Source organism: Enhydra lutris, unplaced genomic scaffold (genome assembly GCF_002288905.1).
Source record: "Enhydra lutris kenyoni isolate GAN:26980312 unplaced genomic scaffold, ASM228890v2 scaffoldscaffold11, whole genome shotgun sequence".
In the NCBI taxonomy this organism is placed as follows: domain Eukaryota; kingdom Metazoa; phylum Chordata; class Mammalia; order Carnivora; family Mustelidae; genus Enhydra; species Enhydra lutris.
The window spans coordinates 314861-449234 of NW_019154095.1; the positions used below are offsets into that span (position 1 = coordinate 314861).

Sequence of the window (134374 nt, forward strand, 5' to 3'; positions counted from 1 at the left end):
ACTGAGGTTTTGATCTGTATCTCCCCATAAGGGGTGTTGAGCATCACTCCGTGTGTCTGTGGACCACGCGTTCTTCTGAGACAGGTCTGTTCAGACCCTCGGGTTTAAATCAGATTGCTTTAGCCCCTGATGGTTGGTCGGAGCTGTTTGACTATTAGCCCCTCCCTGGATAGGTCATTTGCAAATGTTTTCTCCCATGGGGTAGGTTGGGTTTTCATTTTGTTGATGGTTTCCTTTCTTGTGGAAAAGCTTTTTATTTTGGTGTAGACCCAATAGTTTATTTTTGCTTCTGTTTCCTTTGCTTTGGGGCCAACCCTAAGCTTGCTCTTTGTGGAGCGGCAGGAAACAGTTCTGTGCTCACTATCAGAGGACACATGCAAACGTTTCACTTCTTTCTACTTACAAAGGGCGATTTGGTGACTGGCTCTGCAGCATTATTCTAGCGTTCCTGCTGAGAGTTCTTTGTGTGCTGGTGGTTTTATCCCAGCCTGCATCTGTGATGACCACAGTTAAAATCCTCACAGCATGCCTTTGGCAAATTGTGGTTGCATATTCGAAGTTTGAATAAAGTGTGTGTTTATCAGACATACCAGCAAGATCAGTTCTGGCCCCAGAGCACTTATAATCTCTCAATCTCATTCTAAAAAGGCACATTTTCTAAATGAAACAAAGTAAGAGTCCATTTGGGGTCCCTGATCTGCCAGAAGTTTGCTGCTGTGGGGAAATGGGCTGCCTTCTGGTTCAGGGAGGCGGGGTGGGGGGGGGGGAAGCATGTCTGGCCTTGCTGCCCCAAGCGACCCCCGTGTGAGCACGCGAACACTGAGCGCTTCTTGTTCAGGCAAAAGCAGACCAGATTCTGACCTGCTCCAGCCCCTGCTGACGTCCTGCCTTCTCTTTGCTTTGTTCTTTGATCTCTAATGCAGCATTGGTGACAGTTATTTGCAATTACCTATTTCTTAAATATACACATAATAGTTTAAATTGCAAATGTCTGCTGTGGGAATCCACTTAAGTACAATTGTATAGGTTATTGTTACTTTAATCATGGATTTATCAAACTGGAAAAATATCACACTTCATTTAGTCTTAAATTGCTTTTTGATCACTTACCACTAAATTCTCTTGCTTGAAGGCTTAGGGACAGGTCAGGAGAGGGGAAGGGGGAGAGGAGAGGAGCAGGGGCTGGAGAACCGCCAGGTGGAGGCAGGCAGGTCCTGGCCAGATGGCCAGCCTGGTACAGGGCGCCTTCAGGAAAACCTAAATAATGCAGGGCACGGTCCCAGCACATGCTTCCCCTAAATTAAGATTTTCCTAGTTTTAGAATTTAGATGACCTGAGGATCATCTGTGTTGAATCCCAACGTCCTGTACGTTACAGATAAGGAAAACAGGACAGAGGTTGGTGTCTGGAGGAAGGTGTGTGGCCGCTGGGAGGCCAGGAAGGAGCCGGGACCCACTTCTCCACACTGGCCCTTCCTGTGCCCCGGGGCCTCTGTGATTATGTAGCAATCCCTCGTGGGTGTGTCCTGGGTCATTCACCACAGAGCTGACGGTCTTTCGTTTGTGACTTAGGAATTTTAAGTGGTAAACAATTTTTTTTTAAACAGACGTAATTATTTAATGAGACAGGAAAATCACATGTTATGAAACAGGCTGGTTACAAGTAGGGGTGAAGAATGACTTCACTTCTGACAGAAAATTTAGAAGTACGTATACAAAACCCCCGATGGCTATGTATGAAAATACTGAGTTTTTACTCTTGCTCTGTGATTAGAGTCTTCCCTTTGTTTTTGTGTATTTTTTGAGACATGATTATTTCTAAAAAAAACAAACAAACAAAAACACAAGTTATTGAATGTCTTAGGTGAAGCATTCTTAAGTGTCAGGAGTCCAACAGTCAAGGCCTGAATCCAAGGACAGGTCCGGCCAGGGGACAAGGGTGGAGCCCAGACACAGAAGATCACTTTTTTTTTTTTTTTTTTAAACTACTGGGATGTGTTTGTGTTAGGCTGTTTGCTCCACATTTGATGTTCTCAATGTACTTGCATTTAACAGGAGTCTATGAATATTAACTAGCACAACAGCAAAACAATGCCAGCAAGTTTGGTTCCAAATTGATCAAAATGTAATAACCATTTTGTAGTTATAAAATGCACTGGAAATAAAACCGGACATACTAAATACTCTGGAAGTCAGGAGTTCTACCACAAAACCCCACGTGAGGAAATCCCCGTCTTTGCTGCTCTCTTTGGCCTCTGTTCATTCTCAGTCTTCATCATAAACCTATTTTTGTTTCACAGATCTGGAAGGGGCAATGTTTCCTCAAAAAATGCTTTGCCTCCCTGAGTACTCTGCAGAGCTGGAAGGGTTCACCAATATCCAAACCACTTGGAACAAAGTTGAATGAGCTGTGTCATCATTATGTGCCTTTTGCAAAAAGATTTTCACTAAGTTCTTAAAGGGAGAGCAGCAGATTATTACCCATATATTGGTGTAAATGAAGCTCAAAAATCTCAGGTTCCCACTGTTTCCAGCGAAGGGTGCTTATTCAAGTAACAACGACAAATAAGCCACACTTTGAGCTCTCACGAAAATTGGGAAAGGCTCACTGCTTTCAAATCCAGCACTTCCAAAAACCAGCGCCACCATTAATGAAACGTGCTTTCTAGCCACAGCGGCATTTTCAGGGGAGGTCAAGAACGATGGTGAAGGTCCAAGAAACAATCAAAACCAAAAAAAAGAAAAGCAAAAAAACTGAGATCATCTTCTGCATCACCACCCCCGGTGCACCAGGTCACCTTCTAAGGCAGGCGGCACTGGGTAATGGACATTAAGGAGGGCATGTGATGTCATGAGCAGTGGATGTGTAGAAGACTGCTGAATCACCTAACTCCACCTCTGAAACCAATAATATATTTTCTGTTAATTACTTGATTTTATTTATTTTTTTTAAAGATTTTATTTATTTATTTGACAGACAGAGATCACAAGCAGGCAGAGAGGCAGGCAGAGAGAGAGGAGGAAGCAGGCTCCCCGCTGAGCAGAGAGCCCGATGCGGGGCTCGATCCCAGGACCCCGAGATCATGACCTGAGCTGAAGGCAGCGGCTTAACCCACTGAGCCACCCAGGCGCCCCTAATTACTTGATTTTAAATTAAAAAAAATAAAAAATACCTTGTCCCCCAAAACAATAAGTTGGAGGCAAAAGATTTAAAATACTCTGTTGTCCAACAAAATCCAAAGATCCCTTGCTTTGCTCTTGAACAACCTAGAAAAACTGAACTCTGTTTTACATGCCCACATGAGAGTGGTATCTCCTGGAAGTACCAGTGCCCAGAGCTTGCAACCCACATCAACTCATACGGCTGTTCCATCGGTCCCAGTCCTGCAGCCACAATTCCTTTGTAGAGAAAGGTGAAAAAGATCCGTTTCAGGACAAAGCTATTCGAGATGAATGGAAGGTGTGTCTTCAGTGGGAGAACTGCCGGCCGCCGGAGGACTTCTTGCTAATGTGTTTGAAGATTTTGGACTTTTCGATGTTCTTGGCTTTCTGGTGGCCGAAGCCACCGCCACCTCCTCTCTTTTTAAGCTTGCCTTCGTTGCTGTTCACAAAAGGAGGCACCTTGAGACCAAATGACAGAGCAACCTGAGGCAAATATAAGTTATTAACATTGAAGACCTGTTTCAGAGAATGGGAATCATATGCTTGAGTGTAGGACTTCTGTGCTTCCTGAGCTGACTTATGAAGGAAGTAGTTCTTTGCAATCAATTTTTCAAGCTGAGCTGAATGTCAGAAATTTTGGACTAGGAAAACTCAAATTCACTTAACGGAACCCTGGATTGCTTCAAGTAATGAAGGAAACCCAATTCTTCAGGGCGCAAAACGAGCTAGGCGCACCCTCTCCTGCTTAGGCCTCTGGCTGTTCTTCCCACACGATGAGTGTGTTCCGTGGGGTCGTCTGGAGGGTCCCACTGAGCAGTGCAGTCGACCTTGCTGCCACGTCGGTGCAGAGCAACGTCCCCGAATCTGCAGAACCGGAGGAACGTGGCCACCCGCTCACTGTGCTTCTGCCTTCCCTGAATGGCCAGGACGGGCAGATAGATGCGGCTCCCCCATCGTAGTGTATTTCACGGTCGTACGGGATGGAAAGACCATCAGCTTCTTCTTCCGGTTCTCCTCAGGAGTGTGAAGAGCAGGAGGGTCTCTTTTCCGAGGACAAACAACATAGCCCCGCTCAAGACCGTCCTCTGCTGCGTTGGCTTTATGGCCGCCAACACCAACGTACAATGGCTCCTTTTTCAAAGAAACCCTTGTCAAGTCCTCAGCTTTTCGAGTTTGTGTGGCAGAAAAGAGCATGGTTTGCCTGTGTGTTGGCAGAAGTTTAATAATTAGTTTTAATTCCTCTCCAAACCCAACCTCCAAGATATGATGGGCCTCGTCACTGAGCAGACACTGCAGGTTTTTAGACACAAACGCTGCGGTATTCTGCACGTGCTCCGGGGGACGGCCTGCGGTGGCCACCAAGACGTTGATGCCATTACCGACTCTGGTGTTCCCGCCGACGTGCTGCGGCTGCCTGTCGTCAACCGCGGGTGTGAACATGGTGAGTCGTTAGCCCCGTAAGGACACCGAAAGTCTGCGTGGCCGGTCCCCTCGTAGGTGGGAGGGTGAGAACCCCAGTTGCGTTCCTAGGTGTGAATTTAACCTGACAAGGACTTCGATGGCCAGATGGGAAATGCCAGTGCTTCGCCCCTGCCTGGGTCTGCGGCCGCGCGGAGGTCCCTGCCTTCCAGGAGCCTCTGACACTTTCACGCTGAATTTCAGTCGTGTGTACAACCCATTTCTTTTCTTGCCGTCAGAGCGTTCTCGTTGACAAGATCCATGAGAGAAGCCAATAAAGTGTCCCCCCAGCCTCCCGTCCGTCCTGGGGTAGGTGGGCACTTTGCCGTCCTCCTCTGGATCATCTGGCTTCTCCACCCCGTTCTGTCTCTCGGGGAGCTCAGCCCCTCCAGAGCCCCCTTTGTCTTCAGTCTTCATGGTTTTGGTATCACGCCCAGCATCACCACCATTTTTCTCTTTTTCTTCCTCTTTTTTGGTTCTGAATTGGGAGGCGGTATTGCCGCTTCTCCATTGATTTTTATGGTAAATTTCTTTTCTTTCTTTCTTTCTTTCTTTTTTTTTTTTTTTAATGTGTGCAGTTTCCACTCTTTCTTTAGTTCTCTCTCCATTCCAGGCTTCTGACCAGCCCGCACTCAGACTGCTTCAGGGATGTTGTAACCCTCCCACCTCCGCTGCTGACGTGACTTCCTTCCTCTCCATCGCATGTTCGTACCTCAGGCGTAAACAAATGTTTAACCAGAACTGACTGGAGACTACCCTCAAGATGTCACTCTCACACCCTCAGGTCACAGCCCGGCCACATGGGAGGTCCACACTGCGTCGGCTTTGATGTGTGCCCTTCCCAGCGGGAGTCAGGTTTGAACAGTGCCCGTCTCTACTAGTATAACACTTGAAAAAAAGTCCTGCAAAAGCAACCCTATTCATCAAAAGAAAGAAAAATAGGGCGTCAGTGAAGCGTCTGCCTTCAGCTCAGGTCAGGATCCCGGGGTCCTGGGATCGAGTCCTGCATCAGGCTCCCTGCTCACTGGAGCCTGCTTCCCCCTCTGCCGCTCCCCCTGCTTGTGTTCCAGCTCTCTCTCTCCCTCTCTCTCCCTCTGACAAAGAGCACAAGTGGGAGCGGCCCCCCAGCAGGCATACCCGCAGGCAAGCCGGCCCAGTCTTCACGCGGCATTTCCTGGACTCCCTTCCAACAGCCCCTGAGCTGACACAAGTTCAACAAGCGGATGGCCTCACAGGAGTCTTCATCGGGACCCGACTGAGGTGTGGAGAGCCGGTGAGGGAGGCGCTGATGGCTGGAGTGGGACTTGTAAGCCACGGTGTGTTCTGGAGAGGGAGGAGGAGGTCCCTTCCCAGTCCTAGCGGCCAGTCCCTCATTGCACTGGGAACAACATGCCCGTTAGCAGCTGGGTCCTGGGCTGTGGTTTGGGGAATTCCCCCGGAGGCTCACGAGAGTCTGAATCTTCATCATTCTCCACAGTTTTATTAGCTAATAGGCTTTTATGCAGTCTTTCTGCCTAAATCAGCAAAGGTTGATTCCATTCTCTAGACTCTCAAAATACTGTAATCCTGACCAAAATGGCATTTTCCTGGAGGGCAGCTGGGGGCACAGGATGGGACAGATAAGCTACAGCTGGACTTTGTGCCACCCTGAGTGCGGGGGAAGTGGTCGGGGGGAGAAGGAAAGCTGTGGAGAGCTTTTCTGCTCTAGGATCTCTGGTTAGCAGAGCAAGTCACCAGCTGGGTAGGACTGTGTGTTGTCTACACCTGCGGCTGGCCAGTGGGCTATTAGGAGCCCCCTTAGAGTGTACACATTGGGATTGCGTGTCTCCGTCGGGCCATCCACACTCCAGCACTGGCCGGTCCCCCATGGGTCAGGGCTGCTGCCATGGACAGCACGCAGAGGGCCGCCCAGTACCCCCACCTAGGAGCTCGCAACACGGTTTTCTCCAGACACAGACTCGCCGCACAAGGCCGGCAGCTCTCGTCTAAGACAGACCCTGAGACCCTGCGGGAGCTCTTCTCCGCCGTGCGTCCCGTGGGGCACCCTGCGACCCAGCCAGGGCTCCTCTCTGCTGTGTGTTATGTAGACAGAAGCACCTTTCACCGATGTGTAAACTTCTGGCTCACATTTCTGTAATAGGTAAGTCTTCTGTCAGTTAAGCGCTTGTCAATCTTGCCCCAGCCGTGGGCGCAGAGAGCGTGTTCCGGGTCCCATGTGCTCTGCACGGAGGTGTGTATGTTAGGGCCAATTTAATGTTAAAACCTGTTTAACTCTTAGGGCCTGCTTAGCCGGAGCAACTCCATATTGCCCAGGTAGCCATATTGTTGTTTACATCCACGGACTTCATTCCGGGAATAAACGCCCCCGTAGTTCCTGGTATGGTTCCGGGTATCGATTCTGGGAGTAAACGCCTTAACAATAGAAGCCGCGTACCTTGGATCTGCAGTTATGCCCTATAAAACCAGCCTGTGAGATCGGGAGGGGGTCGCTCTCTTCGGAGGCGGCCCTGGCCGGTCAGTCTGACTTCTAAGGCTTGGCATAGAATAAAGCTTCGCATAACTTTCACTTTGTCTCAGTCCCATTCCCCTGGCCGGTCAGTCTGACTTCTAATGCCTAGAATAAGGCTTTGCATAACTTTCACTTTGTCTCAGTCTCATTCCTTTGATAACGGACCCCAACAGTGAGCACAGTGGGGTGTTAGGGTCCACGGGAGTTGGGGGCCGAGGGACGAAGCAGGGAGCCAGAGCGTATTCCTAACCTGGTGGCCTGAGAACTTGCTGGAAATGAGCGTTCTACCCCAATGTGAGGCCGAGGTTCTGTACACAGACAGCGGCCAGGGCGACCCTCCGGGCCTGTCCCAGGACAGCAGCTCACTCACTTGCAGAGCCCGACCTGCAGGCGAGTGGGGACTTCCCAGCCACCGGAGGCTCAGAGCCTGTTGCCACCGAGGTGTGGGGAGGGCGCTGCCGGGCTGCCCCCCTGAGCAACGGGTCTTCAGGTGAATGTTCTGAAAGTGGGTTTTTAAATAACATCTGAGCAGAGACACGCAGCTGAGAGGTCAATCAACGTTGAGAAAGAGGTGTTGCCCAGAGAGCAGGAGAAAGTTCAGCCACAAAGATTTTTAGTTGAAGTCATAGGAGTTGGTGTGTTTCTCAAGCAAAAAACAAGGTAATGAAATTTCAAGGCTGAATGTTCTACACTGAAAAATAGAAGAAGTAAAGATAGAGGTGGGTACCACCAAGAGAGAGACAAGCACGTGGGCACCACAGCACGTGATTTCATTGTTTAAAGAACAGTCTTGCACATCTAATACATACCTCACTGCTAGATGTTGAGATGGGGAGGAAGAACGATCGGATTTCCTGTAAACATGGTAGATTGAACAGAAGCATTTTTGTATGTATCCTTCAAAACCTCCCTAAAATTAAGGCACGATTTCTGGAAAATACAGCCGATAAAAATAAAAGTGACTCAGCACCGGCAGCCACATTTTGGAAGCTGGGCAGTAGACAGGAGTCATGGGATTATTAGCAGATGGGACAGAGAGGGCCGACAAGCATCAGGAGCCCATCGCAGAGGAGACACGGGGCAGGGCCCTTGGGGGTGGGCGCCGGGCAGAGGGGGGCCAGCTCCCACGGGAGCACGTGGGGCCCAGCACAGCCGACCTGCAGAGGGCTGTCCCATGCAGGGCAGCAGCACACCGGGCTCTCTCTGAAACAGCCCGGCCCGAGGAACCACAGGACATCCATTTAGCGGGATACTAAAACTGGGCCGCAGCTGTGGCCGTCACCTTGCTTGGCAAACTTGACATCCGGAACCAGTAGCAGGACTTTCAGTCACGTACCCATAGGGAGGGTTAAATCATCAGCTGTGGGAGCTCTTCAAGACCTCCTTGGGGAGACGTAAATGATCACAAGTACATCCCACCTACTGAGGGTAATTTTAAGGAAATGACTCAGTAGCTCAGGAGTCCCTGGGAGCTGGGGTCCAGAGACTGATGAGTGAAACACACCTGCAGCATCTAAAGCTATGGGTAATGCAGAGAGAGGAGCAGAGCAGGAAAAAATAGGTAAAAATCAAAATTAGGGAAGAGTTGTCTTTCCACCAGAGCAGAGCCGAGGGCTAAAGCTGCCTCATAAAGTGGGGGGCGGCTCCCACGGGAGCGCTGGCTCCGGGGGTGAGGGTGCTGGTGCGCCCCAGTGCCCAGGACTATCCCAGCAGCCGGCACCCAGCCCTTTGTGATGGTCTGTTCTGAGGGTCTGCCTGCCCAGAGCACTGAGAGTCTGCAGAACCCACCCAGTAAGGGACACTGTCCTTCTCCCTCCCTCCCTCTCCTCCCTCCCAGCCTGGACCGTCAGGGTCCATGTAGCTATAGTCGCTGGGGAAAGTGAGCCCAGGGAAGGAGATGCCGTCCCGCACCTGCCCCACCGTGGACCTTGGCAGGGACAGTGAGAAATCCTCAATTTAAGTCAAAATCAGAATCGTATTTTTTATGAAGAAGTGGGTAATTTCCATCACTGAACTGAAATTGTGCTTATGACTTAAAGTGATAGAAGAACTTGTTTTAACTTAAAAGGGAGCAGAAAAGCCCTAGGTCTGTGTTTTTTTATCCAAGCCAGAGAAGCTCTTCCCACAGCAAGTAAACTTAGTTTACTTCTAATGACGTCCCACAAGCCTCCTTGCCCAAGACCTGCCCCAGACCAGCTCTGTGACTCTGGTCACTTACGTGGGGAGAGTATGTGACCCGACCCTCCCAGCCCGGGAGGACAGACAGGCAGACACAGGACAGACAGATGAGGAGCACAGACACTTCAAGAGAGCAGGAGGTCATAGAAAGTGAACTTGCAGTTAACAGAAAGAGTCAGGAATTATGAAATCTGATAAAAACTCTTGAATTCCGTAAAAGCTGTGCTGAGGAAGTTGACACACCTCACAGAAAGGCAACAAGAAAGCGACCCTAAACGTGGGGAAAAGGATGAGGACACTGGAGGGTCTGTTCACAAGCTTTAACATCAATGAGTTCAAGGGAGAAAACGGAGGACGAAGCCAGCAAATAATTCAAGAAAATTTCCCTGAACGGTTTCCAGATGGGAAGCGCTGGCCCAGAGGCGAAGACAGGCCTGGACTGCGGGCTGGAGGGGGCACGGGTGACGGACGGGACCACAGGCTGACAGCAGCTGTGAGGAAGGCACCTGTTGACCCCAGCAAGGTGTCCTCTGGGAAAGGGACTTACGTCTCAGGTCTAACATCGTACGTTCAATATTGATCTAAAAATTACGCTACACTTACCTTGGGAGGATGGGGAGGTCTGTGCGTGGTCAGAAGAAGGGAGAAAGAGTAAGAAAAATCCTTCCAGCGTGGAAAGCCATCGGTAATAGCTAACAAAAAATCAGTAGCGGAGCAGTGTTCGTGAATCTGCAGGCGAACCTTCAAACACAGCTGGAAGCTGGAAGCTGGAAGCGCTGGTCTCCAGGCCGAGGGCAGTGAGCAGCCCTGCGGACCGCTGGGCTGGTTGTTACAAAAACCTTCTGGGCTGATCTGACTTCTGAATCTTCACAGGCTGTAACTAAAAATTATTACAAGTGTTTAAAGCATGTTGGAGCTAGTCGTGTGCGCAACGAATTCTCAGGAACAAGGGAAACCGAGGAATGAGCTGAGAGTTTCGGGGGTTGAGGGAGGAGCAGCGTCCCTGACATGGCAGGTGTCTCGTGCGTGCCAGGTTAGCTCAGGTCTCCATCCCTCACTAGGTGAGCGCCGCCGTCAACAGCCGGCTAGAACCATCCCGTAGCCCGGCCAAGACCACAGCTAACTCCTGAGTCCAGCATCCGCACGGCCGGGCTCGTCCCGCCCGCTGCGGGCCTGGTGGCCACAGGGAGCCCAGCCAACCAAGGGCGAGCCGCTGGCCAGCGTGTGCTCTGACATGAAAAGACTGTGGACTCCTCCCTTGATGGCCAGTGTTCCCTTGGGCCCAGGAGGAGGGAAGAGGTCATGTCACTGCCACACAGATTCCAGAATCCTAAGTCCACGAACTCAGCCCTCCCTTTGTATGATCTATTATATTTTGCTTCAATTCAAGCCATTTCTTGTGCAAACAGAAATCGAAAATATTTGCTCACAACCTCTTGTGACATTTCTTTATATGACGCAGAGAGAAACCCTTGTTCAAGATTAATCCATGTTGTCTGCAGGCTGCAGGCACCCCCCTTCCTCCAGGATTCCCTCCGGAGCACCTGACAGCTCTCCCAGCCCGTCTGGCCAGGAACCCTCCAGCGAGGACTTTGGGGGCTTCCTGCCCCCTGGGACGCAGACGCACTGAAGGTTTCCTCTGCGGGTTCTCACATAAGGGCCCTCCCGTCTTTCCAGGGAAGACCTCGTTCTCCGTTTACTCCTGGTGTTGCTGGTGCCTTTGACTCTGAATATTCCGCACAGGTTTTAGCCTCCTGACCTGTGGGAAGGTTCTCCTACCCGCGTGTGCGGCCTTCACCAGGACGTTGTTTTGTTCTCAGATTTCTGTCCGCTCAGGGTTTACTTCTGCACGTGGTGCGAGAGGCAGGCCACTTTCCCTTCTTGTGTTTTCGCTTCTTTTTTCTGCGTGGTTGTCCGCTGCCCGTTGCCATTCACGAGTCTCCCGTCAGCCTCCGCCGGTGAGATGCCACCTTCTCCAGAGACTAAATCCCCACGTGCGCTTTGGTTGTTTCCGTGACTTTCTATTCCAGTTCCTTTCTGTGACCGTCACCTGGGCCAGAACCGGTGAGGCAGGTCTCCTGTGTCTCTGCCTTGTTGGTGTTGCCTGGTTTGGGGTTCTTCTCCCATGTGAGCTTCTTCGGCCCCAGGCTGTGTCCCGGTGGGTCTCAACACGACTGCCCAAGGCACTGGGATCACCAGCCTTTCAGCAACTCCTTCCCTGTGTAATTAGAAAAGCCTTGTGTTTTCTAAAGGAGTCTGGATGTTTCCTTAGCGTTTAAAACTAGGGGTGCCTGCGTGGCTCAGTCAGAGAAACCTCTGCCTTCGGCTCAGGTCATGATCTCAGGGTCCTGGGATCGAGCCCCGCATCTGGCTCTCTGCTTAGCGGGGAGCCTTCTTCCTCCTCTCTCTGCCTGCCTCTCTGCCTGCTTGTGATCTCTGTCAAATAAATAAATAAAATCTTAAAAAAGAAGAAAGAAATGTATAAAGGAGGATGGGGCAGGCCTCAGTAAGCCGGTCGGCTGTCTGCGGATGGTTCATGCTTCACATGTCCGGTCCTTCAGAGTGCAGGCACACGCGGAGGGTCCAGTCCCAGCCTGCGCCCGCCTCCGGCCTTCCTTGGGGACGCGCAGCCACACAGATGCGTGCAATGCTTTCCTAGATCCTTGCTCATCCGTGAACGATGAGCACGAACACGTCAGGAGACCGAGTCTGAGCTGGGACAGGCTAGTGTCCCCTAGGGAAGAGGGACACACCCACCAGGAGACAGTAAAGCGTGGCCCACGCTCTGGAAGGGAGGCTCTGTTCTTGCCACCGTACTGTGCCCATGTGACGTCCTCAAAGTTGCAAACTCCAGTGACAGCAAAGCAGAGCTGTGGCTAACCTAGGAAGCTGTGCCAACGGCATCTTTGATGGGCAGCTCTAGAACATGCCAGCCCCTTGTAAAAGCTGCCTCCGGTTATAACACATCAGCAACGCAAATCCCAACCCGGCCTCAGGACTTGTGGCCTTGGAGGGGTGTGTGAATGAGGTGCTGCTGCGTATCACCATATTGGGACCTTGGTGGAACTAACAGGGGACAATCACCACACCCGACGACGTGGGAGGACCTCAAAGTAATTGCGCTGATGAAAGAGCTCTAGAACACGCTGCGCACGATGTTGTGACAGAAAGCACATTGCTGGTTGTCTGGGCGCAGCGGGAGTGCGGGACTGCTGAGAGCACGAGGAGACGGGGCAGCAGGTGTGTTCGTTTCCGTGACTGTGGCAGTAATTGCACAAGTGAGTGTGTGTGTCAGGTCTCCGCACCCTGATGTGCGCACAGATATGTGCAGCATGTCGTGCGTCAGTCATAGGGACAGACACAGACAACAGAACAAGAGGGCGGAACAACAGAAGGAGATTGTCTGAAGTCCCAGACGGTGAGGACAGCAGGGAGACTGCAGGGCCGTCCCTCTGCCCCAGTGTTTCTGGAGGGGTCGTCGGTCTGTCTTTGTGGAGGAGAAGGCAGAGCCTTGGCTGTGGTCACACCGAGCTTCGGCAGGTTGTGCTGCCCCCGAGCCAATGCTCAGAGCTCATGGCCTCCGGGCTGCGGTGGTGCCAGGCCCCCAGCACTGGGACGGGAGGCTGCCGGGCGAGGAGTCGTGCCAGGTGTCGGTGAACAGACATTCCTGCTCACACAGACTCCCCGTACTTCTAGAGAAGCTCCCTATCTCTGCAGGGGTGTACTGGCCGTAACAGAGAGGTAGCTGTTGTTAGCAAGGCTGTCCTATCTGGTCTTCATTTTGTTCTACACAATTTTTAAAAATGACTAACAGAAATTTTATTTTTTTCTTGACATTTGGATAATTCTAACTTGAAAGGTAGTTTCACCTTTTGAAATGGAAACACTGATCCCTATCCAAGTCTTAATAATGGTGATGGAAAATTCTTAATGGCGTGTCCTCCCCAGCGTCAGGGTCTTCCTGGAGGGATTCATTGCAGTCCGTCATGAAGTAGGTGGGATCTCGTTATTTTTAGACATTGAAGGAGTCTTAAAGCTGTGGCCCCTGCATGCATTAAACAAAGAAACCCAATGGTCCTGCTACCCCAACCTATTGTACCCGCAGCTCCTCCCATCAGGCGGCAGCGGAGACCCACGGCCGCTCCCACCCACGCCCTCGCTCATGCGGGAAATGCTCTCGAGCCAGGCAAAGGCAAGACTGGGCTCCGTTCACGTTAAAGCCGTCTGCGGGGAACGTGTCAAATAACGAGGAAACAGCTTCATTGTAAGGTCGAACGTCAGCTTTTCATGGTGTTACCTTCAGCCAGAGCAACCAAACAAGAAACGAGTTATCTTTCAGAGCCTACGAAGATGATCCGTTTCCTGCTCTGTGTTGCGGACGGGATAAAAAGCGATGCGTTGGGGCGCCTGGGTGGCTCAGTGGGTTAAACCTCTGCCTTCGGCCCAGGTCATGATCTCAGGGTCCTGGGATCGAGTCCCGCATCGGGCTCTCTGCTCAGCGGGGAGCCTGCTTCCCCCTCTCTCTCTGCCTGCCTCTCCGTCTACTTGTGATCTCTGTTTGTCAAATAAATAAATAACATCTTAAAAAAAAAAAAAAAGAAGCGATGCGTTGAGTATGAAGAACCATGAGTTTCGTGTTGCAGCATTTCCAGGAGCGTTTGCGTGGGGATCGCGCTGGGCTCGTTAGGAAGCCTGCTGCCCCGTGAGATGCAATCCAGTACCCCAGACTCTTAAACACAGTCTCTGTGAAATGCGACGAGGAGTGAGGCCCAGCCCTGGTGGGAGGGAACCTTGCAGGTCCCCGCAGAGATTATGACAACGGAAGGCTTGTCGAAGCAAGCTTGACAATGAAACTTATGGTCCATCCAAACCCGGGGCCTGGGCAGCATGGGACAGAGGAGACCGTGTTTAAAATGGACTTTGAAGGTGTCAGGTTGAGTCTCATAAAATCGCCTGTGTCTGAGCATCGTGGTCCACAAGAAGATTTCCAGAGATGTCATTGGCTCCAGCCCATTGGCAGGGACGTGGAAGGAGGGGTAGGTGAGGAAGCTGTAGAGATGCCCCCCGGAGGATAGGGGGCTCCCCAGTGAAGACGCGGGGCTCCCCAGTGAGCACGGGGGGTTCCCCAGTGAGGATGTGGTGAGTCCAGAGCTGGGTCTTTTGGGAACCCACCTGACAACCCAGTGATTGGAGTGAGGCTGGGCATCTGGAAAGAGATCATTCAGAATTTATTTACATAGCCTGGGCTTAGAGCGAAATGGGCTCATTGGCAGCGTGAAGAGGAAGCAGATGGCTGGAGACACGGGGAGGGTCCGCTCTTACGCAAAAGGTATTTATCAAACACAGGAATGTGCCCATCCCTGGGCAGCCTGCTAAGGATCAAGCAGTGGCTCCAGCGCCACGACTGAGGCACAGGAGGTAAATGGGATCCTGAGGGTCATGGGACAGAACACCATCCCAAAGAGAGGAGACAGGGTGAGGGCCCAGGAGGAGGTCCAGTGACAGGTCCTGGAGGACGACCACGTGTACGTGACAGAAGAGGGAAGCGGTGGCCGCAGCAGGTCGAAGGAGCTGTGGTAAGAGGAGGTGGAGCTGTGGAGCCCCCGGGAGAAGAGGCGTGGGCGGGAGCCTTGCCCACGGCAGAGGGATTAAGGAGAACTCACCGGAATTGTCTGTTCTGCTGTATGCCCTATGACCTTGGAGAGTCCTCATTGTTTCCTTCATATGTAAAATTATATGAGTGCACAAGAAGTATTCTCAGCACTCTTTGCCTAAAATCACTAGATTTCTCTGACCATTGAACACAAGCGATCAAGTTAAGTAGATGTGAGACTGATTTTCCCCCAGTTAACCCTGAGGGCTTGGTGCACGTGTGTGTGTGTTTAGAGCACTGAACACGAGATCCATCCTCTCAACAATGTTTCAGTGCGCAGCATTGTGAACTGCACTGCCCACCCCTCCAGCTGGTTCATCTCCAATATCTGAAACTCGGCTGCTGAGCAGCGGCCTCTCTCCAGCCCTCCCCGAGCCCTACGCACCCATCTACTCTCTCTAGGAGAAGGATGGCTCTCGGTACCCCTGTAGATGGAATCGCACTGTACTTGTACTTCTGTGGCTGACTTATTTCGTTTCCCGTGATGTCCTCCAGATTCGTGTTGTCTCATGTGGGAGGATTTCGCCTTCTTAAGCCCGAATCACGTTCCACTGTAGCCAGGGACTACGTTTTCTTATCCAGTCATCTGCTGATGGGCATTTAGGTTCTGTATTTTGGCTACTGTGAATAAAGCTACCATGATTATGGGAGTTCAGATATCTCTTTGAGATCCTGATTTTAATTCTTTTAATTTTTATGGGATGGCTGGATCGTGTGGTCTTTCTATTGTTAATTTTTTGAGGACGCTGCATACTGGTTTTCACAGTGGCTGCCCCACAGTGTAAAAGTGTTCCTACGATCTCTCTGCATCCTTGTCAACGCTTACTACTTTTTGTTTTCTGGACCACAGCCATCCTAACGGGTGTGAGGCCACACCTCACTGTGCTTCTGATTTGCACTTCCCTGCTGGTGGGTGAGGTTGAGCATCTTTCCGTGTGCCTGTTGGCATTGTACGTCCTCTGTAGAGAAGCGTCAGTTCAAGTCCTTTGCCCATGTTTGAATTGGTTTATTTCCTTCCACAGTTTGGACACTGGCCTCTTAGGTTTATGGATGGCAAACATTTTCTCCTGTTCTAGAGACTGCTTTTCACTCTGTCCATTACTTACATTTCTGTGCAGAAACTTTAGCTTGAGGTAATGACGTGTGTCTGTTTTTGGTTTTGTTCCTCGAGCCTCTAATGTTATAGCCAAGGAATCACTGCCCGGACCAACATCGCCAAGATTTCCCCCTCTGTTTTCTGCTAGGAGTTTTACAGCTTCAGATCTCATGTTTACGTCTTTAATCTCCTTTGAGTTTAGTTTTGTGTGTGATGTGAGGTAAGGGTGAAGTTTCATTCTTTTGCACATGAATGTTTTCCCAGCACCGCTTACTGATGACACTCTCCTGTCCCCCACTGGAGATCCCTGGCACACTTGTTGTCGGTCAGTTGGCCACGTTTGCATGGCTTTGTTTCCTAGCTCCCTATTCTATGGCACTGGTCCAAGTATCTGTTAGACATATTGTTTTGAAGGCTAGATTTGCAATATATTCTGAAATCAGGAACTGTGGTGCCTTCAGTTTTGTTCTTTCTCAAGATTTCTTTGGCTTTGTGGAGTTTTCTTTGGTTCCACATTTGTTTTAAGCATTTTTAAAAATTATTTTTATTAAAAAATACCATTGGTGTTTTGATAGGGATTGCATTGACTGTGTAGATCACTTTCGGTAGGATGGACATCTTTAACAATACTGTCTCCCAAGCCATGAACATGCGATGTCTTTTATTTATGTCTTTTTTTTAAATTGAAGATTTTGTTTATTTGACACAGAGAGAGAGAGACAGAGATCACAAGTAGGCAGAGAGACAGGCAGAGGGAGAGGGGGAAGCAGGCTCCCTGCTGAACAGAGAGCCCGATGGGGGCTCGATCCCAGGACCCTGGGATCATGACCTGAGCTGAAGGCAGAGGCCCAACCCACTGAGCCACCCAGGCACCCCTATTTATGTCTTTTTAATCTTTTTTTTTTTTTTTTTTGAGCAATATTTTTGTAGTACTCAGTATACAAGTCTTTTTCCTCCTTGGTTAATTTTATTTCTAAGTATTTCATTCTTTTTGATGCTATTGTAAATGGGATTATTTTCTTAAATTCCTTTGAAGATAGTTGGTTCTTAGTGTATAGAAATGCAACTGATTTTTTAAATGTTGCCTTTATATCCTGCAGGTTTACCGAATTTATTAGATTCAAGTATTTTTTGTGGTGTCTTCAGGGTTTTATACATATAAAGTCATTTATCTGCAGACAGGGGTAACTTTACTTCTTTTTTTTTTTTTAAGATTTTATTTATTTGACAGAGATCACAAGTAGGCAGAGACAGATAGAGAGAGAGGGAGAAGCGGGCTCCCTGCTGAGCAGAGAGCCCGATGTGGGGCTCAATCCCAGGACCCTGAGATCATGACCTGAGTTGAAGGCAGAGGCTTTAACCCACTGAGCCATCCAGCTGCCCCGGGGTAACTTTACTTCTAACTTTCCAATTTGGATGCCTCCTGTTTTTCTTTTCTTTTTCTTTCTTTCTTTCTTTTTTTTTTTTTTTAAAGATTTTATTTATTTATTTGACAGAGAGAGAGATGACAAGTAGGCAGGCAGAGAGGAGGAAGCAGGCTCCCCTCTGAGCAGAGAGCCCGATGTGGGGCTTGATCCCAGGACCTTGAGATCATGACCAGAGCCAAAGGCAGAGGCTTAACCCACTGAGCCACCCAGGTGCCCCGAATAATCCTTTTAATGTACTGTCGAATCCTATTGGCTAGTATTTTGGTGAGAATTTTCACATCTGTGTTCATCAGGGATATTGGTCTGTAATTCTCTTTTTTGATGGGATCTTTGTCTGGTTTTGGGATCGAGGTAATGCTGGCCTCATAAAATGAGTTTGGAAGTTTTCCTTCCGTTTCTATTTTTTGGAACAGTTTTAGTTCCAATTCAGTTCAGTTTAATTCTTCTTTAAATGTTTGGTCGAATTCCCCTGGGAAGCCATCTGGCCCTCGGCTCTTGTTTGTTGGGAAATTTTTGATGACTGCTTCAATCTCCTTACTGGTTATGGGTCTGTTCAGGTTTTCTATTTATTCCTGGTTCAGTTTTGGTAGTTTACATGTCTATAGAAATGCATCCATTTCTTCCAGATTGTCAAATTTGCTGGTGTGTAGTTGCTCATAATATGTTCTTACAATTGTCTGTATTTCTTTGGTGTTGGTTGTGATCTCTCCTCTTTCATTCATGATTTTATTTATTTGGGTCCTTTCTCTTTTCTTTTTGATAAGTCTGGCCAGAGGTTTATCAATCTTATTAATTCTTTCAAAGAACCAGCTCCTAGTTTCATTGATATGTTCTATTGTTTTTGTTGTTGTTGTTTGTTTTTTTGTTTGTTTGTTTCAATTTCATTGATCTCTGCTCTGATCTTTGTTATTTCTCTTCTCGTGCTGGGTTTAGGCTTTCTTTGTTGTTCTTTCTCCACCTCCTTTAGGTGTAGGGTTAGGTTGTGTATTTGAGACCTTCCTTGTTTTTGAGAAAGGCTTGTATCACTATATATTTTCCTCTCAGGACCGCCTTTGCTGTGTCCCACAGATTTTAAACCATTGTGTTTTCATTATCACTTGCCTCCATGAATTTTTTCAATTCTTCTTTAATTTCCTGGTTGACCCATTCATTCTTTAGTAGGATGCTCTTTAGCCTCCATGTATTTGAGTTCTTCCCAACTTTCCTGTTGTGGTTGAGTTCTAGCTTCAGAGAATTGTGGTCTGAAAATATGCACGGAATGATTCCAATCTTTTGGTCCCAGTTGAGACCTGATTTGTGACCCAGGATGTGATCTATTCTAGAGAATGTTTCATGTGCACTAGAGAAGAATGTGTATTCTGTTCCTTCGGGATGGAATGTTCTGAATATATCTGTGATATCCATCTGGTTCAGTGTGCCATTTAAGGCCTTTATTTCCTTGTTGATCTTTTGCTTGGATGATCTGTCCATTTCAGTGAGGGGAGTGTTAATGTCCCCTACTATTATTGTATTATTGTCGATGTGTTTCCTTGATTTTGTTATTAATTGGTTTATATAGTTGGCTGTTCTCATGTTAGGGGCATAGATATTTAAAATTGTTAGATCTTCTTGTTGGACAGACCCTTTGAATATTATATAGTGTCCTTCCTCATCTCTTATTATAGTCTTTGGCTTAAAATCTAATTGATCTGATGTAAGGATTGCCACCCCAGCTTTCTTTTGATGTCCATTAGCATGGTAAATTATTTTCCACCCCCTCACTTTAAAGCTGGAGGTGTCTTTGGGTCTAAAATGAGTTTCCTGTAGACAGCATATTGATGGGTTTTGTTTTTTTATCCATTCTAATACCCTGTGTCTTTTGATTGGGGCATTAGCCCATTAACATTCAGGGTAACTATTGAGAGATATGAATTTAGTGCCATTGTATTGCCTGTAAGGTAACTATTACTGTATATTGTCTCTCTTCATTTCTGGTCTACTACTTTTAGGTTCCCTCTGAACTCTAGATCTGACATATTACCAATGTCCATATTGATTAGGTCCCTAGCCTTCAGTACTGCCTCTTGTTCTTTTTTTTTTGTGGTGAGTTTTTCCACCTTGTCATTTTATCCAGATAAGAATAAATGAAGGAGCGAATAAAATACTAAAAGGGTGGCAAAGACCCCAGGAAAATGTGCTTTAACCAAATCAGAAGAGACCCCAAATCATGGAGGGAAGAAAGGGGGTAAAAAGAAGTTCAGAAAAAATATTTAAAAAGAAAAAATAAAGAAAAATATAAAAAAGAAAATATATATATTAGAGTGGTGAATAGAACAGAGTCACCCGCTTAATTTTGGGAGTATTTTGGTATCTTAGAAGAAACTACCTCCCAAAATTTTAAAGAATGAAAAACTTATGTGTGTATACACACACACACACACACACACACACACACACAAAATAAGGGTAAACGCGATGAAGGTATGGAATGTGACTATAAAGATGAAATTTTTTTTTTAATTTCTAAAAAAGGAGTTGGTAAGATAAGTTGGTTGGGGGAATAAAGAAAAAGAAAGTGGAGAGAATTTGCTGAGGTTGGAGACTAGAGCAAAGCCCTGTGCTAGATTTAGGGTATATTGTGATCTATTAGAAGAAGTTGTATCCCAGGGCACCTGGGTGGCTCAGTGCGTTAAAGCCTCTGCCTTCGGCTCAGGTCATGGTCTCAGGGTCCTGGGATCGAGCCCCACTTTGGGCTCTCTGCTCAGTGGGGAGCCTGCTTCCTCCTCTTTCTGCCTGCCTCTCTGCCTACTTGTGATCTCTACCTGTCAAATAAATACATAAAATTTAAAAAAAAAAAAAAAAAGAAGACGAGGTTGTATCCCAGATTTTTTTAGAAGAAAAAACTCTATGTGTATACAAAAAATAAGGTTAGATACAATGAAGGATAAACTATAACTATAAAAACGAAGGTTCAAAAAAAGATTTTTTTAAATGAAAGGTATTGTTAAGATAAACTAGTTTAAAAAACGTTAAAAGAGGAAAGGGTAAAAGTTTAAAAAAATTTTAGCAGAAGAAAAAAATAAAATTAAAAAGTTAATTAACTTTGCAAGACTGAAGAATCATGGGGAGAAAGCCATGAATTCCATGCTTTGCTTTCTCCTCCTCTGGAGTCCTCTGTTCCCCTTGATCAGTGAGCTCGGGCTGGCTGGCTGGTCTTGCCGATCTCCTGCAGGAGGGGCCTGTTGCCCTGATTCTCAAGTGTCTTTGCTGGAGGCGGAATTGCACAGCCCTTGCTGGGGGCTAACTATCCACTCAGGTTCGCTCTCGGAGCTTTTGTTCCCTGAACGCTTTCCGTAGAGTCCAGAGGACAGGAACAAAGATGGCGGCCGCCCAGTCTCCGCCGGAGGAGCCGAGAGCTTGGGGCCGCTCCTCAGTGCGCCCTCAGAGATGAGCCGTCAGTCCCTCCCGTCTCCCTGGTCTCCGGCCGCGCTCCGAGCTCCCCGGCCTGTGACCAAGCGTCTCTGTCTCTGGCGCGCGGCCCTGTTTTGAGTCTCCGAACCCCGCAGATCCCTGAGCTCTTCGGGGGGTGGTCTCCCCAGATCTGTCACTTGTGGGGTCCCTGCTCACAGAGCAGTGACCTCTGCCACGGATCACTATAAGGTAAGCCCGAGCGGAGAGCTCAGTCCTCAGCTCCGTCTCTGCCGCCGGCTTCCCCGCTCCAATCCCTGCGAGTTCTGCTGCACTCAGACACCCTGATCCTTCTGTGACCCCGTGGGACCTGAGACCACTCTGTCCCCGCATGGGTTTCACCCCGGTTTAGCCTCTGGAGGAATGTCACTCAGTGGAGCAGACTTCTAAAAGTTCGGATTTTGTGCTCCCTTGTGCCGCCGCTTGCCGGGAGCCGGCCCCTCCCCCTGCAGTCCATCTTCCCGTCGCTTCCAATTCACTTCTCCACCAGTCCTACCTTCCAGAAAGTGGTCGACTTTCTGTTTCTAGAATTGCTGCTCTTCTTCTCTTCAGTCTCCTGTTGGGTTTGTAGGAGTTCGGAGTGGTTTGATAACTAATAACTGTCTAGCTGATCTCCTGCAACCTGATGTCATCTCAGCCTGCTACTCCCTCCAATTATTACTATTACTAGGTGAATGGGAGGCAAGGTCAAGAGGTAGTTCCCGGAAAAAACACTGGGTAGCATTCAGAAAATATGAATTATAGTCCAGGTACGTTAGATTCTGGCCGTGAGAAATTTAAAATATTTTATTTTTTTAAAAGATTTTATTCATTTATTTGACAGACAGAGATCACAAGTAGGCAGAGAGAGATAGAGAGAGAGGGAGAAGCAGGCTCCCTGCTGAACAGAGAGCTCGATGTGGGGCTCGATCCCAAGACCCTGAGATCATGACCCGAGCAGAAGGCAGAGGATTTAACCCACTGAGCCACCCAGGTGCCCCCAAAATATTTTAATACAGTCAAAATAATGTAATAATGTATTAATTTAATAATTCAGTAGTAATTTATATATAATTTGGGTAAAAGAGCTGTGAGTTTTGTTATTTCCAGTATCTCCACGGTTCTTGAACCAGGATATGTCACATTTAATCTGTATGATGGTTTCAGTTTCAGTACATGTTCTAGATAACTGTCACTTGCTTTAGCTTGTTCCCACTGACAATGAATGGAACACTTTGGCACAGTATGAAAACGAAGCATTCATTCTGCACGTCACCAGTCATCGTGGCAGCAGCTTTATGTCATGAAACCTTCAGTGCTGCTTTGAAGGATTCAGCTGTGTCCACATGTCTTTATGTTATGCCATCTGTAAAATTGTGCATTTCAAAGACAGTATAACATAAATTTGTTATGCTGAAAGAGGGAATTTCAGCGTCAACAGGAAGTGTGCTCTGAGAATTTAAAATGTTTCTGGGTTTGTTCAGGCTTCTTGCATAAGGAGCCAAAGGAGGCTGGAGGGATGAAATCACCTTTGGGGACGGGAGTTGAGAGGGTCTGCCTTCTGCATAGCAGCTGAGAAGACCCCCTTGGCAGCTTTGGGCATGTGGAGAGATGATGTCCCTGGAGGAGACTGTGCTGTGCCCCAGATCCCCTTGTGTGACAGCATCCTTGGGACAGACATCATCAGGAGAGCCTAAGGAAGGAGAAAAGGACACAGTAGCTGTGTCGGGAAGCCTGAGGTGTCCCTTTGCCATACCCTTGCTGTAACGAGGTGGAGGCGGCTTAGGGAGCACCCTCTTGCCGCTGAGAGCTCTAGGTACACAGATGGGCCTCATCACCAGCCATATGTTCCCTCTTGGGAGGCCCTCTGCCCTTTTCATCCCAAACCTTGTAACCTGGAGAAGCACATGGGAAGCTGGACTAAGCAGTCCCTTCCCTGCGAAAGGGAAGTGGATGCAGAATCATTTGGGGCAGTGTCAGCTGAGCGTGAGCATCTGTTCTATGATCCACAGGAAACCGAAGATGAGCCATGAGCCGGAAGGGGAGTGGGAGGAATGGCCAAGTGCCGTGAGCAAGGAAGTACATTAAGGAAGGTTTTCCATGTTGTTGTAGACACGACGCCTCTCTACAGGGTTTCCTATCGGATATGTCAGTGCATATGAGACTTGACCTACTGAAAACATCGCTTCAGAGCAGTGGGACAAAGTGAGCTGTTGGACAGTTTGTAGACTGCATTCAGCCATTGGGAAACAAGGTGTGTCGAACTCCGTTTCACTCTTCACAGCAGAGTTAATTCCAGGTCGACAAATGATTTCATTTGAAATAGTGGAAGTACATTAAGAAAACATGACAGAATTGGTTTTGTAATTGTGGGGTAGACAAATTATTTATAAACAATCCAAACAAAAACTGTAGAGAATAATATGACAAATATGACCACATAAAAATTCTAAATGCATTGTTTTTTAAAAGACAAAATTGAAAATTTAAGTTGAAAATTGAAAGTTAAAAGTTGAAATTTAAACAAAGGTAGAATATAATGCAAAACTGACAAAAACTGTTTTAAGACATATGACAGAAAAATGCCCAATTACATTAATATGCAAAGGGCATGTTATAAAGGGCATAAATCAATAAAGAAAAGGAAAAAGAAATCAAGATAGGCAATTCCATAAAAAAATTAAATGATCAGTGAGCATATGAAAAGAGGAAGTTTAAGTGGTAATAAAAATGGAATGAAATAAAAAATGAGATTTTCAATAAAACATACAACTGAAGTCATGGAAAAATAACCGCTTTCAATATTCATGAATCAATCACTGTGATACACCACACTAATGAAAGAAAGAACAAGAACCATGTGATCCCCTCAACAGATGCAGAAAAAGCGTTTGACAAAGTACAGCATCCGTTCTTTTTTTTTTTTTTTTAAGATTTTTCTTTATTTATTTGTCAGAGAGATCACAAACTGGGGGAGCAGCAGACAGAGGGAGAGGGAGAAAGAGACTCCCTGTTGAGCAGGGAGCCCAATGCGGGGCTTGATCCCAGGACCCTGGGATCATGATCTGAGCTGAAGGCAGACGCTTCACTGAATGAGCCACCAGGCGCCCCGACATCCATTCTTGATAAATATTCTCAACAAAGTAGGGACAGAGGGAACATACCTCAACATCGTAAAGGCCATCTGTGAAAGCCCCACAGTTAATATCATCCTGAGAACTGAGCAATGTGGAGAGCTTTTCCCCTAAGTCCAGGAACAGGACAAGGACGCCCACTGTCACCACTGTTGTTCAACATGGTACTAGAAGTCCTAGCCTCCACAGTCAGACAACAAAAAGAAATAAAAGGCATCCTAATCAGCAAAGAAGTCAAACTCTTTCTTTCCACAGATGACATACTCTATGTAGAAAACTCAAAAGATCCCACCAAAATTGCTAGAATACATGATTTCAGCGAAGTCGCAGGATATGAAATCAATGTGCAGAAATCTGTTCATTTCTGTTCACCAATAATGATGCAGCAGGAAGAGACATCAAGGAATCGCTCCCATTCACTGTGGCACGAAAAACCATAAGATACGTAGCAATGACCTAACCACAGAGGTCAAGGATCTGTCCTGTACAAACTACAGAACACTCAGGAGAGAAATGGAGGAGGACGTGAGGAAACGGAGAACAGCCCATGCTCACACCTTGTGACCGTGTCTGTGCTGCCCAAGGCGGTCGGCAGGCTCAACGCAGTCCCTGCCAGAACGCCGGACACATAGATGCTTCTGCTGGTCATAGGCCGCCATCCGCGGCGATCCCCCTCTTAAACGAGGCATCTAAACCGGTAACAGTTACCAAAGTAGACGCCGGGATGGAGGTCACGGGGCGCCGGGCGGTGTTCGTGGAGGTCACGGTAGGGGGCGCCGGGTGGTGTTGGTGGTGACAGTGCCACAGGAGGGCTCGCGTCCGGAGACGACAAGCGCACGACTTGGAGTCAGCAGCTGATGGCCGTCGTGTTCTTCGGCCTTTGTTAGGGGCTGGATGTCTTGGTAATTACTCTCACTATGAACGGAAGAAAGAACAAGGGTCACTTTCGGAGGCGACGCTATGCTTGTTACCTGGGCTGTGGTGATGCTGACTCACTGAGTTGCACACGTAAGCCGTGCTCAGGGCTTTCGTTCTGGATCGGTTCGCCAGTCACACCTCAAAAACACGGGGCAGTAGCCCGCGTTTATTCTCATCGGCCACGCACACTCTGATTGGTCAGCGCCCATTGTTCCGACACCGGCTGTTCCTCCTAACACTTGGGGTCACATACGTAGTGTGTGAGTCACTTCGGGCCACCATTATAATGAAGTGCCACAGGCTGGGTGGCTTAAAAAAAGAAGAGAAGTTTCTCTTCTCCTTGTTCTGGAAGCTGGGAAGGCCAAGTTAAAGGTACCGGCCGATTTGGTTCCTGGGGGTGGAGGCTCTCCTCCTGGCTGGCGATGCCATCTTCCCTCTGTGTCCCCACAGACGGGTCTCGCCCTCATCTTAGAAAGGCGCCTATCTTGGGCCTTATTTCACTTGTGTTATCTGCTCGCAGGCCCTGTCTCCAAATACGGTCCCCTCGGGGTTAGGGTTTCAGCACGAGGATTTAGTGGTGCACGAACACGCAGTCTCTCGCAGGCGGTGGGTGGTTCGGGGTGGACAGAAGGAAGGGACGGAGGCAAGACCACCAGAGGTTACGAGCCCCGGCGGTGGGTGGGACCACTCCGCTGTTGGGTTTCTGTCATTCTTTACTAAATTTGTTGCTATGATTGTGTTCCTTTCCCCACTGAAAACCAGCTTCAGGAGGCAGATTGAGCTGTTTGGAGTTGAAGTGACCCGCTGCTTGAGACCGGCTTTCAGGAGACTGCACTGAAAGAAATGGGGGAGAGAAATGGGTGAAACAAATATGGCAAAACGACCGGTGAAGCCCACAGGTGATGGGAATGGACGGGTTCTTTGTGTGCTTTATGTTTAGGCCTGAAAAAAATTCCAAAGGAAAAGATTAAGTTAACGTGCTGATACACACCATGACACAGGTGGACGTTGGAAATACCCTGCTGAGGGAGACGCCAGACTCAGGAGACCATGTATTTCAGGATCCCGTGTTCATGAAGCATCCGGGACAGGCAAATTCCCAGCACCAGGAAGCGGGTCTGTGCTGCAAGGAGCCGGGGGTATGGAAGCAGTGACTGTTCGCGGGGCCAGAGGCTCCCTTGGAGAGAGGACAGTGTTCCTGAACCAGACAGCGTGACAGGTGCATGAGGACGCTAAATGCTACACTTTACAACGCTTAAATGAGAAATGCCAGCATTTGTATATTTTACCACAATTAAAAAGTCAATTTAATGAGAAATTGTACGATGCTATTTCAGCTCAGCTAACAAGGCATGCAAGGGTGCGCTCCGTCTCGGAGAGGACACTCCCCTGCCAGGCACGGTGTGTTCTGTCGAACATTGGACTGACCTGGGCAGCCCGAGAAAGCACTTCTCGGAGTTAACGGAAGGTAGTAAATTCCATGCTAATTAGCAGCTGATTTGCAATTTATACGGCATCTACTCTCATAGAGAAATCGAGCACTCATGAGAGACACATGTAAATGTGACCATAATGTGCACATAATTGTCAATGTTTTTATAGTGATTTTTATTTATTTTTTTATTTTCTATTTTTTATTATGTCATGTTAGTCACCATACAGTACATCATTAGTTTTTGATGCAGTGTTTCATGATTCATTTTTTGTGTGTAACACCCAGTGCTCCATGCAATCTGTGCCCTCCTTAATACCCACCACCAGGCTCACCCAACCCTTACTCCCTGCCCTCTAAAACCCTCAGTTTGTTTCCCAGACTCCATAGCCTCTCATGGTTCGTCTCCCTCTCTGATTTCTTCCAAGTTTTCTCTCCCTTCCCCTATAGTCCTCTGTGTTTTCCTTTAAATTCCACACATGAGTGAAACCATATGATAATTGATTCTCTCTGCTTGACTTACTTCACTCAGCATAATCTCCTCCAGTCCCGTCCATGTTGCTACAAAAGTTGGGTGTTCATCCTTTCTGGTGGAGGCATAATACTCCATAGTGTATATGGACCACATCTTCCTTATCCATTCGTCCGTTGAAGGGCATCTTGGCTCTTTCCACAGTTTGGTGACTGTGGCCATTGCTGTATGAACATTGGGGTACAGATGGCCCTTCTTTTCACTTCATCTGTATCTTTGGGGTAAATACCCAGTAGTGCAATTGCAGGGCCATAGGGAAGCTCTATTTTTTTTTAAAAGATTTTATTTATTTATTGGGAAGCTCTATTTTTAATTTGTTGAGGAATCTCCACACTGTTTTCCAGAGTGGCTGCACCAACTTGCTTTCCCTTTGTGGTGATTTAAAAATGAGCTTTGTACGATTGTTGCGTAGACACTAGAACTTTCTTGAATGTTCTCACTACTTTTATTTGCAAGTTCATGTGTATGAAAACATGAGAATACCCAGGGGCCAGCCTGTGTTGCATGTTTGTTTGCAGCTAACCTGAAGCAGGAACCTTAGTAAGAAAACAGTGCGGAAGCTCAGGTGTGCATCTGACTGTTCCAGGTAGGAATAACACCTGGGGAGAAGGGCATGACCAGACCCCACATAGCACACACACCGTGTTTGCGGAGGTCTCTTGGGATTTCACCACCCCCCTGTGCTCTGGTCTCTGGTATTACACACCTTTGAATCATGGCCGAAGAAGCTTCTGGATCTGTGTGGTGCATCTCAGGGCACACAGGTGGCACACGCAAACCTCAGGGTGACGCGGGGTACGGGACAGCCACCGAGGCTGAGCTGGGCTGCTGACCCCATCCACAGCCGTGCGAGCCGTCAGGAGACGTCATGGTCGCTGGTGGTGAGGGTTTTCTTTTAAACTGTTAGCATAGCCAAATGTCAAAATTTAAATAAAAGTAAACGTCTCTCATACATAAGAAACCTCTGCATACCCACCCCCAGAACCCGCATGGGCAGCTTACGGGCGCGGGGATTCCTGACACTGTGGGCTCTCCCTGCCAGAGCGCTCGCTACCTGCCAAAGGCATAAAATCCCAATACATTAAAATAGCAATCGTGAGTTACAAGAAATAAGCAATTAGTGTTTCCTTTAAATGGCATTTTCGGATGCACACATTCCCATTGTAGTCAAAGTCATTTGACCGCATCTTGGAAATCCAGAGAGCGGTAATCTTTGTGCTTCTACCCAAAATGTATGTGCGTACGTGAGGTCCGTGTGTGAGGCACCGTGCACCACACGCCCCAGGTAGCCACGGAACTTGCCTGCTTGGGAAGAAGTTGCTGACATCCACTCAGGCCTGAGCCGTGGGGTAGGGAGGCACAGGCTCCAGGCCAAGAAGCCAAACAAGAGGTGGCCCTGGGGACATGCCAGGAGGAGGCTGCTGTCGGCAACTCAGCCCCAGAGCTCGACGGACAAGCGAGGACGAGAGCGTGGGGCTCAGCTGGGTGGAGCCCAGGTCATGGGGACAAAGTCCGTATCAAGGCCAGACCCCAGGAATAAAGCCTGTGGGGCAGCTCACCCTGGTAGGCAAAGAGTTCGTCTCCGGCGTGAATGAATCTGGGGTGCGTTCAGGGACAGGTTCCCTGTTGGCAGGAAGACACCTGCCACTTTTCCATATTCACCTGCCAACCTAATCCATAGAAGAGTGTCCTCATGGTCCTACCTGAGGCAGCTGTGAGGCTGTGGAAGGAGACGTTCCCAAGAAGGCTAATGTGGAGGCGTTCTCAGGAAGAGAGCAAAGCTTCCAAGCTTCCACCAAGAGGCCGTTCTTAGCCTGCCGCAGAGGGAATGGAGCAGGGAGTCTGGGGGGAGAGCAAGTCACAAACCCAGGACAGCAGAACTGACGTCCACCGCAATCTGTCCCTCCGGGAGTCTGCAGGCAGCAGACACAACACAATCCATGAGCTACGAGCTAAAGCCACGAGCCATGGCCACAAACCACGAGCCACAGCCACGAGACATGAGCCACGGCCACGAGCCACAGGAATGGGAGACGGTGGCAACTGCTTCCCAGCTGGGCTCGCCAGGAGGCCCAAGGAGAAAGGGTCCCGGCCCAGACCCCCTTTCTGTGGCCTGAGCTCCGTGACGTGAAGCAGGCAGAGGTGATTCTGCTGGACAGAGCGTATCTGGCGGGTGTGCCGTCTGTTGCTGGCGACAGAAACAAATGGTCAAATACCCCCACCATTCACAAGCGGTCCTCCACAGGGACACCCGAGTCTGCGGTGCCACAGGAGACAAATAACAGGACGGGTCCCTAGTTCACGAGGAGGCCAACACCACATTACAGGTCCAGAGATGGACGAGAACTGCGGAACATTCTGTCAGCCCGTGATGTGCCCCGTGCCTCTAACAGCACATGGGACCTTGGTGGCCGTGTGGACAGCCGCTGAGACAGAGGAGAGATCAAAGCCGAGGCCAAGAAGGCCTTCAAGGTTGCTTGCTGCAAACTTAGTCCGACTGTGAGTACTCAGACATGAACTGTGTCCAGAGAAGAAAACGCTCGTCCAGTGCCAAGTGACCTTACCCATTGGGAACATATTTTCGACCAAGTATCCATTGTTCTAAGAAACTCTTGTTACTCAAAAGTTGTGTTCCTGCTGGAGAAAGGTTGTGCTGTCAGTGCTGAGGGAAAAACTCTTCCCCATCTGTCTTGCTCTGGAATGTGCCTTCTCCGTCACGGCAACGCACTTCTGGAAGGAGCCATGGGCCGGGACTTGGAAGACGACAGTGCAAAGCCACGTCCCATCGTTTTCGAATGTGTTGCTGTGGAGAGAGTTGTTGCTCCGTCTCCTGGGAGGAGGAAGAACCTGCCGTGCCCACCACTGAGGGCAGCTGCAGGGTCGCTGGAATCCAAAAGAACCGGAGTAGGTTAGGGATCCGGGACGGAACGTTGCTGTCGTCGTCACTAGCCTAACGGCACACAGCGGAGGGCACTCTGTGTGAGCGCAGGGTCTTTACTGAAACATGACAATTTTAAATGTTTAAGAGACTCCGAAACAGAGCACGTGAGGATAACTTTGCCTGCTTTCCTGTCGTGTTATGGACGTCCCTCTCCTGGGTGCAAACGCATGAGACAAAGACAGCGGACAGAGAGTTTCGACTCGTTCCTCAGCTGCCCTGGCCACAACCCCATGACATGCTCTCTGCAGAACGGTTCCTGGTGTCCGCTGGGTCGGGGCCACTTTCCCCACAACTCACGTGCGGCACTGGTGTGTGCTCACAGTCATTGCTGTGTGGCAATGGTGGGCGCGTGATGGGGAGTTGGGATTCCTGGGCACAGAGTTCCAGCTTTTTAAGATGAAAGGCTCTAGAGGTGGGTGGTGTTCGCATGACGGTATGGACGTGCTAACCTCCACTGGCTCGTACACGCAGACGCAGTTAAGACAGTCAACCTTAAGTGTGTTTTACCACAAAAATGTTTAAAGACTTGCTCTGCTTTTTTTTATTGAAAAAATGAAATGTCCTTCAATAACGCTTGCTTTGCGGTCAGAAGCAGGCATCTGCTGAAATCCTGTAAGCAGTGAGCAAGGGAGTCAGACGCAGAGAAACAGGGCTCGCGGAGACGCTGCAGAGACGGCAGGCATTGTGCTGGGTGCTGTGCTTGCCCTCAGTCTAGGTGTGGGCCAAGTTCCAAGCACTGATGATGAGAAATGAGTCAGACCCAGCTCCCGTCCCTGGGGCCCTTTCCCGCGGGCCCCGGAGGAAGACACGCAAGCACCGGGAAGTCAGGGAGCGCTGGGGTCGGCGTCCTGAACGCTGGAGAAGACAGAGGAACCGGGCCCACAAAATGCTCCGAAGTGATTTACACACAACCAGACGGACTGTGCGGGACGCAGCTTCGACGTTGGCGGGTGACAGCTCCGTCCGGGTGGCAGTGACCAGGTCTGCGGGGAGGCGCTGAGGCACCGCCAGCAGCTGCATCTGAGACCCGCAGCCACTCATGTCACCCACATGGTGTCGGCACTGCACCTGCTCTTCCCCTGCGCAGGCTCTCCTGGGAGGGGACCGATGCCCAGGTGGGATGTGCAGCCTCCTCTAAACAGTGTCCCTGGGGCGCCTGGGTGGCTCAGTGGGTTAAAGCCTCTGCCTTTGGCTGGGGTCATGGTCTCAGGGTCCTGGGATCAAGCCCCACATTGGGCTCTCTTCTGGGCAGGGAGCCTGCTTCCCCCTCTCTCTCTGCCTGCTTCTCTGCTGACTTGTGATCTCTGTCTGATAAATAAATAAAATCTTTAAAAAAAAAAAACAGCATCCCCATGGCATTCTGCCTCCTGGCGCTTACCCCAGCAGCTGACCCACCGCGGAGCCTGTGCCATCCTGGGCGGAGCTGAGACACCCCTGTTCAACCCGCCCCTCAGTAACTATGCTGCGTAGGCAGGTTTGGAAAATGTTTCTGGGGTGCACACCTCAACAGAGAGAACCTTTGGGGTTTCTTTTCCAAAAATCTCAATTTTTGCTTTTCTGAAAGATGTGGTCAGAGTGTCAGCTGCTGGGGTGCACGTTTGCCTGGTTTTCTGAAATCCCCATGGTTGCCATGTTTTTTTTTTTTTTAATAAAGATTTTATTTATTTATTTGACAGACAGAGATCACAAGTAGGCAGAGAGGCGGGCAGAGAGAGAGGGAAGCAGGCTCCCTGCTGAGCAGAGAGCCCAATGCGGGACTCGATCCCAGGACCCTGAAATCATGACGTGAGCCGAAGGCAGAGACTTAACCACTGAGCCACCCAGGTGCCCCGCCATGGTTTTTTAGTAGATCGGGTGGGACATAGACCTATCATGTTTCTAAACAGCTGGGAAGACCTGTTCATCTCCCATGGAAAACAGGGTACATGCGTATGACCAGGACGTCGTAAAGATGTCACCATTGGCTTCTCCATGCCCCTACAAAGCTTAGGGAGTGATTTCCCAAAGTGCCTTCTCTCCAGAGACTGAGCCCGTCCGTCAGACCCGTCGATAAGGTGTGTGCGGTCTGGGGGATAAAGCACGAGGGGCTTCTTAGACCGCTGCTTGACACTAAGGTCCCTCTGTCTCTCCCCAGTGAGCCCCTTGCCCACGGTGAAACAGGGCATGGAACCCTCGTTCGCTGTGTCTTTGTTCAGTAGCTGCTTCCATAGCTTTCGTGCTTCCAGTGAAACAGTTCGGCTTTCGGAAGAAATCCCGCCTTCGGGTCCAGCCATCTCTCCTGTGAAGCACGTTCCTTATCCATGTAATTATGTCCCAGGAAGATTCGAATTAGGAAAGTCAGCAAATTAATAAAAGAGTCAGGAGAAACCTGCAAATTATTGGCACAGGCTGCCAAAGTCCTTGCCGACCTGTGGGGTTCCCGAGTGCCCTGTAACGTCATGCTTTCCGCACACCAAGCTGAGGGGGGCCTGGGTTCCGTCACCACGTGGATCTGTGTGGGGCGCACACTCGGGGACAAGGAACAGGGCCTCCATTGCATTCACATGATCAAAACGAGAGTACCTGCGCCCGTCCCAGGCCAGAGAGGAGCAGATCAGCTACAGACCAGCAAGAGCACACGGAGAGTGAGGGAATCACTTCCTCCCTACGCCCGTGGGTGAAGGTGGAGTTGGTCGCAGCTGGGGCAGGCGTGTTTGCGGACAGGGCTGGGGCTCTTCTGGCAGCGACACCCCCACGTCTCTCCCTCCGTGGTCGTGTGCGTGACCGGGGCCTCGTGGAGAACATTTGTCATGAAGTGCGTTTGCTTTCCCAGGAACCTGGGCCTGGAATGTTTAGAGAGCAGCCTGACCTCACTCACCGATTTACAAGTGAGCAGCCCTTTGGGCAAAGGCCCAGCGCCGGCTGAATACCGAGGGGTCTCAAGGCCACTCAGTGGCAGCAGCAGCACCGACGTGTTGGAAAGGATGCAGAGGTGCCACAAGCATGACAGTGGACTGCTCGAGAGCTCGGAGCCGCAGGATCTCCTCGAGGGCGAGCACAGCGTGGGGGCTCGGCTGTGCCTGCTTGGAAGACGCGAGACGGGCAGGAGACACGGCGGGAGGAATGGTGTAGGCAGAGGGATCGGAGGCCTCCTGCTCACACCCTCTTGCCCCTGTAAAGGTCCTCACAGTGTTTCCTGTCGGCCTGGCTTTGGCCCTCAGGACGCGGCCTTGTGATGGCCCCCACGGCCCACCCCCCACGGCCCTCTGCCCGCCCCAGAACTTCCCAGCCCCTCCTGTGAATCCCACAGAATCTGTGCTTCGGCCAAGCTCTGGTTCATGAGGATGACACGGAAGCATTTACAAGCGAAATAAAACCTGAAGAAAAACGTATTTCAAGTCCTAACAGATGAAGGACGGAGGAGCGGACTGACCCGAGGATGACCTCACAGACCTGACATCAGTTCCAACCCCCCCTTCCATCTGTCCATCACTGACTCCGTCAGAGCATGCATCGTCTCTGGAATTCAGTACTTTCTAACGTTCACGGATACCAGGGGCGCCCCGGGGGAGTCAGCTAAGTGGCCGACTCTTGGTTTCGGCTCAGGTCGTGGTCTCAGGGTCGTGAGACGGAGCCCCACAGCCAGGCTCTGTGCTCAGTGGGGAGTCTGCTTGATGCTCTTTCTCCCTCTGCCCCTCCCCACGCCCAGCTTGTGTGCGCACGCTCTATCTCTCTAAATAAAAATAAATAAAATCTTAGAAGTTACAGATAGTGAGAGAAAGTACAAACCAAACGTCCAGGCTGCTCACTGTTGCGGGAAGGAGCCCCACACCTCTCCCTGCAGCCCTCCAGCTCGCTGCTCTTGGTGGCCATTGGCTGCCTTTCTGGGGGCATTTGTGTTTTCCTGTTTCTACCTCCTCCTCTGCGGACTGATGTCGTGCGGTCTTGTGGCTGTTGGGGTTTGCCATTACCTGCTTATACCTTAGGATTTGCAGAGGACCCTTGCAACTTAGTTTTATTAAAAATGTGTTGCGTTTTGCTCTCTAGTGGACCTAATTTTTTTTTAAAGATTGTATTTATTTATATGACAGAGAGGGAGAGGGAGCACAAGTAGGGGGAGTGGGAGAGGGAGAAGCAGGCTTCCTGCTAAGCAGGGAGTCCAATGCGGGGCTCGATCCCAGGACCTTGGGCTCATGACCTAAGCTGAAGGCAGACGCTTAATGACTGAGCCACGCAGGCGCCCCAGTTGCCCTATTTTTGTGCTGTGATCCAGAGATGACACATTTTGCTGCCTCCGTCAGCCACCATCCTGCTGCTCAGAAAATTTTGAGAGATTATGGGATTCTTCTTCTTATATTAAGTCAAATCCACTTAATGTGAATAACCTTTAAAGATCTTCCACAGACTGGGGAGACCCTGTGCAGATGGGGCGAGTGGACCTCCACTGCTGCCTGGCACCCTCCCGCCACAGGCACACACACGTGTACACACATGCATGCACACGCACAATGCAGGCTCAGACACACATGCACACACACACGCAGGTGCACATGCAGTGCACTCCCTTGTCTTGACCTGCACACACATGCACACATATGCACATGCAAGCACATATACACACGCACACGCACATGCAATGCATTCCCTTGTCCTGACCTGCCCGCACACACAAGCAGTGCACACACACACTTGCACACGCACACCCATGCACACAGTGCACTCCCTTGTCCTGGTCTGCACACCTAAGACACCTTCTGTGACCTTGTCAGTTTGCCAAATCTGTTTGTGGAGGACTCCCGAACCCTGTTGTCCCTCGCGAGCACTGTTCACACGCAAGCACTGATGGACGTGTCTTCTCCCCGAATCGGGGCTGCACCACCGCTAACTATTGTCCGCTGAGCACTGCGCTCTGGCTGTCCTGTGTCACCCACACCTGCTGCTGGTGGCGCTCACCCACCTCATCACCTTCTGGGGGGCGGTTTTGCTGCATTCCAAGCATGTGCCTGCACTGCCCCATTTGGGCCGCCATAGACTGTGAACACTGGCTCCTTTTTGTTTGTTTTCTTGCTCAGACAGTCATCATGCCCCGGCCCCATCTTAGGATGAGAATAAAAAATTCAGCGGCTGCGCTTTTAAGACTTAGCACGTTTCTTCCCCACCTCTGTAACTGCCCCTCCTGCCTGGCTGGACCCCGTGGGAGGAATATGGGGGGTGGAGTCACGGGGAGCCCCAGGTGCGGACTGTCCACATCAGTGTCACCCTCCTGTCAAGGTGGCCTGAAGCTGGCATCGGAAGGTCTTAACTCCCAGATTTCAGATCTGTTGTGTGGATGGGAGACTAAGCTCCCAGAGGCAGAGCTCCCAGGCCACCAGGAGGCAAGATTAGGACCAGCAGCAAGATGTCCTGTTGCCCAGTCCTCAGCGCTCTCTGTGCGCCTCCCTGTTGTGCCGTCCGTCATCCCACATCATTCTTAGGGTTTCTCTTGTTGAGTGGAGCACACTTAGGGGCCACGGGAACATTCAAGCAGGAAGTGTTCCCTAGAGAGCTCGGTGCGCGGAGGGAGGGAGCCGTGGGGGCCCGAGGAGAATGACAGGCTGCAGAGCGAGCCCCTTGGACGCCACGGTGTCCTGAAGATTCCCAGGGAAGAAGGAACGGTTAGGGTACGAGCAGGTAACGAACTCATAACCACTAGTCAGAGACCGCGGTTTCAGAGTAAAGACACGTGCTGAAATTTACCAACCAAATCCAAAGGGAAAGTCACACCTTCTTGAACCAGATTCCAGGGATCAACTTCCAAAATCCAGTCCAGAAAACTGAGTGCCTCCCAGCGCACAAAGTCAACGTATGCAATCAAGTGGGTGCTGGTCGCTATACACGTGTAGGTGCCCTGAATCCCTGATTTCCGGGGGAGGCTGAGTCTGGACATCCTCGCAAAAGCCAGGAAAAATGAGCCTGTGGGGAAGCCCAGGATCCAGCGCTGAAATGCCTTAAACCTCAGTCTGTGTATCACCCACAGCTGCTGTACAGGGACCTCAGCAGGTGGTCGCTGTTGTTTAACAGAGATGATGTAGGAAACAGGCAGAAGGAAAAGTTAAATTTCCTTATAGCCTACAGGCCCCTGGCCAGACCTTGAAACAGGCAGAGCGACCTTCCTCTGGGCGCCCCGCTGCCTCCGTGTGGACACTTTGCTGAGGGCTGGAGGCAGTCCTACCCTCGCCCTCGTGAACCTGTGAGTCTACTTCAACATATAAAAATTGCTTTGGAAACTTCCTTTATCTCAACTCCCCCTTCTCCCCAAATAGCTAGCCCCTCAGGATGCCAGGATGCCAGAAACCTTGTTTCCAAAATCCCCGAGAGACTTGTGCTCTCCCTAACCCCTCCCAACTGGGAACTGTAGAATCAGTCGCCCCTCCCAACCCCAGGGCACCTCTTCTGCCCACAGGTCCTGTCCCCGTGCTTTAATAAAACCACCGTTTTGCACCAAGGACGTCTCAAGAATGCTTTCTTGGCGTTCCTCCGTCAGAGATATCTGCGTCTTCAGGGTTCCTTGGCACCACAGGGCAAGACAGAAAGCCCCCGCGCTCAGGCAGAGTCTGCAGCTCCTGGCGCCCATGCCAGGGTACGGGCGAAGCAGATCCAGGCAGTCGCGGGCTGCTCGCCCCTCCGTGTGTCCCTCTGCACGTCTTCTGGGAGGAATTCGGTCTGCAAGTTTTCCCAGAGCCGCAGCAGGTGCCGCCCTGACAGAGGCGAAATCAAACACCGGAAAGAGTAGGATCCCATTGTCAGTCTCCTACTTCCAGAAGTTTCTGGGCTTTGGATTCAGAAGTTGGGAGGAGCGTGCTTAACTGTTGTGATACTGTGATTTATAAAATGAGATGAGTATTTGCTCTACATCCCTTTCTCTGACATAGAGCTCCTAAAACCCCAGAATTTCCCCAGCGAGGGGTGTGGGGAGGTGTCTCGTGTTATGTTAAGGAAGTGATGTTTTCAAAGCACCATGGAGCCCCCCACCCTCCGGGCTCATTGCCGCCACAACCAACCACGTGACGGGAGACCCGGCTCTTTCCGCCCCTCTGGGGTGGGGACGGGGCCAGAGTGTGAATTAATCACCATTGGCCAATGATTAATAACGAGCCCCCCTGAGAGCCCAGGCTGGGAAGGCGGTGCCACCGAGGCCTCCCCGCTTGAGCCCCTCCCCACGCTTGGCCCACCGTGTGTCTTACATCTGGCTGACTGTGTAAAATGTTTCTCTGAGATCTGTGACTCCAGCAAATCAAAGCCAGTGAGGGGCTTGTGGGGACCCCCAAGGTAGAGCCTGTCGCTCAGAAGCCCAGGTGACAACTCGCCCTTTTGATTGGCATTTGGGGTTGGGGGAGGTCTTGTGGGACTGAGCCCTCACCTTGTGGGATGTGATGCGATCTTCACGTAGATCCTTTCAGAATTGAGTTGAATTGTAGGACACCAGCTGGCGTCAGGAAACTGCTTGGCGGTGTGGAGGGAAACCCCAGCCATTAGAATTGGGTACAGAACCACACCTGTTCCCCTGACACTGGATCTTTCTGGAGCTGGACCAGCCAACGGTGTTCAAAGCACAGTGAACTCAAGCTGCGGCTGTCTCGTTCCGTCCACGACAAGGACTCTCGAAGCCCCAGCAATGCTCACGTTGACACCACGCTCTTGAGCTCCGCTACCCAGTTTGTCTCTGGGTTCTGGCCTCGAACGTGGTTGGAACCCTTGGTGCTCACAGAGGCTCGTCCTTCCTGCCTGCCTCCTTCCCAGCCGAGTTGGCGAAGCCTTCCCCTGGAGGGAATCAGCCTGCTTGGACAGACGTAGGACCTTAGGCCGGCCAGGTGATCTGATACCTCTTGCAAGCCTGTTTCCTCATCCATAACATGGGACTTAAAAACAGGCTTCATATGGTTTTGTGATATTGGAATAAGAACACACATGTAAAGATCTTAGCAGCACGCAAGCTCTCCGCTAATATTAGCCACTTTATTATACATGATTTTATGGAAGGGTGTGAAAAATTTATTGACGTGTACCGGGTAGCTGCCCGGACCTCTGGGAAAGCCATAAGTTCAAGTTCGAAGGCTACGCCGTGAGCAGTCGCCATCACATCCCCAGGCCCGGGAACCACGGCTCTCTGCCGTGTTGGCTGCTATGTCCCAGGGCCCTGCCTTCTTCTTCTTCTCAACACCGAGTCCTCACACTGGTGTACACTGAAAGCAGCCAGGTCATTTCTGGACCCAAGTGCCAAGAAAAGCTTAGAAAGTAGAGCTCTACCTCGGACAGACATGGTTCCCAAGGTGGGAAATTCCGCCAAAGTAAGAAAGCTTGGCACATGTTCACGTTAACCGATGACTGTTCCAAGGGACCCCCTACCAGGAGAGCTGGGCCTCTTCCTTGGACGGCCCACCACCCTGCACATTCCTCTGTCGGGTCCTCCCTGCCTCTGCAGAGGCTGGGTCTCCTCGTGTGGGCTGCCCGCCGCTGGCTCTGACCCACCAAGCAGATCTAAGTCCTCATCCTGTGCCCACCCCCCCCCCACCAGCTGGGATGCTGACTGGACAGAGAGGCCTCTTAGTAAAGGACCGCTCAGCTGCTGGTTGAAAAAACGCACTCTTGGGGCAGGGGTGGCACGGACTCTGTCCTGCCTTCTGCGTCCTGTGAGTATTTGAACTCAGAGCTCTCATGTCCTCCAGCCCCGGGCCGGCTACCCGCGAGCACTTGGGCTGCGGGCCCCACGAACTGCGGTTGGCCATGCATTCAAGCGGGTTCCATGGGCACTGAGATTCCTGCCATGCTAGTGAATTAACTTCAGAATATCTTGTTCTTCTGGGACGGGTAACGGCTGGGAAGCACCCAGAGCACCAAGTGCTTGTCCTACCTGGATGTCAGTGGGGACCATGATGGGCTGGTCACTCTTAAAATACTGCTGTACGGAAATTTGTGCCTTGAGGCAAAGGTCCACAGATGGATTCCAAGAACCCACTGGGACTGTTTCAAGCATGCAAACAAAGCACGGCTTTCTGCATTTCTGCTTCAAGCTTTCCTGAAAACGTGGAAAGAGTTCACTATTCTGAGTGTCTGCCAAGAGCTCCCTGTATGTGTGTGACGGGGAAGGCACTAGCAGGAGAGCAGGAGGCCAGGGAAACCTATGGAACGGCCAGCTGTCCCGCAGCTGAGAGCAAGTACCTCAGAACACTCGCCAGTCACGTTTAATACAGAGAACGTCATTGATGTCTGCTCACAGACTCCTCGGACTCACAGAAAACCACACTTCCAAGCTTATAACAGCAATAAGCGGTAAATTTTCCATGGAAAATAAGTTGCTCAAAAGTAGGAATGCTTTAGATCTGGCATTCAGAATGTGTTAACTTGCTGAAAGAACCTTTAGCTTCTGTCTTGTATCATGAAGAAAAATAGGTCATCCTTCTGGAAGAAGACTCAAAATACTTCATATAATGACTGACTGACGTCACTCAGCACAACGGGCTCGGGGTCCATCTGTGGGCTTGTGGATGGTGAGACTTCAGTCTTGTTAGGGTTGAGAAAGCTCCCACTGTGTGTGTGCGTGTGGGCATGAATAAGATCGCATTTTTTAAATCCATTTGTTGATGGACACTTAGGTTGTAAATAACAGGGCAGTGAACATGGGGCTGCTGAATCTCCTGGAGTTCGTGTTTTCCGTACTCCACATCAGCACTCAGCAGTGGGATTGCTGGGCCACAGGGTAGCTCTGTTTTTACTGTTCGAGGAACCTCCGTGCTGTTGTCCACAGCGGCTGCACCCGTCTGCATTCCCACCAACAGAGCAGAGGGATCCTTTCTCCCCACATCCTTGCCAACACTTGTCTTCTGATGTTAGCCATTCTGACAGGTGCGAGGTGACCCCTCACACTGGTTTTGATTGGGGTTTCCCTGGTGATGAGTGACCTAGAGCATCATTCATGTACCTACTGGCCGTGTGTGTGTCTTCTTTGGAACAATGTCTATCCAGACTCTCTGCCGATCTTTTAATCAGATTGTTCACTTTCTGCTATTGGGTTGTAGGAGTTCATTAGATTTTTGGGACAGTAACTCTATGTCAGGTATGTGATTTACAAATATTTCCTCCCGTTCGGTAGGTAGCGCTCTCATTTTGCTGACAATTTCTCCTGCTGTGCCGAAGCTTTTCGGTTTGATCTAAACCTACTTGTTTATTTATGCTTTTGTTGCCTTTGTTTTTGGTGCCAGATTAAAAAATCATCACGAAGGCCAATGTCAATGAGCTTACTACCCTTGTTTCTTCTAGAAATTTTATGGGTTCAGGCGTTCAAATCTGCTTTGAGTTAATTTTTGTCTGTGGTGTAAGAAAACGGTCCAGTTTCCTTCTACACGTGGCTGTCAGTTTCCCCAGCACCATTTGTTGAAGAGACTGTCTTTCTCATTATACATTCCGGTCTCCTTTGTCACAAATTGATCCTATGTAAGTGCGGGTTTATTTCTGGGATCTCCATTCGACCATACTGTTCGGGTTTTTGCCAATGCCATGCTGTTTTGATAACTACAGTTTTGCAACATAGTTTAAAATCACGGCCCATGACGCCTGCAGTTCGTTCTCAAGATCGCTTTGGCTGTTTGGGGTCTTTTGTAGCTTTGTACAAATTTTAGGGAGTTTATTTCTGTGAAAAATGCTATCAGAATTTTGATAAGAATTGCATTGATTCTACAGATTGCTTTGAGTAGAATCAACATTTTAACAATATTAATTCTTTCAATCCATGAGGATCGTCTATCTTTCCATTTCTTTGCGTATTCAATTTCTTTCATGAATGTCCTATAGTTTTCAGAGTATAGGTCTCTCATGGTCTTGGTTAAATTTATTTCCAGGTATTTAATTCTTTTGATGCAATTTTAAATAGGATTGTTTTCTTAATTTCTCATTCTGATAGTTTATTGTTGGCATATAAAAAAGCAATATATTTTTATATATTGATTCATGTTCCACAGTTTTACTGAAGTGACTTATTAGTTCTAATAGTTTTTTATGGAGTCTTGGGGTTTTCCATGTAATATCATGCCACCTACAAATAACAGCAATTTTTATTTCTTCTTTCCAATTTGTATCCTTTATTTCTTTTTCTTCCCTATTTGCTCCAGCACAGCCCTGCTATGTTAAATGGAGGTGGCGAGCATCCCTTTCTTGCTCCTGATCTTACAGGAAAGGCTCCTCACCGCTGTGTGTAACGGTAGCTGTGGGCTTGTCACAAAGTTATACCGGATATTCCCCTGATGTTCACTTTGTTGCAGTTTTTTTATCACACACGGACTTGGAATTTTGTCGGTTTGTTTCTACGTGTGTTGAGTTCATCGTGTGATCTCTACCCTTCATTTTGTTGACATGTTTGTCACACTGACTCCAAGATGTGGAACCCTAGTCGCCGCCCTGCAGTAAACCCCACTGCGACATACGATCTTTTTAACGTGGTGCTGAGTTCAGTTTGTTCATAGCTTGCTCGGGACTTTTGTTATCTATGTTCATCAGGGATACTGGCCTGAGATCCTTCTTGTTGTATTCTTGTCCAGTTTTGGTATCAGGAATGCAGGCTCTTTGGAAAGATTCCTTCTCTTCTGCCTTTTGGAGACATTTCAGAAGGATTGGTACTAATGTGTCTTTGAGTGTTTGGCAGAACTCGCCAGTGATGCCATCTGGTCCTGGACTCTTGCTTGTTGGGCGATTTTGATTACTGATTCGATCTCCCTACTAGTTATCAGTCTGTTCAGATTTTTAAAATTTCCTCATGATTCAGTCTTAGTAGGTTGTGTGTTTCTAAGAATTTGTCAGTTTCTTCTAGGTTGTCCAGTTTCTTGGTATATAAATGTTTATTTCAGTCTCTTGAGGGCCTTTGTATTTCTGTGGTATCGATTATAACATTTCCTCTTTCCTTTCTTTCCTGATTTGAGTCTTCTCTCTTGGTGACTCAGCTAAAGGTTTGTCAATTTTTTTTTTAAGATTTTCTTTCTTCAAGGGAGGGAAAGTGTGTAAGAGCACAGGAGCATGGTGGGGGCAGGGGGAGGGGGAGAAGCGGCTCTCTCTGAGCAGGGAGGCTGACGTGTGCTGGGTCCCAGGACCTTGGGATCATGACCTGAGCTGAAAGCAGATGTTTCATGGACTGAGCCCCCCAGGCGCCCCAAATGTTTGTCAATTTTGTTTATGCTTTCCAAAGAACCAGCTCTGGTTTTATCAGTCTTTTCCACTGTCCTTTTTTTTTTTTTTAAAGATTTTATTTATTTGACAGATAGAGATCACAAGCAGGCAGAGCAGCAGGCAGAGAGAAAGAGGAGGAAGTAGGCTCCCTCTGAGCAGAGAGCCCAATGCGGGACTCGATCCCAGGACCCTGGGATCATGACCTGAGCCGAAGGCAGTGGCTTTAACCCACTGAGCCACCCAGGCGCCCTTCCACCGTCCTTTTAATCTCTATTTAATTTTAATTGATTGATTGACTGAGTTTACTTCTGTTAGTACCCTGAGGCGGGTAGCCTGCCGAGAATTGCCCAATTGTTACAGCCCAGTTACAGCACCTAGCAGTGCACGGCTCCATGGTCTCCAAGGCCAGGCAGTCCAGCAGGTGCCTGAGGGGCAGCCACAAAAGCCAGGGCACCAGATACACGTGAAGGCTGCCTGCCAGGAGATACTGGCACTCTGGAACGCAGCAGTGGAGGGGACACAACATGGCACCTGCCAGTGGGACTGAGGCAGAGCGGGAGTGTACAAATGGTGCCCACTGGGAGAGGAAAACATGGTGCCCATCAGCTGGAGCAAGACATGGACAACATGAAGATGGTGCTCGCCGTTTTCTGTCCCTGGAAAGTCTCCCAGCAGGTTCCCGTACACGTGTGTTAATTAGGTGCCTGCCCCATGGTCTTACATTTAATATAAGCAAATGATCATGCTTCACGTACAGTCTGGGCACAGTCGGCTGCTCTGCACTGGGTGGGTTTAGGAACATAAGCCTTTCAAGGGTCATTTCTCAGTTCTCTATACCTTCATGGGCGTCATGGATATGAGTCACATCACTTTTCAAAGCTAGATGTTCTGGGGGCTCCTCTCTCAGGTCCAGGACTTAAAAGTTGGGGTTCCCAATGTGGGGTTCAGACCTTTCAGTCCTCAGGAAGAATCTCCAGGATTTGAGTTCCCTCCTGGGTGTGGGTCTCTGCACCGGTGTGGGTTCACACTGAAATTCAGTCTCATTCTCTCCAACCTGCTTCAGTGTGTTCCATGAGCATTTGCCCAATGTGTAGGGCTCAGTCTGCTGGTTTTCAGGTTGATTTCAGAGGAAACTGTTGATATGGAGCTGTAGATTCTGTGTCTGTGGGAAGAGGGGAATTCAGGATCTTCCTGTGTTTCCATCTTGAACTAAAATCCAAAAATATAATTTTACAACATTAATCAGCAGAAAAAAGTGTCTGTAGAACTTTTGGGGTCCATGGGCTACACATTTTTACTGAAAGGTAGTTCAAACCTCTAACTGTAGGTAAGTTCATGCCGATGTAGCAAACCCACAGATCCTAACTCTAAACTCCAGAACGGATATTATAGGCGAGTTCAACATCACTAGGCATAAGAATGGTATGTCTGAAAATTTAGGTATTATGCCAGACCAGTGAGGAATTATTTTCATTGTATGACTCATTTTTAACCTCCAAAGGCATATTTTGTAGCCAAATACTTTGTTTCAAATAGTTTAATTAAAATTTAAATAGTCAAAACCATTGTTTCCTGGGTGCCTGGCTGGCTCAGTCCGTAAAGCCTGTGACTCTCAATCTCAAGGTTGTGAGTTCAAGCCCCATGTTAGGTGTAGAGATGACTTAAAAATAAAATCTTAGGGGCACCTGGGTGGCTCAGTCGTTAAGCGTCTGCCTTCGGCTCAGGTCATGATCCCAGGATTCTGGGATCGAGCCCCGCATCAGGCTCCCGGCTTGGTGGGAAGCCTGCTTCTCCCTCTCTCACTCCCCCTGCTTGTGTTCCCTCTCTCGCAGTGTTTCTCTGTCAAATAAATAAATACAATATTAAAAAAATAATAATAAAATAAAATAAAATCTTAAAAAAAAAGAAACTATTGTCTCCTGGAAAACTCGAAATTCCATCTTTTTTATTATTCTCTCCTATTACTTAGCATAGTGTCTATTCTGTTGAATGGATTTAAGTAAATATTTCTAATCTTTAGACCAGGAGTCAACAAATTATGCCCCAGCCAAATTCAGCCAATATCTTTTTGTAAATAAAGTTTTAATAGAAAGCAGCCACACACATTTGTCCATGAATTATATGGCGGCTTTCCTGCTGTGACAGCAACGTTGCTTTGTGAACACAAAGTGAGTGGCCTGAGAGGAAAACGTTTGCAGCCCAGGCCGTACTGGATCCATGCACTAAGGGCCATCAGCCACGCCAGGCACTACAGCGTGAAGAACACCCTAAGTTCCCCTCACTACTTTTTTTCACATAAATTTGACGAAATTAGATTTTTAGGACAGTTATGTTTTACAAAACACAGATCTAACTAAGCGGTTTTTCAATGTCTTGATTACAGTGATTGTAATTTACTGTACATCAGTCAATGGGAGTTGACTTTACATTACTGACTTACGTGCTTCATGTAGTGTCTCAGAACTGAGAAAATGTATATTGGAAAAATGTACAACTGAAGCTCCTCATTCAAAGAAAAAACTGCTTTCCAAGGATAGCAGTTTACTTTGTAAGATGGTCGATTCTGAAGGTTAATTTTGCTTGAAAGGAAGCACAGCATGTACCCAGCACGTCTTCGGACACCAGGGATATGGTCAGGGGCCACATTTGAAAAACTGTAAGCAATGATGTCCAGTTTCTAAGGGTAATTGTGCGATTTGTAATCACCCATTGAGTCTCAAGAAGTATAGTCGAGGGGCGCCTGGGGCCTCAGTGGGTTAAGCCTCTGCCTTCAGCTTGGGTCGTGATCTGAGAGTCCTGGGATCCAGCCCCGCATCAGGCTTTCTGCTCAACAGGGAGCCTGCTTCCCCCTCTCTCTCCGCCTGCCTCTCTGCCTACTTGTGCTCTCTGTCAAGTAAACAAATAAAATCTTAAAAAATAATAATAACGCGACGCCCACCCTGCAGCCCAGCCCCGCCAGCGGACACCCACATCCCGGCTCCCGGAGGGGCCTGGCGTGCCAGCGGGCCCCCGCGGACGATCGCCCCGCGCGGGGATCTGGACCGTCGAGCTGTCCCTACGCAGAGAATGTCTGAGCCGCGCGGCGGGGGACCGACGACCGCGGGGCGCAGGAGCTCCGGGGGTAAACTGAGGCTCAGGTAGCTTCGCGGAGCAGGCGTGGGCGTGGGCACTGGGGCGGGGCGGGGTCAGCGGAGCTGAGCCGGGGCGCGGCCGGGAAGACTACTCGGCTCCCGGCCCTGCGCAGCGTCCCGCGCACGCCCGCAGGTAAGCACAGCGCGCCCGCCCACGCGCGGACACCGCCCCGCACCGCGCCCGCGGGTTCGCGCTCCCCCCGCACCCCCTGAGCACGCGCAGGAGGCGGCGACGCGGGGCCACATTGCGCACGCGCGCGCCGCGGCCTCGGGAGCCGGGTAGCAACACGGCCACGCGGAGCCGCAGCTGCCAATCGGCGCGGCCCAGGGCGGGGCTTGAGGTCTGCGCTCCCCGGTAGGCGGAGGGCGACTTCCGGCAATAAAGCTCGGCGCCGCCGTCAGGTGGGGCCCGAGGGCGTCTGCACTCCCGCGGGGACTGAGGCGGCGCGCGCTCCAGGTGGGGACGGCGAACCCTCAGCCCTCCCCGCGCCAGGTAGGGTCGGGGGCCCGGGGCGCGCCGGGGGCCCTAAGCCGCGCGGCGCGGCCTCCCCTCGGCCGCCGCCCATCCCCGCGCGCCCGCGATCCCGCCGCGCCCTGGCCTCGCGCTCCGCGGGCGCTGCCCTCGGGGGCCTGCGACGGTTCCCCGGGCCCCTCCCGCCAGCGTGTCCGCCCCCGCGCGCTCCGAGCTCCTTTCTCCCCGGGACACCCGCCGCCTCCGCCTTGCGGTCCCCGTCCGCGCCCCTCCCCCTGCCGCCCGACCCCGGTCCTCCCCCGCGTCCCACCTGCTGTCCGGTCCCCGTCCGCGGTTCCAGCGTCCTCCCCGTGCCTGGCCTCGGTCCCCTGGCCCTTGTCCGCGGTGCTAGCTCCTCCGCAAGCCTGTCCCTCGGGCCTCGGTCCCCGTCCGTGGCTCCAGCGTCCTGCCCGTGCCTGGCCTCGGGCCGCGCTCGCCTGTGGCTCCAGCGTCGTCCCGGTGCCTGGCCCTCCGTCCTCCTCTTTGGCTCTAGCTGCGTCCCCAGTACGGGTCGGCGGCTCCCTTGCCCTCCGTGTGCCTGACCCTTGGTCCCCACTCCTCTGTGGCTCCAGCGTCCTCCGCAGGCCTCGCCCGGAGTCCGGGCGCCCTCGCCGAGCCTGCCTCCCGGCGCTGGCCGCCCACCCTGGGCCGTGCGTCTTCCTCTTCCCTGGAAGCCGCTGCTCTCTGTGGGCCTCTGCTACCCAGATGCGGGGGGTTTGAAAACTCGGGGATCCAGAGAACACGTGCCTTCCTCGTGAAGTCGTCTTTCCTCGCTTCTTCCAAGTCCGCATCCTCCGGCCCCAGCGGGAGACGCCTCCTCTTGTTCCCCCGGAAGCGCGCACCCGCCTCAGGTGGCCTTCCCCGTCGTGGTCCGGGGGTCCGTCGCTGTGAGGCCTCTGTGGCCTCGCGTCGGGTCCCTTACAGGACAGCCCACGTCCCCTGGCCACCGCTCAGCTGTGTCTGCTGTTCCTTCGGGGTCGGGCTCCTCCGCACTTAGCGGCCGCGGTCGCGTCCGACCCGAGTGACCCGAGTGACCCGGGAGTCTTGTGAGGCCGAGAGAGCGCTGGAGGACACGGAATGCGGTGGGATTGGGGACCGGCGTTTCCCAGCACAGCACAAAGCGGGTTTTGTCAGTTTTTACTGACACAGAAGGAACGAGGGGACAGTTGGAACGTGCGTGCCAGGTGTTCTTGCTGACCCCAGAACGGGTGCTGGCGCGGTAGCCGTCTTCTTACCCGGTGTGCTGCGCGTGGCCGGACTTCTCTGTACTTGCTGCATGTGTCGTCTGGAGCCCGGACCTGACGGTGGCTCCGAGTCTGCTCACCCCCGTGTCCTGGCGTGTGGCCTTGCGCAGTGTATGAGAGTTTGTTGCCGGCACGTTGTCCTTCGTGTTTTTATATTTAGACCAGTCATTGCTTTAGACCGTGTTTATTAGTGACGTATGTAGTATAAGGTGACACTTAAAACCCCACCATTTTAGGACCTTTCCTTTTCACAGGGTGCCCAGGAAATGTTATAAAAACACATTGATAGAGCATGGGCCCCGGACGCTCCAGAGATGTGACCCCCAGCTCCGCCAGACGCTGGGCCGCACTTGGTTCTATAAAAGGGAATTAAGGCTGTAAAAGGGCCGGGGAGGGGGGGCACAGCGCCTGGGTGGCTCAGTGGGTTAAAGCCTCTGCCTTCAGCTCAGGTCATGATCCCAGGGTTTTGGGATGCAGCTCCGCATCGGGCTCTCTGCTCCGCAGGGAGCCTGCTTCCCTTCCTCTCTCTCTCTGCCTACTTGTGACCTCTCTCTGTCAAATCAATAAATAAAATCTTAAAAAAAAATGGGATGGTAGCATTTTCTGTCTTTCCCGGGGCGGGGGGGGGGGGGGAGTTGGGGGCTGAGATAGTGCAGCTGAGTTGTTCAGAGGAATGCCTGCCTCCCACTGAGAGCCCGAAAGTGTGTGCTAGGATCATACCAGCTGAGAAGGGATGCTCGCTGGAGGAAGACGTTTCTTGGTTGGTTCTGCGTCTCTCCTCCTGGGATTTCTTCTGGGCCAGGCAACCTGGGGAGGTCCTGTGCTCCCACTTCCTGCAAGTGGGATGAAGGAAGGGTGTGTAAGACTTTAGCCCCTTTGCTGGCTGACATCAGTTAACCTGAAATGTGCATAAATTGCAAATCCTAGTAGCTATTGCACAACTGAGTAGCCGCCCTTTGAGTAGCTTTCTTAAGTGCTTCATTTTGAGGAGTAAGTTTTGCCTTTATTTTTTGTATTTGAAATTTTTCAAAACAAATGTGATTTTAATTAAAACTTATAAAGTTATAGCAATTCAGATCTTTTAGCAAGACAGATCAATAAATTTCCATAAAAGTGGTGGGCTGTTCCTCATTCCGGAAGTGTAGTCCTGTTTTTTCCATCTATGAGTTTAGATGCCCCAGGTTGGGAGTGTTTTTGAAAATTTGATCCCAGGCATTTCAAATTGTGCCTTGTCTTTTTTTTTTTTTCTTGCTTTTCCCTGATGGCTTTTTGTTGTTGCTTATGATAACTCTTCTACCAGAGTCTGCCTTAGTTCGTGAACTGTATGGAATTATAATTTCAGATAAACTTCATTGCGATCCAGAGAACCTATGTCAGACCTATGAAGTGTGTGCAGCTACAGCAAAACAGATCTTTTCATCTGTGTTGGAGATAGAAACCTTGGGAATGTTCTGTTTTTGTTTCCGTGGTCTGTGGAGCTGGGCTTCATTGCTTCCAACCCGTATAAATAGAAGCAGCCCTGAGCGCTCAGGCTAACCGTGTGATTTCTCACAAGGGTTGCTGCAAAAGAGTTGATTATCTTACTCGAGACATTAAGCTGACTCTTAACTTCACGTGAAAACTTCGCATAAATGTTCCACGTAAATGTTGCTTTGGAGGCCTGAGTAGAAGTGTCTTAAGTGGTGAGTGGGCATCGCACCTACATGGACAAGGGCAGGGTTGGTGCGTCCTCCCGTTTTAAGACAGGTTGTTAGCTGAGCTGTTGGCAGGAGGTTTCTGTTCCCCGAGTTGTGCTTTCTGCCTCTGTTCTCCATGCCCTTTACCACACAGGACCTGGCAGGTTATCTTCAGAATAACACTGCTCCTACCACTGCGTTGCCTAAAAACTCTTAATTATTTGGAGAGTAAAGTCCAGACAGCTTTGACATTCAAGTTTTCCATGATCTGGCTTCCAGTCACCTTTCCAACCTGGCTGCCAGCCTTCCCAAAGATTTCTCTATTTCAGCCAACCTGTTCTGTTTATTATTCTCAAAGGTGTCAATGTGTTTGTGTGCCCACCGTTTCTGTGATTGCTATTTTGTTCCCCGTTGTCTCCCATTCACTTAAGATTTAGCTGTGCTTTAAGGCCAGCATGGTGCCCTGGTTTTTCTTCAGAGGTCCCAAATGATCTGCTTTTTATTCCGAATTTCTTTTAGTTATTCTCCCTTTATTGCTCATTCAGTACATACATATACATTGTAAAATCTCTTTTTTTTTTTTTTTAAAGATTTTATTTATTTATTTGACAGAGAGAGATCACAAGTAGATGGAGAGGCAGGCAGAGAGAGAGAGAGAGGAGGAAGCAGGCTCCCCACTGAGCAGAGAGCCCGATGCGGGACTCGATCCCAGGACCCTGAGACCATGACCCGAGCCGAAGGCAGCGGCCCAACCCACTGAACCACCCAGGCGCCCTGTAAAATCTCTTTTAAGTATATTTACATATACTATTTGTGTGAGTTTTCTTATTTACTCTTATCTATTTTTTCAAAATTTTTAAAAATTATAATTAACATACAGTTTAATTTTTGGTTTCAGGAGTAGAATTCAGTGACTCATCACTTACATCAAACACCCAGTACTCATCACAAGTGCCCTCCTTAATGTCCATCTCCCACCTAGCGCATCCCCCACCTCGACCCAGCAATTGTATTACTACGTATTTACCAAAAGGATACAAAAGTACAGATTTGAAGGGGTACATGTACCCTGATGTTTCTAGCAGCATTACCCACAATAGCCAAACTATAGAAACAACCCAAATGTCCTTCCACTGATGAATGGATAAAGAAGATGTGGCTCTTGTCTTTTTAGTTCTTGGACTAGGTAGTATACCTTCAGGGAAGGGACATATAGCATAATAACGCGCTGGTCTGTGTTCACCTGTTACTGGAGTAATCTATATCTGGTCTGGGTAGCAGTGTTCTGCATGCTGGCCACTTTTTAAAAATACCGGTTTTTCTGAATCCGCCATATATGACATTGGGAGATACGTTGGCAACTGTCGCAGTTGGTCCTCAGACATTTTTCTCTCGTCCGGTTTTTATGAGACTAGATTGCATTTTAAGCAGCATCTTCTCCATCATGGTTTGCACCTGCCTTCTTTGGGAGGAGCGCATACTGTTGGACACAATTTCAGGTAACAACTGACTGGATGTGGTAGTAGCTTCAGCATTTTAGGGTGATTGGTGGCTTGAAACAAGTCTGCAAGATGATACTTGTGGGGCACCTGGGTGGCTCAGCAGGTGAAGCATCTGCCTTCAGCTCGGGGTCATGATCTCAGGGTCCTGGGATCAAGTTCCGCATCGGGCTCCCTGCTCAGTGGGGAGTCTGCTCCCTCTCCCTCTGATACTCCCCTCCACTTGCGCTCTGTCTCAAGTAAATAAATCTTTAAAAAAAAAAACTTACAAAAATAGTGCTGAGATTTAAATAATGATTCTGAAGTGTCTTCTAAAATAAGAGTTTGAGGAGCGCCTGGAAGGCTCAGTGGGTTAAAGCCTTTGCCTTCAGCTCGGGTCAGGATCCCGGGGTCCTGGGATGGAGACCTGCATCGGGCTCTATGCTCAGTGGGGAGCCTGCCTCCCCCTCTCTCTGTGCCTATGCCTCTCTGCCTACTTGTAGTTTCTGTCTGTCAAATAAATAAATAAAATCTTTTAAAAAAATAAAATAAGAGTTTGAATGAATATGTGACTGTTAAAGATGTTTTTCCTGGAAAACCAAGTTTCGTTAAGGAAGTGAGCACTTAAGAGTTGACCCAGGAATACTGTTGAAGGCTTAGAATTTTCTTCTAATTTTTTTTTGTTTCTTCAAAGCCAGTATAAATGTCTACTTAATAGCCTGTTTTTTGTTAGTTGTAATAAATATAGTTGGGAGATGATATCTGAACATTTCTGTCTCTCAGGTACTCTGTTAGAAATATTCCACGTTAGCAAAATGCCCCAAGTCTACTTGGGTGTGAGATTAATATGACATTATTATTTTTTTTAAGATTTTATTTATTTATTTGACAGGCAGAGATCACAAGTAGGCAGAGAGGCAGGCAGAGAGAGAGAGGAGGAAGCAGGCTCCCTGCTGAGCAGAGAGCCCAATGCGGGGCTCCATCCCAGGACCCTGGGACCATGACCTGAGCCAAAGGCAGAGGCTTTAACCCACTGAGCCACCCAGGTGCCCCTGAGATTAATATGACATTATTGAAAGTATTTTTGGTTGAGTTGTCTGCTACCTTTTTGTGGCTAAATCCAATATATACTTTTCAGTTCTTACTGTACTAGCTTGTTAAGTGTTGTCCTCTCTCAATCATTCCTTTTTTTTTTAATTTTTAAATTTTTATTAACATAATAATGTATTATTATCCCTAGGGATACAGGTCTGTGAATCGTCAGGCTTATACACTTCACAGCACTCACCATATCACATACCTTCCCCAATGTCCATAACCCAACCACCGTCTCCCTACCCCCCTCCCCCTGGCAACCTTCAGTTTGTTTTGTGAGATTAAGAGTCTCTTATGGTTTGTCACCCTCCCGATCCCATCTTGTTTAACTTTTTCCTCCCTAACCCCCAATCCCCCCACGTTGCCTCTCAAATTCCTCATATTAGTGAGATCATATGATAATTGTCTTTCTCTGATTGACTTATTTCGCTCAGCATAATACCCTCTAGTTCTATCCACATCATTGCAAATGGCAAGATTTCATTTCTTTTGATGGCTGCTAGTATTCCGTTGTATATATATACACCACATCTTCTTTATCCATTCATCTGTCGATGGACATCTAGGATCTTTCCATAGTTTGGCTACTGTGGACATTGCTGCTATAAACATTCGGGTGCATGTGCCCCTTCGGATCACTACGTTTGTATCTTTAGGGTAAATACCCAGTAGTGCGATTGCTGGGTCATAGGGTAGCTCTATTTTCAACTTTCTGAGGACCCTCATGATGTTTTCCAGAGTGGCTGCACCAGCTTGCATTCCCACCAACAGTGCAGGAGGGTTCCCCTTTCTCCGCATCCTCGCCGGCACCTGTCATTTCCTGACTTGTTAATTTTAGCCATTCTGACTGGTGTGAGGTGGGATCTCACTGTGGTTTTGACTTGTATTTCCCTGATGCTGAGTGAGGTGGAGCATTTTTTCATGTGTCTGTTGGCCATCTGGATGTCTTCTTTGCAGAAATGTCTGTTCATGTCCTCTGCCCATTTCTTGATTGGATTCTTTGTTCTTTGGGTGTTGAGTTTGCTAAATTCTTTATAGATCTTGGATACTAGCCTTTATCTGATATGTCGTTTGCAAACATCTTCTCCCATTCTGTCAGTTGTCTTTCGTTTTTGTTGACTGTTTCCTTTGCTGTGCAAAAGCTTTTGATCTTGATGAAGTCCCCGTAGTTCATTTTTGCCCTTGCTTCCCTCGCCTTTGGCGATGTTTCTCGGAAGAAGATACTGCGGCTGAGGTCGAAGGGGTTGCTGCCTGTGTTCTCCTCAAGGATTTTGATGGATTCCTGTCTCACATTGAGGTCTTTCATCCATTTTGAGTCTATTTTGTGTGTAGTATAAGGAAATGGTCCAGTTTCATTCTTCTGCATCAGTCATTCCTTTCTTAAAATATGTTCCTCTCTTGGCTTCCTACTCCCTTCCCCCTACCTCTTCGGCTCTTCCTCTTCAGTTCCCTTTCTGGCTCCTCTACCTCTTGGCTCTCAAATGTCCTGGTCCCTTAGAGGTTTTTCCCTTGGCTCTGTGTGTTCTCGCCTGTGGTATCATTCCTGTGGCTTTGCTTACTACCTGAATGCTAGTGAGTTTCCTGTCCTGGTCTCCGGCCTTCCTCTCTCTTCTGAGCCATGGCTCTGTATATGCATTCGTTTGCCCATTGTTTGCTGAGCTCCCTTGTGTGCTCCTGTCACCCATAGATTCTCCTGTTCAACTGTCTGGGGTGAAGCTAACACTGTATGTTCTAACAGCCTCCAAGGCTGTAATGTTAACGCACAGCCAGGGTGGAGAACCAGTGAGCGAGAGGAAGCTCACTCCAGGCAGTGGAAGAGCTAGTATTTGAGGTCTTGCTCTCACGAAATTGCGAGCTTTATGAAAGTAATAATATCTGTGTCCTCATTTTTAAGGTCAGAATTTTTACACCTGGATTGGCACATGTGGCTTCCAGGACAGTGCCTGTCGCCATGGGTTCAGCAAAGCTAACAGGCCTGTCCGAAACTGAAATCAGCATCTCTTAGGTGCCAGAAGCTAACCTGGGCTGTCTTTGGTCTCCCCTCACACATCCAGCCAGTGCGGCATGTGGCCCTGCCCGGTGGGCCTACCTGGGTTAGCTGAGCACATGGCACCTGGTCCCTTGGGCTCCACGCAAGGGCCCAACACACAGCGTGCAAGACGGAAGTCCTTGTCTTCTCCTGGACTCTACCTCCTGAATGCTTTTAGACTCTCTCTCCTCCAGTGCAGCCACACTCCGACCTGGTGGCCAGTGTTCTGTGACCGCCAGTCCTCACTCCTCCTCCCTCCGGTGCCACCCCCATCCTGGCCAGCTCCAGCTTCCCTCCTCACAGGGGGACCCCCGAGGCTCCTGAAAGGCTTGACTCTCATCGGATCCTTTACGTTCTGAAGTCCCTTCCTAGGCCCCTTGCTGCCCTCAGGGGAAAGTCCAGTTCTTTGATCTGATCACTCCCTGTTCTCACTTCTCAACATCTCACGCTGTAAGCTTCAGCCAAACTGAAGAGCACACAGTGCAGAACAGGAGAATGTCTCGTGTTCCGTTGCTTCTGGTTTCTAGTGAAGAGCATCTTCTCCGGTGTGATACTTCCCGTTCTTCCTCCTCCCCTGACCCCTGCTGACTCTGCGGGGAAGAGCTGAGATGGTAGCTCTGCTGAGCCCGTCCTGACCTATGCAGTGGCCAGCTAGTCAGTCCCCCAGTGCATATCCAGTCTTGATGAGTTAGTACACATCAAGGTGCTGTGTGACCGCCAATCCTGAGCATTTAGGGTGTGTTTAGGCATTTAAGTATTAAGAACTTTATTTTTGGGGCACCTGGATGGCTCAGTGGGTTAAGCCTCTGCCTTTGGCTCAGATCATGATCTCAGGGTCCTGGGATCGAGCCCCACATAGGGCTCTCCGCTCTGTGGGGAGCCGGCCTCTCCCTCTCTCTCTGCCTGCCTCTCTGCTTACTTGTGATCTCTCTCTCTGTCAAATAAATAAATAAAATCTTTAAAAAAAAAAAAGAACTTTATTCTTTAAAATTAATTAACAAATGTTCTAAGTGAAAGGAAACTTGTTAACTGCACATATGTTTTTAATGTAAATTACTTCTTTTCAGGAGAACTATGCCATTTTTGGGTCAGGACTGGAGATCTCCTGGATGGAGCTGGATTAAGACAGAAGATGGCTGGAAGCGATGCGAATCCTGGAGTCGGGACCTGGAGAGAGAGAATAACCCACGTGCTCTCACTCACAGTGTGTAAGTTACAGCTGCACAGACCCTGTCCTTTGCCTGCCGCCCACGTACCGTGAGCGCCTTGTCATTGGCTGAGTTCGCCTGTACTCAGGTTTGATGAGAAGCCACACATTATTTAGGGGAAGACTGAGCCTAGTAGATGATCAAGAACCTTCCCATAGGTGCTGCTTTCTTCTATTGAAGACATTTAATCCTTCCAATAATCTGAGAGAAAGGGATTATGTTAACCCCATGTTATAGTTGAGGAATCTCAGTATATCAGGATGTGGTTTAGCGCCATACATCTGAGACCTTGTATAAGACAAATGCATTTTTCTCTCTTGGGAGCCTGAGCGGGTGTAGTGAGTTTGCTCCGGGAAGGAGGGACATTCTGGGTGGCGGCTGTGCTGTCCCAAGAACGTAGTGTCCTCTGCTCAGCCCGAGGTGGAGTATCACTCTCAGTGTCTGCGTCCCGGTCAGTAGGGTAGGAGAGGAGGAGACGTGGTCGCGCTTGCTCACACCTCATTGGCTAGAGCACTAGACTCAGAGGAAGATGGGGTTTTCTCCATGCGCGGAGCTGTGCATCCCGATGAGGCAGGCTGCACAAGCTCGGAAGCACGGTGTGAGAAGTGGCAGTCTGCATCACTGGTGCTGCTGGGACGGCTGGAGAACTGGGAAGGTCTCAGATCCTCTCCTTCAAGGTGTTGTGGGTCAAGCAGTTGATTTTATTCTATGTTTTTACTTGGCATTTGCATAATTACCAACTGTATTTTTAACTGACGGGCAATCTGATTTTTTTATCACTTTATTATTTTTCATCATGATAAGTGTACTTTTCAATCCCCCTCACCTGTTTTCCCTGTCCCTCACCACCTCTGCTAACCAACAGTGCATCTCTGTTGTTAGGAGGCTGTTGCTGGGTCTGTCTCTCTCCCTTCCCACCCGCCCCCACTTTGCTCGTTTGTTTTGTTTCTTAAAATCCACATATAAGTGAGATTTTATGTACTTGTCTTTAATTTCATTCAGTGTAATCTCCAGTTCCATCCATGTCCGTGCAAATGGTGGGCGTTCATCCTTTCTGACGGCGGAGTCATATTCTGTTGTGTATATGGACCACATCTTCTTTATCCATTCATCTGTCGATGGACATCTAGGTTCTTCCCATAGTTTGGATATTGTGGACATTGCTGCTATGAACATTCGGGTGCATGTGCCCCTTCGGATCACTATGTTTGTATCTTTAGGGTAAATACCCAGTAGTGCGATTGCTGGGTTATAGGGTAGCTCTATTTTCAACTTTTTGAGGAACCTCATGATGTTTTCCAGAGTGGCTGCACCAGCTTGCATTCCCACCAACAGTGCAGGAGGGTTCCCCTTTCTCCGCATCCTCGCCGGCATCTGTCATTTCCTGACTTGTTAATTTTAGCCATTCTGACTGGTGTGAGGTGGGATCTCATTGTGGTTTTTATTTGTATATCCTTGATGCCGAGTGAGGTGGAGCATTTTTTCATGTGTCTGTTGGCCATCTGGATGTCTTCTTTGCAGAAATGTCTGTTCATTCTGCCCATTAAAAAAAAAAAAAGACTTATTTGTTTTAGAGAGCGAGCACATGAATGCATGTGTTGGGGGGGCAGAGGGAGAGAATCGCACACAGACTCCCTGCTGAGCTTGAATCCCAACAAAGGGCTCAATCCCATAACCCCGAGATCATGACCTGAGCTAAAACCAGGGCTCAGACACATAACTGCACCACCCAGGTGCCCCATTCCACTCACTTTTTAGTGGGATAATTTATTTTTTGGGTGTTGAGTTTGATAAGTTCTTTATAGATTTTGGATACTAGCTCTATATCTGATATGTCGTTTATAAATATCTTTCTCCATCTGTAGGCTGCCTTTTAGTTTTGCTGATTGTTTCCTTCTCTGTGCAGAAGCTTTTTATTTTGATATAGTCCCAAGAGTTTATTTTTGCTTCAGGCCGTCTGATTTTTTTTGACAGAAGTTTAGTAGCTTTAGCCTAGAGATAGGTTTTTGCAGTATTTAAAGCAGAAATTAATTTATATTTCAGATTATAGTAAAGATAACATGTTACATTTACTGAGCTTATATTGTGACATTTCTCTGCCATTCTGAATTTTATTCAATATTCATGGCTGTAAATTTTATATAAGATTGGTAATTATATATGCTACTAGTATTGGATGATGTTACACGGCTGTGGATTTTTGAAGTTACTTTTTATCTTACAGTTTTCATGGCAAATTATTTAAATTTGAGCTTGGTCAAATACATCCAGAAATGTCTGGTGTCTGATGGACTCCTGATGATGACTGAATTGTGGGGGACCCTGCAGTCAGCGTTCTGGGGGGTCAGCAGGCTGTGTGTATCAAACGTCACTACTGCTCCTCCTACACTAAGGAATTTGCATGTTTATGGGTTTTTTCCTCATGCATTTTCCTCCCTCATCCAACACATTTTAAACATCTGAGAATTAAATGCCTTCTGTATACACACAGAGAATACAGTTAGACCCATTTTCTTTGCTTAATAGACTCTGTGTCCACCTGTCTCACTCCCCGCCCCCACTCACACTGCTTCCAGAGCCCCTTGAAGTCAGAAGCTTTGCTCACAGGTGCTTCTCTGTGTGTGGTGGCAACTACCTGGTGCCCTTACTGACATGGCTGTCGTGCATTAGCCGTGGACCGCCCTCGGATGGCGAGGTGAAGGGAGAGTTAGCACTCCGTCTTTACGACGTCCGATCTAGTAGCTGCTTCTTCCCTACTCCACCTTTTTTCTTTGTCTTTGTGCTCCTTTTTTCTCTTCCCATAAAATGTGTATCCAGGCCTGTAGGGAGAAGCCACGGATGACCCAGAACTCCAACAAATGTCTGATATTTTTCTTTCTCTGGAAGAAAAAGCAACTTAATTTTGAACCTAAAATTTGATAAAACCATAGGTAACCACCATTTCAGATTGCTGTATAAATTGACCTTGTCTTCCCCTGAATGTCTTTGACTCAAACAGCACTCCCAATTCTTTGGTTTAGGGTAGCCTTTCTAAAACTAGGAAAATTGTTGTAAAAATCATTTAGGCAATCAAGATTCTAACCAACTTTTTAAAAAAAATTTTTAAATTTTTTAATAAACATATAATGTATTATTAGCCCCATGGGTACAGGTCTGTGAATCGCCATCTAACCAACTTTTTTAATCTTTTTTTTTTTGTAATGGGTATGAAAATAGAAGACCTTTAAATATCCCCCTATTCTCTTTTCGCCTCATTTTAGTATTAAAAGTACAGAGGAAATAGGTAAGAAATCACCCAGTTCAGCGTGGTGGTTCGGGGTAGCCATTCGGTTCACACTTTGAATCCTGATTAAGCTGCTTTTCAAAGCAGCATTCATGATGTTATGGAGGTTAGTGATGACAGAGCAAATGTTCACCCCTGTTCTGATGGTTTGTTCTTCACGTGAGAGACATGTGGGCTTACCACGTCTCGTACTGCAGAGCACAGTGTGCTCTCCAGGGGGTCCGTCTGGCTCCTCTTTGAGGAGCTTTGCTCACTAAGCTGTGGACGCCAGATACCAGGTAGATCTCTGGGCTGCACGAGGACAAGGGGACAACCAGTCCAGGGTTCTAGCAGACGCAGACTGGTGAGGGAGGCTGAGTGTGTGCCCATCGCAGCGTCCATGCAGCTGGATGGTGGGGAGGCGCAGAATCAACGAGAGAGTAGCTAACGGACTGGACCAGGAGAAGGGGAGCACCCAAACAGACCTTGAGGCTTAGCCGTGGGGAGAACGGTACTAAGGAATAATCTGGCTCAACCTCTCCATCAGGGCCTCGTTGGCCTGCAGTTTTCTCTCTGGTGACAGTCCTGTATGATTTTTGCAAAGAGAAGGCAGAAGAGGAGTGTCTGGACACTGCATATCTTTGAGGTGTCAGAGCCTTTCCCATCCAATTGCACTGTTGTCAGGAACTGTAGTCTCGGGGGACTCCGGTGACGGGAGGCTCTCTTCATCCTGGGAGGCTGCAGTGTGATGGGGGGTGTGTGCTCAGCTCTGTTTTAATGGTGACGTTTCTAAGGTTTTCTCCCTTTGTGGTTAGTAAACCTTTTCATTGCATTATTTTTATTGGCCTCTCCTTAACCATTGTTTCCAATCCAAGTTTGAGGTTGGTTTTTTTTTTTTTTTTTTATTTACTTATTTGAGCAAGAGCACATGAGCAGAGGGAGAGGGAGAAGCAGACTCCGTGCTGAGCGCTGAGTCCTATGTGGGACTTGAACTCAAAACCCTGAGATCGCAACCTGAGCTGAAATCAAGAATCGGACGCTGTTCTGACTGCACCCCCTACGTGCCCCCCAAGTTTGAGTATTTTAAGGCTGATTTTGCTCATTTGGTTCTTAATGGGCGGAGCATTGGAAGGCATTGTAAATTTGGGGCGCCACAGAGAGTACCTTCAGCTCTAACAGTTCCCAGTGTATCCGAGGTTAATTGAATTCTTTAAAGAACATCTTTAAGTTGTGGGTACCCCCAAGGAAAAAGGAAAGAGGCTGTGTTTTTGGTTCCCTCATGAGAATGCAGAAAGGTTCTCAGATCATGATGATGGGGAGGACGCGTGAGGTCGTCTGGGCTTTGAAGTAGGAGCTGGTCCTGTTGGCCACAGGGCCTGGGTGAGGAGACATTCCCCTGCGCCTTTATTTAGTCGGAGAAGCACCCCTGTCATCTGTGTTTTTCCCCGAGGATCTTCATTGGCTCAGCCCTCCTTGGATTGTTTCTTCAGTGGCTGGAAAGAAGCCTGGAAGTCCATGAGCCGTACAAGTGCGGTTCAGCAGCGTCCGACGCCGCGTTGAGTGTCTCGGGCAGCATTTGCTGTTACCACCTTGTTGAGGAATGATGTCCTGTGGGTCGTCAGTGCTGGGCTCTGACTCTGTCTTCATATTGCATTTTCGCCAGTCATAAAGCGAGAGGAGTACAGTCCTGTAGCATGGAACAGGAAAGCCAGAGTTCTGTCTTGTGGGTCGCGTCCTCTTCTGTGGAGTTACCAGCTGCGTCCCGCTTGTCTTGTCCGATGCTGAGGGCCGCGCTGACGCGTTCTGAGCTGAGACCGTTTATCACCCAGCGTGAGTTCAGAGTCCGTCCGGGGCGCTCACACAGCCTGGCCACTTCCGGCTGGATCTTCATTCCTGGGCCTTCTTCTCTCCACCCCCCGGAAGCCTGTCCCTGTGGTCTGACACCTTGAATGTCGGTGTCCCAGTCCTGAAACAGTGATTTCGACTGGCCTGTTTCCCGTCCTGCCTGTGCTCTCTCCTCGCGTCTCTGTGTCTGGCTGGCATTCTGTGACCCGTTGCTTCAGCGATGCTCTTGCCGATACCCAAAGCTTCCGTTCTGGTCCTTTTTTTTTTTTTTAAATAGACCCATTTAGCAGATTCTTTTTTTTTTTCTTTTGTTTTAAAGATTTTATTTATTTAGTTGACAGAGAGAGATCACAAGTAGGCAGAAAGACAGGCAGAGAGAGAGGAAGGGAAGCAGGCTCCCCGCTGAGCAGAGAGCCCAATGCGGGGCTCGATCCCAGGACCCTGAGACCATGACCCAAGCCGAAGGCAGCGGCCCAACCCACCGAGCCACCCAGGCGCCCCCATTTAGCAGATTCTTAACCCTGACGTGAGCTGCCAGGCAATGGAAGAGGGGGATGTCCCACTGGGGACCCCGTGGGGCCACTGCAAATTCACTCTTCCCTCCCTCCTTTCCTCTCATCAGCTCATTCAGTGCAGTGCTCGCTCCCTGGTGGTTCCACTGTGCCCCCCTTTCCTCGATCTTCCACGGATCCGGGAGACTCATGCTTACTGACCGCCCGCTCCGTGCCCGATGGCCCCCAGTGCTGCGCGGCAGCTTTGGCTCTGTGGGGCTCCGGCAGAGCTCCTTCCTTCCCTCTGACTTCCGAGTCTCGTGGGGCAACCTGAGTGCGCGCTGCCCCGGGCGTCTGAAGACAGCAGGCTTGTTCTCAGAAGCCCGAAGCTCTGTTCCTTTTTTCTTTTCTTTTTTTTTTTTAAGATTTTATTTATTGATTTGACAGAGATCACAAGTAGGCAGAGAGGCAGGCAGAGAGAGAGGAGGAAGCAGGCTCCCTGCTGAGCAGAGAGCCCGATGTGGGGCTCGATCCCAGGACCCTGGGGTCATGACCTGAGCTGAAGGCAGAGGCTTAACCCACTGAGCCACCCAGGTGTCCCTCTGTTCCTTTTTTCCAGCACACTTAAGGTGTTGGAATCGGACGCTTTGTAGGTTTTAACTGACTCCCTCATGGCCCACAGAGCGCGCGTTAGCCCTCCCAGCCCAAGTGCTGACACCTGTGGGAGGAGGGCCTGTGACTGGACACCTCACTGTGAGGGAAGGGGGGTGACTTGCAGGCAGGCAGGAAGGACACCATTGTCGCGTCCCCTCCAGAAAAGAGCCACTTGCAGACAGGGTCCAGCATCTTCCTTTGTCCCGTGGGCGCATGGGCAGATCCTCCATGAGCCAGACCTGAGAGCTGCCTGGTTCTTACTGTACCGTTGTCCGTGCTCGGTACACAAGGTGCTGGCCATGCTGGGCCAACAGAACATGGAAACCCAAAACCCAGGCCCTGATGGAACTGTCGTTCTGGTGCGATGACAGAAGGGGGACGAAATGCGTGCAGCGCGTGGCTTGTTCTACATGATGAGTGCTGCAGAGGGGACAAGCTGGCGTCGAGGGGGTACGTGGAAATGTGGATGGAGGCTCCCTGAGGAAGGGGTCTGCTGAGAGGAGGCTCCGGGGGGGGGGGGGCAGCAGGACACCAGATGCTGCAGTGAACCAGGGCCAGTCACGGGGACACTCTTCCTGTGCTGTGGGGACGTGGGCTTCTCCCCAAGGGAGGGGGCAGTCCCAGGTGCTCCATGGAGGGAAAGTCCGTTCAGGTCAGACTTTCACAGGCTCCTTCTGCCCGCTGTGTTAGGAATGGGCTGCGGGAGACCAAGGCAGAGCAAAGACTCACAGTGATCCCCATGGCATGGGGGTGATGGAGGTGACAGGTGCAGGTTCTGGGGGAGGTGAGAGAGGTGGTCATGGCGTGGGGACGATGGAGGTGTTGGGGGAGGTGACAAGGTGCAGGTGGGTGTGTGTGTTACAGCTGGAGCTCCCAGGGCTGGCTGAGAGGTTGAGGAAATGCGTGTGCTGGTAGAGGGCAGGCGAGCAGGGAGCCCTGGGGGGACAGAGTTCTCCTCTTGTTCCCATGTGCACAAGACTCTGCAGAGCACTGCCAAGGCCTGTGTGCCCCGGCGGGGGGGCAGGGTGGGCGCATGTTGCGTGTTCGGATACGGTGGTCTCCGTGCATGCTCCTGACGTCAAGGTGCGTTCATGGGACTGTGCGTGTCAGCCTTTCTTGCCGCTGTTTGTTGTGGAAGTAGTTCCATGTCAGTGCGTGTGGACTTACCGCATTTCGTATTGTGTAGATTGGTGAGTTCTTTACCCAGGTCTCGCTGATCCCATTTGTTTCCCGTTGTTTCCGTCAGGGTGCACTGATGTTACCATTAGCCATGTCTCGGGCATGCAGCACGATGATTCAGTGTTTGTACGCGGTGTGGAATGACCAGTACGGTCCAGAGAACAGGGTCCCTTCCGGTACTTACACATTGTTTCTGGTGAGGAGAATGTGTAGGGTGTTCTCTGTCAGCAGCTCGCAAATGTGTGCTACAGCATCCTCGACTCCAGTCACCACGCCAGACCCCTGTCCTCCAGGCTCACCTTTTAAGGGGAAGTTGGTGAACTTTGACCCCCGGTACTCATTTGGCACATTCTCCACCTACTGGCTCTGGTGACCAGCGGTCAGCAATCTCTCTGGTCTCTGTGTCTCTGAGCGTCACTTGTCATGTGTAGATCCACATAGAAGGGAGATCGTCTGGTGTCTGTCCTTCTGCATCTGACTGATTTCACTCAGCACAGCCCTCTGAAGGTGCACCTGTGTTGTTGGGAATGCCAAGATGGCATGCTCTTTCATGGCTGAGTGATACCCTGTTGTACGTACACAGGCCCTGTCTTCTTTGTCCGTGTATCCATCGATGGACACTTAGGTTGTCCCCATGTCTTTGTTACCGTGCACAGTGCTGCAGTGATCCGGGGGTGCAGATGTAATTTCACAGCAGCGTTTTCATCTTATCCACGTGAATACCCAGAAGTGGTATGAGCATGTCCACGCCACCTAAAACAATCTACAGACTCGGGCCATCCCTATCGAAATTACCAAATTTTGATATCAAAACAGAGCATGGTGGCTCTGTTTTCAACTTTCTGAGGAACCTCCATGCTGTTTTCCACAGTGGCCACACCAGCCTGCGTTCCCACCAGCAGTGCAGGAGGCTCCCCTTTCTCCACATCCTCGCCAGCATGTCGTTTCCTGACTTGTTGGTTTTAGCCACTCTGACTGGTGTGAGGTGGGATCTCATTGTATTTTTAAAAAATTTTAAAATCTCATTATGTTTTGATATACATGTCTGATTATTATGATCACCTTTTCATATACCTGTTGGCCATTTGTATGTCTCCTTTGGAAAAATATCTATTCAGGTCTTCTGCCCATTTTTTTTAAAAAAAGATTTTATTTATCTATTTGACAGAGATCACAAGTAGGCAGAGAGGCAGGCAGAGAGAGAGGAGGAAGCAGGCTCCCCGCTGAGCAGAGAGCCCGATGCGGGGCTCGATCCCAGGACCCTGAGATCATGACCCGAGCCGAAGGCAGAGGCTTAACCCACTGAGCCACCCAGGCTCCCCAACTTATGCCCATTTTAAATTGGAATGTTTTTATTTTGCTGTTGAGTTTAAAGTTCTTTATATATTTTGGATACTAATTCTATATCAGGTTTATGATTTGCAGATATTTTCTCCCATTTACTAGGTTGCCTTGTCCTGTTGCTGTGCAGAAGTTTTTGTTTGATGTGTCCCGCTTGGTTTTTTTTTTGCTTTTGTTGCCTTTGCTTTTGGTGTCCGATTAAAATGAAGCATCGCTAAGACCAGTGAATATCAGGGAGCTAGTACCCCCTGTGTTTCCTTCCAGGAGTTTATGGTTTCAGATCCTACACTGAAGTCTTTAATCCATTTTTACTTAATTTGATGGGTGTGTGAGGTAGTGGTCAGATCTCATTCTTTTGCATGAAGACGTCCAGTTTTCCCAGCCCCATTTACTAAAGAGCCTGTCCTTCCCCCCACTCTTGGCTCCACGGACCACCTACATGAGGGTTTATTTTTGTGCACTCTGGTCTGTTCCACTGGTTTCTGTGTCTGTTTTTATGCCAACTGTACTGTTCTGATGACTGCAGCTTTGTGATAGAATTTGACTTCAGGGAGCATGATGCCTCCAGTTTTGCTCCCCTTTCTCAAGATTGCTGTGACAGTTCACGAGCTTTCATGGCTCCGTATGCACATTAGGATTGTTCTGTTTCTGTGAAATATGCCTTTGGAATTTTGATAGGGATGGCCCGAGTCTGTGGATTGCTTTAGGTGGTGGGGACGTGTTAACATTTGTTCTTCCAGTCCATGAAAATGGAGTATCTTTCCATCTATTTGTGTCTTATTCAGGTTTGTTTCATCAGTGTCTTACAGTTTTCAGTGTATGTATGCAGACCTCCTTGATTAAATTTAGTCCTAGGTATTTTATCTTTCTTGGTGCCATTATAATTGGGATTGTTTCCTTAATTTCTTTTTTTTTGGTAGCTTGTTATAAGCATGTAGAAACCAACAGGTTTTTGTATATTGATTTTTATATCCTGTAATTTTACTGAATTCATTTATTGTAATGATTGTTTGGTGGAATGTTTAGGGTTTCCTGTATATAGTATCACGTCACCTGTAAATAGTAACCATTTTACTTCTAACTTTCCAATTTGGATGCCTCCTGTTTTTCAAGCCAAGCTGCTCAGGCCAGGACATCCAGCTGTGGCACAAGTGGGCATCCTTGTGTTGTTCCTGGTCTCAGAGGAGACGCTTTTGCTCTTCATCACTGAGTGTCGGGGTGGCTGTGGGCCTGTCCTGTACCACCTCTGTTATGTGAGGAGGATTCACCCCTACCCGCTTTTATTTTATTTTCTCCCAAGTTTTTATTTAAATTCAAGTTACTTAACATATAGTGTAGTATTGGTTTCAGAGGAAGACATCAGGGATTCCTCAGTTGTGTGTAATGCCCAGTGCTCTTTCCATCACGTGTTCTCCTTAATGCCCATCACCCAGTTACCCTATCCCCCCACGACCTCCCCTCCAGCTGCCCTCAGCTTGTTTCCTAGAGTTAAGTGTCTCTTACGGTTTGTCTCCCTCACTGGTTTCATATTATTTGTTTTCTTTCCTTTCCTATATGCTCATGTGTTTTGTTTCTTAAATACCGCATATCAGGGGCACCTGGCGGGGGCGGGGGGCTCAGTCGTTAAGCATCTGCCTTAGCTCAGGTCATGATCCCAGGGTGCTGAGATTGAGTCCCGCATAGGCTCCCTGCTCAGCCGGAAGCCTGCTTTTCCTTCTCCCACTCCCCCTGCTTGTGTTTCCTCTCTCACTGTGTCTCTCTCTGGCAAATAAATACATAAAATCTTTTTAAAAAATTCCACGTATCAGTGAAACCTTATGGTATTTGTTTTTCTCTGCTGACTTATCTCCCTTAACATAATACTCTCAGTTCTGGGCACCTGGGTGGCTCGGTTGGTTAAGCGACTGCCTTTGGCTCAAGTTATGATCCTGGAGTCCCAGGATCGAGTTTCCGCATCGGCCTCCTGCTTGGTGGGGAGTCTGCTTCTCCTGCTGACCTCTCTCCTCTCATGCTCTCTCTCTGTCTCATTCTCTCTCTCTCTCAAATAAATAAATAAAATCTTAAAAAAATACTCTTGGGGCGCCTGGTTGGCTCAGTGGGTTAAAGCCTCTGCCTTCGGCTCAGGTCATGGTCCCAGGGTCCTGGGATCCAGCCCGGTGTCGGGGCTCTCTGCTCAGTGGGGAGCCTGCTTCCCCGCTCTCCCTGCCTGCCTCTCTGCCTGCTTGTGATCTCTGTCTGTCCAATAAATAAATAAAAAAATCTTTAAAAAAAAATACTCTCTAGATCCATACCCATCGTCGCCAATGGCAATATTCCATTCTTTTTGATGCCAAAGTAATATTCCATTGTATATATTACATAATATATATATTAAATCTGGGCTCCTGGGTGGCTCGTTTGGTTGGGCGACTGCCTTCAGCTCGGGTCATGATCTCGGGGTCCCGGGATCAAGTCCTGCATCGGGCTCCCTGCTCCGCAGGGAGTCTGCTTCTCCCTCTGACCTTCTCTCCTCTCATGCTTTCTCTCACTGTCTCTCTTTCAAATAAATAAAATCTTTAAAAATATATATATATATATATATATATTACATCTTCCTTATCCATTGATCTGTTGATGGACACGGGCTTTCTCCATAGTTTGGCTATTGTTGATATTGCTACAGTAAAGATCAGGGTGCATGTGCTCCTTCGAATGTGTGTTTTTATATTCTTGGGTAAATACCCAGTAGTGCGATTGCTGGGTCATAAGGTAGCTCCACTTTCAACTTTCTGAGGAACCTCCGTGCTGTTTTCCAGAGTGGCCGCACCAGCCTGCATTCCCACCAGCAGTGTAGGAGGCTCCCCTTTCTCCACATCCTCGCCAGCATCTGTCGTTTCCTGACTGGTTAATTTTAGCCGTTCTGACTGGTGTGAGGTGGGATCTCATTGTGGTTTTGATACCTATACCCACTTCCTTGAGAATTTTTGCCATAATGGCTATTAAATTTTGTCAGGTGATTGTTCTGTATCTGTTGTGTTGATCATATGATTTTTATTCTTCCTTTTGTTAATGCAGTGTATCATGTTGATGGATTTGCAGATGTTGAACCGTCTTTGCATCCTTGGAATAAATTCCATTTGATCATGGTGCGTAGTTCTTCTAACATTATGTTAATTTTGTTTGCTGATAGATATTTTTTAAAGATTTTATTTATTTATTTGACAGAGAGACATCACAAGTAGGCAGAGAGGCAGGCAGAGAGAGGGGGAAGCAGGCTCCCTGCTGAGCAGAGAGCCCTATGCGGGCCTCGATCCCAGGACCCTGAGATCATGACCTGAGCCGAAGGCAGAGGCTTAACCCACTGAGCCACCCGGGCGCCCCTTGTTTGCTGATACTTGACTGAGGGTTTTGCATCTGTATTCATCAGGGATACAGACCTGTAAGCTTCTTCCTCCTGGTGTTCTTGTCTAGTTGGGTATCAAGGCACTGCTGACTTCCTTAAAAAAATGAGTTTGGAAGCATTCCTTCATCTCCTTTTCTTGCTGATGACTTTGAAAAGGATCAGTTTTAGTTCTTTTTTAAATGTTTGGCAGAATTCATCAGTGAAGCCATCTGGTCCTGACTTTGGTTTACTGGAGGGTTTTTGTTTCCTGAATCAATCTTCTTGGTAGTAAAAGGTCTGTTCATATATTGTGTTTATTAATGATTGTCTTTGAGGTTGTAAGTTTTGAGGAATTTATGTGGATCTTTTGAGTTGTCTGTTTGTTGGTGCATAGTTGTTCCTAGTAGTCTTTTATGATTCTGTGTATTTTCTGTATCAGTTGTGATATATCCTCTTTTATTTCTAATTTTTTTTAAATTTAATTTTATTTTTTTTATGTGACAGAGAGAGAGATCACAAGTAGGCAGAGAGGCAGGCAGAGAGAGAGGAGGAAGCAGGCTCCCGGCTGAGCAGAGAGCCCGATGTAGGGCTCGATCCCAGGACCCTGAGATCGTGACCTGAGCCGAAGGCAGTGGCTTAACCCACTGAGCCACACAGGCGCCCCTTTATTTCTAATTTTTATTTGAATTTTCTCTTTTTCTTGGTAAGTCTAGCCAAAGGTTTGTCAATTTTATGTTCTGAAAAATCTCTTAGTCCTATTGATCTTTCCTATGTGTTTTTATTTTGCATTTCACTTATAACTACTCTGAAATTTGGTGCCTACTTTTCCTCTGCTAACTTTCATTTATTCTTCTTCTTTAGTTCCTTGAGATATGAAGTTAGTTTGAGATTTTTCTGGTTTTTCCACGTAGTTGTTTACCACTCTGAAATTCCCCTGCAGAACATCTGTATGTGTTGCTGTGTTGTTTTCCATTTTCATTTGTCTCAGGATGTTTTCTTACTTCTCTTTTGTTTTCTTATTAGACCCATTGGTTGTGCAGTAACGGGTTGTTGTAACGCTATACATCTGTTAATTTTCCAGTTTACTTTTTACTGCTTTCTAGTTTCATATCATTGTGGTCCGAAAACAAATTTGATATCATTTCTATCTTCTTAAATTTAGGAAGATTTGTTTTGTGGCCCAACCTGTGATCTGTGCTGGAGAATGTGCCATGTGCATTGAAGTAGGAATTTTGGAGGGAATATTCTGTGTGTACCTGTTAAGTCCTCTCTGGTTTCATGTGTCCTGTAAGGCTCTTGTTGCCTCATTGATTTTCTGTGAGGGTTATCTATCCATTGATGAAATGAGGGTATTACATCCTCTGTGATTATTAGATCTGTTAATATTTTCTTTATTTTGGTACTTCTATGTTGGATGCAGAAACACAGATGTTGTATCTTCTCGTTGGAGTGACCCCTTTATCTTTATGCAGTGACCTTCTGTGTCTGTTACTATAGCCTTTGTCTTGAAGTCTGTTTTACGAGGTGTATATCGCTACCCCAGCTTTTCCTTTTGGTTTCCATTTGCTTGAACTATCTTCTTTTGTCCCCTTATTCCATCTCAAGTGAGTCTGTTAGGCCACATGCAGATGGGTCTTGTTCTTTTATCCGTTTGTCCCCTCTGTGTCATGTGACAGCAGAAGTTAGTCCTTCCTCATTTAAAGTCATTACTGATAGGTCTGTACTTACTGCCATTTTGTTAATTTCTGGTAGTTATGTGTCTTTCTCCCTGTTTCTTTCTCCTCTGGGTCTTACTGTTGTGACTTGGTGATTTCCTATGTTGGTATGCTTCCCTTGCTCCCTCGTAATCTTTTGGGTTTCCACAATAGGTTTTTGTTTTGTGGCCACCACAAGGCTCACATAAAACAGCTCTATTTATAGCTGTCTGATTTAATTTGATAACTTAAGTTGGAAGACATTCTAAAGCTTTATATCTTACCATCCCTGTTATGTTTTTGATACCACAATTTACATCTTTTAATCTTGTGTATCTGTTAAGAAATAATTGTATTTTTACTATTTTTTAAATCTTTATATTAGCTTTATTAGTAATTATAACCCACCACTTTTACAATATTAGAGTATTCTGGATTTTAGTATATATTTACCTTTACCAGTGAAATTCATGTTTTCATATTTTTCTTGTTACTAATCAGTACCCTCTCGTGTCAGCTTGAAGAAGTCCTTTGAACACTTCTTGTAAGGCTAGTCTGGTGGCGATTAAATCCTTTAAATTTTGCTCATCTATAGAACTCTTTCTCTCTCCTCAGTTCTGCAGGACAGCTTTGCTGGGTAGAGTAATCTCAGCTATTTTTTCCTTTTAGCACTTGGAATATATTATGCCACTTGCTCTGGCTGGCACAGTTCCTACTGAAAAACCTGCAGGTAGTCTTGGAGGGTTCTCTTATATGCAGCAGATGGTTTTTCTCATGCTGCTTAACTTTCGATGGTTCAATTATAGTGTGTCTTGGTGTGGATCCCTTTGGGTTCATCTTACTGGAACTCTGAGCTTCCTGGGTCTGGATGTCTGTTTCTGTCCTCAGGGTAGGAGGTTCTCAGCCATTGTTTCTTCAAATGAGTCCCCCCGCCCCTGCCCTTTTCTCTCCGTTCTCCTTCTGGGGAGCCTGTAATGAGAATGTAGGTCCACTTGGTGTTCATAATTCCCTTAAGATCACTTAATTCTTTCTCATTCTTTTTCCTTTTTGCTTCTCTGACTGGGTGAGGTCCCGCTGCCCGCTGACCCCCTCTCCTGCTCTCTCCATGAGTCTGCTGTGGGCCCTCCTGGTGCCGTGTGTGGTGCGGGACTCCTCCTGGAACTTCAGCACATTTTCTGTCTCTCTGCCCAGCCGTTCTTCCTGGGAGCTCAGGGAGCACCCATAGGACCGTTACTTTGAACTCTTGTCAGGTATTGAACGTTTTATCAGGTAAGTTACTTACCTTTGTCTCACTAAGGTTTGTTTTCTCGGGTTTGATCTTTTTGTTTCATGCATACAACTCTGTTTCTTCATTTTACTTGACTCTCCGTGTGGGTTCTTCTGCATTAGAGGAAACCATCAGCTCTCCCAGGCTTGAAGGGCTGGCCGTGTCTGGGCGATGCAACTTCTCAGTCAGCCCCGCCCTCAGTCTTGGTCACCTCGCAGGTCTTCGTGAGCGTCCAGGCTGTCTCTGGCTGCTTACGGGCTCCTAGTCCTTGAGAGTGCGCCCAAGCCAGGCCGTGCTTCGGGGCGGGTCTCAGGCAGCCCCCGATTCCGGCTGACGGGCGACCAGACCTGTGGGCAGCAGTGTGAGAGTACGCGAGTGTGGCCCTGCTGGCCACCAGAGCCGGGAGATCTGACCGTGTCCCTGGTTGGCAGCCACGGAAAGCCGCCTGCTGGGGGAGTGGACGGGATCCTTTCCAGATGCGGCAGGAGAGCACAGAGAGGTTCCCTCCAGCCCATGTGTCGGGAGGGCATGTCAGTCGGCTCCGAGGCGTGTGTCAGATTGTAGGCCTGCCCCTTCACCCCACCCCCCCACCAAGGCCAGCGCCTTATAAAGAGCCGGGAAGCCTTGTTCCCAGAAAGTCTGTGCTGGGCTGCAGGGTGGGGGAGTCTGCACACGGAGCTCTACGAGAGCCGTTTCTCACTTGCCTTGGCCTTGTGTCCGTGGCCTTGTGTCTGTGGCCTTCCCAGCTGGACGTTTTGAGGGTTTGTCTCTCAGATGCAGGTTGTAAGTGTTGGGGTTCCCCACGCAGGTTCAAGCCCTTTGCTCTTCAGGGACAAGCTTGTGGTTGTGATTGGCTCCCGAACGTGTGTCGCTGTGCTGGGGCCCCAGTAGGGTGCATGGCGAGATTGTGTCTCAGCCTCTCCCACCTGCTCCCGTGGCGGTGTTTCTTGTTCACTCGATGTGGAGGAGCTGCTCAGGGAGGAAGTTGTTCCTTGGCTACAGAGCCTTGGTGTGTGCAAGGGGGGTGTTGGGCTCAGGGTCCTCCTGTGTCGCTGTCTTGAGCCGGAGCAGAGGCAGTTGTCACGAGGTTTTAGACTGTGTTTCAGAGTCAGTGGGGGCGAGTTGCTTCCCCTCCATGCTGCTCTCGCTCACACTTGTCTTCTGCTTCTTAGGTGCACTTTATAATCAACATCCCTGCCTCTAAGGAAAAATCTGATTTTTTAGTGGTGTCTTACCAAATTTATCAGTTTTATTTCTTCTAGTTTACAAAAGCATTTTGTAATATAGTCCTTTACAGTCTTTAAATTTTCTGTTTGCACTGATAATTTTCTTCTTGTCATTGTGAAATGTGTTTGTACTTTAATTTCTCTGATAAGCTATCTTGTGCTTTATCTTGCTGATTATTTTCTGCAGAGGACTAGCTTTGGATTTTTTAGTGCTACTTTTTTTCTAGTTATTGGGATTTGCTTTTATCTTTAGTAATTCTTTCTCTAGCTTTCCAAAATGTATGTCCAAGTTATTCACATTTCTTAGGTTTTTATCTATCTACCTATATTTAAATTACATGTACTTGATGCTGTGATTTCCTGTGACAGTTGTTTTCCTGGACTCCCATGAATTCCGATGTATGTTTCCCGTCTTCTCAGAGGTGTGCTTCTCACACGCGGGGTTTGTGTCTGATTTTGCCCTGTGAGCTCATCCCGAGCTCTTTCCCTTGTGGAGCCGAGCCGCGCCCTCTGTACTTCTGCTCCGTGGGGCTGCAGTGACCCGTGTTTCAGACACCGTCGTGCCTGTGCTCTTGCACCCATGGTTAGTCTCGTGCACGGAGAGAGCCTGTCATCTCGTGTTTGAGGAGCATCTCTGTGTCGTCCCTTCATTCCTTCTGTTCCGCGACAGACTGTCCGCTCCCTACAGTAAACCACGCAGTTTGCTGCTGGCCTCGCGCTGGTTCTCTGTGAACAGTGCTGGGTGACGGGACGCGCTGTGCCGCGCTCCATGGTCTTACAAACAAACAAGTGTTCTTTGCTTGGCTGCCGTTTGCCTCCACCCGGCCGTCCTGTTGGTGTCCTGCACTCTGCTCCGGAGTGATCCTGTAACGGATTCCTCACGAAGCCCCCGGTCTCGTGCTTCCTGTGTTGGTGCACGTTCCTGAAGTCCGCCGTGGCCTGCACCCTGAACAGATGGCATTCCTGCAGCTCTCTGGGGTCTCTTGAGCTTGTCTCCTGAGGCTGTTTCCGGCCTGTGACCCCAGCTACAACTCCGCTCTGGGGTTGCCTTCGTCGTTCTAGGTTATGTGTTGTGACATGAGGTGGGGAGGACTCGATAGGGTTGGTGGCCGTGGGAGTATCACAGCCAGTGCTGAGTCTGCGGGAAGGGTAGCAGCCGGAGGCGGTGGTCAGCTCTGTGTGACAGGGAGTCCGTGAGGGCCAGGTCGCGCTGGCCCGCCCCACATTCCATGCTTCCGGTTGGCTTCTCCTTCACAGATGGCAGAGTTGCTGGGCCGCCCGCCCGCCTGTCTGCGGGAGAACTCCATCCCACCCTCAACAAGACCACGTTTTCCTTCACTAAACCACGTGGTGTGTGGGGGCCAGTGCGTCTCCTTTTTGGGCAAACCGTGGGGCTGCATGGCCACCACCCTCCCCACACCCCCTTCCCATAATACATCTGCCTCAGAGCCCCTAAATGTGTTGTGGGAGATATTCAGGAATAAAGTGTTAGCCCTAAAAACAGGTTTTAAATCTTTTTTGAAAAATAAATTGGACTTTTCCTTTTCATATCTTTTTGTAAGAAAGACTAATTGCTGATGCAAGAGTGACGTGAAATAGGAACAGGAGTCATGTGCATATCTGGCCAGCGGGAGAAGATGAGCTATGACCCTTGGTCTTTCTCTTGGAAAGTGTGTGCACAAACACACAGGCCTGCGCTGAGGACCGACGTGTAAGTGCGGACTGTCGCGGGAACTGCTGGAGCTCACACTGTAGCGGCGCTGGGGAGAGGAGCGGCGGCCGTCCAGCTCCACATCGCCGTGGACGCACAGTTCAGGGCCCGATGGAGCTGCCAGAGGACGTCAGCCTGGACTCATTTGTTTGAGGGCGTCACTGGGTTTTGTTCCGTTTCGGGGGAAAGTGGCCACATTTTGTATCTGAGGTTGGCTGTGATTCATGTTTCTGATGAGGCATCAAGTCTGCTGAGTTTTCTCTCCCAACGTCTGCTGTGTTTGATAGCAGAGTTGATAGCTCATGTGCACTTTTGAGATCAGTACTGAGCTCAAGTAATTTAAAGGTACGCTTTGCCGTAACCATAACGTCAGTGGTGTTGGAGCCGGAAGTCCAAAATGCAGGTGTGGACGGGCTCTGGGCCAGCCCCAGCTTATGGTGTCTGTGGCTGTCCTTGGCTGGTGGCTGCCTCATTCCAGTCTCTGCCTCCACGGTCACACGGCCTTCCCCTGCCAGTCTTCCTGTGGCTTCTCTGCTCTTGGAGTTGGGGCTGCCATGGTTTATCCAGGATGATTTTATCTCAAGCCCCTTCACTTAATTCCATTGCCAGAGGTCCTGTTTCCAAATCAGGTTGTGCTCAAGATCAAGATGACAGTGTAGGAAGCCCCGGAATTCACCAGCTCCAGGGACCCCCAAATCCAGCACTATTGGCTGAGCAGTTCCTCCTGAAGAAGAACTGAGGGCTGACCGAGGAGCTTCTGCACAACAGACCTAGAGACCGAGCAGAGAGTGAACAGAGGAGGGCACCGTGGGGAGGGGCCCCACCCCCGGTGCTGTGAACAACAGCAGGGAGAGCGTGCCAAGGGACTGCGGGCACACGCGTCAGCCCTGGGGCACAGAAAAAAGCCACCGTTGAAAAGATAACTAGCTTATAAAAGAGATATCCTTAAAATTGTACCAAACCGTGGAGAGCTGCTGGACGCTCTGGGTCTGGGGCTGGTGAGCCTCATGGCTTACATTCCCCTCCCCTTGACAGTGCGGATGGGAGCAGGTCTGACCTGCTGTCCTGACCGGCCTGCCGCATCCCTGAGCCCGGGTCCCTGAGCCACAGCAGCCCCAGCCGCCCCAGGGAGGTATCCCCAGCACTGGGCACACTGGGGCACCCCGCTCAGTGCTCACTGCAGCTCCCGCTGTCTCACCAAGGCGACACCGGTGCGGAGCACCCTGGGCCACTGCAGACCGTCCCCGCCTCAGCTTCCGATGCCTTGCTTCGTTGCTCCAGGCCCTGCCAGCCCCCCCAGGGCGCCCTGCACTGGGCATCTGGGACATCCTGGCTTGCTCCCACTCCGCCGTCTCTGTCTTGTCGGGATGCCCCCTCATGGACAGCCCAGAGACCCCCGTGGCCCGTGCCCACTTCGGCAGTAGCAGTCCCATCAGGGCACTCTGTGCACAGCCTGGAGCACCTGGGTGGCCCCCCGCCCGAGTTGTCCCTCTGGGGTGCCCCCCGCATGAGAGCCCAGAGACTGCATCGGCCTGTGTTTGCTTCTCCTCACGTACTGTCCTGTCAGGGTGCCCACACTGGGGAGGCCCTGGGACCCCTCTCTGTGCAGCTGCTTTAGCGCCACCGTCCTACCAGAGTACCGTTTGCATGGGGAGCCTCGGGGCTGTCCCCACCCACTCCCATTGTGGCTCTGGCCATCCCACAGGGCGGCCTGGCACGGAGAGCCCTCCGACTCCCAGCCTCCACCAGCCACAGCTCTGTCCAGCTCGCCCAGTCGCCGGCAGGCACCATACCCTTCCTCAGGTTTAAGACTCACGAAAACACAGAAGGCCAAGCAGAATGGGTCGACAGAGGCCTTTGCTCCAGGAGAACCAGACACAATGGCAGCAGAACTGCCCAACACAGAGGCAGGCAGTGCCTGAGGAAGAGCCGAACGGTCATGCAGATGCTCGCTCGGCTGGAGGGAAGGCTGGGTGGACTCAGACCCTCAGCGGATGCAGGAGACACAGACAGAGCCAGTCGGGGCCAAAGAATACAGTAACGCCAGAGGGGTCCACAGCAGACGAGGGGACGCAGAAGGTCGGGGCAGGGGTCAGGGAGATGGGCGAGTGGAAAGCACCCACCTGAGCAGCAGGAAGAGAAAATGACTTCTGAAATGGGGAGTAGGGCGAGGGAGGTCTTGGACACGTCCAGCGAACAAACAGTCCCGTTAGAGGAAGGGGAAGACGTCGAGAAAGGGGCACAAGACCTCTTTGAGGGCTGATAAGGTGGCGTGCCCTGGAACTGGGGTGAGCGCTTAGGCGTGTTCTGAAGGGCCACTCCCCAGCCCCATCCGTGGGACAGACACCTGCTTCCATGCAGCATGTGAGGTCCTGGCTGGGAGCACTCCGGCGGGGCTGGGTGCTGCGGCTTCCTGCCCCGAGCAAAACCCGGGGTAGGAGAGAAGACGTGTGTCACCACGGATGCCTTAAGTGTGCTCGGAAGACAGCTGGCGGCTCGGGAGAGGGGGAGTCGGTGAGACGAGGTGCGGCTGCGGGCGGACGGGCTTCCTGGCCAAAGCGTGCGGCCCGGCCTCGTGGTGGGGGCCGCAGGGAGCACACCGCAGGCATCGGGGACACCCCATGTCCCTGCCCTGTGGGAGCTTGTCTGTGAAGAGGCACTCGCCACACCCGCCCCAGCAGGACTGGGGGTCATCCTGAGAGAGAGCCTGTCGGGGGCTTACCTCAGAACAGTCGGGGGTGGTAAGGGGACCACGACTGGGCAGAGAGGGAGGGCGTGAGCACTGTGGTGAATAAAGCACACCTCGCCCCGTCTTCACCGTCTTCTGGTGTCGGGGGCACTGAATGTGTGTGCGTGCTGCTCTGCAGCTCTCCCCACGCCCTCCCCACGGACGCTCGGTCCCCGTGCTCGGACCCCATGCCTCCTCCCAGTTCCAGCTCCGTCCACCCTGCTCTCTGACTCCACGACATCCCGCAGACCCTCGGAAGCATGTGTACTTTGTCCTTCCATGACTGCTTGGCTCGCTCGGATGATGTCCTCTGAGTTCCCCACGTTCCAGTGTGTGCCAGGATTCCCTTCTGTTTCGAGCTGGAGGACACCCTGTTGTGCGCAGGGACCACCTTCTGTTGTGCTCGTCCCCCCGTGTGCACAGACACGAGTGGCTCTCAACTGCCAGCTGCTGGGAGTGCCAGTGTGCAGACGCCCGTGGACAGTCTGCTTCCACTTCTAGACACCTACCCAGGAGGGAGCTTGGGTCAGCCGGGGCTTCTGTGCTTGGTTTCTGTAGGGGGTGCTGCAAACACGAGTTTTGGAAGAGGCTGCCCTTCTCCATCCCACCAGCACAGGGGCTCCTGTGTCCTCACCAACACTTATTTTCCAGGCTCTGTGTGGTGGCCGTCCTGCGAGGTGGGAGCTGGCCGCTCACTGTGTCCCACGTGACTGGTGACGGTGTGCATCGTTGACCTCCAGTGTGTCATCTTTGGAGGAACATCTGTTCATTCTACTCATTTTTATTCCAGCTGTTTGGTTTTGTCGTTGAAGTTTCCCGACTTTTAAATCCGAGTTGGTGCTGTTGATCTCGCTCGTAAAACCAGAGGTGATAAATGAGGGCGTTTCCTCTGAACTGTGGTGGCTCAATGGCTTGTGTGCATGTGAAATGGAAGAGTAGTTTTTTTTCTTCCTCCCTCCCTCCCTCCCTCCCATCTTTTCTTCCCTTTTTCTTTTCTTTTTTTTTTTTTTAACATATAATGTATTATTAGCCCCAGGCGTACAGGTCTGTGAATCATCAGTCTTACACACTTCACAGCACTCACTGTTGCACATACCCTCCCCAGTGTCCATCACCAGCCATCCTCTCCCTCCCTCCTCCCCCGGCAACCCTCTGTTTTGCGAGATTAAGAGTCTCTTATGGCTTGTTTCCCTCCTGATCCCTTCTTGTTTCATCCCCCTCCATAACCCTCCGCCCTGCCCCTCAAATTCCTCATATCAGAGAGATTATATGATAAATGTCTTTCTCTGACTTACTTCGCTTAGCATGGAATGATGGTTTTAAATGTTGAATTTTAATCTTGGAAGCATTTCTTTTTCTTACCTGCTTATATATGTGTATGTTTTTACCTGGTAGTATAAAAACCACTGAAGATATACTTTGTGAAGATGGCAACTTAGTTTCCTTAGAGTGGCTGTTTTCTCTTGATTATCCGTGTGGACCCAAGTGGGGCGCCATGCCTGGTGTGGCCCCGGGACCTGACTGAGTCCTTCACTACCCACATGGCCATGTTCTGTGTGTGCTGGCATGGGGAGCCCCAGGGGCCATCGCCACACCGTGATATACCTGCCAGAAGGACAGCTCCTACAGCCAGTCCTGCTGCGTGTCTGCGGGATAGAATGGGATCTCCCGTCGGGGGAGGGTCCGTCCTGTAGGCTGTGTCGTCTGTGTGGCGTGGTCAGTAGAGAACAGCAGATGTTTGCCCTTCCTTAGTGTGCTCATGGCTCTAGTTTGGAAAAGCTGACTTGTGTTCAGGATCTGGATCAAGGACACCCGACTCACCTAAGGTTGAGTGTGACACCACGGGACCAGCCAGTATCCAGGAGTTCCTTTGGTGGAACCTGCCACCGAGTGGGAAACTTCGCTTGTTTTTGTCAATGCACTTGCACTTGTCCTGGTGATTTACAGCTGTTGCCAGTGCGGTGTGTGTGTCTTCGGACTGTGATAAATGGATTCCCTTGGTGCAGGCAGCTGTGTTCGTGAGATGTAAACGCTGGCTAGTGGAGCTGTCACCGCCTTCTTGTCCAGTGTGCTGGAAAACAGCAGCGTTAGCCCTCGGCCCGAGTGTTGGGCCCGGACCTCCACCAGCCAGCTCATCACCTCTCTGCAAGCCTCTAACTGGCCCACTGCTGGTGTGTTGAACGTAAAAATTGTGTGCACCTTTACCTTTGATAGGGTGGAATGCTGTGTACAGTTATTATTTTTTTTTAACTATAAGGTACCTTTTAAAGAAAATGTATTTAAGTTGTTGAGTTACTGCCTTATTGTTTCCTTATTTTAGCCAAGAAAGGGGGGTAGAAAGAAAAAGAGAAATTGGGAAAGCCTTTTTTTTTTTTTTTAAGATTTTATTTATTTATTTGACAGAGAGAGAGATCACAAGTAGGCAGAGAGTCAGGCAGAGAGAGAGGGGGAAGCAGGCTCCCCGCTCAGCAGGGATGCCGAGGCAGATGTGGGGCTCGATCGAGGAGGGTCTCTCAGGACCCTGAGACCACGACCTGAGCCAAAGGCAGCGGCTTAATCCACTGAGCCACCCAGGTGCCCTGGGAAAGCTTTTAATTAGATGTATTTAAATGGGAAAATCAACCTTTTCTGTCACCTGGCTTCAGTTAAGCACCTTAACAGTTCACACTGTTTGGTCGGTGCTTCCTAAGCCAGCGTCCCGTGCAGTGGTGGTTAGGGGTGAGTGTGGGAGCCTGGGGGGATGAAGGAGATGTTGGCTCAGGAATTGGTACGCCATGAGTCTGTACTGGGCACCCTGTTCTCCCACTGACCTACCTCCCGAGTGTTTGTAGTAGTGTCTGTGACATCCCTGTCACAGTGAAGGCTGTCAAGTGTGAGCCTCCCTTGGTGGCGCGTACCCAACACCCTGGCATGGTCTGACCGTGTCCTGCCCTTCCTGCTCTGACATCCTCAGAAGAACCTGGTAAACCTCCGATTTCTCGCCGCAAACAACAGATGACACATTAACCTTGTAACCTCAGACTTGGAATGTGCTGCTTTGAAAGTCACTGGTTGCTTTCAGAATTTCATGATTTTTGTTTTGGTCTCCTGAGTTGCAAACCAATATCTTATTTTATAAAAGAAAAGCCAAATGAAGATCTCCGTGTGAAAGTCTTTAATAAAATGTGTCTTTATTTCAGTATCTTAAATAGTGATGATGAAGAAATATTCAGTAACGAAGAGCAGGAATACACGTCCAAAAAGAGGAAAAAGGATCATTTTAGAAATGATACAAATGCTCAATGTAAGATCATTTTTATTAACAGTTTCATGGTATTTTACTTGTTTAATATATTCACATACTAAACTGTTTTGACAACTTGCTGTCTGAAGAAGTAAGGGACGACACGTGAATAGTGGCTCTGTATGCAGTATCGCCCACCGACTTGGTTGTCAGACTCTTTGCGGCTTCACCATTTAGTTAGCAAGATTTGCTAAAACAAAAAAGATAGCAAAACCCACAAAGCAGCTCATGCATGTGTAATGACTGAAAAATGGTCGTGAGCTCAGTGACCAGTTCGCTCCCAAGCAAAAAGCCCAGGTGGCAGGGGTCTTGACTCTGGACTCCGGGCAGAGCTGGCCTGGGAGCCGAGGGACGCACGCGGGCCCGGCCGGGCAGGGAGCCTCCTGGCTCACCTGCGTGACAGGCCCCACTCCCCACTGTGGCCCGAGCAGGAGTCGCTGGCCTCTATCTTAGGGTATTCAGGCTGCTGGAAAAGACGGGGTCCTGTGGAGAACAGAGTTGTCACAGTCCTTGAGGCTCTGGGACTGAGTTACGTGAAAAAGACAACAGTAGAAGAAGAAGAATTGTTAGGGTACACAGAATTAATGACTAATCACCTTTTTTTTTTTTTTTAACAAATCATGTTTTTATAGTCCTTTATGTTTTGCTATTAACTGCAGTTTCTTATAGAGCTAGTTTTCTTCTAAGTTGCTAAGATGTGGCACTATCTGAAGTCATTTTTCATGTCAAGATGTTTCAGCAGCTCTTAAACTGGTGTTGGGAAATAGCAGTTCTGTTGACATTCAACCAAGTGATAGCATCTCTTATCTGTATAAGTCAGATTAATTTTGTTACCATGTACAACTGTTGAAGTTCTGTAAAAATCTTCATTTTAAATGATTTGCCAGATTTTAAAAACAAAGTTAATTTTTATTCTAGGTTTTTATCGTGAGAAATGGATCTATGTCCATAAAGAAAGCACGAGAGAAGTAAGTATTCCATTATAAATAAGAGTGTATTTGGTGTTTTCTGTTGAATACTCAATGTCATATTAAATAAATTCTCTCTTTTGCAGTATGAGATCTCTGGCTCACATTCTAGCAGATGAAAACCTAGGATCTTTGAAGCGGTGGTTCGTGTGTGCATGTGTGTTCACGCACGTGTGTGTACCTGTGTGCACGCGCACGTGCGGTGTGTGGTTAGTGCCCCCGCCACAGATCTGCGTCAACCGGAGGGCTGTTTCAGAGCAAGGATGGACCCTTAGACGGTGTGACATTTTCTCACTACCTCTCCCCAGAAGCTGCTGGTGTGAGCTCAGGTGCTGCTGGCATGTGTGTCCTTGCTCTCGTGTGTTATGGGCAGTGAGAACAGGGGTGGCCCCCATCTAGAACCGGTGTGACATTGGGGTGAAGTCCGAACCTGTCCAGACCAGTGGGAGCCCATCCTACTCCTGTCTTTTGCCACGCTGGCTGCAGCTTTTCTGTGGGCCGTGGGCCTTTCACTTTGACTCTGCCTCCTTCTCTCCTCAGTACCCACGGACGCCTCCTCCCTTTCGCAGCCTGAGAAGCTCTTCCTTTGCCTTACTTGGTAGCAGCGGGGGAGCACAGTTGAGGAAGTAGTTGTTTAGTGTAGGGGTAGGATGTCCAGAAGTGTTAATGATGGTTGTTCTGATGTGGCCCCACTTCCCAGAAGCTTAGGGGCCAGCTTCTGAGCCGGAAGACTGATACGGCTGGTTAGTGGTGAGGACTGCAGTGGGTTTGAGCTCGCTCTCGGCTTACACACACGCTCATGAGACCCGTCAGAGGAGCGCTTGGCGGAATCTGAGTGGCTGCCGCTCATGCCTGTGTAATACTTGATCTGCTCTGTGTTACCACACCCGACTACAGAGCAGAGACCCAGTCAGGACAGTGTGAGCAGCAAAGGGACATTTCTTGTGAGTCTGCAGAGGTGTTGCGTGGGCCCTGGGGCAGGGACACAGCCAGGCTTCTTACCCTTGCTGCATCTCTGGGCTGAGTACCTGATACGGACCAGGTACTGTTGCCGCTTGTCTGCGTGGCCCACTGGGGCTGCCCCACAGCCTCTGAGCTTCCACATGTGGTACCAGGCCCCCCAAAGGCAGGCGGGCTCATGTGGCCCAAACAAGTATTTCACAGTCTGTCAATTAGATTTAATTCCCCCCAAAAAGAGGCTGCTGTGGCATGGGTGGCCGCCTGAAAAGGAGTCTGTGTCTATACCAGCATTTACAGTTCCGTTCATTGAGGAGTAGAAATGTCAGCAGTGTTGGACTTCAGATTATAATCTATAATTCACCTTTGCTTCCTGCACAGCTCCCAGGAAAATAGTCTGCACATAGTAGATACTCATTAATAACGTGTATTGTTATAAAAACATGTGTTTTGTTGGTTTGTGCACACATTAGGACCATTCTTGGGATTTGGGCACAAAACCCAATCAGCTTTCACAAGGCGTCTTTGGTCTGAGACTCAGGCGTGCACTCCAGCTGCTTCGCTAGTGCCTGTCCCACCCTCCGTTAGAGAGGCAAGGGGTCATCTGTCACCTCATGTTTCTAGGACTGTCATGAGTTCGTCTAACCCCACAGCCGTGACTTGAAAATCTCTATATACCCTCAGGATTTCAGATGCAGGGCTCGAGTTTGGAATGACTCCTGACACCCAGTGTACAGCTCTGTGCAAACCAGTGTAGACCGTAGGGCCCGTCGTGAAGGACACACAGCTGAAAAAGATGGCAGGGTTTTCAGTACCGAAAACACGTTCTCTGTGTCCATCTGTTCCCTTGGCTTCGGGGTCCTGTGGGTCTGGTTACCAGCTCCTGGTATCACTGGTATCCTGGTGTCTTCTGCTCCCCACCCGGACCCTGCATGTAGTCACCCCCCAGCCCTGGGCCTCAGGCCTTGGCCCGGTGTGCAGGGTGCCTTCCAGACCCATGGGGAGCCCTCTAGACCCGTGGGGCAAGGGGCTCCCTGCAGAGGCCGTGGGTGTTTCTGCGTGTGTGTCTGTAGCAAACCCATCTTCACAGTGACCGGGCAGATGGCCTGTGCATCTGTAGGAGCTTAGCCTAGAACACACCCCATTGTGATTGAAGTTCCCCAGCTTGTCTGACAAGAGAAATCAACAGGATCCCTACCAAGTGTTTGTCTTTGTCCTTGTGTCCGTAGTGGTGTAAGAATGGCAGAGCGTAGCGTCTTAATTATACGTGACATATTTAGCATTGCTGTTTTTACTCTGCACTAAGTGTGGAATAAATCATAAAAACAAATGTCCTTTCCCAAAATTGAAAAAATTTGCACAGACAGATCACGTTAACTGTCACTCCATTTTGACTAAGTGACTAATTACGGATCTCAACTGCTCTGTCTGTTTGCAGAGGCACGGCTACTGTACTCTGGGAGAGGCTTTCAACCGCTTAGACTTCTCGAGTGCAATTCAGGACATTCGGAGATTCACTTACGTGGTCAAAGTAAGTCTTCACTTCAAAGCTGTTTCAAGGACACTTGATGGGCTGGGATTTGAAGGTGACACGTGTACATATTTAAGACGCTTCTAGTGTTGGTGCAAAGTTGTGCTTGTTTGATAGCAGAGCAGAGCACGAGGAGCGAGCTCAGGAGGAAACAGAAATGCTGGGCGTTTCTCCCACACCGGCACCCCTCATGCCACGCGCTTTCTCCCGGGGCCGCCTCACATTGCCCGTTTCACCCAGCCGCACCTCAGGTGTGTTGCCGTGGGAGACCCAGGGGCGAGCGCGGGTCTTCCTGAGACTCCCGCCCGATGATTTCACGCACCCGTTCTACTCCGTGTCGCTCACAGGCGTGCGCGCTGCCTCAGGGACCAGCGGCGAGCTGACAGGAGAGAAGAGTGCATCTCTGCGGAAGCCTGGATGCATTGCCATCTGTTTGTACAGAAAATTTCTGTCTCGGCTCAGAAAGAACATATATCCTGTGCAACATGTATTATAGGCAAAGTGTAAACGATGGTTCCTGATGCTCTTATTTTCGGGTTTAATAGGACTGTGAGACATTAGAAATAGTTTCCTTGTAATGGTTTCTAGGAAATTAAAAGTGTTAGTGATGGGACAGAAATATTGGGAGTTAAATCACTTTACACCTGAGGTAATAGCATCTGTTTGGTTCGGCCCCGGTCGGAGTTTGCCAGGGCGTCGTCGGTGCCCGGTGTGCGGGGACCCCTCTGCTGCCGCGTGCTATCCGGAGTCCCGCGCTCCGGACCCCGCGGGCTGTATTCGGATGCATGCCCTGGCCAGCGGGGCACCTCGCCTCTTCTCTGGTGAGGCCCCGCGGCTGCGCTCAGATGGGTCAGAGTGCGGCGAGTTGGTGGCCGGGAGCTGTGCGTGAGCGCGGAGGTCTCTGTTCGGTGAGGATTTCTCCGCGCACCACCTGCGAGCACAGGCCATCCTGAGCTGTCCCTGGCTGCTCCTGGGTGCCTCCCCGTCCCGGGGAGGGCGTCCTCGCTGGGGCGGAGCTGGGAGCTCCACAAGGGTGCGGGCGCTGAGCTCTGACGAGGTGGGTCCCCGGGCCAGAGTCCGTCCTTCCAGCCGCCCAAACCTGCCCACGGTTTGTTGTTCCCTCTGCGTGCCTCACTCCTCCCGTGGAAGAGCCTTTCTCCACAAGCCTCTCCTCTTTTTGAAAATGAAAATACCTGCGTTAGCCTCTTGCCACCAGTAACGGCCGTGAAACTACGTTTCCTCTGCTGGTTGTTTTCTGATACATAAACAACGTGCAAGTGTAGAGTTAGAGTGTGCCGTGTGCATTGCCCCCCGAAAGGGCCCTGGGCCCTCCTGGAGCACTGCAGTCTCTGCGCCGTCCCCCGGAGATGGGTGCAAGGAGCCCGGGGCCTGCGGAGGCGCCGAGGCCACCTGCCTGAGGCTCCACCTGCTCAGTCGCTGCCCAGGCCACGTGCGTGAGGCTCCACCCACTCAGTCGCTGCCCGGCGGGAATCCTCGCCTCTCACCCTCCAGCTCTGCCCCTTTGCACCCCCTTCAGAGGCAGCAGGGTTGCCTTCCAAAGGCCACTTGCTGTGTCTGCCTTCTGCGAAAAGCGAAGACAGAAGGCAGCCGTCCGCCATGCTCTGAGTCCGCATGCTGCCGCAGACACGCCCGCGCGGTCCCGTCCCCGGCCCGCGCTCTGGCACCTTCCCCGCCCACGCCGGCTCAACGGCTCTCCCAGCTGCGTTCTGTGCTCTCACCTCCGGATTTGCTTGGGACCCCCGGGACACCCCACTCAGCTCACTGCCACTTCCTCCACGGAGAGGCGGGCCCTCGGCGTGCTTGGCGCTGCGCGTGCCTTGTTGCACTGTGGGGCGTGTGCCCCGGAGTGGGTTTCTCCGGCACCTGCACGTGCGGCGCGTGCTCCGGAGCCCGCTGGGGGCAGATGGGGGTTGTCATGATGCTTAACGGGTCTACGGCCCCTCGTCCTGCGTCCGCAGCTGAGGCGCTCGTCCTGCGGGTGACGCGGACTCGTCTGTGCCCGTTCATGTTGGGACACAGAGAAACGAGATGGGAGGCAGCGTGTGTCCGACATCCTCAATCATTTCCTTATGTTTCTCAAGGCGTTCGGTGATGGTTTCCTTGAGGATTTGTGTGGAAGAAATTAACAATATGTACTTGTCAATATGAAAATATGATATGAGATGCTCTTGTTCCCCCGACATTAGCAGTTTAAATGGACACTAATCAATGATTATAACATGTTTTCTGAATAAAAATTAGTATTATTTTAGCGTCCAAGTACAGATTATCTCAGTTGCCGAAGTAAAGGTAAGCATTTTGGAGTGGAGGTGTGGTCCTCATTCTCACCGTGTTAGGAGTGGAAATCTGAGGTCTTCTGAAAACAAATCCAGACTAAGTTGTCTCCCCCACAGTCCTGTATGCAAAGGAGAAGCCATTCTTGGGATTACCTGTTAGTGTTTGTGACATTTTCATACTAGATTACTTAAGTAATTTTAATAATTTTTGTCTGAGTTTGAGGAACAAATGTTATTTTTTCAAGCTGTACTCGCTCCGCTTTGTAGAGGAGAAAACAAAATTTTAGGTGCCGTGTTCCTAAAGCTTGTGTAACAGACTTAGACTTGGAGCTGAGCCATTGGGTCACTTGTGTGCCTGGTGCTGGTAGGAACCCTGGGGAAGCTGGAGAGTGGGGAGTGACTGTGCAGGGAGAACCCGGGGCGGGCAGCAACGGCTGGTCCTGTTCCTTTTGCGCCAGGGCGGGTTCTTGACTTTGTACAGGTGGGGAGGTGCATGTGGTCACGTCAGGCAGCTGGGAGCGGAGTCCAGACACCAGTGCCTGCTCTGGGCCAACACAGACGCCTCCAGGAGTGCGCACGCCGCCTGCGCTGGCTGACCATGTCATAGTCCTTATTCACCAGTGCCCACGTTGCTTTTCGTTAAACGTGCTTCCTTATGTTAGTTTCAGGCTAAGTGGTTATCATGGCGTCACATTGCTTTTAACACCTGTCTCTAATTCAAAACCAGCTTCTTCCTGTTTTGTTTTAATATTTAAACTTTTTTTCAGTGTTCCAAGATTCATTGTTTATGCACCACACCCAGTGCTCCGTGCAATACGTGTCTTCCTTAATACTCACCACCAGGCTCTCCCAACCTCCCACCTTTCTCCCCTCCAAAACCCTCAGTTTGATTCTCAGAGTCCACAGTCTCTCATGGTTTGTCTCCCCCTTCCAGTTTCCCCCATCTCCCTTATCCTCTCCTCCCAATGTCCTCTGTGTTTTAACAGATTGTGAAAATTGTCCTGGCCAGTTACTTTAAAAGCCTTAGCACAATTTATTGAGCTATTAAATGTACCTTCACAGAATCAATGCTAACAAATATTTTCACTTAGTAGTAATTTTTCTTTTATCAACTGTTTGCAATTATTATTTCATAATATGCCATGAGAAATTTCCTTCTTGATAAAGAAAAAGACAAGTCAAGTTACAGCTTAGATTTGACCCTTGGTGGGACGCCTGGGTGGCTTCAGTCGTTAAGCACCTGCCTTTAGCTGAGGTCATGATCCCAGGGTTCTGGGCTCAAGCCCCACATCCGGCTCCCTGCCCAGTGGGAAAGTCTGCTTCTCCCTCTTCCACTCCTTCTGCTCATGTGCTCTCTCACTTACTTTCTCTCAAATAAATAAAATCTAAAAAAAAAGATTTGACCCTTAGTGTGTGAACAGTTTTTGTTGTTGTTTTTTTAAAGATTTTATCCACTCATTAGAGGAGAGAGAGGGAGCATAAGGATGGGGAGCAGGAGAGGGAGAAGCAGACTCCACACTGAACAGGCTGCCTGATGCAGGGCTCCGTTCCAGGACCCTGGGATCACAACCCGAGCCGAAGACGGCTGCCCAAGCCCGCAGGCACCCCTGAGTGAACAGTTCTTAATATCGCGTCCATAGTTCAGCTCACATTTCATTTATCCCGTTTATAAGTCATGTTAACAGCATTTTTGGTGACTTTTATGAGCTTACTTTCATTAAAATAAGGACAGATTTGGTGGAAGTTTGAAGATTTTACTTAAGAAAATTAAGCATACACTTGGAAACATAGCAAGCCAACACTTTCAGAGAATCTTCGACAGCAGGTTCCGACTGCGCTCTGCCATAAGCACTTGTCCTCTCTGAGTGAGGCCACATTGGGGGGATGGGCACGGCATCGCAGGGCCGACTGAACCCCGGCTCTGGCTCCGGCTCCCTCCTGCGTGGGCAGCCTGTGTGCCAGCCTGGTCATGGTGGAGTGAGGGCCCGTGGTCAGACAGCTGGCAGCCTAGGACAGACTCGGGCCAGCTGACCCAGTGCTCGTCTGTCCTCGCTGCGAGCTCAGGTTGGGTCTCTCCTGTGGGTGTAACCTTCATCCACCTCCTGTTCCCTGTGGGGTCCCAGGCCCTCCCTGTAGCACCGGGAGAACAAACCACACTCCCCCTGCCCGAGTTGGGGACAGCAGGTCAGTGCCCTGTGGCAGGAGCAGTGTGGATTGAAGGGCTGTGTTTCCTGAAGTAGGGCTTCCCGGGGAGAGTCCCCTCAGAAGTGTAAAGTGCTTACGCCTTCATCTGCGTTGCGTGGGACGTGTGCCTGTGGTCCACGGTCCTGTGCCTGCGGATGGGCCTGAGGCCTCACCGCCGTCGCTGGCACACTGCTCCCTCTTCTGCTTCCTGTGCTGGCTCGCTGGTTCGGTAGGTTTTTGAGGATAGTACACACTCAGGAAGGGAGCTGCACGCTGCCACAGAGTGTGATGAGTCCCCTCATCCCTCCCCAGGCTGCTCCTGCCTGGGCCCCCTCTCCCCATTCACTCCCTCCCCCCATGGCCCAGCCTCCCCCGTGAGTGGCCGCTGTTCATTTCGCAGGTGTTCTCCAGGAAATGCTCTCTTGTAAACAAGTGTGCGTGCCTATTTGTATTTTTGTGGGGACGCACAGAATTTTAAGTCCCGGGTAGGACCCTGCCATGTGTTCTGTGATACCGAGAACACGGCCGGGACTCCTCCAGACAAGTGCGTTCGTCGTTATGTCCTGCGTTTCCTCAGATGCCCACTGTTCATCTTCTGGGGTGGCAGAGCTGGTTCTTCACTCTCATTCCCTGGGAGCCTGTAACCGAGCATGTCTTATGTACGGACAGTCGGTTTACTTAAGCTTTATTAAAACCCTCGTAGGAACACCTGCTTTCCTCTGTGATGGTAACTTTCCTATTCAGCTTGTTCTTCCAGTTCGCGTTAGACCGTGGTTGCCAGCGTAAGAGGCCGTGTCCCCCAGTGTGGGAAGCCGCTCCCTCGCCCACCTGTCGGAACGCGGTGGACACTTTCACGGTGTCAAGTGCAGGGTCCTGTACTGGATTCTCTCCGGTTCTGTGAAACGGGAGTGCGCCCTCCACGATTCAGCCGCAGACACACTCAGCAGTATAGCAAACGTTCGGCCGTCCCCAGGGTTCGTGACTTGCTTGGGGAACAGGTGTGGCGGGGGATGGGACAGTCTGCGACTCTCTAGGCCCCGACTCCTCCTGGGCTCCTGTGAGAGGAGTTCATTAATCCCTCCACCGCCCTGGGGGTGAGCCAGTCCTCACTGAGTGGCCGTGTTTGCACGTGGCTGACAGATGGTCACCGAGAGGTGGGTCGTGGGAGACTCCTGTTCAGGCAAGGTGGTGTCTCACAGGACTGCGTGTTCCCAGGCACCAGTGTTCCACTGGGCGAGTGCGGTTTTCTAAAAGTGCAGTCTTCTGAAAGAGTATTTTAGCAGCTTCCTGACTTGGAAGAACGTTAAATGGTGGAAACCAGATTTCCCTAAGAGATGGTTGAGTAACTGACCAGGAGGATAGAGTAGGTCAGGATTGAGCCGCTCTGGCCCCACCTTCCCCCCAGGAAAGATGCAGTGTGAACGGCCAGGGGGGCTGGACCCCTGGGATGCCCCAAAAGGCCTATGTCTTGCCTACAGTTCACACATGAAAAGTTCAGAGTTTAGGGGTTTCACTTAGTCCTTTACTACTGGGTACTTTGTTCTGACCATGCCATGTAACTGCTGCATTCGAATCATCAATTTTATATGTTCCTACAAAATACTTCTAAGTAATGAATCTGTGGGGTTGAATAGCAGTCCCTAAAAGTCTTATGTCCACATGAAGTGTTAAAATGAGAAGCTGGGGTGGCGGGGGGAAGGGCCTCCCCAGGAGCCTGGGTAAGGCAGGCTCTGTAGATCCCAGGTGGCTGCAGGGCTTGGTTGCCAGCTTCTGGAGTGGAGCAAATGCATGTCCCATGTCCCCAGCACCCTGTGCCTGCCGCATTGCCCCAGCAGCTGGGCGACACTCTGGCAGGAAGCTGGTGGCACCGAGGGCTGTTTCACTCGTGGGCACAGCACCCGCGTTTTGTGCATGTTCCGTCTTCCCTGAGGGCCAGAGCACAGTTGTTCACAGATGTTTTGAAGGAGGATGGTTTCAGCTGCGGAAGCCTTGGGATGCCCTCCTGAGTGGAAGGTGCAGTCCACGTCCACGGTGATGGCAGGTTCACGGCAGTGTTTAGTGATGGAGACCTTGCTGCTCTTAGTTTTAGGAACTTTCCTTCTCAAGGGAAACAAGTGACCTTCCTAAATGTGTCCTGTGACATCTTGAAGTGGTGGCCTTTCGAGCTCAGTGAAAAGGCCTCTGAGGTTCCCAGTAGTGTGGAGTCACCCCTTTACAGGTTGCAGGTGCAAGATGGCCATGTAGGAAGCCCGCTGCCCCCAAGCACCGCAGCCAGCCCAGCAGCTCACCGGGCGCGTGTTCTTCCCAGAGTGAGCAAGCAAGGGGGCCCAGGGAGCCACCGTGGACGTGTATTGTTGGATGACTCAGGCCAGTGATTTCCTACCGCTGTGAAGTACACACCACAGGTTCTGCTGAAGGTACAAACCGACTTGTAGGACACTCTGAAATAGTTAATTTATTACTGGTTGTTTTACCGAGTCCACAGTTCCTTCTCTAGGTGTTTAGAAATGGAGAAAGTTATAATACATTATATGTTGATAAAAAAAATTTAAAAATTTTAAAAAATGGAGAAGGTTCGTTCTGTATTTTAAAATGTAGATCCTTCACAAAAAGATGTCTTCTCTGTTCCTTAGCACAAAAAAGATACATTTTTCTTAAATCTTCCTTGTTGTCAGTTTAAGAATTGGCGGTAGGCTCCTACACCTGGTGTTTGCTACATCTTCTCCCCAGAAACTTGTTGGGTTACAGCATACTAGCAAGATCTGTTGATTCCCTAAGAACAAGATGCGTTAAAGAGGAAGGACCAAGAAATATGGGTGGTGCCTCACACAGATGCTTGTTTCCTTTAGTAGAGAATATATTTACTCTCATGTGATAGTATCAGGAGCATGTGTACGTCTAGCGTGCGACTGGACAGGTAGGGCGTTCCCAACAACGTGTCGGCGGACGTGCCATCTGTGGACATCGTTGTGGCCTGATTTCCTTCCTCGGAGGTTGACGCTTACCTGATTTTCCTGTTTATAGTTCTGTCACCTTTGCAAGATAGTTTTATGATTTGTGTCTTTTGTTTAAAATTGTATAGTAGTAAAATTGTATCATATGTAATTCTGAAAAACTCGTATTTCTCATTCAGTATTATCAGAGACGCCAGTTTCCAGTCGAAGGAGACACTCTTCAACTAACTTGATACTTTGATTTAATCTTACCTCAGTAAGATTAAATTAAACACTGTAGCTCTGACGTTTTTAAGTGATACAGCATAGACTGATGGTCATGGTAGATGGGATGTCCTGGCGTGGGGCGTACTGGAAGTGTGGGCTTTGTCCTTCAGCGGGCGGGTCAGCAGAAGCCCGTCGTCCAGAAGCCATGGGTCTGCAGGGACCTGGCCCACCTTTAACAGGCCGCACGCCGGTGCTGTCAGCAAGACCACCCGCGTGATGAGTAGACCCACCGAGGGGTCCTGTAACCAGTGTAAAATTGTAAATTGTGTTACAGTATAATTCAAAGGAAATGGCAGTCCTTCCTTCTGCCCCTTCTAGAAGTCTGTGAGTAAGACGAGAGTCCTTGGGAAAGGGGAAAAAAGGGACAAAGCAAGAAGTGGGAGTCCCGACTCACAAGTCATCTACTCAAGCTGATCCCCAAGGGGGAAGCTTATTTCCAGTGCATTCTGTGTCACTGATGCCCGTTGGCCCCTGAGCACAGGGACAGGGTCCTGGGCCCTGAAGTCTCCTGGGAACCCAGCCCAGACTGCAGGGTCCACGGTCAGGGTCACGGGCTCAGGACAGCTGGCTAGAATGCTCTGCATTACAGAGTTGCAGTTACATTCCTTTTTTGTTAAGTGTGTGAGATTGAGAAGACTTTTAAAAATCACACTTAGGAATTTTACATGACTGAAGGTTGAAGCTGGCAGGTGGGGGCAATACATGGGTGATAAGATGAGGGGCCAGGAGCAGGACTGGGCCTGACTCCAGCATGTCCAGTTTGACGTGACCAGAGCTGTGGTCGCCTGCGCCCTGCAGTGTGTGCATCTGCGGTCACTGCCGCAGAGGAAGAGGACTGCTTACGGAACCATTAGTAGGTGCTTTGTCCCCTCAGGGTCATTACGTGGTCGTCCTACTTGTAACATCTGCTGTCTCCTGTGTCCTTTCTCCCTCTGGAAACCGGCAAGGTGAGCGGGAGGGAAGGTGGAGAGTCCCATGTTCAGGGAAGCAGGAGGCAGGTGCGGTTACCCAGAGCAGCCTGGACTGGGCAGCAGCAGTCTGGGGGGATGAACGGGTGTGCCTCCCTGGGCCAGGGAGGCCTGGCTCTGAGTCCTGCTGGTATGGACAGTGGCTTTCTGGGCAGCGGCATTGGGGTGAGGTGCCTAGGAGGCCCCGCAGAGCAGGTGCAGGAGGGAGTTGGAGCAGAGGCGTGTGAGGGAGCCTGCGACCCCGCCACCTGACATCCTGACATTGTGTCAGGGGTGCGGACGGGAAGGCAGACGCCAGCCGGGGCTGCAGGGAATCAGACGTGGGTCCACGTGGGCACAGGGGGGTACTGCAGGGTGGGTGAGGGGCCCGAGAGGAGCATACACTGGGACGCAGGGCAAGGGACGGCGGGGACAGGGGTAGGCGGATAAGGAAGGACGACACAGGGTGAGTGTGAAGGGGAGACAGAAGGTCCTCCCAGCTGTCGAGGCCATGGGAGACAGCCCGGAGGTCAGACCGTGAAGGGAACACTAAGGGAAAGGTGGGTCCAAGGAGAACCTGCCTGAGACGAAAACCTCCTGGAATCTGCCCTTGGAAACCGTGTTCCACCCTCGGAGGTGACGGAATACCACAGACGTGACAGGTGTGGGGTCTCTGGAGAGGACAAGGCGGTGTGGGGGCTTCTGCTTCCAAACTAAGGAACGCATGTCCTTTCCTCCTTCAGCTCCTGCAGCTGATTGCGAAATCCCAGTTAACGTCACTGAGCGGCGTGGCGCAGAAGAACTACTTCAACGTTTTGGACAAAATTGTCCAGAAGGGTAAGAGGTGCCCGATGTGTCTGAGAACAGGAGGAGGTGGGGCTGCTCTCTGTTCCCCAGGACGGGTGACGCCGTCTTATCGGGACAGGCTGCTCCCACAGGACGAGGGAGGGTCCCTGGGTTTCAGAGAAGTCTCTCCTGTCCAGCGGCCGGACGGTCACCTCAGCCATGCGTCTCCACAAGCAGCGCGGCCGCATCGTAGTCGCCAAGGCCTCAGGAGAGCTTGTGGCTTTGTGCTTCAGGCTGTCTTGATCAATTCTTGGCCGACAGTAGGAGGCACCTGAGATGCCCCACCGTGAGTTTACGTGTGTGAGTGTATTGACACTCGCACGTGTAAGGAGAACAGACACGGCTAATTCTAAAGCTGATATCGCACACACCCCCAGAATCATGCTGTCCAGCAATATTTGATGTTCTTTTAAATTTGTCCTACTGGCGGGGTCTCAAAAATGATGCCAGTTTGGGGTTGCACTGACATTAGATCGTTGTTTTCATTGTGGTAAAACACACACACTCCCGAGTTTACCATCTTAACCGTCTTCAGGCACATGGTGGGGTTGTATGAAGCATGTTCTCCACCTGCTGCCAGAACGTGCTGTGGTCCCGCACGGACCCCGCCCCTTGGAACCCCAGCTCCTCCGCTCTGACCGGAGTCATGCGGGGCCCGTCCCTCAGCGCCAGGCCTCTGGGTTCACACGTTTCCCCTCCTGCAGCGCGTCCGTGCTGCATTCGTCAGTGCCACGGGGACGGGCGCGGCGCCGGGTCTCTGTCACCTTCCCACAGTGTGTGTTGTTGTATTCCAGTCCTTGACGACCACCAGAACCCCCGGCTCATCAAGGACCTCCTCCAGGACCTGAGCTCCACCCTCTGCATCCTCCTCCGGGGTGTCGGGAAGTCCGTGCTAGTGGGAAACATCAACATCTGGGTCTGCCGTCTGGAGACCGTGCTCCGCTGGCAGGAGCAGCTGCAGGATCTGCAGGTCACTAAGGTACGGGACACGCTGGGTCCCAAGTGCGAGGCCTCACCCCCGCGGGGGCACTGGGGAGACACTGGCCGCTTGCTGGAATCTTTGTTTCCAGGTGCATTGGGGCCAGAGGCCATGGGGCGGCTTAGACTGCTCGTGGGAAGACAGTGGGGCTGGCCGTCGTGGAGACGGGGACGGGTGATGAGGTGTTGTGGTGATGAGCCTTCCAGGGAAGATGCAGTGTTGGGAACTAAAATAGCTATCCAGGAGTTGTGGCGCCTCATTCTGCCAGCGACCCCCCCCCCCCGATGCAGGGTCCGTGCTTGCCCCCGTCCCCGCTGTCCTCTGGGGTCGTGTGTGGTTCTCAGGGGAGGAGGTGGTGCAGGTGGCCAGCGGGGGTCTGTCGTCAGCAAGGGAGCTCGAGGCTGGGAAGTGCGTCATTTAGAGAGAAGTGTGCGTTGAGGAGGGAGAGAAGCTGCAGAGGTGGGCTGGCACACACACCGGTGGGGAGAGAGCAGAGGCCAGGTCTCTCCTCCTCGCCTTGGCCAGCTTGCGGGACCGAGAAGCCACGGGCTTCCTTTAGGGTCTTCCTGTTGTTGACACCAGCTCGGAGGCAGCACAGGTGGAGGGCAGCGGTGGGGACGCCCTTCTGACTGGGGCACAACCGCACACTCAGAGCTGGCTTCCCTGTGGCCTCGTCCCCTGTGGCCCATCAGGAGGTGATGGTGTCGCCTGTGTCAACGCTGACTCTTCGCAGCATAGATGTGGTCCCATGAGCCCGGGCGGACAGCTGCACAGCTGCTGCAAAACCAGGGACAGAGGGTCTTTTGGGGAAGAGAACTGTGTGGCCAGATGGGAGGGAGCCTGGATTCAGGGGGTCACTGTGTGCAGGGAGCCTAGCAGCCCCCGGGGCAGGACAGCCAGGACTTTGTGTGTCTTGGGGTCAGACCAGCTCGTGCCCATGAGGGGACTTGGTGTGTGAGTCCTGGGACCTGAGTCTGGGGTCCAGTCCATGGGGACAGGCCCCTTGCAGCTGCTGTCCGCTGGCAGGTGGCAAGAACTCCTCAAGGCAGCAACGGGCAGGCGGCGGGATAGCCCTCTGTGGCCCCTCTCACTCCAGGTCCTCTGTCCTCATCTCCTGGGTACTATAGCCCTGCAAAGCCGTGGAGTGAGGACAGACGTGCTTCCACAGGAGTGGGGTTCACTGGGCTGGTGCACTGGCAAGACCTCCCAGAGCTGTGTTCCTTTGCATATGGTGACACGGTTACGGGGTTTGCAGCACAGTGGCTCAGCCGGGCAGTGGGGGGCTGAGCTGAAGGCCCTGCGCCTCAACGGACCTTCCTGTTGGAGTGGTCACAGCCATCTTCGCAGAAACTGCTGGCGTGGTGGCTGTGTCTTATGAGCAGTCACCATGGGCTGGAGACTGGTTGACGGTACTGGGTTTTGGTGCCTCATGCACCCAGGGTTTTTCCTCCTACCTCATGCACCTGGACAAGCCTCAGGGTGCTTGTGAGCTTCTGAAGCAGAAGCTTGTCTCCAAAGAAGGAAGCACGGAGCAGGCATTTATAGCAAGTCTCGGTAGTTCCTGTCACGGCGTGAAGACCTGGTCAGGAATGAGGCACACGAGTGCTGTCTCCGGGGGACCCCGCTGTGCGCCAGCCTGCGAGAGCCTGTGGTCACAGCTGCTCCAAGAGCCCCTTGTCACCCGCTCATGCTGTGCAGCCCGTTGGGGGTGCACACGCACGTGCCCGTGGGCTGGTAGGATCTGAAGTGACAACGTGTGACCACGCTGCATGGTGATGTCCCAGGCACCGGGCTGTTCCCCAAAGAGGCAGCCAGTGCCGAGGCCCCCACACCCAGAGGCTGCCCCTGAGACATCCTCAGAGATGAGCCCTGACTTTCACTCCACTGTGGGGCACAGGACACCTCCTCCCGGGTCTCCACACACAAAGGGCCGGGAGAGCATTTCTGGAAAAAGACGGCCACTCTGTGGCGGCAAGGACATGGAGAGTGGCATGGCTGGCCTCTCAGCACCTCACCGCAGCCCTGCTCTAGTGTTTCTCTGTGGGTGTGTGCTCTGTGCGGGGCTGCTGGGGCCACTGGAGAAAACAGAAGCCGGAAGGAAGCCAGCTGTCCTTGGGGCTGACCACTGGGGACAAGGACAGTCACCCAGCCACATCAGAAGCGTGTGGCTCTGGCCAGGTGTGCAGGCATCCCTGAGCCCATAGGACCTTTGCTGCGAGTGGTCAGAGACGTCGCCCCGTCTCCGTGAGAGGTGGCGTGGGTGCGTGTGCCCAGCCCAAGGCTGCAACACTCAGCTGCCCACGTGTGTGCTCCTCTCCCTCCCGATACCATGACACACGGGTTCTGCACGCTGTGTCGCGTCCTTTCTTGGGACATATGCGCAGGCTTGTGGGAGGGAGGGTGTGGCTCCTGCGTTTGACACAGATGCTGAAGGCTGGGCGGGCCTCCATGGCGATCAGCGGCTTTATTTGCTCCGTCCTCAGACCCCGCCATCTCTCCACCCCATGTCCGTGTCACGTCTGACGAGTGAGTCCTGCACTCGGACAGAGTCTGGAGGAGCCGAGGGCCCAGACCGGACTCTGTTCTTTTCCCGCCTCTCCTCTGGGGTCCTCGTGAGGCCAGCCCTCTCTCGACACGGGGGCTCAGGGCTCCCATGGCCAAGTGTGAGGGATGGTGACACTTCAGCTGCGTCTCTTGGGTTGTGTTGTGTTTTGAAGCAGCTGCTGTCGGGACTGCGAGGCGTCCTCGTAGCCTGGTGCTCCCGGGTGCCACACGCAGTGAAGCCCCGTCCGTTTCCACCCCGGCAGGTGAACAACGGCCTCACACTCAGTGACCTCCCTTTGCATATGCTCAACAACATCTTGTACAGATTCTCCGATGGCTGGGACATCGTCACGCTGGGCCAGGTGACGCCAACACTGTCCATGCTCAGTGAGGACAGACGTCTGTGGAAGAAACTCTGTCAGTACCACTTCGCCGAGAAGCAGGTGAGTGTGGTGGCCTCGGGGCCCCATGGTGTGGGACGTGTCCCTTGGAGGGAGGCTGGCCTGCGCCTGTCGCCGTCCCCAGCACCTGCACGTGGCTCTCTGAACCTTCCCTCCCCGCTCGCTGCGCCCGCACACCCAGTCGTGGGGGCCGCTCGGGGTGCGTCTGCGTGTGACCTCCTGGGCATTCGGTGCACGTTCTCGTCTCGCGGGGCTCTGTGAGACCCGCACACATGCAGGGGTATCTGTTCCATGCAGGGCGGTGTGGGGCGGGCAGGGCGCAGGGCAGGGGCTCCCTGATGCGTTACTTCCCGTCAGAGGCGGGTTTGGCTGCGGCCGAGGGGGCGGGTGGGAGGACGGAGTCGCAGAGTCATGGACACATGGCCCAGGGGAGACTGTCCCTCTGAGAGGCTGGGGGGTGGGATGTCCTTGAGAAAATGGCACCTGTGGCCCTCAGTGTTGTGCACCAGGGTGCAGTGCCCCCCCCCCCACGTCTGGGGTTTTCCGGGCGGATGCCCGGGGGGCAAGTGCGGTCTTGTTTGAGGAGCTCGTTGGAGCCGGGAGGAGCCGCGACCGAGGTGGAGGAGGGTGTCTGCTGGGAGTGCGGACGCGGCTGAAGGAGAAGCCGGGGCGTGGGGCTGGCTGGCTCAGGCAGTCCCCAGCGCTGCCCTGTGAGAGGCCCTGGGGCAGCAGGCAGAGCAGTGGCCTGGAGCCAGACGGCGGTGCGTGGGGGAGGCCACCCCGTCTCCCTAGGCAGCCGTCCTCCCGCATGCCCTGCAGCGGTTCCTGAGGGACAGACGCCGCGCCCCGAGCTCTGGCCCCACACCAGTCCCTGCTCTACCAAACCGTCCCTCCCTGTGGGCCACCTGCTCGCCAACCCGGCCGCATGGCGCTCCGTGGCTGGTCAGCAGGCCGTTCCGTGGACGGACCCCATTTCCGCTGGTTGTTCCGCAGCTGGTGGACATCTGGGTTGTTTCTTCCTTGCAGCTTTGATGAATTGTACAGCAGTGAATGCTGGTGGCCATGTTTTCGTGTGGACGTGGGTGTGCACCTCTGAGTGGAAATCCTGGGTCACGTGGCACCTGTGTTGAAGTTGGCAGGAACCGCCACGCTGTTGTCCCCCGGGCTGCGTGTCATACATTGCTGGCCACCGAGCACACGGGTTCCGGTGTCCCCATATCCGCATGGTGCTCCGGGTTCCTGGGTCAGATTGGTTTTGTTTTTAAAAGATTCTGTTTATCAGAGAGAGAGCAAGCATGAGCAGGGGGGCGCAGAGGGAGAAGCAGGCTTCCCGTGGAGCAGGGAGCCCGACGCGGGGCCTGTCTTAGGACCCTGAGATCATGATCTGAGCCGAAGGCAGACGCTTAACGACTGAGCCCCCCAGGCGCTTTTGTTACGGGTTGTTTTTTTTTTTTAAATCAAGTGCGAGCTAGTGGGTGTGCAGTGGCACCGTGGGGTCCTTGGTGACAGAGTGTGGCACCCAGGCCACCTCTGTGCTGGGTCCTTGGCCCTGTTTTCAGTCAGGTGGTCATTTCCGTATAGAGATGCAGGTGTCGAGACACCACACACGGGACGTGATTTTCCCATAATACGGGTCGTGGGCGTCGCTGCAGACCAGGCTGTTCCCACCTGCCCTGTGCTGTCCCGTGTGCTCATGCCATGGGGCACGGGGTTCGTCCCCTCTGCCTCAGCCTGCGGGGGTCTGAGTCCACGTCCCGGGGCCCTTGGCGTGGCGCTCAGCAGTGTGTGGTGTGTCAGTTCTGCAGGCACCTGATTGTGTCGGAGAAGGGCCACGTGGAGTGGAAGCTGATGTACTTCGCGCTGCAGAAGCACTACCCGCCGCGGGAGCAGTACGGGGACACGCTGCACTTCTGCCGCCATTGCAGCATCCTCTTCTGGAAGGTAAGCGGGGCGGGTGGGGGTCCACGGGCTCTGCTGCGGGCATGAGGGGAGTGGTGCTGAGAAAGCGAGCCTGATCTCCCCAGATGTCGGGGTGGGGGACAGAGTCACGGACGTGAGCCGTACAGCCTGTGGTTGGAGTCGTAAGTGTCGGGCAGCCACGTGTCTCTCTGCTCGGGGGACATGTATCCCCAGGGGCAGCCTGTCCTGGGCGGTGCCGTGTTCCTGCCAGCCCTCAGCCCGGGAGAAAGGGGCCAAAGCGTCTGGAGCGGGTGCCCCACACTGGGCCTCCAGCCCTGTGCCTCTGGCACCCCTGCCAGCGCCACCTCACGGCTCCCCTCCACGCCAAGCCCCTGCGGCAGGGAGGTCCCAGCCTTTCAGAGGGACACACGGTTTTCTTATTTGATCGAAACTGAACCAGCGCCTACTGACTCACATTTGGAATCGGAGGACCCGGGCGCGCTAGAAGCCCTCCGCCCCGTGGCTCCCTGCCACACAGACAGTCTCGGTCTGTCCGCAGTGGGAGGGGAGCTCTTGTCCCGGGTCGTTTGCCTTTACCCTGGGATGTGTGCCCATGGTCTCCTTGACCACGAAGAGCGTGCGACCTGAGCTCTCCGTGCTCCGTGGATGGCGAGTGAGATCCGTGTGTGCACCCCACATGCGGGGCCCTCATGCTGCTGGGGGACGGCCGTCAGCTTCTGCCTCGTCAGCAGCATCCCTGCTCCTCGCTTCGCCACACATTTACCTGCAGCTTGTCGGATGGAGCGCAGGGCAGACGCTGCATTGTTGCAAAGGAGATGAGCCCTGGAGGTTTCTCTCCACTCCGAGGACGTCTGTGATAGTGTCACTTGTGGTTTCCTGTTGCCTGTGGCGAGTCGTGAGTGCAGTCCTGTGGAGTGTTTCCTCTGTCACTGTAACAGAGGGTCACTGCTGCCCTTTGCACGAGTCATGTGGGATTTTGTTTCCAAGTCACTGACGTCTGTTAGTAGGATTCCCACCTCGCAGTGAAAACATGGTGCAGGTTCCGTGTTCTGTGGTCACAGCTGTTCTGTAGGACACGGTTCCTCAAGGGCACAGAGTCTGAGCAGGTGTGTTCTTGCCTTGGCCTGATGGGTGAGGGAGGCACAAGTCCGTCTGTGGGGAAGCCCGTGTCCCTAGCCCCAGGGCACGAGGGAGGCTTGTGTGCACCCCACACAGCAGGTGCTCGTGGACGCAGACAGAGGAGCATGGCTCCCTGCATCCCAGCTTCTGAGGGTCAGGGGCACCGACACAGACCCATAGCAGTGACCTCATTGGGCCATTGGGGTAGGTCCCTGACTGGGATCTGGTCTTGGCCTCAGGAGGGAAGGCACCGTCCCTCCGTGATCACACAGGCGGCTCTGTTCCTCCTCCCGTCCGTTCTGCAGCCGGATCTCTGTATCGCTCAGCTTCCCGGAACTGTGGTAAAGCTGACGTGGGGGGTTGCTGGGCAGCCGGACAGAACGAGTCCTGTTAGAGGCCAGGACCAGGGGTCAGGGCTGTGTCGCCACCAGACAGCATGCAGGAGCCAGAGTGGACACTGCAGGTCTGGGGCTCCGGGCGGGACCAGGCGGGGTCATGGCAGGTCTGCGCCCGTGAGCAGGAACAGGTCCGCCAGGTGGCCTGCGCACGGTGCCCACAGGATGCACGGTGGCCGGCACGCGAGAGGCAGCGGGCGGGTGGCTGGGTAGCGTGTGGGGAGGTCGGCAGGCTGCTCAGTGGGGCGCGGACAGAGCACGAGCGAGCAGGAGCGACACTAAGGTGGACGGCAGGCATTTGGCAAAGCAGGTGCTGGGCTGCGCGGGAGAGACTAAACGGCTTCCGCATACACGGCCCAGGCATCTTCAGTACAAGCCGGGAGACCGCAGCCTTGCACTGCGTGTGCCGTGGGGAGTTCTGCGGTTGGGGCTGCGGCCTGGGCCGCGCTCAGCCGAGACTCTGAGGCAAGGGCAGTGTCGGTCCCGGCCTCAGGACGGATGGGTCCTAGTGGTCGATGCGCTGGCTCCAAGACTGTTCCCACCGTCCGCCTCAGTGCCGGCGGCGCCAGCCGTGTCTGCAGATCACCGTCCACACGGACGTCCGTGCGACCTGCTCTCTCGCTAACGTCGCTTTCCCTTTCTCTCCCTCCCTTCCCTGCACTCCTCCTGGTGCTTTCTCCACGACCTCAAAGGACTGCCGCCTTGCTTTGTTGTTCAAGGTACCTCCGTGCTAGACCAGGCCTCGTGTCGCGTCCACGCATGCTCCCCGGCCGGCCAGAACCGCCCCCTGAGCCGCTTGCGGGATGTCCTTGGGGCCAGTGCGTTAGGGGCAGGCTCAGCCCGAGGGGGACATGGACACATGTCTGTGAGCTTTCATTCAGGCACGGGGCCACATGGCAGGTGCCTCGACCCGGCGTGGCTTCCAACTCCCTCCGTCTCTGCTCTCTAGCCTCCTCCTCCTTTCAAGTTTGTCAGTCTGCGGAGCGCCTGTTTCTTTAGTCATCTCTCCTGTGAAACAGGGTCCCAGTCTCCCACTGAGTGCGAGCTCCCGGGGGCGCCCTGCTGTTGGAGTGCGCGTTCCGGGGCCAGGCCAGGGAGGCAGAGAACCCCCGGTCCTGGCCCTCTAGCTTGGGCCACCTGCCTCTGCTCACAAACCCCCGTGCCCGTCTGCCCTTGTAACGCGGGTCCGCATCCTCCACACGGCGCTGGGGCCCGGGTGCTCCGTGGTGACCCCTCTGCCTCCTCCTGCAGGACTCGGGGCACCCCTGCACCGCCGCTGACCCCGACAGCTGCTTCATGCCTGTGTCCCCACAGCACTTCATCGACCTGTTCAAGTTTTGAAGGTGGAAGGGGCTCGCTGTGCTGTGCTGTCACCAGGGAGCGACAGGAGCCTGGAGAACGCGCCTCCCCCTCCCTGCACGGACAGGCCACAGGGCGTTGGTTTGTTCTGAAAGGGGGTCAGGGAACCCAAGCAAAATCATTTCACTTTCTCTAAAATTCTCTTCGTTTAAGCCTGTGACGGTTTGCAACGTTGTGTGTTTATTAATATGGCTCAGTAAGGTCCTGGGTTAGTAGCACCACATTCTGTGCCACACTGACACGGCTACCACTGTGCTTGACCGTCAGATCATAGTTTCCTGATTCTGTAGTGATTAGGGGCAGGGACAGAACAATGGGCTGTTGTAAATACGGGGTGCAGAATATTTATTTTTCTTAATATGTATTTTAACTGCACTGGTTGTGTCCAAGTGAGTCCTCACTGATGGAAGTGAGCCGAGGGCAGCGTGTGGTACCGTTGTGTTCGTGGTCAGTCTGTGGTCAGTCTGTGGCCAGCCACGGTGTGGGTGGTGGGACCGCCCGGTGCAGCCGCCCCTTCACTGTCCTGGAAGTGCTTTCCTAGACAAAGTAATAAATCGTCTTTATTTACTTATCTGACTTCCTCGATTTTATACCTTTCTGAAAAAGTAGTGTCCGTGGTTTTGATATCGTTGATTTAAACCTTTAAAAGATTGTTTTATTTTTAAAATAATGCATGTCTATTTTGGATATTTTGGGGAATATGTTATGAAAGAATATACAAGTCACCCAGGACCCTGTCCCCCAAGACCATGCTCCTGCCACATAGATGAGCTCCCACCCCGACGCTGTGGGAGAGCAGTGGGAACCCCCGCAGATCATCTCTCCTTCCTGCCCTAAGTTTTTCCTCTTCTAAGCATATAAAAATGGTTTGCGGTTTCGCGTCTTTGTAAATAAAGATTTGGGATTTTCAGTATCACTGTCTGTGCTGACCTGGTGCTGAGGGCCAATGATGTGCTTCCCCCGGGACATGGCGTGGAGCCCTGGACGTCTGTGGGTCGCAGGAGGGGCTTTTCCTGTTGACCCTTCTCGGGTTTTGCTGGCTGTGCACTGTCACGGGAGGCAGGGTGTCGCTGACTCCTGCTGCACACGGAGGAACTGGGATGGGCAAGCTGTCAGCAGCTCATGTGAGGCTCTCCGGCCCCTTGAGACGAAGGAGGAGCAGAGCCCCAGGGATGGCATCACATGTTGGAGGATGTGTCCAGACTACTCCTGTGACCGGAAGTGGTTAGGATTTTCCCGGCAGCGACACATGGAGCGCCTGAGCTCCCCAAAGAAGGCTGCTGCGGGCTCCCTCCCCCGGCGCTCTTGGCCGAAGTGAGGGACAAGGTGTGTCCACATTTCTTTGTATGATCGACTGTGGGTTTTTGTTTTGGGTAAGTTGCCTCACGTGTGTCTTTTGCCGGTTTTCACTGTTGGTCTTTTTTGGTGTTGATTTCTTCTTAAAAGGACGTTGAAGTTTGAGCTCTTGTCCCCCAAACATGTGTCCATAGCACAGAGGGGAGCACAGCCGCTGCGCTCTGCTAGCCCGTCCGGGGGGTCCGTGGGAGGCCCGGCCGAGCTGCGGACAGTGGCAGCTTTCTCAGCGGCCTTGGGGAAGACACGGAGTGAGTAGAGGCCACAGGCTGAGCAGAAGGCAGACGGCATCCAGGCAGCCATCAGTCATGTGCAGGAGGGGGTGAGACGCAGAATTGTCCTGAACTGCACACTGGAACGGTGCTTTGAATGCGGGTCTGTTAGGGGACACTGTGAGCTGGAGACCCCACAGCATGTCTTCTGTGCCTTCAGCCCGAGAGGGCCAGCCCGAGGCACCCGGTTACGCCTGAGGCAGGACACGCACCGGGTGGGCCTCAGCGGGCACTGCCAGCCAGGAAGGCCGTCCAGATGCAGCCTTGCCCCTTTCGTGGCACAAGAAGCTGTTTCTCACCCGGTGTGTGGCCACAGAGGACGGAGATGACCTCTAACCCCTCACCACGCGCCCCTGTTGATGGTTCAGGTCTCTGTACGAGGAACTAGGTCTGCTGTAGGACACTTAACGTCTGACTGCTGACAGCGTGTGCTGTAAATGCTGTCCTTAGACCCCCAGACCCCTCGTCAAGTGTTGGTATTTGTGCCCCGTGACCTGCTGAGCTCAGACCGGTGGTCACTGTGCAGACGCCCACACGTGTCCACACGCAGCTGGAGTCTGGGCACCCTGACGGCCTGGGCTGGGGCCTGTGGTGCCACGCCAGCCGCAGACATCGGTCGTGCTTCCCGCCGACGGAAGGCTTTGTTTCCTCTGTGAGTGTGAGGGTGCCGTGTGCTTCCTGTAGACGCCTTTATCAGGTTGGGGCTTAACCTTCCGGTTGTACTTTCTTGAGGATTTTTTTAATCATAGAAGAGTATTGGATTTTGTCATGCTTTTCCACATCCGTTGAGATCACGTGGCTTCATCCTTCATCCGGCTCATGTGGCACGAAGCATTGATTGATTTTTTGTTGTTCCTTTACGATGTTACTTTTAAGTGACCTCCACACCCACTGTGGGGCATAGACTTACAACCCCGGTGTCAGGGGTTGTGTGCGGCACTGATGGAGCCTGCCACGGGCCCCACGTTGGTTGCCTTTTGCACGTGGAACCACCCTTGCATTCTGGGCTGAAATCCCACTAGGTGGTGGCGCTAAATCGTCCTTTTCGTACCGACTTGCTGGTTTAGGTTTGCTGATACCACACAGGCTTTCCATAGGTGATCTCAGTCTGAATTTCTTGGGCTGTCTTCGTCCTGTTGTGGTCAGGGTGAGGACGTCCGGGCAGACTTAGGATGAACTCGCCTTGGCAGTGGTCGCTCGGCTGTTTGAGGGCAGAGTGTGGGAGGGACCCCGGTGTTACTCTGCTTCAGACGCTCAGTCGAGCTTCAGGGCTTGTGCTTCTTGACGAGCAGCTTCCTTCTTGACGAGCAGCTTCCTTCTTGACGAGCAGCTTCCTTCTTGGAAGATCCTTTCTCTTTCAGAGGCAAAGGCCCCCACGATAACCCGCCGCCACACGGTCTGCTGCTCGCCCCACAGTGACCAGCAGGAGGCCGTGCTGTCCTCTGAAAACCAGTCTGAAGAGGCAGAAGATGCCGTGTTTATGAAATACAACTTGAATTCCTCCGTGAACCCTGTGCGGGTACGTGCCTGACCCCACCCTCCACCCTTGGTCCTGCCTCGTGTGTCAGACACTGCCTAGTGAGAGGCCCGACGGCTTGCACAGGGTACCAGGAAGGCCATTAGGATCTGCCTGTCCTGGGTGCTCACCTGTCCCCATTAGACACTAACTTCCCGGCTCCCGCCCTCAGGTCCCGCCACCTCCTGTTGCAGTGGGGAATCTGACTACCCTGGATGCAGGATGTCCCAGAATCATCTGGTACTTGGCCTTTTGTGACCGGCTTGTTTCACTGAAAGTCATGTCCTCAGGGTCCATGCACGCCGTGGCCCGTCTCAGGATTTCCTGACTGCTCAGGGCTGAGCCGTGTTCTGTTGCCCGGGCGGACCACAGTTCGTCTGTGGGACACTGCTGTGAACGAGGGTGTGCCCGTATCTCTCCTCTCTCTCTGCTTTCCCTTCCGTTGGATAAACACCCAGAAGCAGAATCGGTGCGTCAGATGCTCATTCCATGCTGCTCTCATTATTAGGAGATCCTGAACGACGTTCCGCAGACCCGCAGTCTGCATCCCAGCAGCAGCGCGGTGCCTCTCTCTCTCCACGTTCTCGCCAACACTGTTTTGGGGCGGTCACCATACAGTGACCGTTCTAACAGGCGCGAGGTGGTGTCTCCTGCGGGTCTGGGTTTCTGTCCCCTTGGTGATTAGTGGCCTGGAGCTCCTATTCGTGTGTCCATTGGCCATCTGTCTGTCGTATTTGGAAAGATGTCTGTTCAAGTCCTGTGCCCATTTCTTTGTTGTGTGTTTTTATTGTTGAGTTGCATGAGTTCCCTGTCTACTCTAGATACTAACTCCTTACAGGCATATGAGTAGAAGATGTGCTCCCCTATTGTGCGGGTTGCCTTTTCACTGTTGTGTCCCTGATGAGTGCAGGTATCAGTTTGATGGAGCCCATTTCCCTTTTTCCCAGCGTTGGCTGACCTTTTCATCTCCTGAGAGATCATTGACAAACCTAAGGTCACGAAACTTTCTGCTTTTGCCCAGAACTTTTACAGTTTTATTTAGCTTTTACGTTTAGGCGTTTGGACCACTGAGGTCATACTTATGTATGGTGTAAGGTAAGGCCTAACTTCATTCCTCACATGTGGACGTCCAGTTTTCTCACCACCATTTGCTGAAAACACTGTCCTTTCCCCCACTGAATGGTGTTGGCACCTTTGTTGAAAATCATGATTGTGTATGTGATAGTGTGTTTCCGAGCTCTCTGTCTCGTCCCATTGGTCTGTGTGTCTCTGTGTGTTCTCACGCTAGGACAAAACTATTTTCATTACTGTAGCTTCATAGTGAGTTCTGAAATCAGGATATGTCAATCCTCTGACTTTATTCTTTTTTAGGATTGTTTTGGCTATTTGAGATCCCTTGAAAGTCCATGTAAATTTTAGGATTTTTTCTATTTCTGCAAAAACCACTAGATTTTGATGAGTGCGTTTAATCTATAGATCACCTTGGGGGGTGTCATCATAAGTCCTACAGCCGCAGGCACGGTGCGTTTTCCCGTTTGTCTGTGTCTGCTCTAATGGCTTTAAGCCACGTCCTAGTTCTCAGCGTACGGTAATTCAGCCTCTATGGCTGAGTTTATTCCTAACTATTTTATTCATTGTTGCTGTTGTAAATGAGATTTTCTTAATTTCTCTTTGCAGTTTCTCATTGTTCATGTATAAAAACACAGCTGTTGTTTTTATATTGATTTTGTATCCTGCAACTTTCCTAAGCATGCCTATTCTGCTTTTTAGTGGTGGCTTTGGTTTTCTTGGATTTTTTTGGGGGGGGGGGGTAGAATCTTCAGTGTTCTTTGCAAATAAAATCGTATCATTCATAAGTAGTTATACTTTTTAGAGTTGGGATGCCTTTTGTTTTTCTTGCCTAATTGCTGTGACGAGGACTTCTAATACGATGTGTAGGTAATAGGAGTGGTGAGAGTGGACTTTCTCATCTCATTCCTGACCTTAGAGAAAACGTTCAGTCTTTTCTCACCAAGTGGGTTAGCTGTGGCCTTTTTCTATATCCCTTAGTAAGTCAGGGCAGATTTTCTGTTCTGAGTTAGTTTTTTTGTTTTTTATCAAATGCTTTTTTCTGCATCAATGAAAATAATGTTTTCCTCTTCATTCTATTAATGCATGTAGTGAATTATCACTTGGTGGATTTTATCCTTTATTGAAAGTAGAAGATTGATGTCTCTACTGTTATCCTGGAGCTGCCTGCTTCCTCTTTCGATTCTGTCACTGTTTGCTGCAGGTATGTTTGTAATTATCGTATTTTCTTGATGAATTCCCAACTGTTTTTTATTTAAACATGAAGATGAAATTATAGGATGTCTGGGATTCACTGTAACATCCATAGTTCAGTCAGGAGTACCTAAATAAGACAAAATTGGATCATCGCTGAGGCTAGGAGGGTGGTTCACCCAGGAGTTCATAGCAGGACTCAGCAGACCTGCTCTGTGAACATACGGGGCCTTGTGGGCCACGTGCCCCTCCTCCACTCGCTCAGCAAAACCCCGGACGGCAAGCAGCCTGTCCACGAGAGTGCGCTGTGTTCAGTCAGACTTTACCGACAGAATCATGTGTTTCATACACTTTCCATGTATCATGATACAGGATTCTTTTAAGTTTTTTCACCATTTAAAAATGTAAAAATAATTCTTACGGGCCATGAACAAACAGGTGGTGGCCCAAATTTGGCTAGCAGGCCATAGTTTTGCCACCCCATTACTTTGTTTTTCTTTTCTTTTATATATGTTTGACACTTAACATTTTACTTTTTAAAATAACTGTTCTCTTTCTCTTTATTAAAAAGTAATAGATGTTCATTGTAAAAAGCTTTTTTAATTTTTTTTTTCATTTTCTTTAAGATTTTATTTATTCCTTTGACGGAGAGAGACACAGCAAGAGAGGGAGCACAAGCACGGGAAGTGGGAGAGGGAGAAGCAGACTTCCTGCTGAGCAGGGAGCCCGATGCGGGGCTCGATCCGTGGGATCACGACCTGGGCCGAAGGTAGACACTTCACCACCGAGCCACCCGGACGCCCCTGAAAGCAGCTTTCTAAGAAAGTCAGTACACAGGAAATTTTAAATGCTACCCATGATTCTGTCTGAGGTAACTATTCACATTTAGATAGATTTCCCCAATATTTCATATGACTTTTGAAGCCACCTAAGCTCCCAAACATAAAGGGAAAGAAACAGGAGGAAGCGACGCCCTCGTGGACACCTGGAGTTGTGCGTTCCTGACGGGGCTTCTCCTCCTTGGTTCCTTAGGAAAGCGGGGCTTCTCGCTTGCAGCTTCTCCGTGCTGAGCTTTGAAGACTCCTTACGGAACAGAAGCTCTTGGCATCTCCGGCTCACCTCCGGCTCACCTCCGGCACCAGCCCTGAAGCCTCTAGGGAGGAGACTTCTGAAATTCTGGTTTCCAAAGGAAGAACAAACTTCACTTCTCAAAACGCCCTGAGTGAGTGGTATTTCCCATTATCCCTCCCACTTCAGACTCGTTCAGCTCTCTTGAAAAGTTAAATTATCTAAACTTTGTACTTTTTAAAATCTTGTCAATATTTTCCTAAAACCCCAACACTAATTTTGACTTACTAAGGAAATGACATTCGGTGGAAGTCGTCCCAAAGAGACCAATCCTAGTGACTCTTGGGGAAAGCTGAGATTCTATCCAGCCTTTCTCCCCGGACGGCAGTGTGTCACCCGCAGTTCTGAAAACCACATTACACAAATTTTTCCACCCAAGGTGCCAGGCTTGGTGTGTTCTAAGTGTAGCTGCTTCCGGACACACGGGAGAGATTGTGGCCCGAGAGGCAGAGGTTGTAAGGGCCTCGCGGTGCGATCAGAACCCCAGGAGGTTCTCGCACAACCCGTGCAGGTGGGCACCGACTGGGGGCGTGCGATCTGTCAGAAGCCGCGGCAGCTGAGAAACCCGGTGGGTGTGCTGATGCCGGCGCCTGCCCCGGGGAGGCTGTGTTGGCAGGAAGCAGGGTTCCCAAGGCCCCAGCAGGGCCCAGCAGCCTTCAGCCCTGCCTGCAGTGCCGGGAGGACAGCCCCCTGACGTACTGTATTTGACCCAAACGCCGCGTCGTGGTGGCCAGACGTAGCTTATGCGCCATATCCCGGTTCTGAGGAAAAGGTTACGAGGAGCTAGACGGACATCTTCCGGCCGGCTGGGGAAGTCTGTGTTGTGTGGGCGTCTGTAGACTGTGCCGGTGGGAGCGCATGCTGGTAGCGTAAATTTAGGGTTGAAATGTCGTATGTTCGTAGCTTAAATGCTTAAAGAAACCTAATTTTGAAACAGCCCAGCCAGCTACTGAGGGAGCTGCTGTCGGACTGCACATCACCAAAGGTGACGGGAAGAGGGCGGTGTGGGCGCTGCTGAACCTGCCAGGGGGTCTCGGATAGCCCAGACCCTCACGCCAAAGCCAGCCCTGCGGTCACTGGGGCCCCTCCTGCCACGGCCCCAGAGGCCTGACCACTGCCCGCACTCTATAGGTCATGGGCATTCTCTTCTCTGCTGCCCGCACAGGATGTGGGGTATCTGGGACGGCATCCCCGTGACCCCCCACCGCAGCTGGCAGTCACGCCGCCGGCTGGGTTCCCTGTGCTTGGCGGCTGCGGGCATCAGCCGCGTCGGCTGGGGCCCGGGGGTCTGTCCACCCACTCGCCACAGATCCCATGGCCCCGGGGAACCTGACCAGTGCAGACCGCCCTCAGCCCTGGTTTCTGGGAAGGTGGAGGCACGGAGGTCATGGGGGGCAGGGTGGGGGACACACCTGTGAACCCCTTGTATGTAGTAGGACCCCAAGGACAGGACTGGAGTGCAGGGTGCCCCCCCAACGTACCTGCACCCCCGGGTCCCAGATAGCAGAGCTCCACTGGCTGCGTGTGTCCCCAGTTCCTGAGGTATGTACCCGTCTCCTCTGGAACAGGCCACTGTTCCTCGCGGACTTTCCTCCAAGAGATGGTGATGAAGTAAAACCGCTCGCGGCTTCTCCACTGGGTGCGGCTCTCAGTGCCCGACCCCAAAGTCCGCTCAGAGCACACCGCTGGCTCCCCACAGGCTGGCCACAGTGGAAGCCGGTGGCTCCACTGCTCAGATATGCAAAAGGTACATCCCGGATACTTTGTCTCCTTGTGTTGTTTGCATTTTAAAATGGGGGTTAAGGTATCAAGAAAAGTGCCATCAGCTTCCAGTGACTAAAGTCACTGCAAGCGTTCGCCTCAAAGTCGATGCCAATGACCACGCAAACTAGTAACGAAAGAGGAAATGAATGTACTTTTATTCTTGTAAAACCTCAGCTGAGAATGAATTCTCCTTTCTTCAACGCCAGTCATTTTCCTTTACAAAATAAGCAACAGTAAAAGGAGCACAGACCACTGGCCCTTTACACAGTGATGTCGTGTGTTCCCAGACAAAAACCCCAAAACCACATTCTCTCACTAACCCGTGAACATCACACAGCTGCTCGGTAAACTCGATCAAGAAAAATACTTTTCTCCCAAAGCACAGCAATAAATATATTAAAAAACCACAAACATACTTATTTTCATTTAGTCTGAGACAACAGAAGAAAAAGCTTGTTTTTACATTAATCTTTGTAATAAGAAAAATGTGATTTCCAGTGCGTATTCCAATTCCGACCTGGCTCTGTCTTCGGATGTTCAGAAACAGTGTCACCAGCCTCGTGTCACAGACTCGCACAGAGGTGAGTTACAGGCACTTAGCGTTGCCACACAGGTGTGCGGCCACCTCCCGCGGGGCTCGGGTTCCAGACACAGTGCCTCCTGCTCTGGCTCTGACATGCGTGCCCGAGTCCAGCCAGCCTGGGCAGGGCCGCAAGGCCACGGCCACCAACTGAACCCTTTCCCTGAGGACTTGTTCCAGCTTCCCTCTGTCACCAAACACCCCCCAGCATTTCGAGGTCCTAACAAACTTAAGACATGCCCAAGTAAGTTCCTTGATCTACTAAAGAAAGATGGACAGATGGGCGGATGAAGGACAGACTGACGCTGTTACCATCAGGAGTCCTGGCACTAGGCCTGCGTGGGGTCCCACAAGTATTTTCCAACAGGGGGGAGCATGTTTTCTCACGAGAGGTATGCACAGTGTCACTGGAGGTTTTGTTTTTAGCCAAAAAAACCTCTAAACCTTTTCCTCCAAACCACCACTGCCTCAGGCAGCCACGGGCGCCGCCTGCGGACACGGCGGTCCTGCCAAGGAGCCCTGAGCCCAGTGCGCGGCCTGTCCTTGCTTTGCAGCCGCGGCCACGTCAGCTGGCTCACTAGGAAACCAAACACCTGCACGTTATAGAAAAGAGGCACTTGCAGTATTTTATATAGTTTTAACTCCATCAGCAAATCCGTGTTTCCCAAGAGTAACTGAGAGGATCGAGTTGCTAACCCTGACCCACACGTCACGGCACTCTTGAGCCTGTGGCCACAGAACAACACACTTTCGGCAAAACATGAAGATCACAACGTGGACGTCTGGGACGACTCAGAGGAGCCCTAAAGGAGGAACCACTGTCCCCGTCCTCCGTGCACACGGGAGACTCCTCCTGCCAGCGCAAGAGATGAAGGTAAAGCGGAGAGTGGCACCTCATGCTGCACCAGATGTAACCTTTGATTTTCTGGTATTTGTGATGAAAAAAAGTTGAATTCGCTGGGTCGCACGCAGTTTAACATAACCTTTGGAAGAGTGGCTTCACGGCTAGATTGCGGGCTTCTGGGAGCAGAAGAGGGTCCAGCCCGCCGCTACAGTCGAGTGTCACGGACGCACACGGACACCACATGCAGGACACGGGGGGGGGGCACGCAGGGGAGGACAGCAGGGTGCAGCTCACGGGACCGTGCCCAGCGGCGCTGTTAGAGGCTGGGGCTCCCCTCCGTCAGCCTGCGGGCAGGCCCGTGTGGACGCGGGCAGGCGGGGAAGGCGCTCTGCTCTCGTCCTCACAGAAACACCAGGGCAGCGGCAGGCGTGTGAACAAACACGGCGTGAGACGGCACACTCTCTCGGGCCTGCACGGAGAGAGAAGACACGGGGCCACGTTAGCGGTTGTGGGTGGGGAACACGCGCTCTGCGCACCTGTCCAGAGGGGGCCAGAGGGTCACTCCAGCTCCTCCCAGTTGTCGGTCAGGTGGCCTCTGCTCTGCCGTCGGATGCCGACCAGCTTCCCCGCCGACCGCAGGCTCCAGCGGGAGCTGTTCCCTGAGCTCGCCAGGCTGCTGTACTTCCTGCAGCCCTTGCCGTCCTCCTCCCAGCTGGGCCGAGGGGGGCAGCCGCTTGCCGTGTCCCCTGCGTCGGCCGTCACCTCTTCGAGAGCGAGTGCTGGAGGCTCCCACCCTTCAATCTCATCTGGTTTCTTCGGCTGAACGTTCTGTTTTAAAACCAGATTGTCCCAAAATCCAGACTTCTTCTCTGTCTTCAGCTCTTCTCTTAACCGTAAGTTAGTTCTGTGGGAGACAAGACAGCCGCGCGTGGGTAACGCCGTGATCCGGGACCTCAGTTAGGGTCTGCTGTGCACACGAAACACTTTTTCACAAGTTTAAGTCATTTATAAAGTAAGTGCAAATCTGTAATTATATCTGAATTAAAATTAGTAAAGTAAGTCCCTGCCTATTAACGAAGGGGGGAAGCTGCATCTGAAGGAACACTTGGCTCTACACAGCAAAGAGCCGAGTTTTCACACAAGGAAATGCTTGCGTGTTTGAGCAGAGTAGGTAGCAGGAAGCTGCAGATGCGAATGAAGAGACGAGGACCAACGCTCCGTTTATCGAGCCGTTGCCATGGCCGTTCACACGTGCAGCTCGCCTGTCAGAAGTTGCGAGTGGGTAATTTGCTGAACACAACTGAGCTTCAGACCCTGGGCGTGGGGAGGACAAGACAGCAGGGGGCAGGAGCCAGGCCGGCGTCCCTCCAGCCCGAGAGCAGGGCCATCCCCAGGGTGTTACGGCACACGCACAACCCAGGCCGCAGCCCCGGGCAGAGGCACCCCGCAGATGCCGACCCCGGGGACCCAGGCCCACAGCCCTCCATGGGGGCCAGGGAGGAGCGTAAGGAAGCATCTTGGCCGTGGGGCTGGAGCAGGGCTGCCTGGGCGCCCTTGGCCCAAACAGCAGTGCCCCGTCTGCGGCCAGGCCCACCGGCTCACCTCCTTTACACACGCTGTTGGCAGTCCCACTCAGCTCTCTGATTCTATCTTTTCATGTTTAAACATACTTTAAAAAATTCTGCTTGTAATAAACAGCAATGGGCCAGTTTAAATATACATGGTTTTCGAAAATCTTTTTCCTGCCTTGATTTTCTGCAGTTAGTGAACGTCTCACACGTGCCTAGAGGCTGTTTGAAGACCAAGAGCCATTTCCAGCTCTGAGTTCGAGAGCTGGTCTGGGAACCTTTCAGTCATCCCGTGAGCTCTCAAGGGGCTTCTGGAGGCCACCCCGTGACCCCTCCCCGAAACGCATCCTCCTCACTTTCTCCTGCTGCCGCAACACGAAAACGAGCGCAGCGCGTTTCTGTCCACTGCCCGCCCGCCGCCGCCAGCCTGGCCCTCCCGCTGGGCCCCACGTGGACTCACCCTTTGGACTTGGGGGATTTGCATCTTTCCAGCAGGTGCTGCTCGTCGTCTTTATTGAACAGAGAAGTCACTTCTTTCCAGCCTCGGAAGCTTGCTCCCTGACCCTGAGAGAGAGAGTCGCTCTGAGGGAGGAAAGAGGAGGCTTCTGGGTCCGGCGACCGTGGGGACCCGAGCAAGCCGCCGGCGCAGGCCCTGCCCGCCGCTGCTGAGCGCGCCCATGCGGTCCCCCTCACGGCGGGGGCCCCCACTCCGGAGCAGGGGGGGGGGGCGCTCAGCTCGCCCCACAGCCTGAGTCAGATGGGACACCACACCCATCAGGCGGCGTCTCGGTCTCCGTGTCTGGCTCTGTGCGGGTCCCAGGGTCCGCAGTAACACGAAGGAAGTAACGGGGCAGGGAGGTCCCTGGGCCAGGTGCCTGACCCGTGAACTCACAGGGCACCCGGGGTCGCACACAGGGCCTGGAGGAGGGTGACTCTAATGCTCTGAGACATGAAACACGTAATGTGACCTAAAGCAACCCGGGAAACCGGACCAGGAGGCGGTGCGACACCCTTGGCGGCCACACCCAAGAGTCTGATGCCACAGAAGCCACTCAGGGGGCCTCAGGGCCGCAGGGAGGCCCGTGACCTGGGGTCAGCTGTGGCAGGCAGCCCAGCGCCCCCTGGTCCTGACGGGAGCGGGCCCAGCCCGTGGTGCGACTGGGGGTGTGACTGGTCAGGGCCACGCAGTGGGGAGGAGACTTGGCCACATGAACCAGGAACACAGGCAGACTCGACGTGGGGGTCCTCGGCAGAGGGGGGTTCTCAGCAAGACAGGAGCCCGGGGCCCTTCGAGGCCAGAGTAGGGACGGCCATACTCACGCCGCTGAGACTGAAACAGCCCCGGGGGAAGAGGAGGACAGATGTCTGCTGAGCACTCAGGAGCCCATGGGTGGGTGGGCACCAGGCCGCAGGCATCGGCAACCCCCCCCGCCCCCGCAGGACCTCCAGGTCCACCAGGACCACCCTGCCCTGCTCACTCCCTGCTGAGCCGCTCGGGGCAAGGCCACGTCTTTCCCTGGTCCCACAGCACCAGGGGGGGTGAGGGGGGAGTGCTTGACGGACCCACACGTGCCAGGGGCCGCCCCTCAGCAGCACGGCTGCTCCGTCCCAGGCCCTGTGTCACCCAGGAAGTTCCCGGGGGGTTCACAGGGGTTCACAGAATCCTCAGCGCTAACTTAGTCTCTTGCCCACATTGGGGGCCTCCCCTGAGGCCGGGAGCTCAGGGCCCCTCTCCAGACATGCACAGACATGTCGGACATGGTTTGCTGGGTGCCGCGGCAAGGACAGCAGGTCTCCCGAGGGGCTGGGTTCTTGCCCATCGCATCGTGCCCTGGGGCCAGGTCTGTTGGCCACCACACCCCCACGCCATGGCTGCTCCAAGGACACACGCCACGTGGGGGTAGACACCATTCACAGCACTTCTGGGGGCCACAACCCAGGAGACCACCAGCCACAGACGTCCTGGGAAGCTCCTTACGGCGGAGGGCGGCGGGGACGGAAAGCGGGCAGCACGTGCTGGCCGGGGGCGCGGGGCTCGCCCAGCAGAGCTGCAAGCGGCCCAGAGCACCCCCATGGCCCAGATGCAGGAGCTGCCCAAGGGTCCCGTACTTGTGTGTGGACCCTTACTCGGCCATGAATGACGTTGGGGTCCTACTGGCAGGGACAGCTGTGCCAAGAGGAAGCTTGGTACCTGATCTTGTGCCCACGTGCAGCCAAAACCCCAAACTCCTCCCAAGAACTTGAGCCGCGCTTGCTGGGGCGGGGGGGTGGGGTGGAAGGCCGGCGTCGAGGCCACAGTCAGCCCCGGGGGTGTGGGCGCCGGCAGATGGGACGCGGGCAAGAGCGGCCCCAGGAACTCTCCTCACAGGCAGAGACGTTTTCGAGAGGGTGGATGTTGGCCCGACGGGGTGTGGGATCATCTCACAGCAGACGAAAATCCCACCACCAAGCCCACGCGTAGGCTCCCAGGGCGATGCGTCCCCATTGGTCAGCAAGCGGGCCGCGGGAGGGGCCAGCAAACCACAGCCCCGCCCGAGGCCCCGCAGCCAGCAGTCCGAGGAGCGGGGACCACAGCACCCAGAACATGCCACTCCCTGCACCCTGCACTGGGGGGGGCGGGTGGGGGGGACATAAGCCCAGCCCTCGCCCCCCGACGGGCAGCCACAGGCTCCGCCGCTCCGCCCCAGCACGCATGCGGTCATGGCTGCGACAGGGCCGCAGAGGCACCGCGACTGACCAGAGGGAGTGAGCGACACTATCTCAGGGCAGATGCGTCACTGGAAAAGGCAGAGTCAGACGCAAGGATGGCAGTGAGACCACAAATGGCAGCAGAGGTGCTGGGCAGGGAGGGCCCAGGACACTGCAGGCAAAGAGGCCCGGGCTCGGCCATAGGGGAGCCGCTCAGCGAGCGACTCCGGTCCTGGCCGTGTGGTCCGCACGCCAAGTCGGCCGCAGGCTCAAACGCACCTTCTGTGTCCTGGGCCAGGAGGGGCCCGAGGGAACGTCCCACGTGTGCTCGACATGATTCAGTCACCCTGCAGGTCCCAGCTGGCCCAGCCTGACCTCCGGGGAGCCCGCATCCCAAAGGCCATTCGAAGGTACGCCAGCGACTGGGTCCACTCCCAAGTGCGGCCGCGTCAGGCAGGGACCCCGGGGTGTCTTCGTCTGGGGGCAGGACACGCTGTAGCAGGCCAGACAGGCCTGGCGCCTCCTGGAGACACAGGACCAGGCTGTACAGCTCTTTACTACCGAGGTCAGGTTCAGGGAGAAGTGACAGCCAGAAAAATGAAGACAAGACCACGTTCTGTAACTGAGTGGCACCCAAGACCTGCGGCTGCAGAAATGAGGAAAAGATTCTGAGCACAGAGCACGGCGTCCGTCCCACCCAGAGCCCAGCTGCACCCCACTTCCTGGCCCATAAGGAGAAAGCTGTGAAGCATCCAAAACCGGGCACAGTTCTTCCTGCTGGAGCGCCTCGGCAGCAAGCCGGTTCCGGCCGAATGGCCTTTGGGGGCAGCGCGAGATCCAGGAGGCCCTCGAAGGGCGCCACTGGCCCTCCAGAGTCAACCTGCGAGGACAACCATGAATGCACGGCAGTGAGCGATCACACGGGAATGCGGAGTAACGCGCTCAACAACACGCGAGCAAAATGAAAAATAAAACAAGGAAACCACAAAACAACCCAGAAATTGTAGAAATGAATTCTGAGAAGAAAAATTCAAGGGCTTCAGCAGCTGACCTGACAATGCCGAAAAAGAGCGAGTGACCTTTGACATTAGCCAACTACGGGCAGAAAGAAACACGCGTGAAGAAAGCCTGTGGGGATTATTGCCACGTTGTGGGAATTTCAGGAGAAGAGAAAGAGACAGAAAGTATATTTGAAACAATGAACGTTTCCGACCCGGGACAGGAGTGGACATCCGGATCCACGAGGCCCGGGGGACCTCACACAGCTGAACCTGCGGCGCGCTGCGGTGAGCTACGGTGCCGTGATTACGGCGTCCGAGACAGAGCCTGGCGAGCTGCAAGAGGAACAGACGAGCTGCATCTAAGGACCCAGCCTCAGCCGGGGTGACTTCTCACCGCAAACTCTAGGGGCCAAGAGAGAATGCGATGATGAACTCCCAAGTATTTACAGACAAAGAAAACCCTGTCAACCAGGAGTTCTAGACTGACACAGCTGTCCTTCGGAAGTGAGGGGAGATCAGCACTTTCCTTAACGGAAGTGGACAGAGCTCACTGCCACTAGGCCTGCCCTCCGTGACATACTGAAAGGACTCTTCTAGGCAGAAATAACAAAATGCCAATTAACATCATAAAAGCATGAGAAGGGAATGTAAAGCTCACTGGTGAAGGTAAATTTATAGTTGGTCACTTCTGTAATACAATCATGGTGGTACAGAATTCACTCACAACTTTAAAGGTTAAAATATGGTAAAAATAACCGGAATTATAATATTCTGTTATTGGATACACAATGTAAAAAATCCGTACACTGCAGCCTTGACAACCGGAAGAATGCTACTGAAGCTATCAGGAAACCATTTTACAAAATCCTCATGAAAACCACAAGGGAAAACCTGTAGTAATTACACAAAAGAACATTATAAAAAGTCAAAGCATACTGAGACTGAAGGACGTCAGAATACAAAAAAAGGAGGGCAGGATAAAAAGCAAGGAACAATGCGTCTACAAAACAGCCAGAGAAAATCAAGAAAATGACAACAGTAAGTCCCTATCTACCAACAATTCCATGTAAAAAAATCAGATTCTCCAATCAAAAGACATACAATAAATGAATAAATAAAAACACAAGATCCAAAGATATGCTGCCTCCAAGAGGCTCACTTTAGTCATAAAGACACACATGGATGGAGATTGAAGGTGTAGAAAAAGATATTTCGGGCAAAAAGTAGGAATAGATGTCTTTAGATCAGATAAAATCAACCTTAAAAATGGTAAAAAGAGACAGAGGGGTCACTATATAATAACGAAGGGGCCAGTCCACCCCGCAGATGTGGCAGTTGTGAACATTCCCGCAGCCAGCATCCAAGCACCTGTCGTACGAAGCAAAAACGGACACTGCGCAGTACCAGCAGGGAATTCAGTGCCCCACTGTCAGCCAGGGCTCCTCTGCTCGGAGTCAGTGAGAAAACAGGATCTGAACCCTAACGGACCTGCAGACACACACAGCATTCGGACACACTCACGTGGAGCTCTCCTCTGACCGCCAGCGTGTAAAACTAGAAATGAATACAAGGATGAAAACGGGAAACTGGGAATGCCTGGGAATTAAAAAACATTCTTCTGAACAAACAACGGATCAGAGAAGGTATTTTAAAGGGGAAATAAAAAATCTTGAGACAAAAATGAAAAACAACATACAAAAACTTGTGGATGTAGCAAAAGCTGTTCTGAGAGGACGTTCATGCCCATACCAGGGCGAGCTCGGTGAACGCGGCGCTGCGGAGCCCAGGGCGTCGGGAAGGAGCAGATCCAGCCCAAAGTCGGCAGAATGAAGGAGACGGTGAAGATCGGCGGAGAGGGGCGCGGGGTGCTCCGGCGGCAGAGCGTCCACCTTCAGCTCATGGTCCCGGGCTCCCTGCTCAGTGGGGGGCCTGCTTCTCCCTCTGCCCCTCCCCCTGCTCGTGTTCCATCTCTCTCAAATGAATATGTAAAGTATTTAAACAAAACATATATTTTTACCACAGCAAGGAAAATCACATCAAAGCTGAACGGCGATGATGAGCCACAGCATTTCCATGATGAGGGCGAAGGAACAGAAAAGCCAAACGCCTCTGCAAACCAGAAGCCGGAGCGGGAATCACGGCATTCCGGGGGGATTCACAACGGCGCAAAGCTGCAGGTGCCAGCGCAGCCTGGACACCGTGTCACGCCAGTGCTTCGTCAAAGCAATGTAACGCGTGTACTTTTTAAAGGTATTTACACATAGGCCAGGAGAGAAAGGTAAAGATTTTTGTTAGGCCAGGCATCCTACTATTTTTTGAGGAAGAGACCTTGTTGTCATTAACGATGCGGTGACAGAATTCAAGGTCAGTGTTTGGGTTGCTCTCCCGAGGTCTGAGGTGTGCGATCCGGGATGTGAGCCGCTGTGGGGGTCCTCTCAGCCCTGCCGCGGCCCGCACATGGCCTGCATCGCCGCACATAGATGGAGGAGGGCGCCTGGGAAGCCCAGGGCCTCGTCCTGTCACAGAGGAGTGCAAGTCTGGGGCCTTGGCTCTGCCGTGGGAAAGGGCGACGGGAAGCTCCGCTAAGCCTGTCACTGTCCCTGGCCTGCTGCAGACCGTGGGGGCCCCAGTTATTCCACTCCAGGCTGTCCATGCGGAACTGGCACAGCCGGCTGTCACACAGCCGCGGGGACAGCCGGAGCCAGGCCATCGCTGCCATTCGGATGGAATTTGAAAAACCCAATTTTTTTTTCAAAACCTGAAAAATCACCACAGTCTTCCTTTAGATGCACCGAAGTTACCGAGGAATTGGTAATCCTGGAGAAAATGGACTTCGCAGCCAGTGCAGGGCCCTCCTGAAGGATGGGGTCGTCGAGCCGCGGGGACGGTTTGGAAGGCGCCGTCAGCCCCCACACAGCACGTGCCTTGGAAGGGCGGAGAGGGACACGGCCCATTGCCACTGTCACAGAAGCCCCACTGCGGCACCGGGGCGGCCCAGGCCTGAGCCCTACCTGTGCTCGCTCTCCCCCCGAAGGCTGTGCAGGTGACCCCACGGCCATGCAGTGACGAGCAGCCCCACACCCCTCTGGGTGCCAGTAAGCATGACCCAGGCGGCTGGTTGGCCCCGGCCCCGGGCTCTGCCCTGGCCCCGGGCTTTGCCCTTCGTCCACAGTGCGGGCCTCTGCCAGTTCCACCCAAAGCCCAGGGCGGAGGCAGCGCTGAGGACCGTGGGCCCCGTCCCCGCTGACCGCTGTCCCCTGTCTGGTCGGCACAAGCAAGAAACGCCATGGAGAGGCCTCAAAGCAGAGTGGCGACGGTGGTCACGCTGTCTGTACGGCTGTGCCCCCGGCGGGAACCTGTGCCTCCAGGGGACTCACTGCCCTCGGCCGCTTACTCAGACGGCAGTGCGCACCCTGAGGACCCCTGACCCACGACGCACACATCCACCATCAGCTGCCGTGGCCCCACAGGGACCAGCCCAGCAGGTCACCCACACCGGTGTCTGCAGCGCTCCTGCTCTGGACCCGACCACGGACCAGTCCCCTCAGATCCTGCGTGGGCGTGGAAGGCACAGGGATGCCTGCGGCCCGGAGCCCAGCATGTCCCTCCCACTGCTGGTGGGAACGCAAGCTGGTGCGGCCAGCATGGAGGGTCCTCAGAAAGTTGAAAGCAGAGCTACCCTCCGACCCAGCAATCGCACTTCTAGGTATTTATCCAAAGGTTACAAAAACACAAATTCAAAGGGATACGTGGGGGTGCCTGGGTGGCTCCGTGGGTGAAGCGTCTGCTTGTGGCTCGGGTCAGGATCCTGAGGTCTTGGGATCGAGTCCTGCATGGGGTTCCCTGCTTGGCAGGGAGTCTGCGTCTCCCCTTCCCACTCCCCCTGCCTGTGCTTTCTTTCTCAAATACAGAACAATTTAAAAAATTAGAAAACGATATATGCAGCCCTATGTTTGCAGCAGCATCATTTACAACTGCCCAGCTATGGCTGTAGCCAAGTGTCCATGGACGGACGGACGGACAGAGAAGACGTGGCCCGTACAAAGACGGATACGTGCAGCCGTCGAAAACACGAAGTCCCGCAAGACCTGGATGGAACAAGAGGGCACGACGCTGAGTGAAGTCAGTCAGAGGAAGACACTTACATGGTTTCACGCATATGTGGAATGAAATCGTGTAAGAAACAAACGAGAGGGTTAGAAGGGAGACAGGAGGGGCACAGCGGAGCCAGAGTCGGCCGCAGGGAACACACAGCGGCTTCTCCAGGGGACGGCCGGGGAGGAGCAGGGAGGCTCGGGCGCGCGCCTGACCAGCCGGGGGTGACAGGAAGTGTGGCCTCAGGATGGCTAACTGAACTGGAATGACAATGTCAACTTATAAAAAATTCCAAAGACTTCACCACCAAGGATTTTATTAAAACAATAAATAAAACAGCCAAGTAGAACAGCGGGCAACACACTGGGACACAGGAGCCTTCTGCAGGGAAAGTGTCTCGTTTGCAGGTGGTGGCGGCGGGGACAGGGACGGGGTCTCTGCCAGCGCCTGGTTCCGGCGGGGCGAGAGGCACGAATGCTGAGGGACGGCGGCGGCTTGGAGGCGTCTGACCTTCAGGTCGCGAAACGGCCTTCCTGCTCCTGCCCGGCTTCTGCTCCTCGGCCGCCGGGAGGCAGGCGTGGCCTCGGGAGACGCTGTCCCCGCGGGGGGGGGGGGGGGGGGGGGGGGGGGGGGGGGCGGGGGGGGGGGGGGGTCGCCCGCCGCGCCCGGGGTCTGCCGCAGCCGCTCCCCGACAGGCCGAGAAGCCGCACCCGGGCCGGCGCGACCCTCCCGTCCTCCGCCCCTTCCCGCCGCCCCGGCCCGCGAGGCCCGAGGACGTGTCTGCGACGTCCTGCAGCCCGGAGAGAGGAAGCGGCGCCGGCTACGTTCCTTGACCCGCGAGCCGAGGCTTCCTCAGCAGCGCGGGGCGCCTGGTCAGAGGCGGGACTCGGGCCCTCACTCCATCCGCCGCCGCAGGGCCCGCGCGTCTGAGAGCCACGCGCGGCTGGGGGAGAAGGGCCGCTGCGGAGCCGCCCGCCCGCCCGCCCGCCCACGCCGCGGGACGAGAACGAGGGAGCGCGGCGTCACGCACAGCAACCCGGCCCGCGGGCCGCGACAACGCGCACATGCGCGGCGGCTCCTCGCGCTCACCCGGAACCTCACCTCGGTCACGGCCCGTCCCCTCAGGGCTCGGAGGCGGGGCGGCGAGCCTCGGCCGTCCCTCGGAGCGTCCCTCGCGTCCCTCACAGCCCCGTCTGAGGCGGGTGGTCACGCGCGCACGGCGGGGAGGACTCAGTCCGGAGGGTGCGGGAACGGGGGTGTTTGGTCCCACACGTAACTGTCCGCCAGAGCCTCGAGTGACGACGGACACCCGGTCTGTGCAGCAGCGGCGTCCGCGAGGGGCCGCGGGCGGGAGGCTTCCTCTTGCTCCGCGGGAACCGGAGCCCACGGGTCCGCAAGTGCGTCGCCGCCGCGGCCCGAAGCCCGCACACCCGCCGCCGCGCTCGCAGCGCTCCCCACGAGGGCCACTCGGAGGACGAGGAGCGCCGCGGCTCCCGGGGACGAAGGCTGCTGCGGTCCGCGCCCCTGCGCCCCTCCGAGTTCCCGTGTTGGGACCCTAAGCCCCGACAGGACGTGAAGGTGCTGAGGTGGGTGAGGCCTTCGGGGGAGGAGCTCATGAGGCCGGAGCCGTCGCGAGGCCCTTCGCGTCCCACTGACAGAGACCCCGCGGCGGGAGGGCGCGGCCGACGCGGGACGTCTGCGGCCCAGGACAGAGGCCTCCGCCGCGCTGAGAGTCAGCCGACCGCGGGAACCAAGCTCTGCGGTTTGAGCCCCGGAGTCCTCGGTGTCTGTGAGGGCAGAACAGCCGAAGGCAAAGAACGAGAACACGCAAGCGTGATGAAGAGTAATCCGGACTTTGCCAAGCCCAGCCCAAAGTAAGGGTTTTTTACTACAAGTATTTCAGGCAGATGAATGTCATTAGCATGTTGCCAGAAACCAGTGGAAAATCCCACCAACTCCTACCCACTTCCCAGAGAGTCTGCGAACTCCTCCTTTAGTCGCAGCAACGGGAACACACGAAAGCAGACAAAACCCAGCGTCATCAGATCATCCATACTCCAGGGAGGCTTAGGTTGAGAATAAAAGAAAAAATGATTCTCAAAGGCCAGGCTTGTGCACGACAGCACACAAAGCAAGACATAGCGTGTAAACACCCTCCAACACACACCACAGCTCACCCAAGGCCAGCCCGGAGCTGTGTCGGACGCTTTGCCCCAAATGCAGCAGGTTCACCACGTGGGGTGCCAGCGGGAAGGGGGTCAGCTCTGCCTTCTGCTCCCCCTCGGCCACGGCCACTGGGGCAGGGACAGAGGGACACGACTAGTTCAAGCACCGAATGCCCCAGCTCTCCCCATGTGGTGTGGCATCTGGGAAACTGCTGGGTGTGGACATGGCACATGGTGGTCACAGACACACCTCACCAACGGCCACCTGCAGGCAGGGCTCGGTTCTCCCTCCTTCCCGCCTCTGCCGCCGCTGCCCCCGGCAGGGCTTCCCAGGTTGCAGGGAGAAAGAGTGAGCAGCGAGTCACCCTGGAGGCCGTCCAGCCCTCAGAGCAGCCAGAGGGGCACCAGTGAGCCAGGGCAGAGAGGAGCTCCCGAAGGAGGAGGCACAGAAAACCAAAATGGTCCATGCAACACTCTTCTCCGTCTGCTCCCTGGGTGTGATTTTCTTACCCACCCTGGAGGTGTAAGAACAGTCAGAAGGCTGCCCGACCTGTCCGACGCTCCCCGCCCCACAGCCGGAGGAAGCGCTAACCAGACCATCATGCAGTCATCAGTGCCACCAGCGTTCTCCGTATCTGCAGTCCTACCAACACCAGTCCTAAGAACCGAGCTGTGCGACACGTCACACGAGGACAATTCCCAAGATGCCAAAGGAAACACGCAAACTCAGACCAAAGCCGCTGCTGCTGTTGGTAAATCACATTGGTGTTCTACTTTACTGCTGAAAAATGAACCTAAACGGTAAATGCGTATACACAGACACAGAAATACAGAGACTCAAGAAGTGCCTTCACTCGAGCCATCGTTCCTTTTGAAAACTACTAGAGACATACAAACACATCAAGCGGCAGCGATCCTAACCACCGACTCGAACAAACGGATTCAGCACTAACGGTGAAGGAGGGGTCCCAGCCTCGGATCAGGGGGGCCCCCACGTGCCAGCCGGGCTTGACTTCTCCACAGTCCCTCACCCACAGGCTAGGAGAGCACCCGCAAAAGCAAAATCAACAGCACTCCCACACCACACACCTTCTCCACCGAAAACTCCTTGAGACAATTTGCTGTATTAAACACTTCCGGTTAGGAGAAGGAGGGCTGTGTGACTTACACCAAGAAAGGAGCAAACTGAGTAACGGAGAAGACAGTGGGGTCGGTCGCCCTGACACCGTCCTGGTGTGCGTGCACACCCACAGTGGCCACGTCTGGAAGCTGCTTTTGTGCGGCTTCAACAGGGAAGAAGAATCGCCCTCCACCACAAGCAGGAGGAGCTCTGAAGACATGGGCCCCAGCCCAGCCGCTGGAAACTGCAAGACCAAACCGGAAGAACAACTTCTCACAGCCTCTGGAAATGCTCCCAAGGACAGACTGTAATTGAAAAAGTGTCTACTTTAAAAAATCTACAAATACTTGGCAGTCTGGAAGTTCACAACCTCTATGGAAGGACCACCTCTGCGGTATGTGGACGGTGACCGCTGTGTCCCTACCTCTGGCCAGCTGCAGCCAGCAGCTCCCCAGCAGAGGCTGGTCCTCCCAGCAAGCATTTCCCCTCCTGAGGCTAATCCCCTGTAGAGATGGGGCCCCTTTCTTCTGCCTGGCACCCACCCGGGGGACAGTGAGGGTATGGACTGTGGGGAATTCTACAGCCCTCATCCCCTCATCTAGTTCATGGGGGTGACAGTTACACACAGGCAGGAATAAGCTGAGGGAACCCTAGGCATTTGCCCACCCTCCAGACATTCTGCTCCCAGAGTAAAGGAACCCCTCAGAGAGAAGCCTGTCATGGTGTCCACCTCCATCCCCAGAGCCCTGGGTCCGGGGCTGCCCTGGGGACAGAAGCAGGACATAGCACAGAGCTTGACGTCTTCTGCAGCAGGGCTCAGAGGCCGACAGAGGCTAAAGTGAGCTGGCTGGCTTGCAGAAAAGAACCGCGAATGAACCTAGAAGGGGCCCCTTAGACTCATAGCAGTTCTCAAACAGGAGCCTCAAAAAGGATGCCCTCAAAGGAGCCAGTCTGCTTGGACTGGTTTGTAGAGAAACTCATACCCAGCACAGTTTACAAAGAACAAGAGCAACGGCGATGTTGACCAGCTGGGTGTCGGCAGGGAAGGGAAGGCAGTGTGGGCATGCTACGGCGGGGACGCCTGGAAGCAACAGCAGACACTGGACAACTGGAGTGCGGCTTGGACTAAATTATCCAGCTCGTCACTCAACAAAGAAGTAAAAATAACAACAACAGCAACAGTGATGGGGGTAGAAGGGAAGGACAGCACTCAGAGTTGCTACAACACAGTATTTTAAATGTCCAGCATCTAAACAAAAATAGAACAAACAATCCCAAAATTTGCATGGGACCTCAAAAGACCCCAAATTGCCAAAGCAATCCCAAAAAAGAACAAAGCAGAGCCCTCACACTCTGTATTGTCAACCTCCTATCACAAAGCTGCGATAATCAACAGTGTGACACCCGCTTCCACTCAACACAGACCGACAGAACAGAGCAGAGCACCCGGAAGTGAGACACATGGACAAGACTGATTCATCAGGACAAGGAGACTAGACTGCATAAGGGGGAAGACAGTCTCTCCAACAGACGGCACTGGGCAAACTGGACCGCTGTCCTACAGCACACTTAAAAATAAATGGAGTAAGGGGCACCTGGGTGGCTCAGTGGGTTGAGCCTCTGCCTTCGGCTCAGGTCATGATCTCGGGGTCCTGGGATCGAGTCCCACATTGGGCTCTCTGCTCTGCAGGGAGCCTGCTTCCTCCTCTCTCTCTCTGCTTGCCTCTCTGCCCACATGTGATCTCTCTCTGTCAAATAAATAAAATCTTAAAAAAAAAAAAAATGGAGTAAGACATGAAAGTACGACCAGAAATCCTAACACTCCTAGAAGAAAACACAGGCAGTAAGCTCCCTGACACAAGTCTTGACAGTGACTTTTTTGGATATGTTTTGCCACAAAACAAAGGCAATAAAAGCAAAAATCAGTAATCAGGACTACATCCAGTTAAAAAGCTTCTGCACAGCAAAGAAAACTATTAATAAAACGAAAAGGCAGCTTATCAAATGGGAGAAAGTATCTGCAGATTTTTTTTTACCTGATAAAGGGCCAATATCTAAAACATATAAAAGAACTCATACTAATCAACAACGTAAAAAAAATCCAATCAAAAAGTGGGCAGAGGGTCTGAGCAGACTTCTCTCCCAAGAAGACATACAGATGGATGACAGATGACAGACACATGAAGAGATGCTCACCCTTATTATCAGGGACTAAAAACCCAGACCATGCTGAGATACCACCTTACACCCAGTATTGAAAAGATAAGAGATAACAAGAGTTGGTGAGGCTGTGGAGGAAAAGAAAGACTTGTGCCTCATTGGTGGGATGTGAGCTGGTGTGGCCACTGTGGACAACGATATGGAGGTTCCTCAGAAGGTTAAAAACAGAGCTTCCACATGGTCCAGGAATTCCACTTCCAGCTAGTTATACAAAGAAAATGAAAACACTGACTCAAAAAGACATATATATTCCCATGTTCACTGCAGCTTTATTCACAATGCTCAGGACATGGAAACAACCTAAGTGTCTAACAGAAGATAAATGAAAAAGAAAGAGTGTATGTGTGGTAAAAAATGGAATTTTACTCAGCTATAAAAAAGGACACATGGATGGACCTTGAGGGCATTATACTGAGTGAAATAAGCCAGAGAAAGACAAATACCTTATGATCTCCCTTGTATGTGTAATCTTAAAACACACACACACACACGCAAACACACAGCAAGCTCCTAGATAAAAAAAAAAAAAAAAAAAGATTGGTGGTTGCCAGGGGAAGGGGGAAGGGGGTGACGGTGGTCAAAAGACAGAAAAATTCTGTTATAAAATAAAGAAGTCAGGAGATAGAACATACGGCTCAGTGACAGGAATTAATAATACTGTGTTGTACACAACAATGTGTTGTGTGCCCTGGTTCTCACAAGAAAAAAGGATTTTGTAACTATGCAGATACTGTAGTGATCATTTTGCAATATATACAGATGGCAAATCCTTACACTCTATACCTAAAGCCAGTGTATTATGTTAATTAATCCTCAATTTTAAAAAGTAAAATGTTCACTTCCGAACAAAAAATTTCGCAGCCAAGAATAGTATAACCCATACACCAGAAACAAAGTAAACACAAAATGCCTGTGAGAGCACCCAGATGTTGGATTTAACAACAACAACACTACAAAAGAGCCATTATAAATAAATCTTTTAATAAGACTGAAAGAAAACACCATGAAAGAAGCAAATAAAGGTATGACACAGCACTGCACACACAGAAAACACCAGTGATGAGGCAGACATGATCTAAAAGAATCAGATGGAAATGCTGAAGTTGGAAGCACAATAAATGAAATACAAATGTACTGGAGGGTCTCAGCAGCAGGTCTGAATCTGGAGAATAAAGAATTACGGAGCTTGAAGATGGATCTTGATGGATCCTGTAACCCAAAAACCAGAGAGAACAAGAATGAAGAGATATGAAGAGTCTAAGAGAAATGTGTGATGCCAATGCATACAAAATAGAAGAATCAGAAGAAAGAAATTAGTAAGAAAATATCCAAAGAAACGAAAGAACATTTCCCAAATCCACCAAACACCAAAAATCAATACATCCAGAAAGCTTGACAAACTACAGGTAGGGTGAACACAGAGACCCACAAACACGCGCACAGTAAAAGAAAATCAGAGCGTTCTGTTTCACCCGCCGGCCGGTTACCATACCATACTACGGTCCGGACGGCAACCGCCAGGAGTTCGTCTGGGACTCCACAGTGAAGAGACCTGATTTCAGGCATCCCCGGCCAGGGGCACTTCTGATGGAACAGTATAAATCAGGGGTTCCCATAATCCCTTCAGGTTCAATAACAAAGAAAATCTCACAGAAGGAAGGAGACCACTATGCTTAGGACTCCAGCAACACCACATGACACACAGCGGGAGGCCTGGGAGGCCACGCGGAGCCTCCCTGACTCCTTAGGGCGTCAGGCCCGCTTATCACTCCCACCAGCACATCAGTGTGTTCACTGGTGCCAAAGCTCTACTAAACCCTGTGTTCAGAGTTTTGATTGGAGTTTCATCATGTGGGTGTCACTGAAGAGATCACTGGCGGGAGGCTAGAACTCCCATCTCCAGCCTTCTCCCTTCCCCAGAGGTGCAGGTGGCTGAGACTCCCAGGCCCACCCTTTCTGGTAAGGATCCCCATCTTCATTCCCTTCATTAGCATAACAGAAACTCCTAACACTCAGGAAATCCCAAGGATTTTAGAACCTCTGTGTTAGAAATCAGGGGCAAGGACCACATGCAGTTTTTTTATTACACCACACAAGACAGGAGAACACTTGAAAACTACAAGAAAAAAGTGATTTAGTCACTTATCAAGGAAACTCTAGTACGGTGAACTCTCAGAAAAAACAATAGAGGCCAGAAGGCGGTGGGATAACACAGTCAAATAGCTCAACAAAAAAAAACCTGTCAAACAATATCCTATATCCAACAAAGCTATCTTTCAAAAAAAAAAAAAAAAAAAAAGAAGAAGAAGAAATAAACCAGATAAACAAGTTTGAAAGAATTTGTTGCCTTACAAGAAACACTAAAGGAACTCCTTCAAGCTGAAAGCAAGTAACACATAGAGTAAGCAAATCCACATGAAAAAACAGCACTGGTAGGGGTCATTATTTAATTATACGTAAAACACAGTAAGAACAGCTATTTTTCTGGGGTGCCGGTTGGCTCGGTCAGTTAAGTGGCTGTCTTTAGATAAGGTTATGATCCCAGGATCCTGGGATCCAATGCCACATCAGGCTCCCTGTTCAGCAGGGAGTCTGCTTCTTCCTCTCCCTCTGCCCCTCCCCCTGCTCCTGCTTTCTCTCTGTCAAATAAACAAATAAAATCTTTTTAAGAAGCTTTTCTTTCTTCTCACAACCAATTTTAAAAAGACTGTAGACAATAAAATGCATATAATATACTCTTGGACCTATAATACATACAGGTATGATGCATGTGTAATGCATTTGCCAACAACAGCATTAAAGAGGTGGGTGAGGAAAAACTGTGTTGGGCTAAGAAAAGGACCACAGACAGTAAATGATAAGAAAAAATTAAAAATGTTACCTGAGAAAATATACACAATGCAAAGAAAGGGTCAGAAGAGGGACAGAAAAGCGAAAGGGTCAGAAGAGGAACAGAAAAGCGAAACAGATGCAGGACCTAAAAACAAAATGATGGAAACCTGCTATGGCAACAATAGTCTATTACATGTAAACGCATTAAATAATCCAATCAGAGGCAGAGATAGTCACCCTGGATTTTAAAAACTGATTCAACTAAAGGCTGGCTGTAGGAGACATACTCTAAATTCAAAGATAAAAAGCGATTGGGGCGCCTAGGTGGCTCAGTAGGTTAAGCCTCTGCCTTCGGCTCAGGTCATGATCCCGGAGTCCTGGGATCGAGTCCCGCATTGGGTTCTCCACTCTGCGGGGAGCCTGCTTCCTCCTCTGTCTCTCTGCCTGCCTCTCTGCCTACTTGTGACCTCTGTCTGTCAGATAAATAAATAAAAAATCTTTAAAAAAATAAAAAAATAAAAGGGAAAAAAAAGATAAAAAGAGATTAAAGTAAAAGGAAGGGCAAAGAGAAGTCATATAAACAGGAACCACAGAAGAAGCTGGAGCAGTTTCACGGGTGGATAAGAGAGACATTAAAATTTCAAAAGTTACTAAAGATAAAGAAATGTTATAATGATAAATAGATTGCCATCAGGAAGACATAAAGATTCATACTAACAGAACAAAATACAAGAAGCAAAAATAGAAGAAATAATAAATTAAGGGAGAACTAGACAACCCAACAATAAAAGATATCCACTATCCATAATGAATAACACTACACAGAAGATAAGCAACACAAGACATGACAACCACTATAAACTAACTAGAACTAATGTATCTATAGAACATTCCATCTAACAATAGAATACATGCTCTCCTCAGGAGCAGAGGGAGTAGTGTTCAAGACAGAACATATGCCAGGCCTAAAACAAATCTCAATACATTTAATAGGATTGGGACACCTGACTGGTTCAGCTGATTGAGTGTCTGCCTTCCACTCAAGTCATGACCTTGGGATCCTGGGACTGAGTCCCATGGTGGGCTCCCTGCTTAGCGGGGAGTCTGCTTCTCCATCTCCCTAGGCCCCTCCCACCACTTGTGCACACTCACTCTCATATAAAGCTCTCTCTCAAATAATTAATAAAATCTTTTAAAAAATAATAGGTTGAAATCATTCTGAATAGGTTCTTTGCCAGCAATATGAAACTAGAAATCAATAGCAGGAAAAACTCACAAATATATGGAAATTAAACAACGCATTCCTAAATAACCAATGAGTCAAACAAAAACTGAAAAGGGAAACCAAAAATAGTCTGAAATCAATTACAGAGAAGATACAACATGCCAAAACTTATGGGATGCAGCCAAAGCAGTGTTTACAGGAAAATGTTTAACCTTCAATGTAACAAAGACTTCAAATCTATAATCTAAACTTCTACCTTAACAATGGGGAAAAAACCAAAAAACCAAAATAACACAAAGCAGAAGGAAGGAAATAAAAAAGATTAAAGCAGAAATCAGTCAAAGAGAGAACAAATAACAATGGAGAGATCAATGAAAGCAAAAGCTGGTTCGTTACAAAGATCAGCAAAATTGACAAATCTTCAGACTGACCAAAGGAAAAAAGAGAGAAGATTCAAATTACTAGAATCACGAATAAACAAGAGGACATTATTACTGACTTTACAAAAACAAGGATAATTAAGGGACTCTGAGCAACTGTACATCAACAAATTACGCAACACAGACGAAATCCCTACACATACATGACACTACCAAAACTGACCTGAGAGAAAACAAATAATCTTCAAAGGTCTATAACAAGCACAGAAACTGAATTAGTAATCCAAAAGCTACCCCAGAAAAAAAGCACAGGCCCAGATGTATTCACGACAAAGTCCTATCAAACATTTAAAAGAAGAATAAATACCATTTATTCACAAATTGTTGCAAAAGATATGAAAGGAAGAAATTCTTCATAACTCATTTTCTAATGGTAGTATCACCATAATACCAAAACCAAAGACATCACAAGAAAAGGAAATAGACCAGTATCGCTTCAAATATAAACAAAATAATCATCAACAAAATACTAGCAAACTGAATTGAACAAAAAGTAAAAAGAATTATAGAATTATGTACCCTGGCTCAGTGGGAATTATCCCAGAAATGCAAGGTTGGTTCGACATCTGAAAATCAATTAATATAATAAAATCATTTCATGAAAATAAAAAACAAAAATTATATAATTATCTCAATAGCTACAAAAAAGCATCTGATATGGGGCGCCTGGGTGGCTCAGTGGGTTAAAGCCTCTGCCTTCGGCTCGGGTCGTGATCCCAGGGTCCTGGGATCGAGCCCCAGGTTGGGCTCTCTGCTCCGCGGGGAGCCTGCTTCCTCCCCCCTCTCTCTCTGCCTGCCTCTCTGCCTACTTGTGATTTCTCTCTCTCTGTCAAATAAAATCTTTAAAAAAAAAAAAAAAATTAAAAAAAAAAAAGCATCTGATAAAATCCAATACCTTTTCCTGATAAAAACATTCAACAAACTAGGAATAGAGGAGAATGTTCCACTGTGTGGAGGGTTATAAATGATTTCTACTTTTTCCCTTAAATATGTGCGTGTACATTTTATATAAACATCCTACCTTGAGCATATGTAACCTTTCTAACCAGAAATTCTTTTTAAGACCCACTTTTATGTATTATTAGTAGTGCAAAGTCTGTTATTCTGACCTGCCATCTCATGTTTATATAAACATATAAATTGGAAGTAGTAGTCCATTCAAGTATCAAGTATAATGTGCATATAGAGTTACAATAAAACTGTCACTGTAGGCTCCAAGTGTGGTAGCAATAAGTTATAAGTGTTTGCTTTGCTTTTTATGCTGTTTTTTTAAAATCAGCGATTATTTAAAAAAAAAAAACAACACCTCCTCCATTTGATAATGGGCGTCTTAGAAAAACCCATAACTAGTATCATTCTAAACGGTTAACTACTCAAAGCTTTCTCCTGAGATCAAGAATGACACAAGGATGCCAATCTCACCACTCCTGTTTAACACTGTGATGAAGGTGCGAGCATGGCAATTAGAAAAAATAAAATAAAGGAGGATGTACAACTACCTTTACTTTCATAACATCATCTTTTACACAGAAAATCTTAAGGAATCTACCAAAAACCTTTTAGAATAAATAAGTTCAACAAGTTGAGAGAATACATGATCAATATAAAAAAATCAGTTGTGTTCCTATACATCAGCAATGATCAATCAAAAAAGAAATTAAAGAAGACTTCATTTACAAGCACATCAAACAGAATACTTCGAAATAAATTTCACCAAAGCTGAAAATTTCTTCCCTGAAAACTATAAAATATTATTGAAATAAAGTTTTAAAAGATGTAAATAAATGGAAACTCATATCATGTTGGGAGGACAGAGCACCGTTAAGACCACAGTGTCCCTAAACTGATCTGATCTGTAGGTTCGATGCAATCCCTTACCACAATCCCATTGGACTTCTTTGTAGAAATGATAAAGCGAGTCTAAAATTTATATGGAATCACAAGAGATTCCAAATAGTCAAAATAATCTTAAAAAAAAAAAAAAAAAGAAGTAGAAGGACTCACCAAAAAACCCCCCACAAAAAAACAAAACCTTACTACAAAGCACTTAAAAATACAGAGAACAAACTGATGGCTACCAGAGGAAAATGGGTGGGAGGACGGGCGAAATGGGTGAAGGGGAATAGGAGGAACAGCCTTCCTTTCACGGAGGAGTAACGCTGGGATGAAAGGCACAGCACAGGGAATACAGTCCGTGGTGTTGCAATAGTGCGGTACAGGGACAGAAGGCAGATGCGCTTGTGAGCACAGCACAATGTGTGAAGAACCGGAATCACAATGTTGTACACCTGAAACAAATGTAACGTGTCAACTATACTCAAAACATTTTCTTAAAAAAAGTCAAAAACAAAAACAAAAACTGAACCTACAACAAAGCAGTGGCAATCGGGAGAGTGTGGGACTGGCACAGGAACGAAACAGAATGAGAATGCAGAGACAAACCCATCCATCCAAGATCAGCTGATTTTCTTGAAGGGAGCGGAGACAACCAACTAGGAAAAGAGGTCTCTTCAACGAATGATGCTGGGACTCTGGAACAGCCACATGTGGAAGAATGAAGCTGCACCCTTACCTCACACCGCATACAAATGCTGACTCAAAATGATCGTGGATCTACATATAAGAGCTAAGGGTGGCTCCGTGGGTTAAAGCCTCTGCCTTTGGCTCAGGTCATGATCTCAGGGTCCTGAGATTGAGCCCCGCATCGGGCTCTCTGCTCAGCAGGGAGCCTGCTTCCCACCCCCCTCCACCTGCCTCTCTGCCTACTTGTGATCTCTGTCAAATGAATAAATAAAATCTTTTAAAAAATAAAAATAAAAATAATAAAGGAACTAAAATTATGAAACACTTAGCAGAAAACATAGGGAGCAAGTCTTTAAGATCTTGGATTTGGAAAAGGATTCCTAGATAAGATACTAAACCAGAAGCAACAAAAGAAAAAGAGAGAAACTGGAGTTCGTCATTATTTTTAAAAACTGTGCCTCTAAGGACACCATCAAGAAAGTGAAGTCAACACACAGAACGTGAGAAAATATTTACAAATCCTATCATCAGATAAGGACTTGAATCAAGAATATATGAAGAACTTTGGGACGCCTGGGTGGCTCAGTTGGTTAAGGCACTGCCTTCAGCTCGGGTCATGATCCCAGCATCCTGGGATCAAGTCCCACATCAGGCTCCTTGCTCGGTGGGGAGCCTGCTTCTCCCTCTGCTTGCTACTCTGTCTGCCTGTGCGCTCTCTCTCTCACTCTGACAAATAAATAAATAAAATCTAAAAAAGAAAAAAAAAGAATATATGAAGAACTTTAACATTTAATAGTAAAAAGAAAACCCAAGTTTTAAAAATAAGCAAAGCATCAGAATAATCTCTCTCCAAAGCTGTATAAATGGGCAATAAGCACATGGACAGATACTCAGTACATCAGGAAAACACAAATCAAAACCACAATGAGCTACTACTTTGACCCCACTAGGATGGCTACAATCGAAAAGTCAGATAATAACAGGGGTGTGGAGAAACCAGACCCACGGAGCGCCGGGGGAACTCAGCAGTGAAGCGGCTGCCGCCACCTCAGGTCATGATCCCAGAGTCCTGGGACTGGGCCCCACGTTGGGCTCCCTGCTCAGTGGGGCATCTGCTTCTCCTGCCCCTCTCCAGGCCCGACTTGTGCCCTCTCTCTAACAAAATCTCTTAAAAAGATAAATAGTTAATTCAAAAAATTTTAAAAAGGAAGAACTCAGATCTTCATACATGACTGCCGGGAATGTCAAATGGTGCAAGTACCCAGGAACACAGTCCAGCAGGTTCCTGAAACGATCACACACACAGTTGCCGTATGAGCCAGTGTCTCGGTCTCCAGGCTGCTCAAACACAATCCTACAGACGGGGCGGCTTAGAAAAAACAGAAATTTATTCCGAGTTTTAGAGTCTGGAAGTGCTAGATCAAGGTAGCAATGGGCTTAAGTGTGTGGTGAGGGCCTTCTTCCTGGCTCACGGACGGCGAGCTGACCCCTGGGTCCTGACATGGCAGAAGAAGCGGGCGAGCTCTGTAGGGTCCTCTTCGTAAAGGCACTTAAGGCCACGCAGGAGCGGTGTCATAACCTACCATGTCCAAAGGACCATCACACTGGGGATTAGGGTTCCACATACGAATCTGGGGAGGGGGTGGACACGAACGGTCTTCTAGCACACCCAGCGACTGTACCCCTAGATACACACCACCCAACAGAAAACAAGTCCACACAAAATCTTCTACACACGTTTACAACATCCCAGTATTCACAAGAGCCAAGAGCGGAAGGAGCCCAAACGTCCAGGGTAGATTGGTACGATAAGAACTTATTTGGCAATCAGAAGTAATGAAGTACTGATAAATGCACAACATGAACGAATCTTTAAAAATTACATTAAGTGAAAGAGGCCAGTAAAATGGCCACGAAATATACTAAAATCTCTATGATACAAATTACATCAGCGCTGCTCAGGGCTGCTTGGGGAGAGAGACAGCAGAGCGCCCAGCTTCAGGAATGGATTTCCTTTTGAGGTCGCAAAAATTCTGTCGTCGAGTTGAGAGGTCACCTATCTGTGAATAAGCTGAACCATTAGTCTACACAGTAAGTGGGCAAACTGAATGTTACAGGAGCAATATTTCAGTAAAGCGGTTTAAAAGGAAAAGGGAGAGAATGCCATGAGGATGAGCTCCAGCTCGGAGGTCCTTCTCCTTCTCGCCACATCCACCACCAGCAGCCTCGCCCTGCGAGCCCAAGGCCGCAGTCCCTGCCCACAGCCCACAGGCAGGTGCCTAAGAGCAGTCCTGAAACAGGAAACAACCCATAACCGTGTCCCACGCGCATTTCCCATCTTACCCACGTACTGCTGTCTGAGCAAGAACGCCGAGGACCATGACTGTCGCACACACTCCCATCAAGGCCATCAGACATGCGGTGCCTACAAAGCTTCGGCACAATCAACATGAAACATTTGCTCTGAACAGAAGATTTAATACAGAACTACCTTCCAAATGCTGCGAGAATGTCAGGGCAGTGGGCGGACCCCGTGCTCTCTGGGCCACACACAGCCCACAAGAGTGACCGCGGGCGGACCCCGTGCTCTCTGGGCCACACACAGCCCACAAGAGTGACCGCGGGCGGACCCCGTGCTCTCTGGGCCACACACAGCCCAC

General features: G+C 51.1%; 1 protein-coding gene and 1 pseudogene across 1 annotated transcript; one reads left to right on the top strand and one right to left on the bottom strand.

Annotated features, from left to right (window-relative positions):
• Positions 1–3467: 3467 nt before the first annotated feature.
• LOC111144638 lies at positions 3468–5146 on the bottom strand (annotated as a pseudogene).
• A 40434-nt stretch (positions 5147–45580) lies between these two features.
• LOC111144431 (F-box protein 25) lies at positions 45581–103172 on the top strand. The gene is made up of 10 exons (XM_022498734.1): positions 45581–45660; positions 54268–54408; positions 78347–78450; positions 79369–79418; positions 81814–81906; positions 91299–91392; positions 92196–92380; positions 95188–95367; positions 97123–97266; positions 100011–103172. The coding sequence occupies exons 2-10, from the start codon at positions 54275–54277 to the stop codon at positions 100098–100100; spliced, it is 1074 nt and encodes a 357-aa protein (XP_022354442.1). The 5' UTR covers positions 45581–45660; positions 54268–54274; the 3' UTR covers positions 100101–103172.
• Positions 103173–134374: the final 31202 nt, after the last annotated feature.

Coding starts and splice junctions, on each gene's coding strand:
- LOC111144431 (XM_022498734.1), top strand. CDS start 54,275: ATGCCATTTTTGGGTCAGGACTGGAGATCTCCTGGATGGAGCTGGATT. Junction 81,907..91,298: donor GATTCACTTACGTGGTCAAA/GTAAGTCTTCAC, acceptor TTCCTCCTTCAG/CTCCTGCAGCTGATTGCGAA. Junction 92,381..95,187: donor AGGATCTGCAGGTCACTAAG/GTACGGGACACG, acceptor CCACCCCGGCAG/GTGAACAACGGCCTCACACT.